The 114944-nt window shown below is 38.2% G+C and overlaps 14 protein-coding genes, 4 long non-coding RNA genes and 3 pseudogenes across 20 annotated transcripts; 12 read left to right on the forward strand and 9 right to left on the reverse strand.

Moving 5' to 3' along the window:
* Positions 1-455: 455 nt before the first annotated feature.
* LOC104710880 (uncharacterized) lies at positions 456-2724 on the forward strand. The gene is made up of 4 exons (XM_010427535.3): positions 456-885; positions 1029-1285; positions 1647-2098; positions 2194-2724. Exons 1-4 carry the CDS (start codon positions 764-766, stop codon positions 2464-2466), a joined length of 1104 nt encoding a protein of 367 aa, XP_010425837.1. The 5' UTR covers positions 456-763; the 3' UTR covers positions 2467-2724.
* A 964-nt stretch (positions 2725-3688) lies between these two features.
* On the reverse strand, positions 3689-4133 carry LOC147938149 (uncharacterized). Its single transcript, XR_015567054.1, has 2 exons — positions 4014-4133; positions 3689-3930 (listed from the first exon to the last, which is right to left on the reverse strand). It is a non-coding gene; the product is annotated as an uncharacterized LOC147938149 (long non-coding RNA).
* Positions 4134-10850: 6717 nt separating this feature from the next.
* On the reverse strand, positions 10851-16979 carry LOC104715647 (uncharacterized). Its single transcript, XM_087465499.1, has 4 exons — positions 16425-16979; positions 11863-16258; positions 11660-11750; positions 10851-11520 (listed from the first exon to the last, which is right to left on the reverse strand). The coding sequence occupies exons 1-4, from the start codon at positions 16977-16979 to the stop codon at positions 10851-10853; spliced, it is 5712 nt and encodes a 1903-aa protein (XP_087321625.1).
* A 1021-nt stretch (positions 16980-18000) lies between these two features.
* On the reverse strand, positions 18001-18523 carry LOC104773895 (uncharacterized). The gene has a single exon (XM_010498564.2). The coding sequence runs from the start codon at positions 18511-18513 to the stop codon at positions 18043-18045; it is 471 nt and encodes a 156-aa protein (XP_010496866.1). The 5' UTR covers positions 18514-18523; the 3' UTR covers positions 18001-18042.
* Positions 18524-28431: 9908 nt separating this feature from the next.
* Positions 28432-31486, forward strand: LOC104773894 (protein SUPPRESSOR OF PPI1 LOCUS 2, chloroplastic). Of its 2 annotated transcripts, none has more exons than XM_010498563.3 (11): positions 28432-28686; positions 29160-29226; positions 29349-29384; positions 29500-29644; positions 29759-29917; positions 30019-30089; positions 30180-30258; positions 30363-30478; positions 30573-30720; positions 30814-30883; positions 30972-31486. In XM_010498563.3, the coding sequence occupies exons 1-11, from the start codon at positions 28653-28655 to the stop codon at positions 31133-31135; spliced, it is 1089 nt and encodes a 362-aa protein (XP_010496865.1). In that variant the 5' UTR covers positions 28432-28652; the 3' UTR covers positions 31136-31486. The 2 variants fall into 2 exon arrangements, with proteins under 2 accessions (XP_010496865.1, XP_087323534.1); XM_087467408.1 differs by having other exon boundaries at positions 28456-28686; positions 30163-30258.
* A 37-nt stretch (positions 31487-31523) lies between these two features.
* LOC104773893 (uncharacterized) lies at positions 31524-33187 on the reverse strand. The gene is made up of 3 exons (XM_010498562.3): positions 32528-33187; positions 32096-32203; positions 31524-31993 (listed from the first exon to the last, which is right to left on the reverse strand). The coding sequence occupies exons 1-3, from the start codon at positions 33059-33061 to the stop codon at positions 31682-31684; spliced, it is 954 nt and encodes a 317-aa protein (XP_010496864.2). The 5' UTR covers positions 33062-33187; the 3' UTR covers positions 31524-31681.
* Positions 33188-40256: 7069 nt separating this feature from the next.
* On the reverse strand, positions 40257-43853 carry LOC147938150 (uncharacterized). The gene has a single exon (XM_087465501.1). The coding sequence runs from the start codon at positions 43851-43853 to the stop codon at positions 40257-40259; it is 3597 nt and encodes a 1198-aa protein (XP_087321627.1).
* Positions 43854-54331: 10478 nt separating this feature from the next.
* Positions 54332-56990, forward strand: LOC147938151 (chaperone protein dnaJ 3). Its single transcript, XM_087467409.1, has 6 exons — positions 54332-54763; positions 55200-55365; positions 55457-55595; positions 55761-56037; positions 56134-56332; positions 56426-56990. Exons 1-6 carry the CDS (start codon positions 54611-54613, stop codon positions 56752-56754), a joined length of 1263 nt encoding a protein of 420 aa, XP_087323535.1. The 5' UTR covers positions 54332-54610; the 3' UTR covers positions 56755-56990.
* An 812-nt stretch (positions 56991-57802) lies between these two features.
* LOC104712012 (MD-2-related lipid-recognition protein ROSY1-like) lies at positions 57803-59522 on the forward strand. The gene is made up of 4 exons (XM_010428807.3): positions 57803-58037; positions 58639-58737; positions 58866-59026; positions 59217-59522. The coding sequence occupies exons 1-4, from the start codon at positions 57947-57949 to the stop codon at positions 59322-59324; spliced, it is 459 nt and encodes a 152-aa protein (XP_010427109.1). The 5' UTR covers positions 57803-57946; the 3' UTR covers positions 59325-59522.
* Positions 59523-59839: 317 nt separating this feature from the next.
* Positions 59840-60724, forward strand: LOC147938152 (putative F-box protein At3g44060 pseudogene; annotated as a pseudogene).
* Positions 60725-61900: 1176 nt separating this feature from the next.
* Positions 61901-64919, forward strand: LOC104715653 (putative F-box protein At3g44060; annotated as a pseudogene).
* A 5014-nt stretch (positions 64920-69933) lies between these two features.
* On the forward strand, positions 69934-71189 carry LOC147938153 (uncharacterized). The gene is made up of 2 exons (XR_015565806.1): positions 69934-70113; positions 71034-71189. It is a non-coding gene; the product is annotated as an uncharacterized LOC147938153 (long non-coding RNA).
* Positions 71190-73568: 2379 nt separating this feature from the next.
* LOC104715654 (putative F-box protein At3g44060) lies at positions 73569-75377 on the forward strand. The gene is made up of 3 exons (XM_087467494.1): positions 73569-74595; positions 74688-74831; positions 74936-75377. The coding sequence occupies exons 1-3, from the start codon at positions 73627-73629 to the stop codon at positions 75206-75208; spliced, it is 1386 nt and encodes a 461-aa protein (XP_087323620.1). The 5' UTR covers positions 73569-73626; the 3' UTR covers positions 75209-75377.
* LOC104715655 (uncharacterized) lies at positions 75347-77926 on the reverse strand (annotated as a pseudogene).
* A 2117-nt stretch (positions 77927-80043) lies between these two features.
* On the forward strand, positions 80044-81073 carry LOC104712015 (uncharacterized). The gene is made up of 3 exons (XR_755465.2): positions 80044-80172; positions 80513-80610; positions 80731-81073. It is a non-coding gene; the product is annotated as an uncharacterized LOC104712015 (long non-coding RNA).
* Positions 81074-83717: 2644 nt separating this feature from the next.
* Positions 83718-85793, forward strand: LOC104712017 (putative F-box protein At3g44060). The gene is made up of 3 exons (XM_010428810.3): positions 83718-84716; positions 84791-84934; positions 85022-85793. Exons 1-3 carry the CDS (start codon positions 83793-83795, stop codon positions 85289-85291), a joined length of 1338 nt encoding a protein of 445 aa, XP_010427112.1. The 5' UTR covers positions 83718-83792; the 3' UTR covers positions 85292-85793.
* Positions 85302-92007, reverse strand: LOC104712016 (kinesin-like protein KIN-12E). The gene is made up of 21 exons (XM_010428808.2): positions 91521-92007; positions 91044-91199; positions 90857-90940; positions 90656-90775; positions 90459-90572; positions 90281-90373; positions 89777-89866; positions 89588-89658; positions 89436-89510; positions 89254-89341; positions 89060-89118; positions 88881-88944; positions 88724-88789; positions 88488-88646; positions 88310-88414; positions 87974-88209; positions 87818-87887; positions 87636-87731; positions 87459-87518; positions 87294-87373; positions 85302-87210 (listed from the first exon to the last, which is right to left on the reverse strand). The coding sequence occupies exons 1-21, from the start codon at positions 91803-91805 to the stop codon at positions 85518-85520; spliced, it is 3864 nt and encodes a 1287-aa protein (XP_010427110.2). The 5' UTR covers positions 91806-92007; the 3' UTR covers positions 85302-85517.
* A 437-nt stretch (positions 92008-92444) lies between these two features.
* Positions 92445-96976, reverse strand: LOC104712018 (putative apyrase 3). Of its 2 annotated transcripts, XM_010428811.2 has the most exons (9): positions 96896-96976; positions 96119-96697; positions 95911-96017; positions 93990-94100; positions 93767-93809; positions 93461-93646; positions 93275-93372; positions 92978-93174; positions 92445-92866 (listed from the first exon to the last, which is right to left on the reverse strand). In XM_010428811.2, exons 2-9 carry the CDS (start codon positions 96687-96689, stop codon positions 92707-92709), a joined length of 1473 nt encoding a protein of 490 aa, XP_010427113.1. In that variant the 5' UTR covers positions 96690-96697; positions 96896-96976; the 3' UTR covers positions 92445-92706. The 2 variants fall into 2 exon arrangements, with proteins under 2 accessions (XP_010427113.1, XP_087323536.1); XM_087467410.1 differs by lacking the exon at positions 93990-94100.
* Positions 96977-99643: 2667 nt separating this feature from the next.
* Positions 99644-101012, forward strand: LOC147938154 (uncharacterized). The gene is made up of 2 exons (XR_015565560.1): positions 99644-100541; positions 100647-101012. It is a non-coding gene; the product is annotated as an uncharacterized LOC147938154 (long non-coding RNA).
* Positions 101013-104653: 3641 nt separating this feature from the next.
* LOC104712019 (uncharacterized) lies at positions 104654-105948 on the reverse strand. The gene is made up of 4 exons (XM_010428813.3): positions 105533-105948; positions 105385-105421; positions 105011-105094; positions 104654-104894 (listed from the first exon to the last, which is right to left on the reverse strand). The coding sequence occupies exons 1-4, from the start codon at positions 105851-105853 to the stop codon at positions 104842-104844; spliced, it is 495 nt and encodes a 164-aa protein (XP_010427115.1). The 5' UTR covers positions 105854-105948; the 3' UTR covers positions 104654-104841.
* A 102-nt stretch (positions 105949-106050) lies between these two features.
* Positions 106051-106853, forward strand: LOC109126545 (small ribosomal subunit protein uS14z/uS14y/uS14x). The gene is made up of 3 exons (XM_019230215.2): positions 106051-106192; positions 106490-106589; positions 106687-106853. The coding sequence occupies exons 1-3, from the start codon at positions 106131-106133 to the stop codon at positions 106693-106695; spliced, it is 171 nt and encodes a 56-aa protein (XP_019085760.1). The 5' UTR covers positions 106051-106130; the 3' UTR covers positions 106696-106853.
* Positions 106854-114944: the final 8091 nt, after the last annotated feature.

Raw genomic sequence — 114944 nt, forward strand, 5'->3', positions numbered from 1 at the left:
TGTTAGTAAGGATTGTGTTTAGTTGACAAAAGTTTAAACAATTTTATTCACAACATTTTTCAATAAACATTTTTAAAATACAAAAATTAGAATATAAGCAAACCAAATTTTTAATCACAAACTATTATAAATAACATAACAATAAAATAAATTATTACAAATTTTTATTTAAAAAAAGTTTAGCCCGCGGTTTTCCGCGGGTTAGTACTAGTTAAAATAATATTTATGAAGTACTTGTATGAGTACTTACCGTTAATGATGGTCTTAACCACACAATTAGGACTGTTATTGGAGAGGTGATTTCTAAATCCATATGAAATTGTAAATTTTAGAAATCAAAATAGATGGATTTTGAAATAACATGTTTTATTCTTGGATTTCAATCATTCCATTTTACACTATCAAATCCATTGAAATCCATATAAAACATAATGTGGAATTTGAAATCCAAAAACAAATCATTAAAATGAATAACAAGAGATTTTAAAAAGTATTTGTAAATGACAGAACCAATAACACATGATTTTGATAAGTATTTTAAAATCAATGATTGAATAACACATGATTTTTGTTTGGATTTCCAAATCCATCAAAATCATACATCCAATAACCCCCTAAGTTTTTATTCCTTCTCCTCTCCATCAACTTTAACAAACCTATTTATTTATACAGCTGTGTCTGTATGTATGTACAGTAGTTGAAATCAAAATCGGAGAACATTCGAGAAGCATTTTTAACAAGTCGGATTTGAAATCGCGAAGATATGGAAAGAACAGAACCTGAATCATCAAAGGGGCGGAGAGTGGTGGTTATCGGCGGCGGAGTCGCCGGCTCTCTCACCTCTAAATTGCTTCAGTTCGATTCCGATCTCACCCTCATCGATCCGTAAGCTTGTTTATTAATTCTTTAGTCACCCCATTTTAATCTTGATTACAGAATAAACTGTGATTTATTTTGTCTTAATCTTTGATTAATCCCGATTAGGACATGGCTTAGTTTGATTAGTAAAATGTGTTTGGTAATAATAGGAAGGAGTATTTTGAGATTACATGGGCAAGTTTAAGGTCAATGGTGGAGCCATCTTTTGCTGAAAGATCAGTGATAAACCACAACAAGTATTTACAAAACGGCCGTGTTGTGACTTCTCCAGCTGTTAATATCACAGACACTGATGTTGTTACCGCTGATGGGCTTGTCTTTGGTTATGATTACCTTGTCATTGCTACTGGTCACAATGATGTGCTTCCCAAAACTAGGCAAGAGAAGCTTTCTCAATACCAAGCAGGTATATATATATATATATATATATATATATATATATATGATCTTTCTTCGATTTTCTTAAGTTTGTTGTTTGTTTTTTCTTGTTTCTGTTCCTTGAGTTGTTTTGAGAATGAAGCAAGCGTGATCTGTCATCTGTCCTGTGCTATCTGTTAGCTTAGATATTGAGCTCTTGTGTGTAAATAAGCTTTGTGAATTAGGATGTAGAACTTGGTCTGGCCTATTTTTGACATTAGAATGTGATTTGAGTATCCGGGAGCCATCGAAGGCTTTCCACATATTGAGATTTGGCCGTCGAATCGTATCCGAGGAACTATGGATAGTTTGGTTTATGTTTTCTTACACTTGGAACTATTTGGTTGCAGAGTATGAGAAGATCAAGTCCTCTGAGTCGATTCTGATTGTTGGTGGAGGCCCGTCGGGTGTGGAGCTTGCTGCGGAAATAGCTGTCGATTTCCCTGAGAAGAAGGTTACCATTGTACACAATGGACCGAGATTGCTGGAGTTTGTTGGTCAAAAAGCTGCAGACAAGGCATTTGATTGGATGAAGTCCAAGAGAGTTGAAGTGATATTGAACCAAAGGGTTGATTTGAATTCAGCTTCTGACGGAAATAAAACATACAAAACATCAGGAGGTGAAACGATACATGCAGATTGCCACTTCCTCTGCATCGGTAAACCTTTGTCTTCAGAATGGCTTAAAGGAACTTTTCTGAAAGATAACTTGGATGGCAAAGGAAGGCTGATGGTTGATGAGTACTTGAGAGTTAAGGGTCGCAAGAATGTATTCGCAATTGGTGATATTACTGATGTCCCGGTTAGTGTTGTCACATATTTAGTAATATCAGAGTGTTTTTCTTCTTTCTTTAGTTACTATAACATGTCAGCTGATATATGTCATTACTATGACAGGAGATGAAACAAGGCTACATTGCTGAGAAACACGCCTCTGTGGCTACAAAGAACATAAAGCTGTTGATGTCTGGTGGGAACCATAAGAAGATGTCGAGTTACAAGCCTGGTCCAGATATTGCCATAATATCTTTAGGAAGAAAGGAATCAGTGGCTCAGTTCCCATTCTTGACAGTCTCGGGTTGCGTTCCTGGTTTGATCAAATCCAAGGATCTGTTTGTGGGTAAGACGAGGAAGGCGAGAGGGTTGGATCCTAATATTGTGGAGCCTTGAAAGATTGTGTTTATCAGTTCTAAGTTTCTTCATGATGATGAGATTCTTGTGCAGACGCTTTCGTCTTCTGTTTCATTTCATGTTTGCTGTGTGTTGATTTGGTTTAGTCCTTTTTTTCTTGGTTTTCACAGGAGAGAGTTGGTGTGGTTTTGTGTCGTATACTGTTGTATCATTACTCCGCCTTAATTTGGCCAAACTGATACAGACATGTATCTAATTAAGGTCAATTGCTAACCCATCCTCACTATTTGTATTAAAGTCATATGTGCGATATTACATATACGGTGTAACATCTTTTTTACTGTTTGTGCAATACATAAACTAACTAACGAAAATATATAATATGATTATGGTTTAAAAAGCTCAGAAGGGAAAATCACTTTTGTAGAAGAAGTTGACGGTTGACCACACATATAACTTATGTTGAGCTTTTTGTTGTGTTGATAAGACTTGAGCTTTAATTTATGTCATGTTGACATTCTTGAAAGGCTTTTCCTTTGGCGTAAGATCCATGTCGTGTCACCAACTCACCACATGACCATGAAATTTCTGTTTATCTATGCACTTCTTGCAGCTTTCTTTAATGCTTCCACATTATCAATTTCTTACATCTTGACCCAAGAAAATAAAGAAAAGAAGAAGAAGTTGAGAAAGTAATGAGATGGAGGCTGGAGCGTAGAGTTTTTAGATCTAGGGTTTTTATCAATTTTCCTACCAAATTATTACTACAAAGCTTTTTTATTTTTATTTTTAATTTATTACCACATTTCTTTTGTAGGAATTTCGAAATAATTTTTCCTACCATATTCATTCTACGTCTTCTCCTTTTATATTCCTTCTGGTTTCCTACGAATTTCCCTTCAACCAAATTATTTGTAAGAAATTTGAAATAAACATTCCTACCAAATTCATTCAACATCTTTTCCTTCTATATACTTTCAGTTTTCCTACAAAATTTTTCCTTCAACCAAATTATTTGTAGGATTTTCGTAAAAAATTTCCTACGATTTTCTCATATTATTTTTGTAGGAAATTATCTTCGTTCTTCCTACGAAAATTGCGTTTCGTCAAAATCAGGTAGGTTTTTGGTAGGAAATTTTTCCTACCAAACATTTCGTAGGAAATTTTGTAGGAAAACGTGATGTTTTCTTGTAGGAATTTTTGTAGGAATTTTGTAGGAATTTTTGCCATGTTTTAAAACATGGCAAAGATAAAAAAAAGCTGAAGTAAATTAGAAATCAAATTGTAAAAAAAGATATGATTAAAAGAGATACAATCTTTAAACAGTGCTGATTATAGTGTAGGATATGATTAAAGGGATACACTCTTTAACAGTGCTGATTATAGTACAGCATTCTAAAACCAGTAAGAAATAGAGAGTTGGAAGATTTAACAGTTTTCATACCTTGGTTTTTTTGATTTAAACTCCAAATTTAGTGTATACATGATTCCATTGAACCTCACCTGAAAAAGAAAAAAGAGACCAATTCACCTTCATATTTGCAATTTTTCAAAAATGTTTTGGGCTGCAAGAATGATCTGCATACCTTGGCATTTCGTTGGAGTCAATGGTCCTTACGAAGTCATCTCCTTATTTTGCTATCTCTGTCCAGATGAATAAACCTTCACCCCTTTAAGCCTTCCACGTCAACAATCTACAGTATTATCTATTATGTATGGTAGAAAAAGAAAAAAGGAAACTTACAGGTATGTCAAGAAAAATTAATAAAATAAATTGGATAGAAATTAAAAAGAATAAAAACATGAGAGTTTAGTAAAATTAAAATAAAAAAAGGGGGATTTGCACATCGTTCTTACTCTTCTGTGGGTTGAAAGTTAGATCCTCAAATCCTTGAACAAATAAGAAGATGAGTTTGATGAGTATATAACACGACGATGAACAAACTGAACCAAAGTTGTGAGATCTGAAAACATAAATTGTAAATAGAAAGACAAAGACAAAGAACAATCAGTTTCGATCTAGATAGCAGAGCTTAGAATCAAAACGGCCGAGAGAAGAAAAATAGAAGAAGAGCGATCCGATTATTTACCTTTGGATTTTTTGGCCATGTCTGTGAATATCAACATTAACTTCAGTTTTTGTTTTAAACCCGATAAAAGTTGCATGAAACCGGAACTAGAGAAGGAAGAAAGCTAAGATGTTTATTTTGTTCCATTGTTGGGAAACAGAGAATTTTAGATTGTGGAGAAGAAGAACAGTTAGTATCGAGTGTTTTTTTATATACTGTAGATATGTTACAAGAAAAACAAAAAAAAAGGTGGAGATCGTGGAACAGCAGTTTACAAACCGATAATACCTATTTCATCTAGTTTTTACACGATCGTTTGTAAAAGATTTTTTTTGCTTTTTTAAATTTAAAGTAACAAAAAATTTCATCTCGTTTAATTTTAGGGAAATTTATAAAAATAGGTACTTTTTAGGAGAGAGATTCAGATTTAGGCATTAGAACAGTAGAAGTTATAACATTTAACACAAAGATCACTATTGATGACTCTTTTGCCCTTTAACTGTTAGTTGTTGATGTATGAAATCGACAATACAAATGGTAAAGAGTAAAGTGGGATGAATCGGATCTGGCCCTTTTATTTAACGTAAGAATTTTTCAGAAAGGGTTTACAGAAAATGACAATTAGGGAGCTCAAATGCTTAATACGAAATTAACAGCCTTTTCTCTTTCTAATTGACCAAAATTCGGATCCCTTTTCCTGACAATGATGTCAGGTATTTATAGTAGGACCTTGATCTAGGGTTTCTTCTGTCTTCGGGTAAAATGACGATTTTGCCCCTGCGGCCTGTTGGGCCTGATCCAAGACTCTTGGCCCAAAATCTCTTCAGAATCTTCTGTTTGGGCTTTAAGAATGTTGGGGGCAAGGCCCATATCCAACAATGGTCCCCCCCTTAGTCCGATGTGCGATGGCTTGCTTGAGCCCGTCGGTTACAGTTCTGTGTCTCTAGGTCCGTCTTGCAGGAAGAACAGAAGATTTTAAAAGCTTGAAGGCCTTCGGGAAGATTTCTGGATAGATAGTGCATTGCGCACATTTTTCAGGGAGTCCGGGAGACTCCGGGATGAATAGTGCACCGTGCATGTTTTTCGAGGAATCCGGGAGATTCTGGGATGAACAGTGCGTCGGGCACGTTTTTCGAGGTATCCGGGGGATTCCTGGATGAACAGTGCGTCGGGCACGTTTTTCGAGGTCCGTTGGGCCCTAAACGGGAGCTTTCTATGCTTTGCACGTTTCCCGAGGCACGGGAAATAGAAACAACTTCGAAACTAGGGTTTTCTTGGTCAACTTGCTGGTCCCCCCATATAAATATGTCTCCTTGACCTAATTTTTCTTCAACTTCCTTCTCCTCCAAAAGGTAAACTCTCTTTCTCTCTCTTCCTTATCTCCCTCTTCCTCTTTTTTTTTTTTTTTTTGTGCTTGGGCGACTAGACCTCCACCGCCGGCCAGAGCTTCCTCGCCGGATTTGGTTATGTGGCTCTTGTTCCTCGCCGGCCATGGTCTCGCCGCCGACCATACCGTGGAGCTATCTCGCCGCCGCTTGAACTGGCCGGTTTGCTTGACAGCGTCGCCTTCTTGCCGTTGGATCCGGTCCAAGCTTGCTCAGCTCTTCCGCCGCCACGGAGCTGATCTAATCGGTGAGTTGCTCCAGCTCTTTCGTTGTTGTCCGCCGCTCCCCGACCAGCCGTCTCTCCTAGCGCGCGTGGTTCTGTTCTCGCCCGATCCGGCCGCCACCGTACCTCGCCGCACAGACCAGGACCGTTAGGCGTCGTGGTCTCGACCACCGCACCGCCGTGCCGCCGTGCTTGTTAACCGGACCAGGACCGTTAGGCGTCCTGGTCTCGACCGCCGTACCTGACGTGACAGTGAGTGTAGTCCGGGAACTCCGTGTGGTGGTGGCGCAATGTTGTCGAGGTTTATACGGGGCGAGCTGGTCTTGATACGAGGTGAGACCAAGATCTCCATGGCGAGGTGGCTGCGTATGTGTTGTGGCGGATGGGCGCGTGATGTGAGCTGAGGGTTATGACAGCTATCCAGTGCCGTAGCTATTTGGGAGATTGTTTTGCGTATAAGATGACGCATCTGACTCCGTACGGTGGCGAGCTCTTAGCGTTTTGGTTCTTTGTCGAGATTCCTGGTCGTGGGGTTGTTGTTCCGGTGCGTGATCGGGGCTGTGACGAGGTAGTGAACTGGAATGACGCTGAGACGAGGTTGCAAAATCGGGACTTTGGCAAACTTGTTTGTTCGGGGCGCGGGGCGAGATGACTTTGCGTGATGACTCTGCGGGATGCGCGTACCACCAGATGGAGAGATGGACGTTGCACGGGCGAGGTGGTGAGTGCGGTGGAGTGGTTGGCGCGATTGCGTTGTGCGATACTGTGACTGGCGGGCTCGCTCATGATAAGGTGGTGAGGTGAGCGTATCAGCGTGCGAGATCACGTTGAGTGTTGGCGAGGTGATGGAGAGCACGGAGATGAGATGGTTTTACAACTGGCGAGATGGCGAAACAATGGAACCGAGACTCTTGGTAGCGAGACTTAAATCTTACGGGAATCAAATGGCGAGGTCGGGATGCGGGTGTGTCAATCTCTTCGAATTTGCGAGATGGACCTTTTGCGGAAGAGAGTTTGACGAGGTCATGGTGGCGAGGCTTGGGCGAGCTCGAATGGAGAGATAGAGACATGCTATCGTGCGTCTTTGACAAGATGTGCTCGCGTATCGTAGCGGCGGGACTTTTGGCGAGCTCGCGACTTGGCAAGGTCAGATTTGTACGAGGTTTTGGTAAGCTCCTTGCTTCTGCGTACGGGATCCTTGGCGAGACCACGTGTGACGGAGTGGCGAGACGGCTTGACATGCGGCGGGGTCAAGGTCATGGCGAGCTCAATTTGACGATTCGGAGGTCGGCGACTTCGAGTTTTACGTGATGGAGCTCGCAGTTCTGGGCACGGGAAAATGCTAATGTGCGTGTTTGAGGAGGTGAGATCTACGTAATGCGCGAGCTTAGTGTGTGCTCGAAGTTGTACGTGAATTGGCGAGCTGGGGAATGGGAGGTAGTGAACGGCAAGGTGGACACCGTACGGGGGTGAGCTCGAATGTTTTCGCAAGATGGTGCGTACTATGCGCACTGCTGGACGTTGTAACTCGGGTGTGGCCGTTTCGTATTGCATACTATGGCGTTCTCGATGTGGTTTCGATACTGACCGGTTGCTTGGTTGGCTTTGCCAGGTACCACACCATGGTCTTGGGAGATGACTTCTTTGGCGACATTCCGGAAGAGCTCGGAGATGACCAGTATGGCACGTCAGATGGGGACCTCGACGAGACGGGAAGGGAATTTCCTTGGTGGGAGCCATCAGAAGGAAACGGTGTTGTGACGGATCTGGCTGATCTATCGGTAGATGATGTTCGGGAGCTCGAAGTGATGTTCCCGACGGGTGACCAAGCGCTCAGTCTGATTCCCCTCCCTCCAGTTCGGCGCCGTGGGAAGGTTCTCCTGTACGAAGAACGAACTGTTGCGGCACCTTCTCCTAGGTCACTAGTCGCTGGTCTAGCCGTTGGTGATGGAGTCCCGAGACCTCACAGAGATCGTACGGAAAATAAGGAGCGCGTTTCCCGTGACACCGGGAGTACCTTATGCGACGGGAGTTCCATGACACGCATTCTTGATCTCTTCGGAGCGCCACACGGTCTGAGGTTCGTGCTACCGAGTGCAGACGAGCGCCCGTGGGACTGCCCTGAAGGTTACCTCTGCGTTTACGAAGACTATTTTACCGATGGCGGCCTATGGTTTCCTATCCCGGAATTTCTGACGAGCTTTTGTGCGCGTCGTGAGATTGCGCTCTCGCAGTTGTCGATTTCCAGCGTCCGTAATGCAGTGGGGTTTGCGATAGTTGGTAACCATATGAAGGTCAAGATGAGCACGGACCTCTTCGAGTTGCTAACTCGATTCCTACGTGACAAATCGGGGCTATGCGTTGCTTGTTGTGCGATCGGACTCACGATCATGTGTGGCCAGAGGAGTCATATCCATGATTGGCGCAGGCGGTTTTTCTTTGTGGAGATAAACGATGCTTCGGTTGAAGATCCCGGGACGACCTGTCCTCCTGCATGGAACTTCACCCCCGGTAGCCATTACTGGGTTGGGCTCCTATCGTTTTGGTGTTTCTAACTTTTTTCTGATCTTATGTTTTATCTTTGCAGGAAAACCGCCATCTTCAGCTGCGCGCGACTTGGGAACCGTTGACAGAGGTGCTGCTTTTATTGGGTGTAAAGTTTTACGGTGGCCGAGAGTTCTTACACATCTCAGGACTTGTGAGTTTTGCGATTTATCCTTATTTTCGAGATTCTCGTGCTCTCATGACTAAGACGTACATTTGTCCTGTAGGTTCGCGGACTGGATTGCAAATGGGGGACTGTCCGATGCCGTGCTACGCTGATCTGTTCGATGCTGAGGAAGTGCCAGCTGTTGCTACCGAGGTTGTTGCGCCGAACGCCGAGACCGGCTTGGAGGTCGTTGCTATGAAGCTCGAGGATGGTGAGGTTCCTGCTCCCGCGGGTGAGACTGACCGCAGATCCCATTCTGCCGAGGTAGCTGCTGCTCGTGCCGCGAAGAAGCCTTCCTCGGTGTCTCGTAGGAGTGTTTCAGCAGCTGGTGGCGATCGCTCCCGGAAGAGATCGTTACGTTCGAGTCCCCGGAGCGATGCTGGAGGTAGTTCTAGGCGTCCTCATCACGCAGAAGATGGGCGCGGGGAATTCGACCCGTAGATAGAAGATGGTCGTGAAGATCGCTCATTCTCTTTTCGCTATGACGTGAAGGACCAGGCGTTCGTTGGGAACTCGCGAGCTTGTGCGGACCTCGCCAGCAGGATTGATGGTGACTCTGTTCCGCTTATTACCTCTCGCGATTTGGTTTGTCAAGACTCGTACGAGCAAGCCGTTCGTCGACAATTTCAGGTTTGTATTTTACCTCTCAGTTCGCCCCGATACGGATTTTACTTAGTCAAAATCAAATTATTTCGTTTGGTGCTTTAGGCGATGAGCTGGATCAACCATCTCGCTGGCGACTGTGATGAGAAGGTGTGCGCCGCTAGGAAGGAGACCTCGCTTGCTCAGGATGCGCGTGTTCGGGCTGAGCGGTCAAGCAAAGAAAACGCGGTGATGGTCCAGGAGCTCACGGCCTCACTCAAGCAATCTCAGCGCAAGTTCACCTCCGAGACAGAGCGACTCAGGAAAGCGAGGGATGAGCGCGGAGAGGAGGAGCGCGCCAAGGCTGCTATCGTGATCAAGGCACATGAAGAGCGTATTGATCGTTTTAGGGAGCATGTGATCGCAACACGCAAGAAACAGCCCCATTTACTCACTCTTAGCCAAGTGACCGGAACTAAGCAATGTTTGACGAAGTTGATCAGTAGGGGTATTGCTATTCCCGAAGAGAGGATGGCGCGTCTTGCTGCTGGCGAGAAGGAGTTCACGGCGAAGTCGAACGGGGTTGTGGTGCCGCCGCTTCATGATGATGACCTCGAGCCGTTCCCGGAGGCTGCTGGTGGAGGTGCTGATGATGCCGCAAACGAGTGATGTCCTCGTATTATTGCTTGTTATTGCTTTAGCGTTTCTTTTGCTATTTCATGATTAGTCGTTGATTGCTTATGTACTTTTCCTTCGGATACTTGCAAACTCGTTTGCTTTTCCTTTATAAACTTGGTTATTTGCCTTCTTGCACGAGTGTTGATTATTGCCGAATTTTTGTTTTCTTCGTAATGACGAAGTTGCTTTCGTTTTATCCTTTATCGTTGCGGGGCATATTTTGCGGTGCAGGACGTCTCCTGGCTTATCCTGGATATGTTATTCTCCGCAACGGCGATAGTAGACAAGACGGACTTGTCGTACCAGTTAGGTGCGTTCAGTCGTGACCGGCTTACCCTGTGGGCGCTGCAGGAATCGCGAGAGTGCGCGAGTCGGGGTCTTCGGCTTATTCACTCTGCGCCCTGCTAGCTTTGCGAGTCTGGGCTCGGCTTATAAGTCCTTACCGAAGTAAGGACGTGGATTATTTCACCACGGCACTCATGCGGAGCGATTGCGAGTATGGACTCGGCTTTTATTCTTTACCGAGGCAAAGTATGGATTATTTCACCATTACATTCATGCGGAACGTAGAACTGTGCACCTGGCCAGGGCGTCAGTATGAAGACGAAGGATTTGCTCAAAACTTTTCTTTTTTATTAAAGTTATAGTTGGACCTCGTGAAAGGCTGCCTACGTACCCTCGAGAGGGATCAAACCATTCGTAGTTCGTATTACATAAGAATGCTCGGTGACGAACTACGAATGGTAGTAGCGCTTGAGGTTGGCGGAATTGATTGACTAATGGTAGTAGCGCTTGAGGTTGGCGGAATTCCAGGATCGCGGGACTGGTGTGCCGTCCATTTCGAGTAGCTGATAGACTCCTGGCTTGACGATCTTTGAGACTAAGTAGGGACCTTCCCAATGCGCGCCCAGCTTTCCTGCGTTCTTCTCCGCGGTGTTTTCGAAGACTTTGCGGAGTACAAGATCTCCCTCGTCAAAGTAACGAGACTTGACTTTCTTGTTGTTAAACTTTGCGGCAGCTTGCTGGTAGTTCTGGATGCGCAGCAGAGCCTGATCGCGCTCTTCTTCGATGAAAAGGAGTCTGTCACATAGCATTTTATCATTCAGCTCCGGATTGTGTACAAGCATAGATCGTCGGAGTGTCGGGATTCCCACTTCGGCTGGTGCGAGTGAAAACGGGGTTCGTCCGGTAGAAGTGCGCGGGGAAGTTCGGTGAGACCAAAGAACGCCGTCGAGTTCGTCTGCCCAGAGTCCTTTCTTTGCGTCGAGACGTTTCTTAATTCCAGCGAGAATTGTCTTGTTTGTTGCTTCTGCTTGTCCGTTGCCCTGCGGGTATCGTGGAGTAGACTTGCTAAGACGTATCCGCCACCCAGCGCAGAACCCTTCGAATTGGAGAGAAATGAATTGAGGGCCGTTGTCGCATACAATTTCGTATGGAAGTCCATGCCTTCATATGATATTCTTCCACACAAAGTTCTGGACTTCATTAGCTTCGAGTGAGGCGTACGATTCTGCATCAACCCACTTTGTAAAGTAGTCCGTCATAATGAGGAGATATTTTTTTTGATTTGACGGAGTTAAAGGACCGACGATGTCCATCGCCCATCGCATGAAGGGGTAAGGTGGTGATGTGGTCCTCAGAAGTTCTGTCGGAGAATGGATGAATGGTGCATGTCGCTGACATTTTTCACATTTGTTTGCGAATGCAGTACAATCGGCAACCATAGTCGGCCAGAAATGGCCGTTGCGACGAATTCGAAGTGCCAATGCTCCTCCCCCGAGTGGTTACCTCCAGCGCCTTCGTGGACCTCTCGCATGATGTCATTGACGTCCTTTGTATTAACACAGATGAGAAGTGCGCCATTGACCTCCCAACGGAACAAGCTACCATCCAACAGCGTGTAATGTGCGCTCTTGACGCGAAGACGTCGTGCTTCCCACTTGTCTTTTGGCATGATCCCATCCGCAATGAATGCTATAATCTCAGTTTGCCAATCTTCTTGTCTTTTGGAGGCAGGTGGTGCAGGTATGGTGGTAACTGGAGGCGCCGGGGTCGGAATGGGCGTGGTGGAAGTGCTTACGTTTGTGGCCGTTGAGGCTGATCCCGTGACTGCCAAGACGATTGCCGAGCTAGCGCTCGGGTTTGCTGATGCTTCTGTTGAAAGTGCAGCTTCAATGAGTTCGACATCAATACTTGGTTGATCAATGCTTTCGACCGGAATTACTCGGCGGAGGTCTGGGTCCGATGTCGAGGCTAGCGTTGCAAGTGCATCTGCGGGAGCATTGTCGCTGCGCGGAATCTTGACGAGCTCAAAGAATTCGAACTGTTGTGAGAGGTCGCGGACGACTTTCAGATAAGCATCCATGCGTGCGTGTCTTGTTGCATAGTCCCCACTGAATTGGTGCGTGACCAGCTGCGAATCGCAGTAGGCTTGTATCTTTTTGACTCCGATTCCGTGTGCGAGACGTAATCCAGCGATTAGCGCTTCATATTCGGCATCGTTGTTTGTAGCAGTGAAAGCAAGGCGGAATGACTGCTCTAAGATTTCTCCTGTTGGCGAGGTTAGGCGTACGCCCGCTCCCGAGCCCATCTTCGAAGAAGCACCATCAACGTGAAGTGACCATATCTCAGGTGGAGGTGAGTCAGCTTCGAGTTCCGGAGAGAGTTCAACGAGAAAATCTGCGTGGACTTGTGATTTGGCGCAGGTGCGATTCTTGTATTCGATGTCATACTCGCTCAATTCAACTGCCCATTTTGCCAGACGTCCTGATTGACTCGGGCTGTGAAGGATCGTGCGCAGCGGCTGATTAGTTAGGACTTCAACAGTGTGTGATTGGAAGTACGGGCGGAGCTTGCGAGCTGAAATGACGACTGCGTATGCGAGCTTCTCAAGAGTTGGGTACCAAAGTTCCGCGCCTTCGAGAGTTTTGCTCACATAGAAGATCGGATGTTGCTCTCCACGATCCTCTCTGACGAGCACACCACTTACAGCTGAACAGGAGATGGCGATGTAGAGATACAACGTTTCTCCTTGCTCGGGTTTGGCCAGGACTGGTGGAGATGATAGGTACTCCTTCAACTGTGTGAATGCTAGCTCGCATTTCTCATCCCACTCGAAGCGTTTATTCACGCGGAGGAGCTGATAAAACGGCAAACACTTGTCTGTTGAACGAGAGATGAAACGATTCAGTGCGGCAATTCGCCCTGTAAGCCTCTGAACCTCGCGCGTGTTCCTTGGAGAAGGAAGGTTGATGATTGCCGAGATCTGTTTTGGATTTGCTTCTATGCCGCGCTTTGTAACGAGGTATCCCAAAAACTCTCCGGAAGTTACCCCAAATGTGCATTTTGCCGGATTCAGCTTCATGCTGTATTTGTTGAGGATCTCGAAACATTGTTTCAGGTGTGCGACGTGATCTGCTGCTTGAGCTGATTTGACGAGCATGTCGTCAATATAGACTTCCATTGTTCTTCCGAGTTGACTTGCAAACATGCGGTTCACCAGTCGCTGATATGTGGCTCCTGCATTCTTCAATCCAAACGGCATGACTCTGTAACAGAAAGTGCCTTGCTCGGTGATGAAAGCAGTCTTCTCACGGTCGTCTTTGTGCATCATTATCTGATTGTAACCCGAGAATGCATCCATAAAAGATAACAATTCGTTTCCTGCTGTGGCTTCGACGAGCTGATCAATGCGCGGAAGAGGAAAACTGTCCTTCGGACAAGCCTTGTTGAGATCTGTGAAGTCGACGCAGACTCTCCACGTACCATTCTTCTTCTTGACGACCACGGGATTACTCAGCCAATCTGGGTAGCGCACCTCAGTGATTGATCCAGCATCAAGTAATTTCTTTACCTCATCATTGACCGCGGTAGTGCGCTCCGCTCCGAGCTTTCGTCGCTTCTGTTTGACGGGCTTATAAGTCGGGTCAATGTTGAGCTCATGGCTAGTAATACTTGGATCGATTCCGGTCATGTGATCTATAGTCCATGCGAATGTGGTTGCATTCTTACGCAAAAAATGGACGAGCTCGTCTCTTAGTGCGACTGGCAGCTCGGCTCCTATTCCGACGCAGCGCTTAGGATCAGACAAGTCGATGTTAACTTGAATCACAGACTCCTTCGGAGGTGGTGTACGTGGATCTCGTGGTGGTGCTGATTGGGCGATTACAAAAGCCCTCGCATTTTGCAACTTTTTCTCGATGATGAAGCAAGTTCGAGCCATCAAAGGGTCTCCGCGCAGTGTGTAGATTCCGTACGCGTTCGGGAACTTGACACATTGGTGATACGTAGAAGCGACAGCGCGCATCTTGTGGAGCCAGGGCGTTCCCAGAATAACATTGTAGACGATGGGTTTGTCCACAATTGCGAAGTTGAAGCACTGCATCGTACCGCCAACGTAAATTGGAAGCGTTATAGTCCCGACAGTCATGATGGTGTCCCCGTCGAATCCTGTCAAAGGCTGCGTTTCATGGACCGTGTTGCGCAGATCAATCTCCATCTGGATCAGCACGTCCTTGAATATCACGTTGACTGAACTCCCGGTGTCAATAAGAATCCTTGTTACTGAGCTCTCGCCGATTACCATTTCCACGACAAGTGGATCGTTGTTCAGACTAGCGTTGCGCGCATCTTCTTCAGTGAAGGTAATTGGTGCGGTGGATGTCTTGAACATGTTGCTGTGAGAAGGCGTGTTGCGCTTTGTTTCTGTTTCGCGACAGTAGGCTTGGATAGATCGAACAGAATCGCGACATGTTGACAGGCCACCCATGATCATGTTGATCCTTCGGCGAGGCGCTGGTGGTTCATCGTGCTCTTCTGCTTCGCGATTCCTTCTGGGGGGAGGAGGTAAACGAGCGACTTCCCGTTCTCGGTCATTTTGTGCCCAAGCTCGGTCATCCTGTGCTGCAGTTTCCTCTTCACGCCGTCTGTCGTGCTGTTGTTCGTCTCTTAGGCAGTACTGATTATCTTTGTGTGCGACAACTTTTCTGCGCTCTCGCTCTAAATCGACGCCACCTTTCTTGTACTTTTCTAGAAGCAGCATTTGAAGTGTTTTACACTCTTCAGTTGAATGTCCGTTGAACCTGTGGAACTCGCAATACGGGCGCTTGCCTTTGAAGCCGGGATTATCGGATTCACGGTGCCATTTGTTCCAAGACTTATTCTGTGGCTCTTTTCCTTCGATAGCGAACATCGTCGCTTTTCTTCCTTTCTCGCCTCGGGCGTAGTCCCTGTTGTAGTGCTGGCGTGGTTCATGGTACTCGTCTATGGCTTTACCCTTTGAGCTCGGAGCCTTCTCGGGCGCTTTTTCTGCCGCTTCAGTTTGATCGTGGCTTTCTTTCCCTTGGTCTTCCTCCACCAGCATGTATCGGTTTGCACGCGCAAAGACTTCGCGCAGGGATTGGAGGGGTAAGATTGTTAGGTCTTCCTTGAACCTGGTTCCGCGGGCGAGTGCGTCCCTTAGAGCTCCGATAGCGGCTTCGTCGCTGATGGCGAGCTGGGTTACAACTCCTCTGAATCTTGCCATGAAAGTTTGCAGCGACTCGTTGGGCTTTTGACGCATTCTCCATAATTCGGCGTTTGACGCAGGGACGTGCATGAAACATTGGTGATGCTGAAGAAAGGCAGTTGTGAGTGCTTCATAACCATCGATCGAATTGGCCTTGAGCTTTGAAAACCAGTTCAATGCTTCCCCGGTTAAGCTTTCGACGAACAGTTGACAACTTCCCGCGTCCTCCTCCTCGGGAGAAAAGTATGAACTTCCAATATGGATAGACATAGACTTCAAGAAGATAGTGGGATCCCCCTTGCCGTCGTACGGTATTGGCTTGTTTTTGTTGGTATCGGGATTGCGTCTTACTCTGATGCCTGATACTTTTATGGTGAAGGGCGAGAGTCGCGCCTCCGCTAATACAGTCTCGAGTTCCGGGGCTCCGCTCGTTGCTCTGTGCATCTGAGTCGTAAGCGTCTGCAGCTGGGCTTGCATCTGCTGAAGTTCTTGCCGTAGCGCGTGATTCTCAGCGTTCTCGGAGCGACTTGGATCAGCACGCTGATCTTGCGGAGACCTGGCTGGCCTGAAAATGTACCCTTGGCTGCTCGCCATTGGGTCCGACGATGATCGACGAGAGACGGGGCCTTCCATTTGCGTTGTGCTCAGCTCTCGGTGTGTTAGCGGTGTGATGGTTAGCTTGCGGAGCATGGTGGTCAGCTCGCGGAGCATAGAGGTCAGCTCGCGGAGCGTTGATGCCAGCTCGCGGAGTGTTGAGGTTAGCTCGCGGAGCGTTGAGGTCAGCTCGCGGAGCGTTGAGGTCAGCTTGCGGAGCGTTGAGGTCAGCTCGCGGAGTGCGTGGTGCCAACGCGTCATCCTCCTGTCGCTGATGATGCCTTGCATGGCCATTGCGTCCTTGCAATTCTATCTGTGCCGCTTGACCGCTCATCTTATCCAAGGTTCTACGTACAGCTTCGTCAAGTGCGGCCTGACTGATCTTCAGGTGTCTGGACGATCGACGGGGGTAAATGTCGCGCGTAGTGCCCATATCTTCGCGGCCATTTGGAGCGTCTTCAACAGCTACTCGATCAGGAAGGATTGCTCCATTGGTTCCGCCATTTGTCGGAGCGACACGCGTAACGCCTACGGCTTCACGGTCAGTTGGATCGTCTCTAGTGGTTTCACGAACAAGAAACGTAACGCTTGCGGCTACGCCAATGGTGGGAGCGACACGCGTAGCGCCTATGGCTGCGCGGTCAGTGAGCGTTGCGTCCTCGCCCGTAATTGCTTCGGGTCTGTTGACGCCTTGGAGTTGGTTGGTCCTCGCACGGGTGCGCCCCCATACGGTGCGTGGAGGAGACACGTCGCGGGCTGGGGAGGAGTTCACGCCTTCGTTGCTTGAGTGATTGGTCTGAGACATGCTTCTGGTTTTCTGAAAACGCCTTGTTCTTCAAATTCTTCTCGTCAAAATGAAAGGATCTCGTTCAGCCCCACGGTGGGCGCCAAATTGTTGATGTATGAAATCGACAATACAAATGGTAAAGAGTAAAGTGGGATGAATCGGATCTGGCCCTTTTATTTAACGTAAGAATTTTTCAGAAAGGGTTTACAGAAAATGACAATTAGGGAGCTCAAATGCTTAATACGAAATTAACAGCCTTTTCTCTCTCTAATTGACCAAAATTCGGATCCCTTTTCCTGACAATGATGTCAGGTATTTATAGTGGGACCTTGATCTAGGGTTTCTTCTGTCTTCGGGTAAAATGACGATTTTGCCCCTGCGGCCTGTTGGGCCTGATCCAAGACTCTTGGCCCAAAATCTCTTCAGAATCTTCTGTTTGGGCTTTAAGAATGTTGGGGCAAGGCCCATATCCAACATTAGTGAATTTTTTTGGATATGACGTAAGAAGAAGAGAGGGAGTCTCTTCTAAAGAAGCTTCACAAAAAAAATCCAGCGAGCTTGATGGATGTTCGACTCCGTACTGTGTATCTTTGTCAAGCAAATTATAACTTATGTTTCATGTACACAAAAAGATGTTTATAATAGCATGTTTTTATACATAAATCGATGGAATCCAGATTAACTACTCATTTTGGGATTAAAATTCAGATATTGGACGAGAAACAAAATTAATTATTCTCTGGATCCTCAACTATATAATAAATTTTCATATAGTAAAATTTTTGAAAACTCTAAAATATGCATTATTAAAATATTATCTTATTTTTAATTTTAATTTAAATATTAAACTAGTTTTAGATAATATGATTAACTAATTTATATTTGACAACTTCAATATTTTTGAAGTCATTTTGCTATGTTACCTTAATTAAGCTCCAAATCATATACAATAGAACAAACAAAGATAATCATTGTTTGAAAGTAAATTATACGTTACAAAAAGGAAAAAAAAAATGTTTTTATACAACATGTTTCACCCATACGTTACAATGTATACTCAATATGTTAATACGATCTTAAATCATTCGTGCTTCTTCCATGGATAAAGCTTCTTCTCAGGCTTGTAAAAAACCCCATCTTTTCGAACGGAATAACCACATACGTAGCTAGGATAACACTGAGCAGAGGTGTCTGGATGAACGCTGACCGGGAAGTTGACAAACCCAAAAGTAGAACGGAGATGGCAATGCGTGAAGGTGTGCCTATTCTTACCGTCATACTTAAACTCAACCACGACGTACCGGTCTCCTGGTTTGCTCTTCTTCCATACCTTATTGCCACCCTTTGCGCATACAAATCCCGCGTTTCCATTCTTTAGACCGAAGAGATCGTTGGTGATGACCATTCGTACAAGCGTATTTGGCCGTACCTTATACTCTGATGTATAGTCCTTCTTGTGGTACGCACGTAACGAGTTTACCTCTAACGATAAGTTTGAGATTTGTACAAGGACAAGGATGAGAAAATTTGTAACTAGGGTTTTGGGATTCATCTTCGTTATCCTTTTTAGTTATATTATTTGAGTTACCTTATCTTCCAAGTTACAACTTTTGGAGTTTATTATGTATACAATTTTTTCTCAAAACGGTTTTTTTTTCTTGTTTGATACGTTATTGTTACTTAGTTGGTGAACTAAATAGAGGAGTAACAGGTCGGATCGAAAGGTGCTCCTTTGTTCTCATGTAGATATTTGTTTCTTTCGTTAATTTGTTTATGTTTCCCTTCCCTATTAATACTAAAGAGGTATAGCAATCGACTAAAAATAAAAATATGGTTTACCGTTTACGTCTTATTTTTTTTTTGGTAAGGTACCGTTTACGTCTTATTAGTTAGAATTTAATTGTCTTTTGTTTTTCGTTTCTTTTCTAAGTTGATTAGGTTCTATTTGTTTAGGAGCTTTTTGGTATCTTCGATTCAGTTTAAGTTGATGCCTAGCCAAAGATTAGTCACAAAATTAATACTACTGTATGTCTGTAAAGTCTAACATTTATACCCAAAAAAAAAGAATATAGTCTTTTTACCGAAGTCATTTTGATTTTTTTTTTCCTTTAAAATTGTAGATATAAAATTTGAAACTTTGATTAATTATTGGGCAAATTAGCCCTATTATGAATGATAAATGACAATTTTTTTTGAAAAATGTTTTTTTTTGTTATTTTTCTCAAAAATTTTAAATTATATTATTAGTGATCAATAGAAAATTAATTAACAAGTTTGATTAAAATTGAAATCTATACTATTAAAAGGGAAGCATTATTTACAAGGCAAAATGAATCCTGAAATATATGACATAAAATGACCCTGAATAAATTAAAAAGCATATAATACAAAAAGGACATTAAAGTAAATTTGATAATAAAAATGCACGGATCCTATATACCCTGGATTAATTCTGTTCGGATCATGTATTAACTGTTCAGAGCTGTTTTTCATACTCCCGTATCCAAACAGAATCGAAACAAGCATCTGCAATAAAATTCAAAAAAGGTAAGTAGTTTTGCGTAAACAATTTAAGGAAACAATAATTTTGATATTTATGTATATGTTTAATTTGGGCCATTAAATTCGAAATTGTATATATGTAAACTTATTTAATTTGATTTTATATTTTGAGATATATCCGGAAACAAGAAATTATGATGTTACATAATATACAAAATCATCTAAATGTTTATAGAAATAATTTAAATCGGTATCTACTAAAATCGAGCAATTAAATACAAAATTGTATATATGTATAAAAATATAATTTGGTTATATATTGTGAGATATCTGTAAACAATATTTATGATTTTATATTATGATTTCAAACATATGTATTACATATATACAGTATATTTAAATCTTGGATACTGAATTAAGATATACATACGTTTGAAACTACTTATAACTTATCATTTTATCAATGCATAAATGTGCGGATCCGAAAACATGTTACAACTAAAGTAAAACAACAGTATTTTAAATATGTTTTTTTTCTTCATCTTATCTAGCATAAGCATGTACAAAACAAGAGATAAAAGAATGTTAACTGACACGGCATGTATGTGTGATTCTATTAACTGAATGTTTCAAAGAAATTATTTTTCTTCATCAAATACTTTATTTTGTTTTAAATCAAACTATTACGTGTTTGTTTGCTAAATATGTAGGAACATGATTTTGAGGAAATGAGAAAAGAATAATGGGACGGAAATGGGATGGAAGGAGGAATAAGATGAGATTAAAAATTTTCAAAAATCAAAATCCAGGATCATGTTAGAATTAAAATAAATCAATGCTTCCAATATATTATGTAACATATTTTTCAATTTATCTAACACAAAAATGTCAAAAAAATATTCAAAAGAAAAAGAAAAAACATTAAACTATGTTCTATAATAGATAAAAAAAAAATCAACCATAGTTATGAGACATATACAGGACATGATGGATTTTATGTCCTAAATTAGACATACCATCTTTCTGTTACTATTTTTTAATATAATTGTTTTTACTGATAACAAAAATAAATTTGATCATTTTTTTGTCTAAACCGAATTAAAAATAAATCAAATACTAAACTGATACAAAAAAAGTTTGGATTATGAATGTTAATAACATTTATTAAAAATATATTTACAAACATAATCCGCATGTACGTAATAAATTATAAATGTGTTAGTAAATTTAGTTTTTAAAATCAACCCCGCACGTATGTGCGGGTCCGAATCTAGTATTTTGTTTATAGTGGACCATTATTTATAAACAAAAAAGGTTATTTCTCTATTTTATTAATGGAACTAGGTTAGTACCCGCGCTACGTCGCGGATTGTTTTTAGATTTTTTATTTTTTTTTCTTCTTTTTTTGTTTTGTATTTTTTGAAATAATATTTGTTTTTATGTTGTTTGGAATCAAATATTATAATGAAGAATTTCTCAAAATACCACATTTTAAGTTTTTTCCCAAAAATACCACATTTTTAAGTTTTTTCTTCTAAAAATACCACAAAAGCTTTTTTCCAAAAAAAAACCACAAACACAAAAAAAAAACTGAATTTTTAGTATGTAAAAATTATTTTTCTAGGTTTGGGTTGACAAATTTAGATTTATGATATAGTGTTTAGGGTGTAGAATTTATTGTTTACGATTAAGGGCTTAGTTTTGAATATAAAACTTTAGTTTAATTTTGTTGTATTTTTGAAAAAAAAACTCAATTTAGTGATATTTTTGAAAAATAAAATTAAAAAGTATTTTTAAAACATATTTTAGTGGTATTTACGTGAATTGTCCTATTATAATTAATAAAGTTTTGTATCATGGTCAATGATAAAGTATTGTTGCATCATTATTATTTTTTTATTATTCTAATCAAACAATTTTGGAAACATCCCCTATTTAATATTTCGGAAGTACACAACTTTTTTTGGTAGACTATATAATAGTTATAAGTTATAAAGTTATAGTTATTCTTTAATTCATTAATTGGTTACAAAATAGGTTATATGGGTTGACTTCCTAAATTATACAGAGATACACTTAAAAAAATATCCAAAGAATAATACAACTTAAAAGAAAATTAATTAAAACAAAATATAATAAAATCTCGAAAATTAATTAAAACAAAATAAGATCTTACCTAACACCCCTCCAAACTTTTATTATAAATTATTGTCATCTTCATTCACCGAAATACACCCTATTCATACCAAAAAATTGTTCAATCCATAAAATATTCAAGCTTTAGTAATATTATTATTTAAAAAATATATATATTCAACTAAAATTTTAACTGAGTAATGGGTCAAAATTTGAATATTTAAATTCAATTTCATATATGTCACTATAATATGAAACAATTCCAAAAAATATGAGCACAGGTTAAAATTTCAAGAAATATGATTTCTCAGATTAAATTAAAGTTTAAAATAATGTTGTTTCGTAGGATTTCTCGGTTAAGATGATTTTGACAACCATATGTTACATTAATATGCGGTATACTACTGGTTAAGTCATAAAATTAACAATCAAAATACAATATATAATTTTAAATACTAAACAAAAAAAAAACATAATTTGTTTTTTATCACACAACTTAACTTGCGGTATACCGCAGGTTAATTATCTATATCTACTAAAATAGATCTTACAAAATATATGTTATTTTGATAAGTCATATTCAGCATATGACTTGGCATAGTGTTTCATCCAAAAAAACTTTTAAAATAAATAAAATAATCACATATATGATGTTTTGAATAAAAATCTTATTATATAAAGTTGGGTTTTTAAAGTTAGTCATTAACAGTATCATGACACGTGTCAAATATACTGATGAGATATTGACATGTGTCAAATCATCAATTTTAGATTTTGACAAGTGTAAAAGTTAATATTTAATAGGAGGAATTTGATTACAACAAAAATAAAAATACTTTGTTTTTAAAAATATTAATAATGTAAAAAGATAATTATCCAAAAACTACAGAATTTATAATAAAAAATACAAAGTTTTATTAAATAACTATAAGCAGATTATATATATATATATATTTCATAAAATTTGAAATTGTAATATTATTTACTTATTTTTAATTTTAAGTTACTAATTCTACAAAAAAATATAGAAAAAGGGATCAAGGAAATATACAGTTAATTTTAATTCTAAATTTTGTAGATATTCACTTCTATATGAACGTAGATCGTCTCATATTTAAATAATTTATTCAAAACACTGCTTTCAACTTTGTTTAATTGGGAAATTTTTTTAATGGGAAGGTAAATTTTTATTATTTTTTTAACCAAAATTTTCTCATACTTTTTTTTCAGTTGGATATAGGTAAGATTAATATGTTGATCCAAAAAAAATATTAATATATTCGTCTTTTTTTCCTAATACTGTATTTTAAAATTTATTGTAGGAATTTTAGATTGTTTTATTTAATTTATATTTTCATCTTTGAATTATTTTTGATTCATATATTACTGTGCTTATAATTTTCTATTGTTTCTTTAATTATGCCAACTTAATTTTTTTCTAATTCTCAACCTTGATTGGTTGGTCATAAACCCTAGGTTTAAAATAATTGATTTGGTCACACATGTCACCAAAATACACTTATTTTTCGGTCAAGGGTCTTCAGAGAACTTCATGATGGGTGACCTTCCTGGAAGTAATTGTCGGAATTGTGCGAGTGAGAACAAAACACAAGAAAAGATCATTTGTTAATTTGTAGGGTTGGTAAACAAGTTTTTAAAGTCTCGCAGACGTAACAAACCGGCAATCAAATATGCATGGGTCTACGGGCCAGGAATGGATGTAGGGCCCACTTAGGAAGGTGGGCCCATGGAATGAGAGTGGACATGGGCTCACTAAGCAAGGTGGCGGTTGAGGCGTTACAGAGACAGAGGCTACATCATGGTCTGTCAAAGACACTTCCACGAATACATTGAAAAATTTAACATTAGTTACTATCAAAAGATTTTGTGACGTTAGAAAAATGTTTTTACTTTCTTTGGTTGTCGGAGCAAGCCATTTTTAGATAGCAAAAAGGCGTAAACATTTTCTCTCTACACAGGAGGAGGACATAGCCGAGGTTCCCTCTATGCTGGAGAATGTTGGACACAAGGTTATCTCCCCAAGGGAGGAAGGTGGAGGAGGTTGGACGCAATGTTATCTCTCCCAGGGAGGAAGGCGGAGCCAAGGTTCTCTCCATGGTGGAGGAGGTTGGACGCAAGGTTCTCTCCAGAAGGGATGAGGGCGGAGCCGAGGTTTTCTCCATAATAGTCATACATTATTGTGATGATACATCATTGATTAGTATATTATGTAATATATAAACAAATTAAGCCAACTATTTACTTTCACTTCTGCATACTTACTATCACGAATACATTGAAAATTTAACATTAGTTACTATCAAAAGATTTTGTGACGTTAAAAAAAAGTTTTACTTACATTGGTTGTCGGAGCAAGCCATTTTGAGATAAAAAAGACGTGAACATGTTCTCTCCACACAGGAGGAGGACAGAGCCAAGGTTCTCTCTATGGTGGAGAAGGTTGGACACAAGGTTATATTTCCAAGGGAGGAATGTGGAGGAGTTTAGATGTAAGGTTATCTCCCCAAGGGAGGAAGGCGGAGCCAAGGTTCTCTCCATGGTGGAGGAGATTGGACGCAAGGTTCTCTCTATAAGGGATGAGGGCGGAGCCGAGGTTTTTTCCATGGTGGTCATACATTATTGTGGTGATATATCATTGATTAGTATATTATATAATATAATTTTTATTCAAAATATTTTTTGAGCCAACAGTTTTAGTAACTAAAAAACTATGTTGAAGCGAAAGTAAAATAGTTGGTTTAATGTGTTCATATAGACATTTTCTAGGTGGTGATAAGGAATATATTTGTAACACAAAGTATATTTAGGTGTAAACAATACATTTTTAATAGTAACATACATAAAAGATTTGTAAATGGATATAAATCAGCGTATTATAACAAAAATAAAATTTATAAATAACATACAACAAATTTTAATATATTTTTTTTTTAAAATTTAATTTGATTTATAAAACTTTAAACCCGCACATCGGGCGGGTCCTCATCTAGTTACATAATAAACAAAAGAAATTTCAACCCATGGTAGAGCACGGGTTATATTCTAGTTTTTTATTATTCGTCTAACTAATGTGGAACTTGGGAGTACCCAATTTTTTTTTATAAAGTTAGAAAAATAAACAAAGAAAATATCAGAAAATACCAGAGAAATAACGAACTAAGCCCGTAAATATCCCTGAGAAGCTTCTTTCTCTTAACTCTCTCTTTTTTTTGGAGTGAGAGAAAGCCCTATTTCTTTTTCCAATTAACATCAGGGATTTTCTTACAGTACGTGTGTTTAATTTTTTTCATAATTTTTGTCAAAAAAAAATGGAACAAATTATATATATATATATACATATATATAAGAGAACATGAATAAAAAATCTTGACGATACAAATCAATCGATTATAGTAATATTGAATTCAATAAACCTATGCCATATTGCAGTCAAACAATTATCATATTACCAATAGTCAATAGCCAATAGGTTAAAGGATGTGTAAGTCTGATAGTTTTTTTTTTTCTTTTTGTGTTTGATCGTTAGTGTGATAAAGATTTAATAGAAGTAACTACGCATTCCTTTTATTAACAGTATGAGTTACACTTTGAGCGCAAAACTACTTCGGGTGTTCGTTCTCCTTGCTAAGTGCCAATTGTGAATTTGTGATATATCTTCGATAAGATGAAATATTGTTGCAGGAGTCAGGAAGACAATTGTGTGTTAAGAACCTTCTTCTTTCATATTAATATAATTTCAAGTCTTTGTGGTGTTTGTTTGTTTGTCAGTTTGCTACTATCATGCTCTTGTTCATATCATCACGTCCAGTCAAAAGCCTATTAGCTTTGCTAGTTTTTCAAACAGAGTTTTATCTTCTGATACTTCAACCTGCTACTTATTCTCTTATTTCTTTATATTTTCCCTTATACTTAACTTGTAGAGATTTATCTTGTACTTTACTCATGGTCTTATATATGGGCCTGATTGCCTGAACTATGATCATTGTGGAGATCGCTCCTCTCTATCTTGCACAGTTTCTAGAAGATCCGGCGAATAACCCTCGTAACTGGAGTAAGCTTCAAAGCAAAGACGCGTGAAGGAGAAGAGCAAACAAAACGCTGAAGTGAAGCCGCTTAAAATATTTATTGACTCTTATCTTCACCAACATTCATAGTAATTTCAACTTTCAAACACATAGCTTATATCAAAAATTCATCTCAAATTCACAACTTTGAAATCCGGCAATACCCCAAAAGTAAAACACATAAAAGCATAGAATTTTGTTACATGGAAACTCAAAGTAGAAGAATCATAGTTAGACCAGAATAAAAATCAAGCACCAACATCGTCATCTGAACTTTGTGCGATAGTCGGAACCGACACATCCAGAAAAAATTATGGTCGTTATTACTCTTCTTCACCCACACCATAGCCCGTGTGGGTATAGACGACTAATCATGTCTCTTGTTTCGGTAATAACCTTGTCCAACATGCTCTCCCTTGGACGTGTAAAATATAAGTGTCCTCTTTCACCGGATTACTCTTCTTTTTCTCACTTGGATCTCCTCCAATTTCAAGTTTCAAACACATAACTTATATCAAAAGTCCATCTCAAACTGAAAACCTAGAAATCTTCCACAATCCCCCAAATTAAGTGTGAACCCAACAATATTAAGAGACATAAAAGAACAGAATTTTGTTAACTGGAAACAAAAAGTAGAAGAATCATAGTTAGACAGACTAAAGCAACCACCTGAGCGCTTATGCGATCGTCGGAATTGTCATTTCAAGAATGAGAGTTTTAATTGAGATGCATAGAAGAGAAATAATTTTGTTAAGTTGAAATAAGAAGAATAAACTAACTTCTGAAAATGATCGACGAAGAGGAGAGAATTATGTGTCCATTGTGGCAATTTGTAAGCTGATCTGTATTATTTGTTTTAATTTAATTGGTCAATTATTTTAACTGATGTGTCAACACCAGCTTCAATGTTGAGGCTGATGTGTCAGAAGAGGAGAGCAACGCATCCTTCTTTTATTGTATTGATCAGTTTGTCCGTGAATTCTAGTGGGTCAACAATCAGGGAAAATATTACTTTTAAGATTTTGGCTGTGAATGGTAGTGGATTTTTAAATGGTTTTTAGATTATGGTTTTTGGTTTTTGATTTTTGAATTTTTAGTTTTTGCAATAAAAGAAAAATGAGAAATGTCGTCAGTGTTTTTTTTAAATCTCTAATTAAGTGGATTTTGGTTTCTATTAAGTATTGTAAAGAAAACCCAAAAACTAGTTTCCCTATTTTTTAGAGAATCTATTTAGGCTAAAATCTTGATTGGAGAAAAAATAGATTTTTCAAAAACAAAATTCAAAAACTATTGTAGAATCTACTACCATTCAAGGCTTTTAAGTAACAAAATTGTCACCAACTATTTAATATTTACCAGAAAAAAACATGAACTTTTTTTTTTGCCAGAAAAATACGCAGACTATTTTTTAGTTGATAAAAAATACACGAACTATTATTTTTTCCAGTTTCTCCTCGTCTCCGTTACGACTGTTAACGGTATTGTAATGGCGTTGCTATTTTTGAAAAAAAATCCAGAAAAAACGCAAACTATTTATTTGTTGCCAGAAAAATACATGAACTTTTTTTTCTTTGCCTAAAAAATACATAAGTTTTTATTTCTTATTTTTCCATTAACAATGTTAGAGATCATAACTCATAACTTTCTCTACTCTCTTGAACTTCATACAAGTTTTCACTACTATTTATGATAACTAAATTCAAGAACAAAAATACACAATTAGATTAATCGATTTTCAAATTTCTCAATTAGTATTGTTTTTGCATAAATAAATGGTAAATCTGGTTAGGTTACAAGAGTTGATTTCCCACAAAATGGCTATAATCTACGATCTCGATCAAGTTTGCGTACACCAGCCTATTTGATGATTTATACTAGCTATAAGCATCATAAAAGGTACTAAACTAAAGAGATGCATATTTTTTGAAATGTATACAAAAGTCTACAAAGGTGGAGATCTCATAAAATTTTAGAGAAATGTTGATGAAGTTTCAAAATTTGTAAAGTCAATATGAATCCAAAAACAACACTAATTGAGAAATTTGAAAATCGATTAAACTAATTGTGTATTTTTGTTTTTATTTTAGTTATCTTAAATAGTAGTGAAAACTTGAATGAAGTTCAAGAGAGCAGAGAAAGTTATAAGTTATGATCTCTAACATTATCAATGGAAAAATTATGTATTTTTTTAGGCAAAGAAAAAAAGTTCATGTATTTTTCTGGCAACAAATAAATAGTTTGTGTTTTTCTGGATTTTTTTTCAAAAATAGTAACACCGTCACAATACCGTTAATGGTCGTAACGGAGACGAGGAGAAACATGAAAAAAATAATAGTTCGTGTATTTTCTATCAACTAAAAAATAGTCTGCGTATTTTTCTGGCAGCAAAAAAAGTTCATGTTTGTTTCTGGCAAATATTAAATAGTTGGTGTTTTTTTGGGAATTTTCCCATTGATGTTTATTGTAGAAGTTCTAACTAAACCTTTGAGGTTTAAAGAATTGGTTGCCATTTTAAAGGTTTTTTTATGAGATTTTCTCTTAAAAAATATATATATTTTAATTAATATAGTAGGATAAAGATATATATAGAAAATTCTTTAATAATATTCTTTTAAGAATTGGATTAGTAAAAGAGTAAGTATTTTTTTACATTATTCCCATATTATATGATTTGGATAGCTGTAGATACGGCCCACGTGCCTAAGCCCAAAAAGGAATTAAAAAGAGAGACGAAAGAGAGAAGACCCAAACTTCAAGCTTCCTTCTAAAATATCCAAAACTCCTAAGCATCAAACACAAATCCTTTACCTCTCTCTCTGCACAATCACTCGCGAAGAAGAAGAAGAAGAAGAAGAAGAAGAAAGAGGGAAACCAAAGATTCCTCCTTCTCTTTCTGGGCATTGCTTGTCTAATGCCAATTCCTGTTTTGGGTTCTCTTCATGGTTGATTCTTCTCTTATTCCATCGCCATGGGAGCTCAGAAGAGCATCCACGCTGGTAGAGGTCATCACTCTTTATCTCTCTAAACCCGTCTCTTTCGAATTTCGTGTTTTTGGATCAGTATTAATGTGATAATCTGCTGAAATTTGATTGTGGATTTAACAACAACCAAATAAATTTTGGAGGGCTTTGATTCATTTCATATGCAGTAGTGTTATGTGTATATAAGTGTGGCATGAGTAAACAGTTTCTGCCACTTTTGTTATCAACCATCATGTGGGTTTGGTCTCACTTTTGAATGTCATGTAATATTAAGATCGGATTGATTTGATGTTGTGGCTTGCATAAAGAGATACATTGGTCGTTTGTAAAGGAAACACCTTTTTGTTACTAATCATCATTGTAGGTCTTGCTATTGATTTGTTTCATGTTGTAAAAAGATTAAGATCCGATTGATTTGATATGTGAAGGTTTTTCATAAATGGTTTTCGAGCGGCAGTGTCAATTTGTGAATATATTGTTGTTGTTGATTGCAGCCAAGATTGATGTCAATGTGGATTTCACTCACAAGCTTTGTACTTCTTTAATGTTTCCTGCTTTCAGGTTTGCTCCCATCATCCATTTTTCAACCTTTACTCACATTTTTTAGCCAATACTCATGAACTTTGTACCTCCTTTAGCTTCTTCGAACGGTACTTAACTTCAGTTTGTTGCTGTTTGAACAGGGATACTAGCAGTCCTCTTTCTCTAGTGATTGGCAGGCAAGTTCTGTGATTTACTGCTACAACTTACAGTTTATACATACAATCTGCAGAACTGAAATGGTCATATCTTTCTTTTTGGGTCAAGTGTTTTATTTGGGTCTGTTTGTTGCAGCCTCTGTATCAAACATCCAAATTTGTTTGGAGGAAGCGAGAAGCTTGATGTATCATGGGATAAAGGGTTGTATGATTCCAATGTACTGGTGGCTTTCAGGAGACCTAGACCTGAATGGCGACCACAACAGTGCTTCTTCATACAGGTACTCATTTCTTTTTATTTTGTTTTGTGACTGATCTATGAAGCTATCTTAGAAAGTGAGTTTCCCATATTATATGATATGTTAATACATTCAGATTTTCGTAATCTGGTACAGCATTCTCTTTCACCCGAGATAGGAGTACACGGCACCCCAGTTGATAATTTTTCTCGGTCAGGGAGTGGAGGTGTAAATCTTTCTAAATTAGCTGTTGGTTTAGACTTGAGCGAGCCAGCAAGTTCAAAGTGGAGCAGCACAACCAGTGTAAAGTTTGAGGTACCCTCAAATTACCTTCTTCCGACATTGTAGAACAATTAGTGTTCTTCTTTTTACTGTTTTGCTTCGGTGTAAAAGAGTAATATTCTCCATTGGTGCAGCATGTGCGTCCGATTAACGATGACGGACGTGCGATAACTAGAGATCTGGACGGATTTCCTATAACATGCAGGTGATATTAAATTTCTGTTGCCTTGGTTTGTTTCCTTAAGCGCTAGCATAAAACTGATATTTACATCGTATAGATTTCTTTGCTGTGCAGTGGAAATACACATGACAGTATGGTAGTTTTAAAGCAAGAATCCCGGTTTGCAAAGGCTACTGACCAAGGTCTTTCTCATGTAAGAAACTCATTTCTGTTCCATAGCCTAGGCAAATCGCGTAGTCATTTTACACTGGTTTCTCAACTTTTCTGTTCTTTCATACTGGTTTCTCGCATATTCAGTTCACCATGCAAATAGAACAAGGTATTCCGGTTGTGTCCAAGTGGCTTATCTTCAACCGGTTCAAGTTTGTTGCATCAAAAGGTGTCAGGTTGGGACCAGCTTTTCTCTTAGCAAGGTACTGACAGAATCTTACATACTCTTTGTAAAAAAACTACACATATAGATATCCTAGTTTTGCTGTGGTTCTTACCTTACCTCTTCTGTGACAGCTTGACAGGTGGTTCAATTGTAGGAGACATGGCACCCTATCAAGCATTTGCCATTGGTGGGCTAGGCAGTGTTCGGGGATATGGTGAGGGTGCTGTTGGATCCGGGCGGTCATGCCTTGTTGCTAATACAGAATTGGCGTTGCCTTTGGTACGTAGAGCTATTGCGTGATTTGGTCTTCAGAATCATCAAATGGTTTCCCCTGTTAAGCTTTCATTGAGCTTTGGTTCTTTTTGTGTACAGAACGAGATGACAGAAGGGACCATCTTCTTGGATTGTGGAACGGACCTAGGCTCAAGCCGCCTTGTCCCTGGTAAGTGCACTTTGCCTGCTTTGAACAAGACCCATAAAGAAGTTGTTGGGACATGGAAATGATAAAGCTGTTACGGAATTGGTTTCAGGAAACCCTTCGCTGAGACAAGGGAAGCCGGGGTTTGGGTATGGATTCGGGTATGGGCTACGGTTCAAGTCTCCATTGGGTCACCTTCAGGTTGACTATGCCATAAATGCTTTCAACCAGAAGACTCTTTACTTCGGTGTCACCAATCTTGCTTCATCAACATAGTTTAATAGAATAAAGCAATCAAGGAAAAGCACATATTCAGTGTCTTGATTCAAGGATATACTTGTGTGATAACGGTGGGATCAGAAACGCCACAAGATGAGGCAAACACAGCCCAAGATGATGCTGGTAAATAATTGACAGAGTTCCTGAGAAGATAAATGAAGTGCTGTCATAGGAATCAGTCATGTAATACTACAGAAGTACTAGTCTTAATCGTTTTCGTATATAAATACAGCTGCCAGAGTTTTTGTCTTGAAAGCTGCGGGTTTCATAGAGAAGAAAAGAACACATTTGATTTGATGGTGTTGCGAATACGCATCTATTGCTTTTATAAATCTGAGTTGAACTTAATAGGCTCGAGCCTTGGACTAACTCTGAAAACAAGTGGTTAAAACCAAACCTGATATGCCCAGAATAGGGACATTCCAGTTGCTACCATAACCATTGCTGCAGTTTCGTGTTACAGTTGATAATCCATTAGAGAAAGTCACCAAAGAGATTAACTTACGTGGTACAAACAAACAAATACAGAACTCATGAAGAAGCTCAAAAGAAACTGTTGAACTGACTGGTAAGAGAGCTCTTGAGGTTCGAATACAGACCATAAAGAGAATACTGCTTAAGATTCTCAACTTCATACCACGAGTTGAGAACCCTCAAGTGTTTATCAGTGCCGGAAAACGCAAGCTGGATCCCGAGACTACAGTCCACCGTACCTCCATGGCCTTTACAGCTCGGTGTTCTAATAGCACAATCCTGCCTGTTGAGACACACAAAATTCTGATTCCCCTTGCAAGACGCACACCCGTCTCTCTTCCAATACAGGTTTTGAAGCCTACCTTTCTGAAACTCCATCACCTTCAAACACCATAAAATTATATAATTTTCAGATTCTTCAGTCATGGTATCATGACATACACACACACACAAAAAAAAAAAAAAGAAGGGTTTCTTTCTTACCAAAGTAAAACTGGTAACGATGAAAGTGCTGTTAGCAATAAAAGCCGGAATAGACCTGGCCGCGTATTTCCGACCCGCAAACGCCACCATATATCCACCATAGTTGTCCTGAAGAGGAGAGATTATAAACATCAACAAAAAAAATCAAACCATGATTTAGGAGGAAACAAACACCTTCACCACTAATTTAAGCACATTTGCATAATACTAATGATTAGACATATAGTGTCTGTACCTAACATTTTTACTATTAGTAGACAGAGACATGTACGTAATTAGAGTAAAGTCAACAACACTAGTAAATCTTCAAAGAAACCAAAGTCAAACTAAATTCACATTTTCCTAATCTGACTCACTAAACCAATTCGATTTATTTTAATAAACAAAAAAAAAAATATTGACGAACTCAGATTTTTTTTTTTGTGGTGTTACCGGGAAAAAAGCGGAGGTGTTGATGGAGAGGAGAGAGATCTCATCGACCTTAGGACGGAAGATAGAGAGCTGAGAATTCATGGCGGCGAGAGTGAGTCGACGGTCACAGGGAGAGAGAAGAACTGTTTGATTGAGGAAGAAAGAAGAACGAGACGAGAATGCGATTCCGAATGTGAATCCATCGGATCTTTGGATTCTGGTGTCGGAGCACGGAGAATAGATATGGTTTGTGTTTGAACCTCCGACGTCTCCGCCTAAGGCTACGGCGTTCTGGAAACTGGTTGTTGTTGTGATTAGAAGAATCACGACGGTGGAGATGAGGTGTGTTAGGGTTTTCGAAGAACACATTTTTTTTTTTTTTTTGTTGAAATGGATTTTGGGGGAAGTGAGAGTGTGTGTGTGAACTGAGTCTGTGTGGCTTTTGGTTTTCGCCACCGGAAAATTCCAAAAGGTTTTTTTTTTTTTTTTTGAAGGAAAATAAATATTATCTTTTTTTGGTATGCTTTGTGTGATATACACCTTTTTCGAATCCATTGCTTTAAATAACTTTTTTTTTTTTGAAAATATATTGTCAAAAACAAAAAAAAAGAGAAAAAAGATTGTGATTTGGTAAGTATATAAAAAAAGAAAAACAAACAACAAATTTGGAGGGACATGTTTAGCAATGTGCAAACAACAACATTGAAGTTTTCTAATAAGACTAGAATGAAATTTTAACCCCATAAAAGTTAATTTTATAACTTTGCAGAGATTTTGTACCTAAGTGATCTTTTGTAGATCCATTTGATATACTGTATTAACTAAAACTTTGCCGCAGCTCTGGCCCAAACATTGTAAAGTCTTTAAGGCAAAAACTTTTGAAGGCCTCTTTGTTGATTGTTTATTAAATTTACAGACAATTCAATTTTTTGCATCCTTATTTGCACTAAAAATAAAAATAATAATAATAACCAATTTTAAAGTTTTTTTTTTCAAATTTTTCTCCTAAAAATACAATTTTTTGTCTAATATTTTTCAAACGGAAAATGAGCTTTAAGTTCGCGCATTCCTACAAACTCTACTTGAACAAACGTGTTTAGATGTCACCTTGTGTTTGTACAGAGGATTGCACAACACTAAATAAATATCGATTTTTGGGGAAAGAGAAGTTTGTTCTTTTATTAACGATAGGAATTCGAGGTCGTCACTAAAACGAGTCAAGATCGTGCTCGTCAGTTCACAGGAGAACTGGCAAGTGAGTCACGACGAGCTCGGAAGCTAACGAGAATTATACAGGAAACAATAAATATGATTAGACACAAAGTTTTGCTCTCGGGGTATTGTACGTGAGTCTGATGGATATTCTCCAGCGAGTACTGTTGCTTTATATAGCGGACTGTAGACCGAGGGTTTTCTAGGGTTTCCATCGTGAATTCCCGAGATTGCCCTTTACGATTTTACTAATGACTTTCATCCAATTTTGTCGGGCCGAAATAGCAACTGTCTTGTCTTGTTGGGCCGAGTGGCATATTGGGCGCAGCCCATGTCCAACAATAGTCCCCCCCTAGTCCGGGGAGCGTCAGTTTTTCTGCGATCGGCGGGCGCGCTTGAATTATCTGTAATATGCCTGCTCGGCACAGATCGTCTCGGGTTGCTTCTGGGAATGAAACTGCTACAGTGACCCTTCTGTAGTTTCTTCTGTAAGACCTCCGGGCTCGTCTTTCGAGGGACGCCGAAAAATCTTGCAGTCTTTATCCCGAATGCGGTTTTCAATGACTTTCCCGAAAAAGAGAAGATAGTCGCGGATTGAAATGATGGATTTGACAGTAAATTTTCCATTTTATTTACTTATTTATGCACCTTCTCCCTTCTCATTTCCTTCACTTGCTCCTTCCTCTTCATAAAAAGTAATTTCTTCTCTCTCTCATTTATTACTTTCATGTTTTTACTTCTTTCTCTCTCTACTTTTCTCTTTGGTCGATTGCATCTTCGCTTAGACCTAGTTCGGCCGCCGCCGAGCAGCTTTTAGTTGAGATTATCTACGAACGGCGAACGGCAAAATCCGTTAGTTGGTCGCCCTTGTGCTACACCGAGAGTCATGGTACTGGGAGTCGGTGAGAATAGTGAGATCGGCGGAGATAACGATCATCGTGATGATGGTCGGCGCCGTGTTGGTTCGATGGCTAAGAATGGAGGCGGGAACGTCGATCCTATTTGCGAGCCGAGTTCTGTTCGTCGTGAGTTCGGCGGTGAGTCCGTTGATTTTGAGCTCGGCGGGATCAAGGTCGCCGCGTGTACGGCAGCTCGGCGAGGAGAGATTGACGTATATGAACTCGAGGTCGGCAAGGAAGGAACCGAGGATGTCGGTCTTGACATGGGAAGCCGGCGGATTGAGGGTGGCGTTGATGGAACCATAGGTCGGGAGGTCGGCAGTCCTTGTGTGGAGAGGGAACGGCGAAATGAGATCGGCAGAGCTCGGTAGAGACATGGTCGGCGGTCCCGAGATCAGCGGACCCGATGTTGGCGGCTTCAGTTGCTGTGATCTCGGCAGCGATATGATCGGCGATGTGAGTGACGGTGAGCTCGGCGGTCGGCGAGCTAGTTTGGTGGATACTCACGAGGTCGGCAATTCTCATGAGGCTGAGACTTCTCACGATATTTGCGTTTCTCGTGTGCGGGTCGTCAATTCCGGATTGTTGAGCGGGGAATCCAGAGCTGATTCCGACGATAGGGATGCTGATCTCATGTTAGGAGGTCGAGAGATTAATAGCGGAGATCTCATCGGTCGGCGAATTGGGTCGGATCAGCAAGAGGTTGAGCTCGGCTTGACATCGAGTAGGGGAAATCGGCCTCTAACGGGACCACAAGCTCCAGCTCGCGCGCGTGGTAAAACTCTTGCGGGAATTCGACGCGCTTTCTCTAGGAGATGTGATATTAATTGTTGGGACTCTTTTGATGGTGTTGACATTGGGGGAGAATGTGGAGATCTCAGTATTGATAGTTTGGGCGACGATTTCAACTTTGATGATATTCCCGAGTTTAGTGAGGGTAGCGAGAGTGGTTCTGGCAGGAGTCCTATGGATGTTGCATCGGCTGAGGAGGCGGTTCCAAGTTCAGCTGTTCTGGGTCTTGGTGCTGTCCCTGTTGGTCCCGACGACGAACTCGCCGTTGGTCCGATCGATCAGGGTTCTTCGTTGTGCACATCGGATACTATTGCTGAGATGGCACAGTGGTGTAAGATGCCCGATGGGTTTGTATTCCAGATTCCTGAATCTCACGAGCGTCCTTAGACGCCTCCTGCAGGTTTTATCGCCCTCTACACGCATTACTTTACTGATTGCGGCCTTTGGTTTCCTCTGCCGGAGTTCTTGACGCGCTATTGTGCTAGACGTAAGATTGCCATTTCTCAACTTTCTGTGGGAGGTATCCGCAACGCAGCTGGTTTGGCGATGCTTGGTACCGATTGTGGTGTAGAGGTTGATGCGCATTTCCTCGAGGAAGCCACCAGATTCACGAGAGTCAGAGGTAGTCCTGGATACTTTTATACTAGTGCTAAGTCGGGTTATCAGATCGTCACCGGGGCTGAGAAGAAGATTCGTCGTTGGCAGCGTTATTTTTTCTTTGTCAAGCTAGATGAGACTTCGGTTGAGAACCTTGACATGTTTTATGCTACAGAGTGGAATATGGTTCCCGGTAGCTTTGCTGTTTCTTATCCTTGCCTGTTGATTATTTTTCTGATTAGTTTCTAACACTTTTGTTTTTGTTGATGTTTGAAGAGCCTGTTGTTCGTCTGCGCGCTCATCCTCCAGGTTTCTTTGATAATCTCAGGAAGATTAGAGCGAGAGGGGCGATTGATTGGCCCTCGCTTACTAAGAGATCTCGTGAGTTCTCTATAAACTCTTATAACTTTCATGGTTGCATTTGATGGTTATTAGGTTGTCATACTTTGTTTTCCTTTTGAGGTCTACCACGTTTAGGAATGGGAAAGGTAAACACCCGTTTCCCTCGATACGCCGATCAGTTCAAGAAGTGCATTGACGCTGTACCTTCTGCGCGCGTTGCTGATGCTGAGGTCGCTGATCCTGTCACGGGAGCTGGTGCCGAGCAACGGCCTGCTGGTGATATTAGATCGGCAGAGGTGGCTCTTGCTCGTGCCGACAAGAGAGCTATCACTGTTTCCTTGGCTGCCTCTCGCGCACAGAAGAAGCCGCTCGGCGAGACTTCTGATGCCTTAGCTATTGTTGTTGCTGATTCTGGGCGTCCTACTTCGACTAGGAAGAGAGCTTCTCTTGGCGAGGTGGTTGTTTCTGGGCCCGAGTCATCCAAGAGATCTAGGAGGGACGGTGTGCCACGTGATACCACTGAGCTTGATGACACGTTCTCTTTCTCCTACAAGACGAAGGGCGAGTTTTTTGTCAACCATGGAGTTGCTGGTTTCTTCTGACCCGTTGCCCTCTGTGGATTCCTTTCACGATCCTGAGTTGTACCGATCATGGGCTCGCAGACACTTTCAGGTTGGCATTTCTCTTCATATTTCGAGTTAGCACCTTCAATCATTGTCTTGACTTCTCATCCCTTATGCTTTCAGGATGGTGGTTTTGTGAACCGTATGGTCATCTCATACGAGCGCCGTCTTGCCGAGCTGGCGAAGCAAGTTGCTGATGCTCGCCCTTCTGAGCCGCCCAGGAGGTCGGCCGAGGAGCTTCGCCAGGATCTTGAGAAGGAGCGAGGGGTTACTGCTGTCCTGACGAAGCAAAACGCCGGTTACAGGAAACAGTTGGCCGATCACAAGGCTTCTCTGGCCGAGCACAAGGCTTCTTTGGAAGCTTCCCGTTCCCGCATCGAGCAGCTTGAGGCAGACAAAGCATTTCAGAGAGGGCAGCTGCAGCAATTGCAAGCAGAGCGGCAGGGTTTTGATACCGAGGTCACTGGCTATAGGTCTCGCATTGAAAGGCTGAGGAAGCACATTATTGATAACAAAGCAACGCACGAGTCTCTGATGACGTTGTGTCAGGTGTCGGGTACTTATGAGTGTCTTCAGGAGCTGTTGGCGGGAGGCGTGGCCATCCCGCCGAAGACTTTGCTTCAGCTGGAGACTGACGCGAAGATACTGGAGGACAAGATCGCTGGTTTCGATGTTACTGATGTTCTGGATAGCGATCTCGAGGCCCTGCCAGAGACTACGATCAGCCTAGAGAGCATGCTCGGCCACGCGATTCCTCAGGTGGCACCGGTGAGCGCAGATGTTCCTGTGATCGTGGAGGGAGAGGTTGCTACGGCAGGGGCACCCGCGACCTCGGGCGCTCAGGTCGATGCCGACCAGTGACTTGTGTTTTATTGTACTCTTATCTTTAGAACTTATTCCCGTGATGTAGCGGATGTTGAGCCTTGCTGGCGCTGTACTTTTTTCTTTTTGGAACCTTGCATTATCGTTGGATTGGCCGTTTAGGTATTGTACTTGTTTTTGGAGCTTTGTCATGTGCTTATCATGCAATAGGTGTTATTTTCGAGAACTACTGGAATGGTTGTTTCATCTCGAAAATTGCGTTGCTTGCTCTATAAAATGCTCTTCAAATGTTCGTTTCTCACCATTTCATCTCTTTCTGTTCGTTAAGAAAAATCTCTTTTTGTTTCGAGCGATTGGGATCGATACTATGCCTGTGACGACGAGATCGGCCTGGCTGAGAAGGGCGCGAGAGCGGCTCGCTGTGAGATCGGACGATGTAATTCGTTCTGAGGTCGAGTTTTATCGTGCCTGGATCCAGAGGTTGAGGGCTTACACTCTAGCTTTGCGCCGCAAGTTTGAGCTTTGCTTCCAGTTTGACCGTGTGGACAGGACTGTTGCGTATCTCGAAACTATGATCGAAGAGGGGTTCTTTGTTCCAAAGTGGAGATGGGATCGTTTGCTTGAGGAGTGCTCTCGTCGCGATGCAGCGCTGGCTGCAGTGGAGGTTCCTGATCTCGAAGAGGGTGATCTTGAGCCTCTCAACACCAGACCTTTCGAAAGTAATGCGGAGATCGATGCTTACCGAACTCGGATCACCGTATTGCATCGCTACATTAATCAGCTAACGTCCACGGACCATATCTTCGTTGATGGTAACCGTTCTGAAAGAATCTGCTCGTATCTTGAGAGTATGGCTGCTAGGGGTGTGGACGTCCCAATGGACACGTTGGAAGCATTGCGTAATGACTGCCGATCTTTTCGGGAGAAGGTCGATGAACTGGAGTTCAATGTGCCTTCTAATGCCGATCTCGGGATAGAGGATTGATCGTCTGTGCGTGATGCTTTATGTTGCTTGTTTTATTTTGAACTTGTGCCGAGCATGGCTTGCTTTTGTTATTCTGGTGTTGAGCCGAGCACGGCCTTTTGTTGGTTGCTCTTGTTGTTTCGAACTTGTCTGTTCTTTGGTTATGGAATAAAATTATGTTTTTCCTATCTTTGGTATCGAGTTGTACTTTACGGTGCAAGACGTCTCTTGGCTTATCCTATTACGTGTCGAATACCAAATGTTTAGGGTGGTAGTCAAGATGAGCTCGTCATACCTTTTAGGTGCGGCCCTGGTGTCCGGCTTATCCTGTGGGTGCCACGAGGTCGGCAAGAAAGTGCAAGTGAGAACTTGGCTTATACAGACTTAACCGCCTGCTAGCTGAATGCGAGACTGGGCTCGGCTTTTTTGTGCGAATTATTTCACCGCTGCATCCATGAGGAACGCGTTCTAAATCGCTCCCTTGGCCAGAGGGTCGATGTATGAGCTGGACATCTCGCTGAGATGGACTCGTTCGAGAGAGCTCGTTTTAGTTTTGAAATGTCTAAACTTTTGTTTTAAATTTTTTGGTATAGCTGCGCCTTTTGACGGGCTGCCTACGTACCCTCAGAGAGGGATCAAGCCATTCGTAGTTCATAGTACAAAGGGAGAGCTCGGTAGTACGAGCGTTCTTTTTTTTTTTTTTTTTTTTTTTTTTTTTTTTTGACGAGTGACGAGTGACGCTTTGTCTTCTAGTGGTAATAGCGTTTCAGGTTTCCGGAATTCCACGAACGGGGAATCGGAGTGCCGTCCAAGGTGAGGAGCTGGTAGACGCCGGGGGTGACGACCTTGGAGATCAAGTATGGGCCCTCCCAGTGAGCGCCCATCTTTCCTGCGTTGAGCTCGGCGGTGTTTTCAAAGACTTTCCTGAGGACGAGATCACCTTCATCGAAGTGGCGAGGCCTGACTTTCTTGTTGTAGAACTTCGCGGCTTGCTGCTAATAGTTCTGGATTCGGATAAGTGCTCTGCCGCGCTCTTCTTCGAGGGTGTCGAGAGTATCGAGCATCATTTCCGTGTTCAATGCGGGATCATGAACGAGCATGGAGCGTCTTAGTGTTGGCACGCCGATTTCCTCTGGTACAAGTGCTTCCATTCCGTATGCAAGGGAGAACGGGGTCCGTCCCGTAGATCGGCGAGGGGAGGTACGGTGCGACCATAAGACACCATCGAGTTCGTCAGCCCAGAGGCCTTTCTTGTCTTCAAGCCGTTTTTTGAGTCCGTCGATGATTGTTTTGTTGGTCGCCTCAGCTTGTCCGTTTCCCTGCGGGTAGCGAGGTGTGGACTTGCTTAGGCGGATTCTCCATTTCGCGCAAAAACCTTCAAATTGGATCGAGGTAAACTGCGTGCCTACAGATGATGTTTTTCCACACAAATTTTTGGACTTGCGGAGTTCCGATTTTTGCGAAGGCTTCAGCTTCGACCCACTTGGTGAAGTAATCCGTCATGATGAGGATGTACTTCTTTTGACGAGACACGGGAGTGGTCCAACGATATCCATTGCCCACCTCATGAAGGGGTAAGGCGGTGTTGCTGTCCTCAGAAGCTCGGTTGGCGCGTGAATAATAGGAGCGTGGCGTTGACATTGTTCGCACTTCGCGACAAATTTCTCACAATCGTCGTTCATGGTAGGCCAATAATGACCATTATTGCGTATGCGCATTGCGAGTGCACGACCTCCTGAATGATTGCCACCGGCGCCTTCGTGCACCTCTCTCATTACGTTTTCGACTTCGGCAGGACCGAGGCAAGCCAAAAGGGTTCCAGACGCGCTCCAACGGAAGACTTCACCGCGGTAAAGTTTGTAATGCGCACAACGAGCTCGGAGGCGTCGGGCTTCCCATTTGTCTGATGGAGCAATTCCATTGGCGATGTAACCACGGATTTCTTTTTGCCAGTCGTACGGTCGCTCTTTCGGTTCGGCACTAGTTTGTTCTTTATTGACGGACTCGTGCTTGGCAGATGCTTGTCCTACGGAATTGTGTTGTTCGGCAGATATTTGCTCGGTGGATCCTTGTTCAGCGGACTCCTGTCCTTCAGATACTTGGTCGTTAGGCATGAGCTCGGTGGATCCTTGTTCGGCAGATTCCTGTTCGGCTGAGCATTCACCGAAAGTTGATGGTGCACCGGCCGATGGTTCAGAGATAATCAGTGTTAGTACGGGAGTACCGTCATTTGTTCTTTGTTTCTTTGAGGCTGGAACGTTGACATTCTCATCCTCCATAACCTTTTTCTTTTTAAAATCTTGAGCGATAGGGTCGATGTTCGCAGGAAGATTGATGCTCGGTTGATCGATACTCTCGACTGGGATCACTCGACGGAGGTCAGGATCAGATGTAGACGCTAACACGGCCAGGGCGTCGGCCGGAGCATTGTCGCTGCGAGGAATTTTCGTCAACTCAAACGACTCGAATAAACCGGATAGGTTTTGGACAACTTTAAGGTAAGCGTCCATTCGGTCGTCCCTGCACTCGTAATCACCGCTGAACTGGTGGGTCACCAGCTGTGAGTCGCAAAAGACTTGTAATTTCTTGACACCAATTCCGCTAGCCAACCTCATTCCTGCGATCAAGGCTTCGTACTCGGCCTCGTTGTTCGAGGCAGCAAAGGCGAGCCGGAATGATTGTTCGAGCACTTCACTTGTTGGTGAAACAAGGTGTATGCCGATCCCGGAGCCGTGTCGGGAGGAAGCACCATCGACGTGCAATGACCACTTCTCTTCGCGCGGAGTGCCTGATTCTAGTTCGGGAGAGAGCTCGACCAAAAAATCAGCGAGTACTTGAGATTTCACACAAGTGCGATTCTTGTATTCAATATCATATTCGCTTAATTCCACTGCCCACTTGGCCAAACGACCTGACTGACTTGGACTGTGCAGAATGGTCCGAAGGGGCTGGTTAGTCAAGACTTCCACGGTGTGGGACTGAAAATACGAGCGTAGTTTCCGAGCCGAGATAACTACGGCGTACGCGAGCTTTTCCAAGGTTGGATAGCGGAGCTCAGCTCCATCGAGACTTTTGCTGACATAGAAAATGGGATGTTGTTCTCCCCTGTCTTCTTTAATGAGTACCCCACTGACCGCCGAGCTGGAGACGGCGATGTACAGATAGAGCGTTTCTCCTTGGTCGGGCTTAGCTAAGACTGGAGGAGTAGCGAGATAGTTTTTGAGCTCCTGGAAGGCAGACTCACACTTCTCATCCCACTCAAACTTTTTGTTGCTGCGAAGCAGCTGGTAAAACGGTAGACATTTGTCGGTAGATCGTGAAATGAATCGATTGAGGGCGGCAATTCGCCCGGTAAGTCGTTGAACTTCTTGAGTATTTCTTGGAGACAGAAGGTTTGTAAGCGCCGAAATCTGTTTCGGATTAGCTTCGATACCCCTCTTGGTGACGAGGTATCCTAGGAATTCCCCAGAAGTTACGCCGAATGAGCACTTTGCTGGATTCAGCTTCATGTTATATCGGTTGAGAACTTCGAAACACTTAGCGAGATGCGAAACGTGATCGGCAGCGTGGGTTGATTTTACCAGCATATCATCGATATATACCTCCATTGTGTGGCCGAGCTGCTCGGCGAACATACGGTTGACAAGGCGCTGGTAGGTCGCACTAGCATTTTTCAAACCAAACGGCATGACCTTGTAACAGTAAGTGCCTTGGTCGGTGATAAATGCTGTCTTCTCTTGATCGTTTTTGTGCATCATTATCTGATTATATCCTGAATAAGTGTCCATGAACGATAGAAGTTCATTTCCCGCAGTTGCCTCGACCAGCTGGTCGATTCTTGGGAGAGGAAAGCTGTCCTTTGGGCACGACTTGTTAAGATCGATAAAATCGACGCACACCCGCCACTTGCCATTCTTTTTCTTCACAACTACTGGATTACTTAACCAGTCAGGATACTTGACCTCCCTGATGGATCCAGCAGCGAGCAACTTTGTGACCTCCTCGTTTACGGCAGCGGTGCGCTCTAGTCCGAGTTTACGGCGCTTTTGTTTGACCGGTTTGAACGTTGGGTCTACATTGAGCTCGTGGCAGGTTATACTTGGGTCGATCCCGGTCATACTGCTCATATTCCACGCGAAGGTGGTGACGTTCTGGCGCAGAAACTTGACGAGCTCGTCCTTGATAGCCTCTGGTAGGTCGGCACCGATCCCTACGCAGCGAGTCGCTTCAGAAGGGTCAATGTTCACTTGGATGGTTAGCTCGGTGTTCGGACGGACGCGACCATCTAACTGCTCGGCGGGGTCTGAGATTGCGAAGGTGCGAGCACTACGCTGCTGTCGTTCGACGATGAAGCAAGTTCTGGCAATCAACGGGTTTCCTCGCAGCGTGAATATACCTCTTGAGGTAGGAAACTTTACGCACTGGTGGTACGTTGATGCTACAGCTTTCATCTTATGCAGCCATGGAGTCCCCAAGATAACGTTGTAGACGATTGGTTTGTCAACAATGGCAAAATTGATGCAGTGCATCGTTCCGCCTACGTAGACTGGAAGCATTATCGTGCCGACCGTCATAACTGTATCGCCATCGAAGGCGGTGAGGGGTTGGACTTCATGGTCGGCTGTGCGCAGGTCGACCTCCATCTGAATCAATACGTCTTTGAAGATGACGTTTACCGAGCCGCCAGTATCAATTAAGATTTTGGTGACGATGCTTTCACCAATTGCCATCTCAACCACCAATGGGTCGTTGTGCGGCCCTGCTAGGCCTGATGCATCGTCTTCTGTGAATATGATCGGTTCGGAGTTCGTGATGGGCTGCGTGCTTTGAGTCATCCAGTCCCGCTTGACCTCTAAACCCCGCCTGTAAGCTTTGATGGAACGAACCGAGTCACGACAAGTCGTTAGGCCGCCCATAATCATATTAATTCTTCGGCGCAGGGCCGGAGCGTTTGGGTCGTCGGCCGGCTCGGGGTTCCTCTTAAGGGTTGGTGCTGGGGGAGGGGGCAGGATCTCTGTGCCGTGCTGTGGGGCGGGAGCTGTATTGTATTGCCTACTTGGGTTCTCGTTCTCAGGGTTAAAAAATTGGTTATCCATGTGAGCCGGTATTAGTCGTCGCTCGTGTTCGACGTCAACGTGGCCTTCCTTAAACTTATCGAGCAGTACTTGCTGGAGCGTGCGGCATTCTTCAGTGGTATGCCCAGCTCGTTTATGGTAGTCGCAATACTTTTTTCCTCCTTTGCCCGATGGGTCCCGGACCCATTTGTTATTCCAGGGTTTCGACGAGGATGCTTGAGGGTCCTGATTGCTCACAGCGAACGCTTGAGCTTTCTTCGCTTTTTTCCAGCTTATCAGCATACTCCTTGTCAAGGTGTTGACGAGGCTCATGATGCTCGTCTTGCGCATTTTCTTTCCCTTTGGCCGACTTAGAGGTCGGCGGTTCTGGCAGCAGTCGGTTCGCTCTCGATGCGCTTTCCTCAGCCAACTCGATGTATTTGTTGGCGCGGTGCAGCGCATCGTCAAGAGACAGGGGCTCATGGACTATGATGTCTTCCCTAAATCGGGAACCGTGAGTGAGAGCATTGCGGAGAGCTGATATCGCTGTGTCGTCAGCAATCGAGAGCTTTGAAACTATTCTTTTGAACCTTTCCATAAAATCCCGGAGTGACTCGTTGGTTTGCTGGAACATGTTCCACAGATCGGCATTCGAGGCACCTCGAATCATAAATGTGGAATGGTGTTGTAAGAAAGCGGTAGTCAGCTCGTGGTAGCTTCCGATAGAGTTCAGCGGGAGCCGAGCGAACCATCCCAAAGCTTCGTGAGCTAGGTTCTCGACAAAGAGTTGACAGCAGCCAGCTTCGTATTCCTCTTCACTGAAGTGAGCTCGGCTTATAGCAAAACTCATAGAAGTCAGAAACGGCTTTGGGTCATCTAATCCATTGTACGGAGTGAGCATGAACTTGTTTACGTAACGAACACGAACGCGAGAGATCCTTGCAGTGAACGGCGAGCGCTGAACCTCTTCGAGTACTCGGTCGAGATTGGGGGCCGAGCTCGTTGCCCGGTGAACTCTCGAGGAGAGTTCTTGGATCATCATCTCAAGGCGCCGTATGGTTTTGTCCTTGAGATCTGCGTCGGTTTGTCGGCTCGGCAAAGTTGGGGTCGGCGGGCTTCCGCTTCGTCTCTGCGTTTGGTTTTGGTTCTCGGATGGGACTTCTCTGGGGCGTTCTTCCATGGAGCCTACGATGATCGATGCTGGTGGGCGTCTATGGCTTTCGTAGCGTTCTTCTACGGACAACATCGCAGGGGGCGGTGGATTTGCGTGCTGATCGCCGGGGTCGTTCTCACTCTGGCGCTCGCTCCTTCGTTGCTGGAGCCTGCTAATTTGATTTTGCGACGCTTCCTGCGCTGCCACAATTGCTTCGAGCCGCTCGTTTGTTCGCGTTTCCTGACCATCGAGTCGATCGAGTATGACTTGCATCAGGTCGTCGAGTCCGCTCCTTTGGACGGGCAAAGCATTGGGGAGAGCGGCATTGGAGCGAGCGGCAGTGTTGGTGAGAGCGGCGCTGAGGAGAGTTGCGGCGTTAGTTACCAACTGGTCGGTGACAGGTCCGGGTCCAATGTTTGTGGCTGCGAGGGGTTCGAGGGGCGCGTCGGGCGCTGGCGGAGGAATCGTGCTCGGCGAGGGGCCTTCGGTTGAGATCGCCGAAGAGGGTTGAGGCAGGACAGTTCGTGTTCTCGTTCGCCCCCATCGCTGCTCCGTCGGCTGCTCCGTCGGCTGCTCCATTGCTTCGTTGAGATCGTCGCTAGGATTCGTCATAGATCTTGAAACTTTGAGGAAGTGAGGACCGTCGGTATTGATTCGTCAAAAAAGAAGTGTTCTGCTCTTGCCCCACGGTGGGCGCCAATTGTTTGTACAGAGGATTGCACAACACTAAATAAATATCGATTTTTGGGGAAAGAGAAGTTTGTTCTTTTATTAACGATAGGACTTCGAGGTCGTCACTAAAACGAGTCAAGATCGTGCTCGTCAGTTCACAGGAGAACTGGCAAGTGAGTCACGACGAGCTCGGAAGCTAACGAGAATTATACAGGAAACAATAAATATGATTAGACACAAAGTTTTGCTCTCGAGGTATTGTACGTGAGTCTGATGGATATTCTCCAGCGAGTACTGTTGCTTTATATAGCGGACTGTAGACCGAAGGTTTTCTAGGGTTTCCATCGTGAATTCCCGAGATTGCCCTTTACGATTTTACTAATGACTTTCATCCAATTTTGTCGGACCGAAATAGCAACTGTCTTGTCTTGTTGGGCCGAGTGGCATATTGGGCGCAGCCCATGTCCAACACCTTGATACAACAAAAATCCTCATAGAAATCATCCTCCCAACTAATCGTTTTATCGGAAAATTAAGCATTGCCTCATGGTGGTATTTAATCACTCCAACCAAGAGATGAATACATTAAATATGATCTGCAATCTTAGAATATTGGATGATGTAGCTGCTAACTCATTCGCATACTTCCCCTCCTTCAAAATTGATATATCATATGAGATAATTCTTTGTTATTTAGATCAACTTGTTTTGGAATCTCTAGATGCATACGCAATATAAAACCAAAACGAGGAGAATTTTTGCATATCCAAAATTTTTGGAATTGTTTGCAAATGAAATAGTTGGAATTTTGGTAAAGCAATTCTAATTTTTTCTTTTTGTTGTAGAAAGATCTCCCAGACAATGAAGATCGACTAGTTTTCAAGTTTAGATATGAAATCACAAACAATTCTCAAACTAGAAAGTATAAATACGTACCCTATCTCATTATAAATTTACACTAATTTCTCTTTTATTTTTTGTTATTTTTTTTGATAAATACAAAGAATTTACAAGTTTTGCATGTTATGTGAAAGTAGTGAAATTAAACCAACTTGATCCCATATAACATACAATACAAGTATCATTGCTTAGATCACTATTACTGAGAGGGGAAATTACGTTTAATTTATGTGGCAATGCTGGTATAGAAGGCAATCTTAAAACCATGGACATACTCTCAAATTTTCAATTTATTAATTGATTCTTTTACTTCAAAGATTAAATCTTACTATAATTATAATCGACATATGGATTGTTTTTCTATTGACAAAGCGTTATTTTAAATGACACACGAACAAAATTGATAGGATTTTCAAAAAATTTCAAGTTTGATTAGTTAATCGCATTATCAAAAATTTAAAATCTTTAAATGTCAATCCATCTTACTTTTTGTAAAGAATCGTAAATTTCTTCCATGCCACCGAATGATACATCTCCAATTTTTTTTTTCCTACCATGCCACCGAACTTCTTCCATGTGGTTGATTTTGTAGCATACTTAGCGTGTTATCTTAAAGCATGACATAAAATAAATGTACATCACTGTTATATTCGGTTTAGTTATTATTTTCTTTTAAATCTAACCAAAACTATTACTCTTGTATGATTAGTCCGACATAAGTTAGTTACTAATATGAATCCTTTAGAAATATTTAGTTCACATTCATAATCCAATTGAATCTTCTTTTATTTTGGAGGAATGAAACCCTAGGTATATTTTCTTTCTCAATCCATAACCTATGTTAATTAAGATCATTACCTAAAAAACCTAAATTTATAGTTTGTATAATATTTTTTTTCTGAAAAAGGTTTTCTATTTAATTGCAAAGAAAAATAAAAATTTACTAAAGCCCAGCCTGACTTTAGAGTTTGATAATGGCATAAGCCCAAATAAAGAGGACAAAACCCATTAAACACACATTCAATAGAAATTAGGTTGAACCTACAAGTAGGTAGAAGTCGAGTAGGCGTTTAGGCAATGAAATAGTATCATCACCAAGTAGATCGAAACCAAATATCAAACATTGCTGAAGCCATGGAAGGGTTAGAGTCTATGAAACTAGTGATTCTGTGACGGATAGTGGCGTCAATCAAGCGTAGTATAGTATCCATAGACCTGTAAGTTTGGCGTTGCAACCGATGATTCCTTTCTTCCCATATCAGGTATAAGGAACACTACCAAGCAAGTAGAGTGAGACGTTTCTTCGCTTTGGAACCTTGAAGTGCTTGCATGTCGCCTAGAGTGTCATCCCAGGAGGAAGAGGTTTGTATTTGGCATCATAATGCTACAACAGACCAGACCGACGAAGAGTAGCTACAGGCAAAAAAGAGATGGTCGCGATCCTCTGAACAGGCGTTACAAAGTAGACAGGATGGATATGTTTGGAGACCCCATTAATGCGATCACGAGTAGGACACCAATTTAGGACCAAGAGCCAAGTGAGGAAGCTATGTTTGGGGATACTATGGGAGATCCACACCGCTTTACACCATGAGACCAGTGGAGAAGGAGGATGGAGAAGTTTGTATACCTGTCCAGTAGAAAAGCGATGGTGAGTTTGCCCCTCAAGTACCCATTCATAGTAATCTTCATTTTTTTGTCAGGTCCACTGTAGTGGGATAGGTTAGTAAAGCAAGTTGGTTATCCGTTCTAGCATGTGGAAGTAACCATTGCCCTCGACGGTGTAGTTGATGTAGAGTAGCATTCTTTGGAATTCCAAGTCTTGCCTCTGAAGCAGACGAGATGAAGTCAAAGATCCTCCCAAAAGGCGACCATTTTTCTGACCAAAACCTGCATGATTGTCCATTCTCTACTCGCAATTTTATCCAGCTGAATACATCTCCTCTCATCTTCAGCAACTTATTTGCCAACAAGGATATTGTTGTCATGGTTTCTTTGTCCAGAAGTTGTTTAATGATCCTCTCAAGAAGTGAAGTTTGAACCAAGCAACCCATACCGAACCTGATCTGAAGAAGAGAAGCCAGATGAGTCGAATGGTACAAGCTTGATTCTAGTAGGTGAGATCGCGGATATCCAGTCCTCCCTGCTCCTTCGTTTTTGTTAACGTGTCCCAGGCAAACCTTGTACTATGATGTCCCTCCACCAAACCCTTCTATAAGAAGGCACTGCATAAATAGTTTATTTTTGCAATACACTTTTTCGGGAGTACAAAAGTGGAGCACCAGAAATTTGATATCCCTGCAATCATTGTATTGATCAGCAAAAGGCGACCAGCAAAAGATAAGTGTTTTGCACACCAGTTATTTATATTTCCCTTCACTTGTTGTAGCAATGGTTCGCAGTCTTGAATGGTCAACTTTTTGGTACAGAGAGGGACACCCAAATAACAGACCAGTAGGCAGCCATGAGTTAGACCAGTAGTGGTTTTGATTAAGTCAACTTCTTCATCAGTAAGACCCCGAGCGAAAAAGATGATTTTGGCATACTGATTGCCAGACCAGACCGTTCTTCAAACTCACAGAGGACTTGAAGGACTTGTTGAACTAAGGACAAGGATCCATCCAGAAATATAAGAAGATCATCTGCAAAGCAAAGGTGAGTAAGCTTTGCTTTATAACAGTTATGCTGCTATTTGAATTTACCATCTTCAACCGCTTTATTCAGCATTAATAATAGGGTGTTCATGGCAATAACAAACAGATAAGGAGAGACGGGGTCACCCTGCCGGAGTCCACGTTTACCATTGAAGTATCCATGGACCATACCATTATAGCCAACCGTAAAGTTGGGGTGGCAGATACACGCTTGGAGCCACCTCAAATATTGGTGAGGAATGGAGATTCCTTTTAAGCAGTTGTAGAGAAAGTCCCATGAGATGGTGTTAAACGCCTCGGCGATATCGACCTTAATCACTATACATTTAGGACTCGCTGCCTTATGGTATCCGTTTACAATCTCAGCAGCTAGTATGGTGTTTTCCAATAGGAGATGGTTCTTCATGAATGCAGTTTGGTTCGGCAATATCAGGGATGGGAAGATAGGCTTGAGACAAGCGACAAGCAGCTTGGATATCACCTTGTAGAGGGTATTGAGGCAGGAAATTGGAGGATAGTCTGCTATTTTTGAAGCCCCTAGTTTTTTTGGCACGAGAGTAAGAATGGTGGAGTTAGTTGAGGGTGGCAAGAAGGATGTGAGGAAAAAGTTACGAATAGCAGTTATAACTTCTAAACTAAGGACACTCCAAGAAGCTTTGTAGAAACTTGAGGATAGTTCATCCAGCCCAGGGGCCTTATTAGGGTTTAACTTCATCATCACTTTAGTAATCTCATCAGTTGTGGGCACCAATTTCATTGCACTAGCCTGATCTTGCATACACCGAAAGGTGTTAAAAGAATGGAGCCATTCTTGGGAAGTCCAAAGCGTAGGTGAACACGACGTATTAGGTGCTATAATAGACTTGAAGTGAGCAATGGCATGATCACACATTTCCAACGGGTCCACTAGAAGGTCACCTGAGTCAAGAAGGAAAGAGCGAATAGTATTGTAGCTTGCATGCGCCTGACAAATCTTGTGGAAATAAGAGGTATTTAGATCTCCTTCCTTCAGCCAATTGATCCGAGATTTTTGTCTAAAGTAGTTTTCTTCTATGTCCCGCAGGAAACTCCATTTAACGTGAAGGTCTCTCTCAAGTTGGAAAGCGGTCGGGGACAGATTGTTCAAAGCCTGTACCTGCACATCCAATAACAAACGGCTAGCCTCACTCACTCTCTCTTGAATCTTTAAGAAATTCTCTCTGTTTAGTGTTTTTAAGTCAAAGGGCCATTTCATACCCGTACACACTCCGAAAGTGCGAATTGCTACCTGTACAAATAAGGAGTGCCAATTTATACATGTACCCTAAGACATTTTAAATTTCATACATATACTCACAAAATTGAGCCAATTTCACAGTCCACGTTAACGGAATTAAGTCAACCGTTAGAGATGCTGACTCAGAGTCCACGTGTGTATTGACTGCCATCGAAAATTCAAAAACGACGTCGTTTTGTTTTCTTTGAAAAAAAATTGTACAGGTAGCAATTCGCACTTTCAGAGTGTGTACGGGTATGAAATGGCCCTTTTCTCCTCCTTTGATGGTCTTTTGCTTCCAACAGGTTATCTGCAAAGCTTCCGGCCTGAATCCAAGCTTCTTCCACCACGTAATGGAAGTATGGGTGTTTAGTGAGATAGTTGAAAACTTAAAAGGTCGGGTGCCTGCTAAGGCAAGGAGAGTGGTCAGAGGGTAACGGGGGAAGTATGGTATTGATGTTGTCCGGGAAAAGTGAGAGCCAGAGGTTATTGACCAGAACACAATCTAGTTTCTTGGCTATTGGGTTAGACGGTTGGTTATTGCTCCAAGTGAAGAGAGGCCCTTGAAATCGCAGATCAAACAGGTCTAACTGGGAGAGACAATCTTTAAGTTCTGTCATTGAGGAGGAAATACAGATTACTAATGGTGAGGAGTGCTCTGCATGATGGATAATCTGACTGAAATCACCACCGACTATCCAAGGGTAGGTATCGAGAGCTAAAGATTGCTGGAGTTGAAGCAGTTCCACCCACATGTCAGTTCTTTCCTCAAGTAAGTTAGACGCATACACTGCAGTGAATACGAATTGAAGCTTGTTCGCAATAATAACTTCACAGGTCAATGCTTGACGTGATTGACTTATCACTCTAATAGACGTTGGGTCCTTCCAAATGATGATGATGCAGCCATCATGATCTGCTGAGTGGTTGGAGGTAAAATTCATCCTTGACACGCCTTTGCTATAATATGGTTCAAACTAATTTCTTTAATGTGTGTTTCCAAAATAGCTCCAAAAAAAGCGGCTGATGGTATCTAAGCCAACTACAAAAAGGCTTATGCTTATCCGGTCATTTAGGCCTCGGATATTCTAACAAAGTGCTTTATATCCATTAGAGATGAGCGGGAGGCTCACCCTGGGGAGAGGGAGTTTAGAAAAAAAATTGGTAGTAGAAGATGGTTCAAGTTGGAGCAAAAGCGAAGGTTGGCTAGGGTGAGGATGAGAAGAGGCGATCAAAGGGGGACTACGGGGAGAAGGGTGAGAGCGGGATCGTTTTAGATTAGACTTCGAATTGTCTGATGAGTTAGGATAGGGGTAAGGTTGGCCAGAAGGCATTACTCGAGCAGGGAGCCTAACACTCATAGGTAAGTCATGACCAGTTTCAGGGATGTTGATGGCTAAGTAGTTATGGGGATCAAAAGGGTGAGTTTTTGAAGGATCAATAAGAAGAGTGGAGACTGATGGGGTGGGCAGTTTAGGGGGAGGGACGGGGGTGGATGGGGGCGTTGGTTTGGGCTTTGATGGGGTAAGAAGGGCAAACGAGGTTGAAGAGGTTACATAAACAGAATTGGAGGCTGGAAGAGAAGAGGAAGGTTTAGTGACAGGGGAAGCAGTAGGGGCTTTATCTTTTTACGGTAAGATAAGGTTGTTGGATTCGAAGTATGGTGTTTGGAGGGAACCTCCTTAACTTTTCTGATCTGTGCATCCGAACCTTGCTTTACCGTAGAGATAGGAATAGATTCCTTGGGAGGAGGGTTATTGACAGGAGCAATGAGAGGCAACTGGAGCAAGTAGGATGGAGCCAAGGATAGTCCACTTTGACTTCAACCACTTGACCATTGTCATGTGTATACTCCACCACATCAGGTAAAGATTTGGTAAGGTCAACAAGAACTTTAGCATGGGAAACCTTAAGGCTGACAAGATTAATTGTGTAATCATCGGTTTTCTTTGGTTTACCAACAAGTCCTGCAATAAGACTGATACCCTCAGTGGTGCGCAGGTCCAGAGGGATATCATGCATATGGATCCAGATAGGGATGGACTCAAGGGAAGGGTCTCCAGTGGAATAGTGAGGGGCCCAAAGAGCAGTGTGGAACATTGAGTCACCAATATACCAAATATATTTTTCAAGTACCTTTTGGCGGATATAGCCATTTGAAACCCTAACCAGTAAAGAGTTGGAGTGGTGATTGACATGGATCTCTAAGCGACGTCCCTTTCCCCATATATGATTGAGAACACTTTGAATTTGGTGGAACAGGGGAGGTCTTCCATTAAAGAAGCACAGTATGAAATCCTTGTGTAATTCTGCACCTCTTTGGAAAACAGTGTCCGGGATGTGAATGGTAGGTCTCCCAGCTGTAGTGTAACTTACCGGAGCAAGTCGCTTAAGAGAACGATCAACAGTCTTTCGCAGTTTGTCAGGAAGGGTTTTGGGTTGAGTAGGTTGGGGGGGGGGGGGGGAGGGGAGGAAACCCCTTTAGCAGTAATGGTGTTTTTAGCATTTACCACTTGAGATTGGAGAATGGCGGTACAAACAGTGTTCTCTTTAGAAGTATTACCCTCACAATACCAGATAAATCGAAAGGACTAGATTGGGAAGTAGGACAAGCTAAAGCCTTGTTTGTGTTAAGTGAGGAGGTAGCCTTAGGGATTAGAACAGTAAAATTTTCCAATCCAATAGTATTACCTACTACAGTAGTTTCAGATTTATGGTTTTGAGGACTAGAGTCGGATGAATCAATAGTAAGATCTTCAATCGGTTGCATCAACACATCAGTAGAGGAGGGGGTAGAAGGAGCAGCCAAAGAAGAAGAAATAACCACATCAAGCCAAAGAGAAGTGGCAGTTTGCTGAAGTGACTTTCTTTGCAGGTTGGGAGAAGTAAGGGTTAAAGAGGGAAAGTTGGATAGGGTATAGGAGGGAGCAAGAGGGTCAGAGTGATGGAGCGGTTGGAAGGGGGGTTTGCCACCAGCGGTGGGAAGCCTTAAATTCAACACGGAAGCACGACCATCAGGGAACCAGCAGTTTTCTATTGGGAACCATACAAATTAAGGTTTTTTGAAGGTTATTATTATTATTATTTATATATATATATATTTTGAATTGTTATAATATTTCTTGTATAAAATATTATTATGAATCTTTAATTCTGTAAATCAATTAAAAAATATTAATAATATTTAATATTTTTTATAAACTTTTTCATCTCCCATCCCAAATACTAATTTTCCTTTTCACTGGATCAAAAATGTGCTTTTCTTTTTGTTGGAAAAGAAATATAATAAAAATAGTTTCTAAGAATAGAAAAAAAGAAAGAAAGAAATATAATAAAAATATTTTAACAAAATAATTTTTTTTTTCATGAATATTATTGTTTTATGAAACAAAATATCATTTATGAAATAAAATATTTGAGCTTTCTCATGTCATAAATATTTTGATTACAAAACAAATTGAATCTTCTTTCCAACAAAATTTATTATCTGAGATTTATAATCAAAATGAATTTTTTTCTACTTCGACTAATAAATTAATGTATACTGTAGGTATTTTCAGTGAATCGATTACAAAGATTCTTAAGTCATGTTGAGAACATTAGATAAAATAAGTTTTATAAATTATTTCTATAAAAGCATTAAAATAATATTTAATATAAGCAAAAATTGTCATGAAACAAATAAAAAAACAAAAACAAAAAAAAGTCAATACATCTCTCTGGGTCGTTGCAAAACATACGTCTTTCAATAATACCATTTTTTTTTATTGTCTAACCATATAAAATAATTTTTCCTTTTTGTATTTTGTATAAGAAAATAATAATTTACGTTCATACGTGATTTTTCTTGTTTAGAAAAGAAATATTAGTAAAAATAGATTTTTTTAAGAAGGGGAAAAACAAAAAATAAAAAGAAAGTAATAAAACGTTCTAGAGAGTTCCATCCAAACTCCACAAAACCTCGAACAAAAGCAAACGCAATTGAGCCTCTTCATAAGCACACAAGTCCTTCACACAGCAGCCACATCAAACCCAAACAACACATCTCCTTCTTCTTCTTCTTCTTCTTCTTCTTCGTCTCCGCCATCGAAAGAGAAGAGGCGCTTCTCTTTCTCTCTCTCTCTCTCCCTTCGATCTCTAGGGTTTTCGTAAGAAGGGCGATAAGATGTTCGGGCGAGGACCCTCGAAGAAGAGCGACAACACTAAGTTCTACGAGATCTTAGGTGTTCCTAAGAGCGCATCACCTGAAGATCTCAAGAAAGCTTACAAAAAAGCCGCTATCAAGAACCATCCCGACAAGGGTGGAGATCCAGAGAAGGTTCAATCTTTTTAGATCCCTTTTCCTTATCGCTTCAGATTCTGTCAATTTCGATCTGGGTTTTCTTACTTGGATTGTGCTTTCTCCGATTTGGTTGATGTCTTGTGAGCTTTTTGATGTTTGAATTTTGATCCGATCTGAAATATAAAGTTGTGAGTTTTTTCCTGAATTTATATGCTTTTGTTGAGGTTAGATGTACTTAATTGAGATATTTTTCGTACTAAGTGGTGAAAGTTATGAGCTTTTGTGGAGAGTTCAAGGTCTAGATGTTTTGTTTAAGCTCTGTTGGATTGGATTGGTGTTGCATCTTCTTGACAATTGAGGGGTTAAAGTTGTTTGCTTTGTCAAGTTATGGAGTCTTTTGAGTTTTTGGTTTGTGGTGTTATGAGTTAATTTGTGATTTTGAGTTGAGTTTAATTCATGTATTTGATTGCAGTTCAAGGAGTTAGCTCAAGCTTATGAAGTTCTTAGTGACCCGGAGAAGCGTGAGATTTATGACCAGTATGGAGAGGATGCACTCAAGGAAGGATTGGGTGGTGGAGGCGGTGGACATGATCCATTTGATATTTTCTCATCCTTCTTTGGTGGAAGCCCGTTTGGAGGTGACTCTCTCTTGGACATTCTTTTTGCTCTGAGCTATCACAATTGCGAGTTTTCGTTTGATTGATTTTGAGTATCTTTGTTTTTGATTAGGTGGTAGTAGCCGGGGAAGGAGGCAGAGGCGTGGTGAAGATGTTGTTCATCCCTTGAAGGTTTCTTTGGAGGATGTGTACCTTGGAACAATGAAGAAGCTCTCACTTTCTAGGAATACTCTCTGCTCCAAGTGTAACGGGTTAGTACCTTCTTCTTCTTCATTCTTTCACCTAATAATATAACTTAGGTGAAGCTTTGACAGATGTCCTTTATTTCAAAATCATTCTTAGTTTATTCCTCCAACTTTTTTGGACACCAGATGCTGAAAAGGTTGTTAATTTGTGATTGTTATTTATGATTGCAGAAAGGGTTCAAAGTCTGGAGCCTCCTTGAAATGTGGTGGGTGTCAGGGTACAGGTATGAAGGTCTCAATTAGGCAGCTCGGACCTGGAATGATCCAGCAGATGCAGCATGCATGTAATGAATGCAAAGGAACAGGTGAGACCATCAATGATCGGGACAGGTGCCCACAATGCAAAGGAGACAAGGTTATTCCTGAGAAGAAGGTGCTTGAAGTGAATGTGGAGAAGGGAATGCAACACAGTCAGAAGATCACATTCGAAGGACAAGCAGATGAAGCGGTATGTACCCTCAGACATTTTACTCCTGCTTTGACTACTCTTGTTTCTTTTTCTCCTTCTTGTGACTTAAACTGTTTTTGTTTATTGTTGGAACAGCCTGACACTGTCACTGGAGATATAGTGTTTGTCCTTCAGCAGAAAGAGCACCCAAAGTTCAAGAGAAAGGGAGAAGACCTCTTTGTGGAACACACGCTCTCTCTAACAGAAGCTTTATGTGGCTTCCAATTTGTTCTGACTCACTTGGATGGCCGAAGTCTTCTCATTAAATCTAATCCTGGGGAGGTCGTGAAACCTGGTACGTATTCAGATGCATCATAATGCCCCTTTGTTTTTTGCAGTTATCTGTCTTTCATTGAAACATGCTGACTTATCTTGATGTGCTTGACAGATTCATACAAGGCCATAAGCGACGAGGGAATGCCGGTATACCAGAGGCCGTTCATGAAGGGTAAGCTGTACATCCACTTCACAGTGGATTTCCCGGACTCGCTGAGCCCTGAGCAGACCAAAGCACTGGAAGCTGTTTTGCCCAAGCCCTCAACAGCTCAGTTGAGCGACATGGAGATAGATGAGTGTGAGGAGACCACTCTACACGATGTGAACATTGAGGATGAGATGAGGAGGAAGGCACAAGCTCAAAGAGAGGCTTATGATGATGACGATGATGATGATGACCATCCTGGTGGTGCTCAGAGGGTGCAATGTGCCCAGCAGTAAGCAACTCCGTAGAGAGAGACTTTTCCCACATGGGTTTGGCTCCAACATTTGTCTTCTCCTTTTTCATTCTAAGTGTATTGGAGTCTTTATGGAGTTTGGTACGGTTTAAGAATTTGCCCACTTTGGTTGAAGTGGAACAGCCAACTTGTTTTCTCTTTTTCTGACTCTTAAAAATTAAGGCCTTGTTACAATTTTGTGGTTTTTGATAATTAAATTTGTAGTAATTTAATGTCTAAGAACATGGAGTATATTACTATGTCTTTCTCTATGTTATGTCTTTTTCTATGTTGATGCTGGTGTGCATTTTCGTTTCTACTGTTATAAACCCTTGACCACAACAAGAACCCGTAACAACCCAGACCGAGATAAAGGTACTGTATCTGCAAAACTCAACCGGGGTTCGTGGAATATTAGACAACACCACCAGCCAATACAGCCACCAGAGAACTCTAAGTAATCAGGTCATTACAAACTACTGGGATTTAATTCTTTTATCTGTCAAAGCAAGTTTAATTGCGTCAGGTTCAGGTTATTGTTGGTGTGGCTTGGTTAATGCCACGTTACCCCAGCCGCCGGCCGCCACAACATTGAAACCTGGTGATCTAGTAGCTAGGCCTGCTACCGAACCGGAATACTGTATACTAATCAAATCGAACTGCTTTTTAGTCACTTTGGTTTGGGTCGGTTACTATTAAGTAAAACCGATCTGTAGGATTTTAGATGATTTTTGTTTTGCTATTCGTTTTGTTTGATTCGGTTCACTGATGAACCAAATAGTTATACAGATTTGATTCTAACTGTAAAATAATTTAGATTATACTAAAATTACAAAAATATACGTATCCAAATTGTTTTAAAATATTGAACCGTATCAAACCAAACTAAATATTTGTACGAAATAGCTGAATAACCAAACCGAATAATCTATTTGTGGTATTTGTGCTATAGTGCTGGAAGCAAGAAATGAGCCACGTGCCGAGAACTCCTCGGATAAAAAAAAATAATATAAAACTTAATTTCTCAAAACAACTAAATTAAAAAACATATCTCTGACAAAACTCTAGAACCGTTGGATTGTTCGGTGTGTTCAGAAACCGTTGGATTCAATTTTCTTTTGTCTCATTCCCTAATCTCCACCAAATTCTCCAGTTTTTTTTTTTTTCTCTTTCATCTACAATCACAGTACTCATCTATGGCGATTTCTCAAGCTCAACCTCTGCTTCTTCTCCTCATATCTCTCTTCCTCTTGCCTGCTTTGCACGCCACTTCTTTCTCCTACTGCGGTTTGTCTCTTAAACTCCCTCCTTTGTCTTCTATCAGATTAAGTTAAGGGTCTCTATTTTTTGTTATATCTTTAAAGCACTTTAATTTTCCATGAAGTTTGAATCTTTATAGAAGATGCTTCGACTTTAACACTCTCTGATTGCTGCTTTCAATTTTGAGGGTGAACTTGGTCTCTGATCTATGCAAGAAAACTATCTATCTATCTTTTTAAATTCTTGAAGCATGTAATATATGTAAGGATCTTACTGTTGAAATTATCAATTTCTTTCTTGGATGTATAGTCTTGAAAATAATAATCAAAGTGGGAACTAAATTTGTGTGATCCTTGAGAGATCTTCTTGTTCTTGGTATATGTTGAACTGAATCAGCAGATTATTTTAGCTCAATTCAGCCAACATTATCTTCTTGGTTATGTTAGCAATCTCTTCCAGAAAGAGAGACACTTTTTCTTAATACAGTGTTGTTCTCTGTTTGATTCTCTCTCTTTGAATACATCAAAAATGCATTAACCTTTTGGTTGCTGTCCCATGTTTGTTTATTTGGCAATGATATTGGTGTCTTTTGTTTTACTTGCCATGAACTGTTTCTGAGTGTTTGTAGATAAGAGGCTCGATCCCGTCAAGGTCACGGGTGTGAAGATCTCTCCTAACCCCGTTGTGAGTGGTGAAGCTGCAACATTTAAGATTTTGGGTTCTACTGGTAAATACCCCCCCTTTTTTATTATGATCTTCCTGCTTCCTTTTGTTTAAACTTCGACTCTATTGTTGGAAACTTTGTAACATACTCTTGAGTTTCAACATTTCAATCTTGTGTGCTGATGTGCATAGGCGAAGATATCTCTGGTGGAAAAGTAGTGATCAGGGTTTCATACTTTGGGATTCCTGTCCATACCGAAACTCATGACCTCTGCGAGGAGACGGCCTGTCCGGTTGCACCAGGCAACTTTGTGCTCTCTCATTCTCAAACCCTCCCCTCAATTACGCCGCCTGTAAGATATCTTTAACACCCTTTCAATAGATACACCTAGAATAATCTATAAGCGAAAGTTATATATATATGTATGAAACTGTATAGGACAGGTTGTTGGTAATATACATTAACTGTGGTTTGAGATTACTTCTCATTTCTTATTTGGTAAATCTTCAAACACATTTAGAGTGGCTTCTCTTTTGAAACAGGGCACTTACACGCTGAAGATGACGATAAACGACAAGAATGGCGGAAGACTAACGTGCATCAGCTTCAAATTCAAGATCACATTAAAATCCGCGGTCTTTGCTATTTAAAGTTTTATGGTGTTAAATACGTTGACGTCTTTGTGAATCTCTCTGTGTTTACTTTTGTGGTGTCTAAATAAGGAATCTGCGCTTTTGAGACTTGTGTTGATAATCTACATGGAACAAAGAGTGAACAGACCATTATCTGCTATTAAGCTTATTATTTATACATATCTACATAATAAAAGATAAATCTCTTGACCCAAATTTGAACCTAACCAAATTATACAACGAAAGTTTTTTTGGTTGTTGTTTTCTTTTCTGACTATTCCCACTAAAGAATAAACCCTACCGAAAGCAAAAACCATATAAACAACCTAAAGTTGACCTAGCAGGAGACCAAAACAAATAAATTGATCCACCAAATTTGTGACGTGGATAAGAAGTTTGCTGCGTGAAAGTTGAACCTTTTAGGGTTTAGATTGAACTCTCTCTCTTTTTTTTTTTTTTTTCTTTTTTTTGTCTTTTTCATGTTTCAGGAACCACTAGGGATGAGGCCTGTCTCTATGGATTGCGTGGCTTCAATGGATAGTCTTCCAGATGATCTTCTTGTCTCCTTTTTTCCTACGAAAACAAGCTGTTTCAACCTCTCTTCTCTCCAAGAGGTGGAGGACTCTGTTTGCTTTCAGTCGTAATCTTGATTTTGACGAATCCGTCTTCAGGCACCCCAAAGAGATGTATATAAGATGGGTGGACAGTGTATTGGCTTTCCAAGATGGTAAACATATGGAGAAGTTCTCACTTGAATTTAAATCATTTGACGTTGACCGATGGATATGTTATGCCCTGGAACACGGTGTCTCTGAGCTTCATCTAGACATAGAATCTATAAGGTTTCGTTTTTTCCCATCCAAAGTCTTCACCAGCGCAACACACTGGTTAAGCTGTCGTTGGTAACAAACTGGTGCATCCCAGCACTAGACTGCCCAAGACTTCCTCCGGATACATATGTCTCCCAGCACTAAAGGTTCTCCTCCTTGATTCAATATGTTTTGAGGATTGATCAGTTAGCTGTGTTACTTGCTGCGTGTCCTGCATTCGAGGACTTATTAACCATACATCATTACGGCCGTACTCGAGATTTTTCATACGTCATATCCAACAAAACCATCAAGAAACTCTCGGTTATCTATCACTATATCTGTAGGTATTATGTTGATCGTTCTAACTTATGCCTCTGCTACCATCCTTGGCGTGAGTCTCCAAATTGTCATGTAGATTAGAAACATGAAAACATTCATTGTTTGTGTTTCCAGGTGATTACGGTATGCTGCAAAGGTGGACTACCGGTGTTCAACGACCTCGTTGAATTACAGTTTTCGAGTAGTAAAAGAGGTTGGAGAAAGTTTCTGCCACTTCTGCTAGAGCGTTGTTCTCCAGACCTAAAATCGCTGCTTCTTTCAGCATGAAGCAAACCCTTAACAAAGCTTACTTACATATATATATATATATATGAAATTAAATTGTAGTCCTCTTCTCTTGATGCTTCAGGGTCTGCATCGTTACACATTTAGACCAAGACAACGGTTTGTAGGGATTCAAATTTCCTCGAATAACCAAATAAAGATGTTGCTTATCAAGGATATATGCAAGCGAGCTGAAACACATTAGACATTTATTACTGAAAATGGAGTGTCTTCAAGCGCTGAAAGTTTACGTTTCGCCTACAATGGATGACCCCAGAAAGAAGCAACTCACAGAGGATCTTTTAAAGCTTCCCGCAGCTTCATCCAAGCTTAAGATACAAGTCATGTGATCATCCACATCCGTAAGTCTAGTTATTATGTCTTCAATAATAAATTATTAAGGTTCTTTTTTTATTTTTTAGTGATTTACGATTTATTATCATGCCTGCGAATCATAAATACTAGAAGAAAAAAAAAAAAAGTTAAAACAACCTGGTTTGGGTTTAAAGGAAGCTTGGAGAAGAAGAGTCCTTGGATCTTGAAAGCACGAGTACGAAAAGAAGAAGGAGAGAAGACACGAGTCTTCTTCATTTTTCTAGTTTTATTTGTGTTCAACAATAATCGAGGAGGTCATGTGTGAGCCTATGTTGTAATCAGAATTTTTTTTCTCACAATCATCAAAACACATCTACGTCTTAAAACTTTAGTATTCACAAACAAAAACGCTATATAAATCTTACTTTTTTCATGTGCTCTGCCTCTAACTTTATCTTGTGACTTGCTATATGCATTGCACATCATTATAAGAATTTGGGTCCTAAGAAAAAATGTTACACTCATGAGTATCATTGTCAAAGGGGCAGCTAATTAAGAAAGAAGCTATCTTTATATAATTGGGAAACTTGTTCATATCTCAACTAGAAATTATGCAAATTAAGCACCAATTAAATCAAACAGGTATAAGAGTAGGGATGAGACTGAAAAAGATGTACCAAATTAAACCCAGAAAATGTCATTATACCTGAATAACAAGACAAGGTGTTAAGTTGCCTAAGAATAACCTTTATTAGATCAGAAGCTCTGATATGTACACCATGACGACAGTTTTTGTAGATGCTAACCGGATCACATAATGGGTAAGAAGTGAATTATTAATAGAAGACCCGCGCCTTGAGAGTTGGCGTGGCTTCAATGGATAGTCTTCCTGATGATCTTCTTGTCCAAATCCTGTCCTTCCTTCCTAGGAAACAAGCTGTTTCAAACCTCTCTTCTCTCCAAGAGGTGGAGGACTCTGTTTGCTTTCAGTCCTAATCTTGACTTTGACAATCCCAATATCCTCAAGCACTCGGAAGATATCCTAAAGAGTTTTAATGATTTTGTGGACAGTTCATTGGTTTTCCAAGGTGATAAACATATAAAACAAGTTGTCTCGCTTAAAAATACTGGAAGCTATATGGAACATGACGTTAAATTTGTAAGTATTATATAGTTAGATTTTTTTTGCTACAAAAAAAATTAATAACAAAGAAAAGTTTTTAAGTTAATAGTTATTGTAGCTAATTAGTAACTAAGTGTAGTAGGTACATAGTGACAAATATTAACATACATAATTTGTAGAAAAATGCTATATATTTATATTTATTAGTGACATAAAATTTTGTAAGACTAACACACAACACTTAAAAACACATTTTTCTTTAAGCATCAGTGACCCCAAACTAAAATTAGGGCAATCTGTTTGTGTTTGGAGAGAGTGGGAGATGAGATGAGATCTCCATGGTCCTGACCTGAGGAAGAAGATGAGAGAGAGTTGCAATCTTTCAGAGCACGAAAAGCGGGTGATACTTAGTCCAAAATAATTAATTTTCTGCTTAAATATAAACCAAAACACAAAACATCTGTCTCCAGATCTTATCTCCACTCTCTGTCTCTAAATCTCCTCTTCTCATGGTCTCCAGATTTTCTTCTCTCTTCTCTTCTCTTCTCTTCTCGTCTCGTCTCGTCGTCTTCCTCCGCCTCCGCCGCAGCTACCACCAAACCCACCCGATTCAACTGAAACCCGTTTCTATAGAGGACTTTGTTTGTTTCTTACTTGGGTTCTGGTTTCTTACGGCCAAGAGAGTTTTACCGGTTCCAGGAGGACTATTAACTTCAATTGTTATAGGTGAGATTTCAGCTCGCTCGAGAAAATGTGAATTTGAAACGGGATATGAGACGAGTGGCCTAGTAGACACGTTAACATGTTCAAAACTTGCCAGATCATTCGCTGTGTCGAAGCTAATTGGTTTTGCGAACAACAACTGTAGGCTGATCCTATTGAATCCTTTTAATTGATGATTTCATATCTTCTTCCATACAGCTTTCTACGCAGGTGTGATGAAACAAGAGCAAAGGTTGTGAGAGCATAAGTGGTGGACCACTGGACCTCCTTGAGAGATACACAGCGGGTATTTTTCATTGTAAGATTTTTAGTAACTTGGCTAAGGCATTTGAATACAACACCAAGAGTCTCTAGGTTCGTGTTTTTATTTGTTGATTGTGGCACTTGTAATGTTAGGTTAGGACTTAGTTTGAGACTTCTAATTAACCTTGATGGAGTTTCTTCAACAAAGGATTATCACAGTGCATGTTGGTGTTATTCTTGTATTATCTAAATCCTTCAGTTTTTAAGATTAGATATTTAATTATATGTAATACATGTTTGTATGTTTTGTGTAATGGATATATATTTTTGATGATTTATACAATAAAAAAAAAAGTTATATATAAATTCATTTAAATAAATTTACAAAACATGATTTTAATATGCAAATTATATACAAATTCAATTTAATCCATACAGCTAAAAAAAAAAATATGAAGATTTTTGTGAGGAAATTAGCCACAAAATTTTATAACATTTTATACTATAAGTTACTGATATCTTTGATGCAATTTGTAACTGATAGTTACACACAACTGTAACAATTAGTTATAACTACAAATTTTTTAGTAACTATACAAATCTTTTTTACTAGCGCCCTGGAACACTGTGTCCCTGAGCTTCACTTACAGATAGAATATATAGGAAAATGGCAATATTTCCCATTCGGAGTCTTCACCAGCACAACACTGGTTAACCTGTCATTGGGAATAAAACAGTACATCCAGAGGTTTTGTCCACATGCACATCTCCCAGCACTAAAGGTACTCGTCCTTGATTCAATCTGGTTTCGCGATGGTCAATTATTTAATGAGTTTCTCGCTGCTTGCCCTGCACTTGAAGACTTAACCATACGTTATAAAAAATTTCAAGGACATTCGTACATCATATCCAGCAAAAGCATTAAGAAACTCTCAGTTACCATTAACTGCAGTTATTATGCTGATCGATCCTTCTAGCAATATTAAACTTGACACACCGAGTGTTGTTGTTGACCTCTACTACTATGGTTTTCCTCGGTGTAAAGCTCCACATTGTTATTTCAATTCACTTGCCAAAGCTACGTTGGACCTTCATTTCTTAAAAGATCACAGTCCACGTCGCCAGATGCAAGAAGAGGCGGATGTGATAGATCTCATCAGTGAGATACGCAACGTCAAGACCCTTCACGTGAATTCTTCCGCTGTCGAGGTTAGTTTCAGTTTATGGTATCACTTTTAATAAATCTTTTCCTTCAAAACTGGAAAACATTATTTGTTTGTCTTTCAGGTGATTTTGGTTTGCTGCAAAGGTGGACTACCCGTGTTCAAAAACCTCGTTAAATTAGTATTTTCGAGTAAAAAAAAAAGGTTGGAGAATGTTTCTGCCACTTCTGCTAGAGCGTTCTCCAAACCTAAAAACCTTGGTTCTCTCGGTATGAAGCAAAACCTAACAAATCTTACTTTTATGTATACGACTGTGGCATGAAATTAAACTAGCCTCTCCTCTTGATGCTTCAGGATCTGCATCGTTACACATTTAGACGAACAAAACTCTGTGTAGGGGTTCAAATTCCTTCGAACAACAAAATAAAGATGTTGAGTACCCTGCAATATCAAGGAAGCGCAAACGAGCTAAAACACATTAACCATTTCTTACTGAAAATGGAGTATCTTGAAGTGGTAAAAGTCTGTGTTGCAGCTGAAATGGATGACCTCAAAAAGATGCAAACTCACAGATGATCTGTTAAAGCTTTCCACAGCTTCATCCAAGGTCAAGATCCAAGTCATCATGTGATCAGCATTATCTATATGTTGTTGATATATTTGATCTAAAACGCAAAGAATAATTTGTTTTAATTATGTAAGATTTGCTATTAATTCAATATGCAAACCGTAAAAACGAAGGCTAGCCTAGGGACATAAATGGACAAGACAAAGTTCTACCGGATAAGGCATGACATTTTTGGAGACCTTTCTTATGGTAACGAAATACATGATCTATCTTAAAGAATAATGTATTCTCCAGAAAACGGGTACAACTATATGATGATCTTGATTTTTTTTTTTTTTTTGGCACTGGCTTGATTCTTTGTTTGACACACTAAATTGATGATTCTAGTTAGCATTTTCGTTCTCCTCTATATATGCCACCAGCTTTTTTGTCCCCCTCTATGGCACCGGCTGAGTTTTATAGAGACGAGAATGACTGGTAAAAGCTCCAGAATGTTCAAACACATCATTGTGTGATCTTTTTGTCCCTCGGGATGCTCAGAGTATATACGCCACGGTTCTTCCCCTTGGGAAAAGGTTTTGTAGACGACATGATCAAGGATAGGGCTCTAAGGGTTCCGGTGATCTTCGTGGCATTTCTGAAGTCAATATATATATCTATATATATATAAACTAGATGTGTTATATGTATGTCCATATGATATATAAACGTAAGGTTTAAAGTTGGATTGGTTGTAGAACAAACTTGATCAATGTAAAGAAAACAAGAAGGCAATGTGCCCCGGTTTGTGAATGGAGCAACAGCTGCATGACTTAAAGCAGAAATGCAAAGACCTAAAAACTCAGCTGAATAAAGCTGAACAAGTAGAAGGTAGAGATTTTGGAAGCCACATCTCTTGATCTCTCTTTCAATGATGTTGTTTGTATTATTTTCCATTCTCAGTGGTTTGAGATTGTTTCCTTTTCGTCTCATTTCCGACTCATTTTTATAATGTAATCTTCATATTCATCATCATTGTAGAGTGGCTTCTCTGATCAAGCAGATAGATTGGTCTATGACTCTTTGTTTCAGAAAAAAAAAAAAACAAAATTGAAATTTGAATCTTTATATTTGATGAATGATTTTTTTATATCCTGGGGAAAGAGCTTGAACCTTTAGGGGTTTTGAGATAAATTGAATTTTTTTTTTTTGTCTTCCAGATAATCTTCTTGCCCAAATCCTATCCTTCCTTCCCACGGAGACGACTCTGTTTGGTTTCCCGCAAAATCTTGGCTTTGACGACTCCGAGTTTTGGCACTCCGAAAAGTTTGAACAAGGAAAGAGTTTCAGGGATTTCATGAACAGATAATTGGCTTTTCCAAGGCTGTAACCATCTAAAGAAATTGTCACATAATATTATTGAAACATACAAATATTGAGATCACATTGGCCGTTGGATATGTTTGGCCTTGGAACACTGTGTCTCTGAGCATCATCTATACCCATAGAATCTTTGAGGTGGCATCATTTGCCATACATAGCACAACACAAGTTAATATGTTATGAGGAACAAAAAAATATATCGAAAGGTTTTATGAGGATACATGGTTCTCTTCCTTGATTTATTTTGTTTAAGGATGATCAATTATCTGATGTGTTTTTTGCTGTTTGCCTTGCACTTGAGGACTTTAACCATACATACCTATTGCCTATTGGTGTTTTGAAACTTTTTGGAGTTTTGTCTAATATTTCAATTTGTCATCATCTACTATAGTATATATACAACAAGAGAAACTGGGTTAAAAATTAAATAAAGACACACAAAACACGAGGTTACAAACACAGACATGATGAAAAATTAGTGAATTTACAGAATGAATATAAACACTTTCAAGAGCTAAACAGAGAGATCTACTCTTTTTGTTAACAGTATGTATAATCCATCTTTTTAAGAAAATATTTACACAAGAGTTTATGTCATCCAAGTACCAAATTTCAAAATATTTACACGAGAAGCTAAGTAATCATAACACCCCCTTGGAAAGATATAGAATACTCATCATGCATTTTAGAGCAAATTGTACCAACTTCCAACTAAACCTTTCATTACTTGGGTAGAAAATTAAGGATCGAGCAAGAACTGAGTTATCACACATGCTTGTCTACTTTGAGGTTAGATTTCGTAATTTGTTTGTTCGTATAATCTTATTTTTAAACAGTCTCTGGATGGAACCTTTTGAGCTAAAACCTATGGTTTTTGAGACCATGCCAAAAATAATAAAAAGAAAGGCCACAAATATTAATGAAATCACAAACCGTGAAGTTATCTAATCCAAAGTTGAAAGTTGCATTAAATTGGCAATGCTTCCTTCGTCTTGGAGCAGACGAAGGTGATTGACTTCACCAAACCAAATCTCGTTGTCAATCAGCTTGAAAATGGTTTGGTGAGGCAGTACGAGGTGATTGTGAAGAACAACATTGTTCCACTACTTCCATAGGTAAAATTACACTGTGGCTTGAGCTACTAGCTTTCGTAGGAGAGACCGGGCAACTTATGGTATATCCGGAAATAAAACTATTTTTAATTATAATAAATAATATGATAATTTATTTGTTTCACAAAATAGGCTCATATATATATATATGAGAGGTGAAGTATAAATATAATTAACAAATTAATATGTTAAGTTAGATATAAAAAGATTTTATTTTGATGAATAATTTAATAAAGGAGATTAATATGTTAATTTAAATAATATCAAATGATTCTTTAAAATATTCTCTTTAAATTTTTTGGAAACAACTTGCTCTAGTAACAAAATCTTCCGAAAATAAATTAATGTTGCACCCACCATAAGTTGAATTTTTAAAAACAAATATAAATGATTCAATCTATAAAATATTTAAGTTGTAGTAATATTATTCTTTAAAAATAATATCAATTGAATTAAAAATTTTACTGAGTGACGGGTCAAAATTTGAATATTTAAATTCAATTTCATACTTTTTTTGTTAAACTTTATAATTTTATATAATACTAGATAAGGACCCGCCCGATGTGCAGGTTTAAAATTTTGTAAATAAAATACAATTTAATAAAATATACTCTACAATATTTATAAACTTTTTTTTTGCTATAATACACTGATTTATATCTATATACAAATCTTTAATGTATGTTACCATTAAAAGTGTATTTTTTATACCTAGATATACTGTATGCTACAAATATATTATTTACCACCACCTAGAAAATGTCTATATGAATAAATTAAGCTAACTATTATACGTCTCTTTACTTTTGCATAGTTTTTTAATCATTAAAATTGTTGGTTCAAAAAACATTTCGAATATAAAATAAATAAATTACATCAAAATAGTATATGACCAACCATGTAGAGAACCTCGGTTCTGCCCTCCTCCCTTATGGAAAGAATCTTGCGTCCAAACTCCTCCACCATAGAGAGAACCTTGGGTCCGCCTTCCTCCCTTGGGAAAATAACCTTACGTTCAACCTCCCATACCTTCCTTCTTTGGAGAGATAACCGTGCGTCAAACCTCCTCCACCATAAAGAGAACCACGGCTCTGCCCTTCTCCTATGTGGAGTGAACATGTTCACGTCTTTTAGCTATCTCAAAATGGTTTGCTCCAGCAACTAATGCAACTAAAGACCCTTTTCCAACGTCACAAAATCTTTTGATAGTAACTAATGTTAAATTTCCTAATGTATTCGTAAAAGTTTATTTGACACACCATGATGTAGCCTCTGTCTCCAAGCTCCTATGGATCTATCAACAACGATTTATGTTTTTCCAGTTTATATATGTTTGTTGTAAGATTGGGTTTGATTAGCCTATTTTATCCAACCATTACATTGATGACCTTTTCCTCTTTATCTCCATTTGAACTAATGGTGAAAATTATGTTTGCACAAAGAAAAAGGTCTATGACCAACCAATCAAGGTTGAGAAATTAGAAGAAACTTAATTGGACATAGTTAAGAAAAAATAGAAAATTATAAGCACGGTAATATATAAATCTCAAATAATTCAAAAATTAAATATATAAATTAAATAAGACAATCTAAAACTATTACAATAAATTTTAAAATACAGTATTAGAAAAAGAAGATGCATATATTATTGGGTAAACATATTAATTTTACATATTTCAACCTGAAAAAGGAGAAAGTAGGAATATATTTTAGTTAAAAAAAATAGGAAAATTTGTCTTCCAATAAAAAAGTTTCACCAATAGAACAAAGTTGAAAACAATATTTTTCAATAAATTATTTAAGTATGAGACGATCTATGTCTATATAGAAGTGAGTACTTACAAAATTTAAAATTAATAATTAACTGTATATTTTTCTTAATCCCTTTTTCTAATTTTCTGTTGAATTAATAACTTAAAATTAAAAATAAGTAAATAATATTATAATTTCTAATTTATTAAATATATATATATATATATTTATAATCTCCTTATAATTTTTTAAAAAAATTTGGTATTTTTATATAAATTCTGTAATTTTTGATAATTATCTTTTTATATTATTAATATTTCTAAAACAAAATATTTTATTTTGTTGTAATCAAAATTCCTCCTATTAAATATTAACTTTTACACATGTCAAAATCTGAACTTGTAACTTGACACATGTCAAAATCTTGTTAATGGATAACTTTCAAAACCCAACTTTATATAATAAGATAATAAACTTTAAATAATTTATTTTGAAATATTTTTAAAATATTGAAACTTGATAGAAAAATTAGAAACTATAAACACTCCAAATTTACAAAATTATGTCTTATAATGATATTCAAGTCATGATGTAGAACATTTAGAGGTGTCAAAATAGGTCAAGTTTCATGGATCAACTCAACTCAATCCAACCTATGAACCCTAATGAGTTTACAAAATTTATCCTAATGAATTCATGAATAAAATGGGTTAATGAGTTAATTGGTTTAGTGGATCAAATGAATTGAGTTGTAATGGGTAATAGTTAACCATTTAATCCATCAATTCTAATTTTATTGAGTTAAATTGTTAAACCATTAAATATAACCAAAAATCTGTAAACCAATCAAAATGTATAAACCGATTAATGTTTGATTTTTTCCCAAAACAGCTTATCGTGATTTGAGGCCCTCACCGGCGTGAAAAATAAAATTGGGAGATCTTCGCCGGCGTGAACTAGGCAGCTGGTTCCCTCCTCTCATCTTCGCCGGATCTTCACCGGATCTTCGCCGGATCTTCACCTGAGTCCAGGTTTATTTCTTCTCTCTCCCTCTCTCCGTCTGTCTTGGTGTCTTTGTCTCTCTCTCGGTCTCTTTGTTTCATGGGTTCGAAATATTGATTTGATTTCTCCTTTTTTTTTTTGACGATAATTTCTCCTTTAGTCATTGAAATCTCGAAGTGGGTTTTGATTTTTTCTGGGTTTTGATATCTTAGAAACAAATTGACTCTGGGTTTTGTTTTTTTTTTCTGGGTTTTAATTTTTTTTTCTGGGTTTTGATATCTTAGAATCGCTACTCTCGGTGTTTGTGTATTTATGTGACTTGTTCTCTTGATTTGGGTTGTTAAACAAAAGATTGTAGTGACTGATTTGGGTTTTTAAACTTGTTCTCGGTGATCATCATGTTTGGTGGTCTATGTCAAGTTTTCAGCAATTGTATACGAAACTGGATTGCTTGTTGGATTACTTGTTCTCGGTGATCAACACTTTTATCGGTGATCAACACTTTTATCTTATGAAATGCCTAGTTGCTCTAGGATAAAAGTGTATGAAATGCGTATAAAAGTGTAGGATAAATGCGTATGAAATGTATTTTTGTGAATCATTGACTGGTTGATTCATAGGATAAAAGTGTTGAACATGTATTGACTTTCATCTTTTCGAATCAGACATGGGGAAGCCCTAATGTCTATCACACATGATAAAAGTGTCTTGAAGAGTATGTTTCTTGCTATTTGTTGTTGCCATTGTTTGCTTCGTATGATAAACAAATCTACTTGATTCTCTGTGGTATATATAACAAATCTACCTTTTATCTTGGAATATAACCGTTCATGGAGGTTCTTCTCTTCACATTTTGTTTCTAAACTTGGTGTTTTGCTTGACTAGGTCTTATGTTTTATGTTTCTGGAACGTTCATGATGCTAATCATGAACTTGATATTGGCTTGCAGGTTGGGAGGGGGGAGATATAAAAGAAGCTAAGTGAGAGAGAAGAGAAGCTTAATATTTGTTTTCTTTGTAAGAGACCCTTTCGAGGAGGGGAAGAAGTTTGAAAAGATCTGCTTTGTATTCAAAATTCACTATTATCTTATTACATTTGACCTCTAGTTTTGGATTTACAAGAGTTGATATATCATCTCGTTTAGAACTCATTTAGAACTCATTTAACCATTTAACTCATCAAATTAAATGAGTTGAGTTGGGTTAATCTCTATGAACTCATTTAATCTAAACTCATTAGGTAATGAGTTGATTTGAGTTGAGTTAATCATTTTGACATCTCTTCTAAACATTCATTGTTGAAATAACTTCATGTACATAAACTAATACAACATATTAAAATTTTATTTTAAAATAGAAAATATACAAAATTTTGTATAAAATAAAATTTAACCAGTGTTATGGGTACTTATCTAGAATTATTAGCAATATAAGACTTACAAAATAAGTGTCTTTTATCAAGTTATCATATTTAGCATATGATTTTATTGTATAATATTTTATCCATTTTTTTTAAAACAATTACATAAATTATATTTTATATAAAAATTACAATATAAATAAAATAAATTTTAACCCGTGCTCTAGCACGGGTCTTGAACTAGTACAAAATATAATCAACAAAACTAACAAGAGATAGTGAATTATAAAAAGATTTTTACTGTAATTAGCATCCAAATTCAATTATTAAAGTAATACAAAATGTTAAGAGGTCTTGACTACAGTAAAATTTGTTACCCTTAAATTTTGTATTTTCTCAAATGATTATTAGCCTTAAATTATGTGGTATGATTTCTATCAACATGTGTGGTTAGCATAAAAAATAACTTAAAAAAAAAAGGCAAAATAAATAAATAAATCAAGAAAACCCTAGCCATAGCTCTATTGTCCTTCCACCATATAAATATACTAGGTAACAATCCGCACTACGTGCGGGATAAATCGATTTACAGAAAATTATTATAAGTAAAATTATTATCCTAAAACTAATAATATTTGTGTCAAACATAATATTAAACTAAAGTTTTTTATTTCTTTATTCAAAGCTGGGTTTTTTCGTGTAAAAAGATATGATTCACTTGTGAAATCTTTGAATGTGTAAGAGCTTTTATAGTAGAGAAAATATTGATAAAATGTTACTATTTATTGTAACATGTTTTTTGTGTGGTTTAAAAATCAAATTCATATCTTCTGATGTTTTATTTTGTAATCATAACAATTTTGCATGTTTTTTTTTGTAACCATAACAACATATACTAAATTACTCGGTAGTTTAATTATTTAATTTTATTATATGTTAGTAACAATCAGATTCTAAACTAAATTTTTTGAAGATAATTTAATTAATTGATTTAATATTTTTGATTAGGCTATTTAAATCTTTTGAGTTAGTTGGTTTGTTAATATTTTCTATAAATAACGGATTATTACCCAAAAAACCATTATGAAAAAATTAATGAAATTTCAAAATCAACGTATTCATGTAAGAATACATTTCACCCGTGAAATATGTGAACATGGTAAAGAAATTTTTTATAAAATGTTACAATTTATGGCAATATATATTTTTGTGTGTTTTAAAAATCAAATTTATATTTATGGTTTATCGAGTAACTATAACAATTTTGCATAATCTAATAATCACTCATTTTAAATATATTATGATTTTTTTGGGTAGCAAGTTTATTTATAATGATAAGGATTATTGTCTCATTCATTTTTAACAGCACATAGATGAATATACAATTAGAACTTATATTCCTATTCGGTTATCAGTATTTCCATTTTTAATGAATAATCACACTAAATGTTGAGATTAATTAGTTTACATACTTATATATATATATATATATATATAAATAATCACACATCATGATATCCCTTAATTTATTGTCATTTTTATATTTATTTATGAATATATATATAAATCTATATTTATTGGGAATTAAGTTTCTTTTAATGAGTTGGAAATAATTCAGAGGTAATATACTTCTTTTATAATCAATTATAATAACTATTGAAAGCTTGTTATTTAAATTATTATGGTAATAATACTAACATAAAAAATAACATTTTGTTTTTATATGATTATGTTAATAAGTTATATGTTCTTTATTTTTATTAACTTTATATTAATTGATATGTTTTATAGCCTTTTAGAATATTTTACTTATATTGATTTTAAGAAATTAATATAACTTTGACTTGTATATTTGTAAATAAATTTTAGTGAAATTTTACCTAAAAATAGTATGTAATTATTTAATTAGTTTTAATATATGATATTTAAATTTGTGTGAGAAATGATGACATATCTAATGATTATTAAGTTAATTGTTTTTAAGTATAATTGCATGTTAATGTAATTAAGTAGAAAATTTTAAGGGTATTTTGCTAAAAGGTGCACAAAACTCTCTGGCAGCGACACATCAGCTTTTTAAAAAATGTGTTTCCCTATTAATATATAGGGGATATGAAAACCAAAAACCTAATCAACTAGCAAAATCAACAACCGAGAGACTCAAAATTGAAAAGCTTTGATATATGGAAGATGGAGAACAAATTGGTGAACTACAATTGTACCCGGCTTCATTGGATTGTCTTCCAGATGATCTTCTTGTCCAAATCTTGTCATTCCTTACCACGAAAGAAGCTGCTTCAACCTCTGTTCTCTCCAAGAGGTGGAGAACTCTGTTTGCTCTCAGTCCTAATCTTGACTTTGACGATTCCATCTTTTTACACCCTGAAGAGGGTAAATGGAATAGGCCGGACATTCAAAGGAGTTTCGTGGATTTTGTGGATAAAACATTGGCTTTGCATGGCGACAACCATAGTATAAAGACGTTCTCACTAAAATTTGATAAACCATATAGAGATCCCTTTGGGGATAGCTTTGGCGTGATGGATGTTGTAGACCGCTGGATATGTAATGCCCTCGGACACGGTGTCTCTGAGCTTCATCTGCGTATTCAATCAAACGTACACTGTGATCTCCCATCAAAAGTCTTCACCAGCACCACACTAGTTAAGCTGTCATTGGGAACAGATATATACGTCCCAAGTGTTCCTTCCCATACATGTCTACCAGCACTAAAGGTTCTCCTCCTTGAATCAGTTCAATTTAGGGATAATCAACTATCTGATGTGTTTCTTGCTGCATGCCCTGCACTTGAGGACTTAACCATATATCAGATGTGCGTTCCAGGAGACATGTTATATATATCCAGTGAGACAATTAAGAAACTCTCAGTTTCTAACTATAGTTATACTTATACATATCGTTCTTGCACTTTTTCACTTGACACACCAAGTGTTGTCGACCTCTATTTCTCTGGTTATGCTGGGCACAAAACTTCACGTTATAATCTGCATTCACTTGGTAAGGCTACTCTGGACCTTCAATTGCCCAAAAATTACAAGTATTTGGGGACGGTACTTGGTGAGGATCTGATGAATCTCATCAGTGGGATACGCAACCTCAAGACCCTTCACTTGACTTTTTCGGCTGTCGAGGTCAGTTTCAGTTTGTGGTCGTCTCTCATCACCTTATCTTTATTGGTCAAAAACAAAATCACATTCTTTGTGTTTGTGTGTGTTTTAATTAGGCGATTTCACTATACTGCAAAGATGGATTACCGGTGTTCAACAACCTCGTTGAGTTAGTGTTTTCGAGTCAGAAACGCGGTTGGAAAGTGCTTCTACCACTTCTGCTAGAGCGTTCTCCAAACCTACAAACTCTGATTCTCTCGGTATGAAAAAAAAAAAAAAAAAAAAAAAAAAAAAAATCCATGAACAAATCTTACTTTATGACTTGCATGAGTATTAAGTAGACTCTATCCTCTTGATGCTTCAGGGTCTGCATCGTTACACACTGAGAACAAGTCAATATGTTGGGATTCAAGTTCCCTCGAATAACCAAATAAAGATATTGCATATCATACAATATCAAGGACGACGTGCAATCGAGCTGTTACACATTAACCATTTCTTACTGCATATGGAGTGTCTAGAAGTGTTAAAAGTTTACGTTGCAGCTGAAATGGATGACTTCAAAAAGATGCAAGTCATGGAGGATATGTTGAAGCTTCCTGCAGCTTCATCGAAGCTCAAGATACAAGTCAAATAATCACCATCATCAGAGCCGTCTCTAAGTTTTTGAGGGCCACCAGCAAATAAAAAAAAAGGGCTGCTTATATAAATTTTTTTTTTTAAAAAGCAGTGAGATGTTTAACAAAGTAATTGTAAAAAATAAAAGACAAGCAAATTATTCTTCAAATCTAACAATTCTTCTTGCATTTCTTCCTGCAAACTCATTCATCAAGCTTTTATAATCAAGTTTTTCAGCCATACGCCTTTCAATAGATATTATCCACAATCCATTCAGTCTTTCTTGCGCCATAGTTGACTGTAGATAAGATTTTATAAGTTTCAACTTTGAAAAACTTCTTTCTGCGGATGCAACTGAAACTGGAATAGTCATCATTATGCGGTATGCAGTCCATATATTCGGGTAGCAGCTTTCCATTTTTTTCAAAAAATCCAACACTTCGACAGCCTTCTTCATCTCTTTAGGCAAAACCTCTTTGAAAAGTTTAAGCTCTAAAAACAAATCATTAGCATCTAGATCAGAATGTATATCATGCTTCAAGAAAGCTTCAAAGTTGGTACAAGAATCCATCAAGTCGCCATCGTTTGCTAATTGTAGTTTCCTCAAGTCAAATAAAAATCCAAAAATCTTTTCATAGCTTTGAAGTTGATCAAATCTTGTCTCAAGAGAAACCAAACCTTGATCCACGATTTTGATGAAGTAGTTTACCCTAAAGTTTTTTTCCGCTGTAAATATCACATCTTCCCCAACTTTTTCAGCTTCTTCGTCGTGATATCGTTTTCTTTTACAACCGCGTTTTGCTTTCACATAGAATGTAGGATCAATATCCATATCCACAGCAATCCTCTCAGTTTCTACTTTTGCTGCTTGAAACCCTGTTTCTCTATACTCTTTAAAGAAAGAAACAAGTCCTTTTAGTTGAGCAATAGCAATATCAATATCCATATCTTCTGCCTGCAAGATCTTACTTACTTTGTTGACAACAAACAAAAGTTCATACCAAATTACCATTCCAAACAAAAACTCAAAACTCCCAATTCCATGGCTTTCACTCATTGCAAGAGACTCGACCTCGCTTTTTGTTTTTGGATTGTCACTGTTTTCTGCCAAGTAAAACAAAGCCTCTCGTATCTGAGGAGCTTGAAATCATATTGCTTTCACACTTTTAACGCGACTCTCCCAACGAGTTTGTGACAATGGCTTGACTGTAATACCATTCACAATCTCTCTGAAAACTTCACAATTATTTGTAGAAGCTACAAACAAACAATAGATACGCTGGACAATTCCAAAAAATAATACTGCTATCGGCGACGAGGAAGCGATATCTGAAAGTGCTAGATTCAAACTATGACAACCACATGATGTATAAACTGCCCTTGGATTAACTTCAAGCAATCTCGATTGCACTCCTTTATTTTTTCCTTTCATGTTTGATCCATTATCATAACCTTGCCCTCTAATGTCATCAATATTCAACCCAAGATTACGCAATACATCTTGCAAAGTGTCAAAAAGCCCTTCTCCAGTTTTGTCTTTGACTTCCAAGAATGTTAAAAAAAAATCTTCAATCTTTGGTGACTTCTCAGAAATATCCACACAGCGAATAACTAATGACATTTGTTCCCGGTGACTGATATCAGGAGTAGTATCAAGAATAACTGAAAAATATTTTGCAAATCGAATCTTTGTCAAGATCATCTGTTGGATCTCATTACCAATCATCATAATCAACTCATTTTGAATATTCGGACTCAGATAATGATGATTCGTTTCATGTTTTTCAATTCATCTTATGTGCTCTTGCATCACAGGATCAAAATCACCAAACACCTCAATCATGCCTAGAAAATTTCCGTTATTATCCTCATGAATCTTAGCACTACTCCCACGAAATGCTATATTCTTTTTAGCAAGACCCATAACCAAAGCAATTATCCTCAACAACACATCTCTCCAGTGTTTTTTCTCTTTATTAATCTTTGCCTGGACATGCTTATCAATTGTTTGCTTCTTTTTTAGCCTCATTTCCAGCTCCATCCACTGAACCACACATCTAATATGATTATGACCTTTTTCATGTTCTCTAAGCATTCTTGAAACGTTTCTCCAGTCATTGTACCCTGTAGTTGCCAACTGAGTAGTAGTTTTGTCTTGTGTGAATAATTTACAGCAAAAACAGAAGATCTTATCTTTTACTTGTGAGTAAACTAACCATTGCCTATCTTGCTTCTCTCCATTCCTTATTTCTCTAGTATAAGATGAATGAGAAAAACATCTACCAATAGAATCTCTTGAAAAATGAAAATCAACTGGAAGTCTTGTGATTGGACCTTTCTCAACAAGAAAATCTCTCACTCTATTATCAATTGTTCTCCAATTTCCAGGATCATTGATATCTCCATCTATATGATATTTCTTAAAATCATATGTTTTATCCTTTTCGTTCTCCTTTTCATTCTCATTCTCAATCTCAGTTTCAATCTCTATATCATTCTCATTCCCATTTCCATTCGCATTCACATTCTCATTCTCTTGGCTATTTTCTAAAATATCAGCTTCTTCATCACTCTTATTGATTTCTTTTTCTAAAGACTCATCAGTTTGAGAAGTTTCAGATTTTTTAACATACCTCAACATCGAATTAGCCATTGATTTTGTTAATGCATCTTGTCTCTTCTTTTTCCTTACTTTTGATGCCCCTCCCGGCTCTTTTCTTATTCGGTTAGAAGTCATCTTCCTACAAGGAAGCAACCAAACTATTAGCACAAGAATAATATAGATATAACTGAACAAATCAATGGTTAGTATGACTTTTAGCACAAGAAAGCGATAGAAGTAAAAACACATCAATATATTAATTCAAAAATAGCAATATCTTAATTTTCTATTGACAAACCTGAATTGATTCAAAATTCAGAGGCAGTCCACTCTGAAAAAAATTAAAGAGTATCAGAGCAAAGGAGTACAGGACAGCGATAATTGCAAGGTGAAGGAGGAAGGAGAGGAAACAATGTTTAGGTTTTTTTTAGGTTTGTTTCTTTTTTTCTTTTAGTTTTAGTTTTATTATTTATATTTAACTAAATCAATTTCGTTTTTTTTAACCTTAAAACTCTACATATTAATTTTCGTTTTTGTTTGCATTGGCCGCGTTTTTAAAAAAAGATTGGCCGTCCAAAAAAAACAAATAAAAGGTTAGCACTTAGGTTTGAACCGGAGACTTCATACTTTTCAGGGAAGGTTATTACCACTAGACTAAAGAAACCTTTTGAAAAATAGGGCCGAAAAAATCTTATAAAATATGCGGCCGCAAGCATATGCTTCATAGGCCTGGCCTTTGGGCCGGCTCTGACCATCATCCATTAGTTTTTTATGTGTACTCTTTATATTATAGTAATTTATTATCATGCGCAGTCATAAAAACTAGAAACAACAACTTTTGTTTGAGTTTAAAGGAAGCTAAGGAATTCGTGGAAAAGGAGAAGCACAAGTATCAGAAGAAGAAGGTGAAGATATCGTAGAAAAGTTGAAGTCACTTGGTGCAATATTAAAGCTGTTTCACTACAAGAAAAAGCTGTCATTGTGACGTTAGTTTGGGACGAAATTTTTTTGTCACAAATTTGTGACCGTTTAGATACTTTGTTGTGACATAATTTTTCAGTCATAAATTAGTAATTATTTTGTCACAATATTATTACGAATTAAATCGTCACCATATATTGTCTCTATTAGCGACTAAATAGTGTTGATATTATTAATTGTAACAAGTGTGACGGTTTTACTATAATCATGTAGTCACAAATAGTGACGTTTATTTGAGACAAAATTATTTGTCACACATTTGTGACCTTTAATATAGAGAATGATCATTGTATTTTATGAAGGAAAATATATATTAATAACTAAAAACTTACTATTATAAAATAAGTCAATTACATCATCATTGTTAACATTTCATAATTTTTTTAAAAACTATAAAAAATTATATTATTTTAAAGTAGATAACTATTTTCACTTATAGTTAAACATTCATCTTAAGCTTACTTCATGTCCCTCCATCTCATGTTCATTACTTAATTCCTGAAACAGCATGAATATAAATAAAAGAATGTTAATCTTATGTCCATCATCCGCCACTTAATAATTTTATAATATAAACAAAATACATAGTCAACATAATGTACCTTTAATATCAAAGAGTTAATAAGATCATGCAATTTTTTTACTTCGTCTTCTAGGTAATTGACTCGGCTTTTCAAAGAAATCACTTCTGATTCAATAGTTGTTGTTGTAGTGCTATTCTGATTATTCTTTTATTAATTAAATTAGGTGGAAAAAAATTGGAATGATAGTTTATACCCAAAGTGGTTACGATCACTTGCCCATGGTCCGATGCTCAAAGTTACTAGTTGGCCTATGTATATTTGCCGTGGATTTGACTGCAATTCAATCTGAAAACAGTAATTCGGTTGTTGATGTTGATCCATTGGAATTTGAGACATTAATAAATCTACATGTAGAAGTAGAAGATCTTGATGATATAGAAGAAGAAGAACCATATTTTGAATCAGATGGTTAAGACGAAAACTCTGATCCAGAGCTAAGCGATGAAGAGTGGATTTAATTTTATCACAATTTTGTTATGTCATTCGCTTTATATAATTTTAATGAACATTGCAACCTTATTATTATTACTATTTTATCAAAATATTTTTTTTTTCTTTCCCTCATCCCTTTGGCGCGTATCGCTCTCTCTCTCCAAGTTTTGTGATTCACCAAATCGAGATGTTGAACAAAATTTCCTAAGGCTTAAAAATTTCCCAAATATTTGGTTTTTCCTTCTTAAATATATCATACCTTAAACCTTCACTAGTATTTAAAGGAATATAGGTGACCTCTAAATTATAACCCTAATTAAAAACTCTATTGTTTTTCTTTGTAGCCGCTTCTTCTCTCTCGCTCTCACCTATCTCTCTTGCAAGGTTAGTGATCATTTTCTTCCATTAAATTATTAGATCTGTATTGTAGAGTGATTACCATTTGACTTTTCGGTGGTGCTCTGTTTTTTTACATCTTTTGGTGCTCTGTTTTTTACATCTTTGGGTGCTCTGTTATTTTTTTATTTTACATTTTTATGTGTTCGGTGCTCTGTTCTTTTTCGTATTACTCTCGTTTGTCTAGCAACGTATTACGATCGGTGTTATATATAATCGTATGTAAACGTATTAATACTTTTCTAAGGCTACATATAATTGTATATACTTGTGGAGTGAATAGCTTTTCACTTTTCTAAGGGTTTTATATATAATCGACTCATTGCAGAAAAATTTGATGAACATGTGGAAGAACTCTTGTCACAGAGAGAGTCTTCAAATGGTGAGAATTTAACCCAAAAGGAGAAAAACAAACTTTATGTTAAGGTAATAGTTATAGATTAAATTATGCATAGCTACATATGTTTTGCTGAGTTATAATTTTATTATTCTTTTTTGGGTTTGAAAATACATATCATTGTTTATAATTGTGTGTTTTTTTTATAGATTTTTGGAATATCAAAATAAGGTCATGTATTTGGAATTGGGTCACTGCACAATGGAAATTCTATGTCTTTGGGTGATCCATATGTCCTACAACCTACCAAAGAAGAAATGGGTATATTAACCCATCGACTTGAAGAACTTGAAAATGAATTGAAAAAGAGTCGTGATGGAAACTTACTCCTTGAGAAACCTCTCCAAGCACTAGAGGACAACTATGTTTCCACAAGTTCCCCTGGAATTTCTATGTAATCTAGTTTGGTTTGGCTTTATTTCTAGTTGCTACTTAATTAAGTTTTGTTTGGTTTTATTTAGTTTATTCATAATACTATGGTTTTTATTTCTATTTTATATGATGTTATTTTATTTTTCATAAATTTGATTTGGATTAGCACATTGTTGGATATTGGTTTCTTTATTTTAATTTATAAAATAATATATTATTTTAATTATTAATATATAAATTATGTATCATTGTAACAATAATTTTTTAAAACCAGAGGATGATGGTTTTGGTCATAATTGCAACGATGTTTTAGTTGATAAATTTGTAATCATCAGAGACGGTTAGAGACTAAAGTTTTGTCATAATGAATGACAGTTTTGATACATGTTCTTAGTTAGTAAAAGTGACATTTAACAGGTCACTAAATATGACGAATTGACTACAGAGGCGTCGTAAATAGTGACTAACTTGATACGTGATTTCGGTCATGAAATAAAACGTATTTGGGAAGATAATTTTAGTAAGCAATTGTGACATTTTAGATACGTTTACAAATCGTTACATTTGATGGCGAAATAGATACGTATGAGTTAGTCGCAACTCGTGTGACGTTTTAGTGACTAAAAAAAATTGTGACCAGTGTATTGTAACCATTCACCAATCGTCACAGATTCGTAACAATATTTTTATTGTGACGAAAAAAACTTATTGTGACGGAATATTACGTGATAATGGACTCATTTTCTTGTAGTGTTTTGGAGTGAGTGAGTTTCCAGTTATGTGTTACTTGGACTGATGATGAGGAAACGAGGTTTCATTTTTCTAGTTTTATTTGTGTTTAATAATAATAATCGAAGACTTCAATATGTTGTTTTGATTTGCCTACTAAGGTACGGTTGATAATAGAGGGTAACGAAAATCCTGCAAAACGTACAAGAGATCATCTATGAGCTTACTAAGGTTTCATAGGAGCGAAGAGATCATCTATAACCAACATTAGCTCTTAAAAACCTAGGTTGCACTTAATTAGGCTATATGTCATTGCTAATGTTGGTTTTTAAGAGCTTAAACCCATCAATGTTTGCTAGATTAAAATGTATCACAAATGGGTTCTTCCATAGTAGTAAGAACAAATTTTTTTATGATCAGGCTCCAGTTTGGATGATAAAATGTTACCTCCACTCCTTTTAGCACCAGAGAAACTGTTAATATCGTTCTTATAATGAGCCTGCTCATATAACTCCCCTAACAACAAACATTGGCGGATAGAATGAGGTTAAAACATTCTAACATTTACTTGAGTATCAGTTCTCAGCCCTGCCAAAAAACACCAACCAAGTAGTCCTCAGATAGTTTCACCTTTTCCCTGATGGACACAATCGAGCATGATACTCTTCAATTCCGTCTATTTCCTGCAACTGTTTCAGCTCTGCAATTTAGTCATCCACCAGCTTATAATACTTTCCTTGCAACAGCATTTTGTTAATTCCCCAATTATACCTAACACTCCCACATAACTGATTTTGAAATTGATTGGTGCCAAGCAGTAGCAAGGCAATCAAAATGGAAAGATGCTAAACATAAGTGGGTGTATTCAACTTGACATTTTAAGTGATTTGTGTAAAAGTTACAAATCCTATGTTATTCAATCATGAATTTTAAAAAGTCTCTTGAAATCCACTGTTATTGAAATGATGATTTTAAAATCTACTTTAAAATCCACTATTATTCAAAACAGTTTGTGGATTTGGATTTTAATAAGTTGTAGGGATTTTGGAGGATTTGAGAGGATTTGTTTAGTTAAAAATACACAAATCCAAATCTCATGGTTTTAGGTGAGATTTCAAAGAATTTTACTATAAATCATATCAACTTCCCTAAAATCTATCAAAATTTCAAATTTCCTAAATCCCATCAAATCCTCCAAAATCATTATTTCAATACACCCCCCATACTTTCAACTCATCTAGTGTTCGATATATCTCAAAAAATTGCTGACTAGGAATAACCACTCTTGAGAGTATATATTAATATTATCACCACATAATCATCATCAATCTCATTTACTTCTTTAAACTTGAGAGTATATATATATCTATATATATATCTATATATATATCTATATATATATCTATATATATATAGTACGATTATAGTCATGTTTCTAATGAAGACATGTATTATTAATATATACTATGTATATATGTGCTTTATTCATCAATTTTTCCTTCTTTTTTTCGGAAAAGAAAAATATGCATATTTTAAATTGCAAAATCAAATCAAAATATGTGTTAAAAACATAAAATGTAATCAACTATAAGTGAAACACATGTTAATATGGTTGCAAGTTCATTGTCATAAATTATGATAACAAAAAAATATGCAGCAACAAATAATAACAAAAAAAAAAACTGAAAACAACAATCTTAGCAATGATCAGTGTCATAAATTATATTAATAATGATTTTTTTTTATTACAAACAACATACAAAAATTAGTTTTTTAGAAAACACAAAATAAAATATTTTTAAAAATAAATAAATAAATAAAATGAGAAACAATCATGCGGTGTAGCGCTGGTATCAACCTAATATGTGTTAAAAATTAAACATAAAATGTAATCAACTATAAGTGAAACATGTTAATATGGTTGCAAGTTCATAACTAACTTTTTAAAAATCAAACTTTATACTGTATAAAAAGATCACATAATAAAATGATTAGCCTAAAATTTACAAAATAAAATCTCAATGTACATGTCACATCCTAATAAAAAACCCTAGCGAGGGCTCAAAAAATATTCTTCACTATATCAAAAACCTAACGCCTACCGATCAAAATGAATCCGGCTTCAATGAACTGTCTTCCTGATGATCTTCTTGTTCAAATCTTGTCCTTTCTTCCCACGAAACAAGCTGCTTCCACCTCACTTCTTTCCAAGAGATGGAGGATTCTGTTTGCTTTCAGTCCTAATCTTGACTTTGACGATTCCATCTTTTTGCACCCTGAAGATTGGAAGCAGAATTGTCCCGACATTCAAAAGAGTTTCGACGATTTCGTGGATAAGACATTGGCTTCCCAAGGCGGCAACCATATAAAGTCGTTCTTACTAAAATTTGACGAAAATTATAGAGATCATCGTTTTGCCGTGGATGTTGTTGACCGCTGGATATGTAATGCCCTGGGACTCGGTGCCTCTGAGCTTCATCTACATATTGAACCTATATGGTACCGTGATCTCCCATCCGAAGTCTTCACCAGCACCACACTGGTTAATCTTTCACTGGGAACAAGACTACACAGCCCAAGACTTTTTCCGGATACATATCTCCCAGCACTAAAGGTTCTCTTTCTTGATTCAGTCTGGTTTGAGGATGATCAATTCTGTAATGTGTTTCTAACTGCTTGCCCTGCACTTGAGGACTTAACAATACATCAGACGAATTACAAGCATTGTCCAGACTTTTCATACGTCATATCCAGCAAAACCATTAAGAAACTCTCCGTTACCTATAACTTTTATTACGATGATGTTCCTAGAATAATTTCATTTGACACACCGAATGTTGTAGACTTCTACTACTCTGATTATCTTGGGAATGAGTCTCCACAATGTCGCTTCAATTCACTTGCCAAAGCTACATTGGACCTTAATTTCTTAAAAGATGACAAGGGCCAGTTGCAAAATGGAGCGGATGTAACGGATCTCATCAGTGGGATACGCAACGTCAAGACCCTTCACTTAACTATTTCGGCTGTTGAAGTGAGTTCAGTGTATGGTCTCATCATATTTTTGGTTAGAAACAGGAAAACATTCAGTGTGTGTGTGTGTTTCAGGTGATTTCGGTATGCTGCGAAGGTGGATTACCGGTGTTCAACAACCTCGTTGATTTAGTGTTTTCGAGTAAAAAAGAAGGTTGGGAAGTGCTTCTGCCACTTCTGCTAGAGCGTTCACCTAACCTTAAAACTCTGGTTCTCGCGGTATGAAGCAAACCCTTAACAAATCTTACTTACATATATATGACTTGTGGCATTGATTTAAAGTAGTCTATCATCTTGATGTTTCAGGGTCTGGATTGTTTCACATTTAGACGGCATCCATTCGTGGGGATTCGAATTCCTCCAAATAACCAAATAAAGATGCTGGGTATCAAGCAGTATCATGGAAGTGAAAACGAGCTGAAACACATTAGCCATTTCTTACTGAATATGGAGTGTCTTGACGTTGTGAAAGTCTACGTTGCACCTACAATGGATAGCATCAAAAAGATGCAACTCACTGAGGATATGTTGAAGCTTCCAACAGCTTCACCTGAGGTCAATGTACAAGTACTGTGATCATCATCCATTAACCAAGTTATTACATATTCGATAAACTCTCATGGAAGTGATGTACATAACAGACAAGTAAAGAAGTAAACCTGAGTTTCGCAAGAAAAGGAAGTCATGTACTTCCATTTGATTCCAAATTTTAAAATATTTCGAGCTTCTAACCATAAGAACTGCCTTAATATTTCATTACACATCAATCATAATCTCCAACGTGCGACTCAAGTCACTTCTATTACTGAGAAACTTCAAGCAACCTCGAGGCGTCGTGAACCAAACCCAAAACACTCTCTACTTCTTCTTCGATCTTGCCTGATATGCCATTGTTGTTCTTCTCTAGCGTCTGCAACGCGTTCTCGACTCTCTCGATCATAGTTTTGTGCATATCTTTCGCTCTAAGCTCCTCTGCATTGAGCTCTTCTCTTACAATCAGCGCCTCTTCTTTTCTCAGATCTGATTCAAAGACAAGCTGGTGAATCTCGATTATCATGTTTTGTATTTCAGAAATCCCTTGCTCTTCCACCTCCTGAATAGTTTGCTTCTCTTGGATTGTGTTCTCCAATTCCATCTCTGATTTGGCTCTCGTCTTTGAGCTCTTCTCTATCTCTGTTTCCATGGTTTTGATCTCCTTCTCCAGTTTCAAGGACTTCTTGGTCATGTCGTCAACTTCTTTTCTAATTGAAGCCAATTTCTCCCGAGAAAGTTTCATCTCGGATTGGAGCTTTGTTTTCTCTTCCTGGGATTTCAGTAAATCTGTGGCTTTGCCTGTACGCAGAATGTTTCGCTGAGGAGTGTTGATCTTCTCTATGTTATCTATCGTGCAAAGAACCTTCTCTTCTTCGTGCCTCTTGTTCTCTTCATCCACTTTTATTTTCAGCATTACAATGTTACTCTTCAGCTCTGCCTCGGATTGTTGGATCTTACCCATAGCAGCATCGATTTCTCTTTTGTAAGAACGGAGAACATCAAGTTCTTCATTTTTTCGGTTTAGATGATCGGAAGATGAGTTTACATGCGCCCTTGCCCGTTCTTCTCGCTGTTGAAAGTATACTGCAGATGATGCAAAGTTTGATAGTGAGCATCTGAGAGCCGCCAGCTTTTTCTCTGCAACTTCTTTTCTTGCATTAGTTTGATCAGAGACAGTTTTGATTGATCCTAGCTCATACTGGTGCTTCTTAACTTTGTCTTCAGTCTCTTTGCTTTCCTTTGACAGCTTGATGATGTCCAAAATATTTTCTTCAAGTGAAGAGAACACTCCAATGGTTTTGGCAGAGACTGAAAGCTTTTCCTGAGCCAGTTCAAGTTTCAGCCTTGCTGAGTTTAAATCTTCTCTAGACTTTTCAGAAGAATTGTTACACAGTTGCCCACATAGCTCCATTTCAGTATCAGAGGAGCAATTGGCACCATCACCATCAACTTCAATAGGCTTCTCTTGGTCAGGAGAAGAGAGCAGTCTTTTGAATTCATCCTTTTCCTTCATTGCATTTTCATACAGACTCATTAGCTTCTCGTTCTCATCGTGCATCTCGCTAAGCTGAGTCTCCAGGTTTCCTATAATTTTCTTCAGTTCCTCAGCTGCATTTTTCTCAACCTCCAGAGCAATTTCTGCACTCTTCTGAGCTTCGGCATTATTATTACTTGACGAATCTGTCCCAGTATTCACCAAAGCTCTGGAGCTGTTTTCTGCGGTTACTTGTTCATACAGCTCTATAAGTTTGTTGTTGTCCTCAATTAAGACCTTTATTTTCTGGCGCAAATCATCATTTTCTTTCGCCAACTTGATTGCAGTCTCGTGAGCTTCAGCTTCTCTTTGACTAGCACATGCAATGGCTTGAACCATTGTTTGAACCTCCATCTGATCTTCATCACCAACCATGCCTGAGGATCTTATTCTTCCCTCAAGTTCCTTGGACAAATTGTCGACAAGCCTGCAAGAGAAATCAAAAGAGATGAGCTGAGTCTTAATAATTGACCCTGAAAGTAAAATGTATATTGTGTGCAGTGAATTTACTTTTGCAATCTCTCTTTCTCATCAAGTGAAAAACTTATTGACTTCTGAAGAGATTCCATTTCTGCCCGGTTTTGAATAGCCTTCAGATTGGAAAACGAAACAAAAAGTTAGAGAACTTAGTGTCGTAAACCCTGACTGAAAAGACAAACTGAAGGCAAGAATAACCTGCATCCGGAGGAATTCATTCTCGTCTTGGATCGACGAAAGTTTCTTTGATTCCTCATTCTGCAAAAAAAAGTAAGCATGATGTCAAATCGTAGATAAACAACTTATTTGCGTGCCAGAAAATAACAGACTTTGTGAGGCACCATCAGCACAGATGAAAGAGAATCAAGCCCGTACCTGGTTTGAGCAGAACATATTGCTGATGTTACCAGCTTCTTTCACCATGGAGGAATCTGATTCGTGCATGAGTTTCCAATCAAGAGCTTCTAGCAACTGTAGATAAATTCAAGTTACATGCTAATTCAAATCATAAGCATACTTTCCAAGTTTTGAAAAGACAGATATATTATATTACTCACCTTGGCTTGTAATGCTTGAATCTGTTGATTCAAGATATCCCTTTCACCTTCCTCACATTGTGATTTCAATCTGTGTAGCAAGTTAAAGTTTAAACATAATAGAACGATGTATATTGCTGAGGGGATAACATAGGCAATTTTCAAAGAGTCTCTTGCCTTCGGATCTCTTCTTTCAATCGCAAATTCTCCGTGGCAAATTTGGTAACTTCCTGATTTCTGTCAACTTGAGCACGTAGCACCTCAATCTCCTTCATAAGGTCACCCTTTTCTTTCTGCAGATGTGCTTCAACAGAGATCTTTCCTGAAGCTAAACCTTGTAAACTCTTAATTGCTGAATCTCGGAGCTTTAACATCATTTTCAGCCCTCGTATTTCATCCTCTCTTTTCTTTTCCTGTTTGGAGACATTTTCATCATCATCCGTTATTCAGTTATTATCCTCTGATTTTCCACAGTACGTGAAGTTTCATGTGAGAAATCTAGTTCTAACGTACCAACTTCATTGAAGCCTCATTTTCAGCAGCCAATGCTTGTAAAGAAGCGTCCTTTTCCCTCTCTCTTCGGAAAGCACCAACAAGTGCAACTTCGTAGTCTTTTACCTACAAACCATGCAAGTGAAATGTAAAGAACAAGCCAAATGCTAAATGAAGATCAAGCAAACCAATTTCAAACCTTAGACATCCTTTTGTGAGTTGTCAGAGGAGTGAATGATCCATTGAGCCCATCCCACTTGAGAGACATTGGAGAAGCAGGGCAGCCCATTGAGACAGTGTCCATGTCCTGATTGTCTACTCCACCATTAACCATTCCTCTCAGGCGGGATACTTCTTTCTGTAGAGTAAGATTTTAAACATTTGAAAACAAGATCGTAAGAGAGAAAAAGAAACAGTCTTTGTTGGAAAAACTACCTTGAGTTGTTGAATTTGTAGCCGCATAGCAATAACATCTCCAGATGCATCTTCATTGACAATTGCCTGTTAGGTTTAACAAGATTAAGAAAGTTTAACTGAGTGCACTATATTAGATATATGACGTAGCAAACAATGACAAGGATCATTTCATTACATTGTTCTTAATAAGCTTGGCACGCTGTGCAAACTTCAAGGTACTTAGGGTCTCCAACGAGCAACTGAGTAAAAGGAGAAAAACAAACAAGCATTGCCAAGGACCATGAGATGCAGTCAGATGAATATTTGAGGGAGAAAGGTCATGGAATATCAAACAGACACAGAGTCTCAAAGTACCTGCTAGATGGGCTAATATTAGCAATTATTATAGTCTTTGAATTCCCTCCAAGGGAATCCTGTAAATATATAAGAGTGTCAGTCAATGATCAGTGCAGTTAGGAGCGAGTATCACAATACAGGATTCATAGTTAAATATGCCACATGCTTGATAAATCATACTGAGATCTCATTATTTAAGAAGATTTTTTTACCTGAAGCAGAAATGTGAGCTTCGAATCTCGATAAGGAACATGGACTGATTTTCCATTGGAAACACTTACGAGATTCATGATCACAAGCCTGCAAAGCAAATATGGGAACAGATCATCAAAACTATATAACAAAGACCAAACTAGAATACTTGAGTTGAAGTTTGTGAAAGATGTATTTTTACCCCAATGTTGAAAGAGACTTGTTGATGTTGGTAGCTTCTTTGAGGCGTTCACCTTCAGCTCCTGAACTCTTTTGCCTATATTCCAGATGTTAGCAGAATAACTTAAGCAGAGAAAGGGTATTCGGTTTTTTTATGGTAATAGTTGATTTTACCTTTCAGAACCAGCTAAGTCAACAAGATTAAGCCGTGCAAAACGATGATGAGTTACACCTTGAGATACCCACTAATAGATAACACAGACAAAGTTAATTTTTAATTTGAGAAATTGATAAGAAACAAAATACGAATTACAGAAATACAGACTTCAAACTCACTTTGACAAGTTAAATGCAATTGATTACCTTGCTTTCGATGATACATGTAAATACACTATGGGATCGACTACTTGCACGATTCATATTAGTCGCAGCTACTTTCCTATTTGCAGCACCCTGCACGTAGAAGTTGTGGGAATAGCATAAGAAAGCTATTATCGAATTAAATGAATGACATGAGAAAATTTTCAGCTAATTCTTACATTATCTTTCTGACTATAGAACGAAAGAGCATCTAGCATGCAAAGTAGTTTATAAAAGCAAAAGAAAAGATGGAAGTTCAAGAAAATAGTGTCATAAAAGCTTCCCCATGGAAATTGACTCATTTTACATTCAGAGTATATTTGCCATAAACTTTCTTGAAACTTAAACATAGACAGAACATTTTGAGAAATCTAAAATTTTATAAGATCACACTTTATAGTTAAGAAACGTAGTACGGAACAGGTCACAATCAGAAAAACCTGGAAAAGCAGACTAAGTGCATTCTAATTCTAATGTTAAATAGCTAAGAGAAGAAAAATGAATTACCTGCATCAATTGTTGAATCACGTCTCTGGCACTTGAGACTTCAATCTCCTTTAGATTTTCAACATGAATACCTTTCTTGTGGTCTTCCCTTAGCTGCAAAAGAGGATGTTTGGTTAATCCCACATAAGATATATAACATTTAGACAAGAATTTTAGATGATACTTTTGGTACGTATACCTGTAAATTACAAGATGACGGATCTAATAAATCAAGGATTTGCTCGTTGTATATCTCCAGAAATGAGCATCGACAAGTAAAGTGTAGCTTTTCCTCTTTGCGGACTTCTTTTTCCTGGTATAGAAAAGACAGATAAGTCAGCACACAACATGTTACAGCAAAAAGATATCCATACACAAAAACCTAAGGTACTAAACCTTTTGAATCCTTGAGAACAAATACTCAAAAACTCTAGGTGTTATCCCGCAGTTGACACTGTGTCTACGTGTTCCTCCCTCGATATCTCCAAGCATAGTGTGAGTTTTCCCACTTCCAGTCTGGACATTGAAAATACCATCAGACTGGAAACAAGTAAAGACAGATAAAAACTCAGAGTCAGAGAACGAAATAAACCGTACCTGGCCATAGGCAAACATACAGCTATTGTAACCACCCACAACATTCTCCACCATAGGCACTCCAGCCACTTGAAACATCTGCTCCTGTAAAGTAAAATGAACAAGAGCAAGCAGATTCAGGAACAGTCTTGAGATTCTAAAAAAGAATGCATAGAAGGACCGACGAAACAAAAAGATAGTACAGTACCTGGGTAACATTCTCATCAGCAACGAGATCAAATGTGAAACGAGACTCTGGATTCCCAATCCAAGTAATTGCCTGGCCATTGTCTTGTCTTACACATTTGTGGTTGCCTTGTGTTGAAATCTCTGAACTACTAAGTGGACGCGTTCTTATGATAACCTAAATTTCAACAACATTCGATTAAAAAATTGGAAACAAACTTAGTATTCTCTTTTCTCTCAGCAAAATCAACAGATTCGTAAAACCCTAAATTGTTCTCAAAACCAATTCGTCAAAGTGAAGTCCTCGATTAGATGTTAAAACCACATAATCTGATAAAAATTAAGATTAATTGAAAGCATTAAGTAGCAGGAAACGTATTAGCTACCAGATTAACCAAGAACAGAGTGCCTTACTACGTACACAGAAGCTAAGCGAAAAATCAATTCTACTCGAATCATCATCATCAATCACGAAATTACCCAATAGAGAAGATCGAACCTGAACATTGTGATCTTTCCAGAACGCGGGATCTTCGTTGAACTCAAAGCTCTGAGACCTCGATATCTGAGCAGATCCAGCGCAAATCGCACCGTCTTCGTCCAAATCAGACATGCTTCGAACCGCGGAAGAGTAAATCGAAGGCTGATGAGTGTGGTTCTCCCTCGAGACGGTGTTAGCTTCCGGCGTGCAAGGCACAGATCGGAAAGACTCCGACGGAACGGGACGGTCGTTGAATCCGAATCGGCGCTTGATGGCGCTAGCAGTCTCGGAGATGAACGGCATTAGTGAGAGAGAAGATGACACAATACTCGAGAATCACTGAGTTAGTGAGAGAGGGAGAGAGAGAGAGAATTTGAAATTTGAGTCTGAAGGGGGAAAGAGAAAGAGAGAGAGAGTAAAAGAATCGTTGTGAAGAAGACGAGAGATATGATCGGAGGGTGAAGGGAGCGTGTTGATGAACGGCTGAGATTTATTTACGTTTTTCGAAATTATCAGAACGTTGGGGTGGCTTTTTGACTTCTCTCTCAAACGTTGCGCCGCCTCCTCTATTATTTAATTCCTTAAATAAAAACATTACATCGGTTAATAAATTTAACAAAAACCAGGCATACTTGGACCGGAAATTTGTATTAATTAATTCGAAGAAACCAAGATCTAAAATCAGATTTATGGGTTTCTGTTAACATTACATTAGTACTCCCTCCATTTCAAAATATAGGAGGTTTTAAGCAACGCACGAAGATTAAGAAATCTTTACTTTTAACAAGTTCAACCAATCAGAAACAATACTGCATAATGTAAAATACTAAATTAATCTAAAAGTTACATTGAAATTTGAAAACATCCTATATTATGAAACAACAAACTTACCCAAAACATCTTATATTTTGAAACGGAGAGAGTATTAGTTTAGTTACTACCTTTTTTTGGTTTTTTTTTTTTTTTTAATTTTATTATTCATTTACTAAAACAAGAAAACAAGGGAACCTTGGTTCAGACATACATCAATCCAATAAAAAAGTGGAAATAGAACTTGTGAAGAGAAAAAGTCACTCTTCTCCTACAAAAGAGGAAGTGAAGCAGTGCTCTAATTATTTGCTTAAAACAGAAATAAAAGAAAACACCAAGTCATAATAAGACTTGATCTTTGAACTTTGGGTTTGGTTTCCTCCGGTGCATGTCATCAAAAGCCAAGAAATTTTCTAGAATCACCACCACTGTGACCAGAAGTGAGTGCGGGACTTGGAGCAGGGGCGATACTAGGCTGTGAGAAACTATCGATGAAAGCGCCCAATGCCCAATCTAATGATGTGCCATGTACTTCATTCGAAAACTCTATAGTACTGCGCAAAAACAAAAAGAAACATATATATATATATATAGTTTATAATTCTTTTCCCTAAAACGTACGTTGACTGATCTAACTGTTATTGAATTTTTGTGGTAACATTTACCTTTCGTCATTAAAACCAAGCCTTTCAAGCATTGCGATTATATATGCTGATGAGAAGCAATACCCACGCAAATATTCTTCACTATAGTTTAGAGTACCTCTGTATTCCAGTTCTAGTGCTTCCCAGGTTTTTTGACAAAACTCCTCCCCCTTTTGCCTTAAGTCAGACATCCAATTTAGTTCGTTTAAGTGAAAGAACTGATTCAAATTTCAAAACATAAACAAAAGAAAAAATGGTCAACCGATTCTTTCACAAGTTCAAACATATCTATAAATCTTGACGTCAAAGGATATATACTTCGCTTGTGTAGGCAAAATTTGATGTAGCCAAAAACCTTCCTTGAACCGGAGGTGTGTATGTAGATCCAATAGCACACGAATTAGATGGACACATCTCTGTACATATATAAATTACGGTAAGAGATCGATAAAATTAACAATATATCAACAATATATACCAATATATATATATATGATCTTTTACCATTTCCTTCCTGCAAAAGTTCAAGCGTTTTGATTTTGCATCTTGCGAAATTACCAGCAGCTACAAGTCTTGTATATTCGCTTTCATCAGCTAGGAATACGGATAGATATTTACGCCGATTATTTTGGTAGGTGTACCCTTGAGGAGTACAAGGGTCTTCAACGTCTTCCTCCACTTCCTCCCCGTCTGTTGTATGGATTGAAAGCAACATACGAGAGAGTTTGAGAGTTCAATAATTGCCTTGAACTCAAAAAGTACAATTTTAGTAAGCAAAGTGATCATTACAAGGATCTGTCAGTAACTAACCTGGGTATTGTAGATTATCCATTAACCTTTTTAGTGCTGCATCCTGCATGGCAAACGATAAGTTATTTTTTTCCTTGGTCATTTTATCGACAATTTTGAAATAAGATCATCGATTAAATACGGACACAATTACAATAAGTTTCCAAAAAATCCTTTAAAACTTAAGGATGAATGAAAGAAAACATTTACTCAAAGATAAATATGCTCTGGTCTCAAAAGTTACCTTCCCATAGTTGGGGAAGCTGTGACTGTAGATTCTGTATGGAAAACTGTTACAGGTTTTCATATGCGAGTCCACAGAATTCACTTGCTGATTACTTAACTCAAAGGTCACCTAAAAAAAAATGCACAAACAATCATCACACAAACGACCTTTAACCACAGTTGAGGTACTTTGTCCTAAGTTTGATAATTGTATAACAAGTCCCCTTCTTTTTTTTTTCTTTTTTCATCCAAAGATGGTATTTGGAAAAAAACATTGCAATCTTCCTCTAAGCACGAAGAGTGAGGACCACGCGCGGCAATTTTTCTCTCTCAAAAACCTACTTCTTCTGACCATAACCTCGTGCGCCGACGTCGGGTCTTCCGTCAATGGTGGCGATGAGGACCCTCCGGTCCATGGCTCTTCATTCACGACTTGTTGCATCATCCCGGCGAAGCTGTTGGACGAAATCAAGGGAGTGGTGGAGAGGAGAAGCATCTGCGAGACGCCGACGGTAAAGAGCTCTACCGGAAGTGTTGCTACGCGGAGCGGAAGAGGGAGATCCACGACGAAGAACAAGAGAAGAGGGTAGATAGATCTGGAGATCGGAGATCTTGGAGGTTTCACCGGATCGGTTATGATAGGGGAGGTAATCTCCGATCTGGTGAAGCTAAGCCACCGTCGATGGTCCTCTTATCTACTCCCTGCTGCCTCTCTCTCTCTCACGACTGAGCATGGAAACCTCCACGACGAAGGACAGATCGGGTCTCTTCCTCCTTCTCAAAACGGTTCTACGGTGGCGAGATGGCAAACAGATCTTGGATCACCGTCTTCGTTCGGTTACCGTCATCCAGTCTCGCCGGAGGTCCTGTTCCGGTCGAGCATCCGCAATTATGGACGGCGGCTACAAAACGAGTTCTTCGTTTGTAGATTAGGGTTTCATGTGTAGCCGGTTTAATTTGGTTGTTGTAACCCGGTCGGTTTTGTTTCCTAATGGTTTGGTCCGGTTTGATGTAATTGAGTTGGATTCTCTGGGATTTGTATGGGCCTACTCCGGAAATAGCCCACTGGGCATTATATGTTTATAATTGAAAGCCTTTTAACAAAAAAAAAAGATGGTATTTGGAATATTTAGCGTGCATTCGGTTGTTGTATGTTTTCTTAAACCAGTTTTTTGTATCCTGAACCTCCATGATGGCCATCTAGGTTGATGTAGTTTTGTATCAAATATCAAAAAGATGCCTTTAAATGATTGAATTTCTAAAGTCAATTTTACGATATATTTTAAATAATTATATAAGAAATCATTTAAAATATTAAAAATAATTTGATTCACGTTTTCTCATCAACCTCACGAAAACAAGATTAAAATATGGCATGATTTGATCACACACACACACACACATTATTAAACTGTTGATCAGATATAAACAAGTGTCCTTGATCAGATTAAAAAAAGTTAAATCTCTTTATCCTATCAAAAAAGAAAGAAATTAGAAATTTGTTTAATTTTGTTCTATAAACCTTGATTAAATTTTGACACATATTTTAATATTTTTTGGTTATAAAATATACTCCCTCCGTTTCAATATATAAGATGTTTTGGAGAAGTTTTTTGTTTCATAATATAGGATATTTTCAAGTTTTTATGCAACTTTTAGATTAGTTTAATATTTTATATTATGCAGTATTATTCTGATTGGTTGAACTTGTTAAAAGTAAAGATTTCTTAATCTGCGTGCTTTAGTTAAAACATCATATATTTTGAAACGGAGGGAGTATAATATAATACTAATGAGGGTCTCTTGTTTAGTCCTTGAAAAGTTTTGTGCATGCAAATACTTCCCAAAAATCCAATTATTTTGCATGTAATTCATATAATGTGATTCATGTTGCATGTAACTTGACAAAACAAACAAGGACATGTTTATAAAGAATAGACCTGCGCAGAAGCCCCGCCGAGTTCAACAATCCCCGTTGTCCCAGTATTTCCAAGCAAACCGAGTGCGTGATTGGCAATTATCCAAGCATATAAACCTTCATCAGATCCTGAATCGTGATATTTCCAATAACTAGTTAGCACTTCCAATATATGTATATATTTCTTTTTATTAATCGAATGAAGAAGAATTGATTCAAAAAAGACTAACCACTGATAACATAAGCCCACTCGTCACGAAAATGAAACCCAGGACGAGATCTAAAAACTTGTTTGGCAGTATTAAGAATACTTTCCTGATCAGTTTTCGCAATGGCTCTCATCCCAGCAGTTGCCATTAACCTTATGTCAGTCCTGCTCCACATATCCTGGGGAACAATTTCCTTGGCGAAGCCCACAAGTTGCTCCACTTTCTCCTTCGCTCCTTCCAGATTATTAGCATACGTCGACAAACCACCTAGAAACCTAGACACCTTGTGGTGGTCAGGACCAAAACTGTAAACGGGTGCCCCGGACTGATCAATGGAGTACTTGAACACGTGAACTCGGGACCCCGAACTCCCAGCATCGATAATGACGCTGTACAAACTTCCGGGTAATGGAACTGGAACTGGAGCTGAATTAAAATTCAAGAAGAAGGAAAATATCCCTAACGCTAGAGCCCCCGAAACGGCGGTTGGTATGATAATCCGTTTCGTGAGTCTCGACGACCATGGAGTCGGAGATGATGATTGGTGCTCAGGTAGAATCGGAACCTTGAGGGCATCCATCTCCGGTTCCATTTTTCAACCTGGAACATGCATGAGATCATCTTTGCATTAATTAACGTCAAAGGAACCTTAATGAAAACAAACTAACTAGATAACCAACCATTAGCGCAATAGCGATAAACATAATGAACAAGAGAATCCTAATTAAAGGTAACGCAACTATGACAATAAACGTAGTGCAAAAAGAAAAATATTATATATATATATATAAACTTAACCCAAAGATCAAGTTCCGTGTGTGTGTGTCTTCCTCTTACTTTAAGAAACTGATTCTTTTATAATCGGAGTTCGAAGACCTATAACGTGGTTTTTAAAAAAAAAAATATATAAAAAAGGTCTATAACGTGGGTCACATTATTGGCTAATTTTCAGGTACCTTAATTCTCTTCCATTATTGATTAATTTTCCATGTTGAAGCTCTTTTTGTTTTATATTACCTTTTGCCAAACAAGTTTTTAATATTAGAGAGAGAATATACCTTATATATTAGGGTGAATTACTCAAATGTTACTTATTTTAGGTAATATTACCAGAATCTACAAAAAACTTTTTTATTACTAGAATGTTTCGAGTATTTTCAAAATACCCAGCCTGCCCCTGTTTTATGTTACCGAAAAAGATGTAATTACAAAAATGTCATTGCCACGTCAGACGCCACGTCAGAAATCGCTGACGTGTAACCATAACTCAGCCGTAATGCGTTACATAGTATGTTGCGGCTGAGTCATAGGTATGTTGCGGCTGAGTTATCGGAAAAACATTTGAGTAAGAGCGGACGGCTGACTTATTAAAATCTGGCTGAGTTATGCGCATAAGTCAGCCAAGGGTTACGGCTGACTTATTAAATCTGGCTGAGTTATGCGCATAACTCAGCTGTAGTTACGGCTGAGTTTTCACCCGATGGTTGAGTTGTCAAAATTTTGGCTGAGTTATCACAACGACACGACTGAGTTAACATTTTCCGCCTGGCTGAGTTATAAAAAACGGCTGATTTATGAAATGTTGTTACGGCTGAGTTATGGTAAAAAAACTATAACTCAGCCATCATAGGCTGACTTATCGACAACTCAGCCGTTTGACGGTTGACTTATTAGCAAAAGATTAATTACTAGAATGTTATTCAGTTACGGCGGACTTATCAAACGATACGGCTGAGTTACATATTTTCAGTTGACGAAGCGGCTGAGTTTGGCAACAATTTTTTTTGCTTTTTAATTACTGTAATGTTTTTCATGTTGTGGCTGAGTTACATTGTTAACTAAACTTCTTTGTTACATTGCAAATTAAAAAATTAACTACATGCATGCCATAATATTTAAAATCTTATCATATTTAGGTCTATGTCTAATTTCATTTCAAATGATAAAAAAAAAAAAATAATTTAGGAGAAATAAAATAAATAATTAAAAAATTATTAAATAAAAAAAAACAGTAAAAATTATTTTTCTTGATATATGAATTAAATAAAAACGAAAAAATAATTTGTTTGTATTATATAACTGAATTTTCGTTTTTTTAATTAAAAAAATAGATAACTCAACTTACCACATCTTTAACTCATGAAAATTTTCATGATGTTGAATAATCTTTTGAGTTAACAATTTTACAAAGGATATACCTCAAACTTGTACATCAACCATAACACATGATTATTCAAACTCAACTTCAAAAAAATTAGTTTTATTAGTGATTGGTAACATTTTTGAATAAAATTTAGGTCTGTGTCTATTTTCAGTTCAAATAATAATAAAAAATAATAATTTAGAAGAAACAAAATAACTAATTAAAAAGTTATTAAATAAAAGAAAAATAGTAAAAATTATTTTTCTCCTAAATTATATGAATTAAATAAAAACGAAAAAATAATTTTTTTGTATTATATAAATGAATTAGCGGCGGGCACCCTCTGCCGGGGCTCTGTTGCGATTGCAGCTGTGGTCAAATCTATAATATCACCCTCCACCTGCGCCTGCTGCCATGAAAAAGCCTCACCTTCCGCGACCAAAACAATCTCCTCGGGCCGCTCGTCAATATTTTCATAAATTTGTGCATTCTGAGCTTTCCAAATATACCATATAAGCCAGGGAAATGTTAAAACATGAGACGCATGATTATTCTGCCCCAAAAAATGATCAACATTTGCATACACGGACTCTGAGGGGAAAGAGTTTGGCCCCACCGGTATTGAAGCTCTCTTTTTTTTTACGTTACCTTTAGCCAAACAAGTTCTTAATATTAGAGAAAAAAATGATTTTTTTTTTGGAAAATTAATCACTATTTTAAATAGCAAATTTTAAAATTAATTACAAGAAAATGTCAATATGTCATATCTTATTATATAAAGTTGAAAAGTTTTGAAAGTTAGCCATTAATAAGATATTGACATGTATCAAGTTATCAATATCAGATTTTGACATATGTAAAAGTTAATATTTAATAGGAGGAATTTGATTACAACAAAAATAAAATATTTTTTTAAAAAATATTAATAATGTAAAAAAGATAATTATCAAAAATATTATATAAAGTTGGGTTTTGAAAGTTAGTCATTAATAAGATATTGACATGTGTCAAGTTATCAATATCAGATTTTGACATTTGTAAAAGTTAATATTTAATAGGAGGAATTTGATTACAACAAAAATAAAATATTTTATTTTTAAAAATATTAATAATGTAAAAAGATAATTATCAAAAATTACAGAATTTATATAAAAAGTTACAAAGTTTTTTAAAATAATTGTAAGGAGATTACATGTATATATATATATATATTTGATAAAATTCAAAATTATAATATTATTTACTTATTTTAATTTTAAGTTATTAATTCTACAAAAAAAATATAGAAAATGGATTAAGGAAAATATACAGTTAATTATTAATTCTAAATTTTGTAAACACTAACTTCTATACAAACATAGATCGTCTCATATTTAAATAATTTATTCAAAAACATTGCTTTCAACTTTGTTTAATTGGGAAATGTTTTTTTAATGGGAAGGTAAATTTTTCTTATTTTTTTAAACTAAAATTTTCTACTACTTTCTTATTTTTCAGTTGGGAATATGTAAGATTAATATGTTGATCCAAAAAAAGATTAATATATGCGTCTTCTTTTCCTAATACTGTATTTTAAAATTTATTGTAAGATTTTTAGATTATTTTATTTAATTTATATTTTCATCTTTAAATTATTTGGGATTCATATATCACTGTGCTTATAATTTTTTATTGTTTCTTTACTTAGGCCAAATTAATTTTTTTCTAATTTTTCAACCTTGATTGGTTGGTTATACACCCTTCTTATTTTTGCAAACATAATTGTTACCATTATTCATTCAATCCCAAAGGCAGATAACGAGTAGAAGCTCAGCAACCTAATAAATGGATAAAATAGGCTAATCAAACACAAGCTTAAAACAAACATGGATAGATAGATTGGAAAAACATAAATCGTTGTTGTTAGATTTAGATCCATAGGAGCTCAAAAACTATGACACTCTGGTTTGCGGAAAGGTTTAAAAGAATTGATTTGGCCACATATGTCACCAATATGCACTTATTTTTCGGCCAAGGATCCTGAGAGAACTTCATGATGGGTGACCTTTCTAGAAGTGATTGTCGGAACTGTGCGATTGAGGAAAAAACACAAGAAACAATCATTTGTTAATTTGTAGGGTCGGTAAACAAGTTTTGAAAGCTTCCCAGACATAACAAACCAGCCATCGAATATGGGTGGATCCATGGGCCGGGGATAGATGTAGGGCCCACTTAGGAAGGTGGTCCCATGGACTGAGAATGGACATGTGCTCCTAAGCAATGTGGCGGTTGAGGCGTTACAAAGATAGAGGCTACATCATGGTGTGTCAAAGACACTTCCACGAATACATTGAGAAATTTAAAATTAGTTACTATCAAACGATTTTGTGACGTTAGAATTTTTTTTTAATTTTTATTGGTTGTCAGAGCAAGCCATTTTGAGATAGCAAAAAGACGTGAACATTTTCTCTCCACACAGGAGGAGGGCAGAGCCGAGGATTTCTCTATGGTGGAGAAGGTTGGACAAAAGGTTATCTCCCCAAGGGAGGAAGGTGGAGGAGGGTTGACACAAGGTTATCTTCCCTAGGGAGGAAGACGGAGCCAAGGTTCTCTCCATAAGGGATGAAAACGTACCCGACATTTTCTCTATGGTGGTCATACATTATTCTGATGATACATCATTGATTAGTATATTCTGTAATATATAAAGACATTAAGCCAACTATTTTACTTTCACTTCTGCATAGTTACTATCACTAAATACATTGAAAAATTTAACATTAGTTACTATCACTATCAAAAGATTTTTTGATGTTAGAAAAAGGTTTTTACTTTTATTGGTTGTGGAGCAAGCCATTTTGAGATAGCAAAAAGACGTGAACATGTTCTCTCCACACATGAGGAGGGTGAGTCGATGTGCTCTATATGGTGGAGAAGGTTGGACACAAGGTTGTCTGCCAAAGGGAGGAAGGTGGATGAGGTTGGACGCAAAGTTATCTCCCCAAAGGAGGAATGCAGAGCCAAGATTCTCTCCATGGTGGAAGAGATCGGACGCAAGATTCTCTCCATAAGGAATGAGGGCAGAGCCAGGTTTTCTCCATGGTGGTCATACATTATTGTGATGATACATCATTGATTAGTATTATGTAATATATTTTTTATTTAAAATATTTTTTGAGCCAACAATTTTAGTAAATTAAACTATGCAGAAGTGAAAGTAAAATAGTTGGCTTAATGTGTTCATATAGACATTTTCTAGGTGGTGATAAAGAGTATATTTGTAATATAGAGTATATTTAGGTGTAAAAAAAATTAAAAAAAAAATATACTTTTAATAGTAACATACATAAAAGATTTATAAATGGATATAAATCAGTGTATTATAACAAAAATAAAATTTATAAATAACATACAACAAATTTTAATATATTTTTAATAAATTTAATTTAATTTATAAAACTTTAAACCCGCACATCGGGCGGGTTCTCATCTAGTTTTTTATATAATTGGTGCTTCGTAATCCATATGTCACGTTTTTATTGTAATTTTATTATTTACTTTCCAGGGTCTAGGCTGGTGGTGTTGCGGTGAAGAGGAGTCCACACTTCTGTTGGGAGCTCGGAGTCATAGCAGAGGCCTTACACCCTTACATGCGGAATTTCAAGCACTGATCTGGGCTATGGAGTCTTTACTGGAGGCTGGAGTTGATTGCGAGGCTTTTGAGACGGATTGTGCCGAACAAGTAGAGATGGTGCAGACGCCGGAGGACTGGCCCGCTTTTTCAAATCTCATGGAGGATTTTTTATCGCTTCGGTCCTCTTACCCTTCTTTCACCCTCGATAGGATTCCACGAGACTTCAACTCAAGGGCTGATTGCCTTGCTCGGTCGTCAAGATCTTTGCCTTTAGAATCTACCTTTGTAAACTGCTATCCTCTAGTTTGGGCCACCAATCTTGGAGTTTTTTTTTAATTTTATTAAGAGGAATTGCGATGTATAACCAATAAAAAAACTATAATTCATTGTCTAACCACTCTAACCATCAAACTACAATATTCTTTGTATTATATGTATTAATGACAGTTGTGTCCTTTTTGTTTTCTTCTTCTTCTTTTTCATTATTTCTTTTATTTTATTTTTCATCCCCATTTGATTTAATATATATATATATATACTACTACTAAAGTTTTCATATGAATTATTTAATCTATGTAATTTCATTTAAAAACAAAGATCTTTTTTTGTTTATACTATGATTAGTGTTTTTTTAAACAAACTAATTTGATTATGATAAAGTCTCTTATTATATAGAACAAAACAAATATTCTATTCTATTCTATTTAAAAAAAAATATATACAAATTTTGAATTTATTTTGACTTGTTTTAAACATATGTTTTGGGCTTGAAAAATGTTATTACTCAAATGGACATTTTATAAATTCTCTTAAGTTGTATTTCTTAGATTATAATCTTTATTTTTTGTTCCAAATTTTTCATAATTATTACCACTTAGGATATAACGTAAAATACTCGGTATGTGATTAGTTTGGTCGTTTGAGTTGCTTTTATTGTATCTCTTAGGATATAAATTTCTTAGTCGTTGTGCGTTTAAATTGTTTGTTTGGGTTCTCTATGTTGTATCCTTTAGGGTATAGCATTTTTATTTCAACATCTGTTTAACTCGACAATTGTTAGTGTTTAACTCGATATGTGTTTGACTCGATAGTTTGGGTTCTCTATGTTGTATCCCTTAGGGTATAGTGTTTTTCTTAGGAAACTATTGAACTCAGTATATATGCTATTTTCATATGTCGTATTTTTCTTAGTAAACAACTTGTTTCATACATTACATTTCACTTTATACTATTCCATTTATGTGTTCTATTTAGGTTTCATATGTTGTATATATAGTTCTTTGGAAACGACTTGTTTTGTATATTTTTATGTTGTTTATACTATCCCATTTTGTGTGTTCTATCTAGATAAGAAAATATTGTAGTTATAAACATTTTTTATTTTGTTTTATTTTTGATTAATTTATGTTTCCAAAAAAATAGTATAGTATACTATTCTATTTATATATGTTCTATATAGTATAATTTGTATCTAACTACAAACACTATTTGCTATTATAATTTTTTATCTGATTTAAAAAATTCAAATTACATTTTATGCAGAAAAAAATCTTCAATTTTTTAAGATAGATTTGAAATTTTGAATCATTTTATAAATAGTATGAATTATCCACAAGAATATGATGGGGTAAAAATTTTTTTTTTATAAAAGAACACTAAAATGGTAATTTCTCCTACCCTCTATATTAGTTTCTTAATTCTTTCAAATATACTGCTATATTCTTAATTATATTAGTGATTTTGGTTATACAACAAATTGACCCTTTTATTAATGTTTAGTTGAAAAAAAAAAAACTATAATTTAGGTCTTTTTTTGTGAAAAGATATAATAATATGAAAGTATATGAATTAATTTTAATTTTAAGGTTCAATGGTTTACGTAAGTCCCACATATTGGATAAAATATGTTGATGTAACACCCTAGTAGATAGAAAAATCTTATATTGTACTAATAATAAAATGGGAAGTAGTCTAATAGTGCTTGCTAATTTACTAATAATAAAAATTCAATAGTTTTATTTGATGATCGTGTTTACCAACATTGCGTTTACCAACATTGATAAATTAGAAGTGAACTAGTAGTGCTTGCTATCTTACTAATATTTAACTCACCGGTAAAGGAATATATGTTAAGAATAATTTTATTTTAATTGGTGAGTTGTTTTTACTCATTATTATAATCTTTCAATATTTTCACATAGAATTGCATTTCTTACGTACTTGTTTTCTATTTTTTAACTACAGTTAGGTGTATATATGGTGAAGAAGTTCAAATTGCTTTATTTATGATGTATCTAGAAGAGATTATGAGTTAATAATATTATGTGATTCATATATAACCAAAAAAAAAAAAAATTGAAACAAAGATGATACAGGAATAAGGTTAAATATTAAAATCTTGTAAATATTAATATTATTAACTGTGAAATACTATATAGATATTTCTAATTTTATAATTAATGATAATTTGTTTTTAATTGTGTTTAATAATATGGATAGTAAAGAGTTATACATGGGTTGGTTGGATATACTTATCCTTAATGAGCTTTCGAATATCTTTTGACCCGTATTTGATGTGTAAACAAGTCTTCAAAAACACCGGCTACTGTACCACCATGCAAAATCATATTGATGTTTGGGATGAATCTTATTCCAATAAGGTTAATATGAACAGGCAAATCTTGACGAAACCACATACTGTATGAGTGATTTTAATGAGAAGAAAAACTAAAAACAACATATAAGCTACATGTGTTTGTACCTTGAATCACATTGCGTTTGAGTTTCGTCTAGGAAACTATTTCTTTTGTACCAATTCACTTACTCTTATTATTTGAACCGATGTAACAAGTGAAATTGAAGAAACTGTGGATGACGACATGCAATCAAACTACACAAGCAGTTATATGACTATAAACAAGTTAGATATATCATTTATAATAATAGTCCAAAGGACCAATGGTGGATACTAAACATAGTAAGGAGGAGTTATAAACGACGAGAATATCCAGAACCTCCACATTTCTTGCAAAAAATCAAACCTGCATTATTAAAAAAAACAAAATCAAATCATATGTTGTTTAGTAAGAAACTAGTGTATCAAGCATCACAAAAAAAAAAAAAGGTTAAGAAAATGCATGGTCAAGTAATTAAGTACCTGAACCTTTGCAGACTTTGCAGTTAACCAAACCAGACTCCACCTTCATCTTCCCTTGTAGGCAAAATACACATTTCGTTCCTCCTTTTACGTACAAACCCGTCAAACAAAAACGATTATAAAGACAATTTAGACTCGAATGAAAACAGAATGAGAATACTTGTGAAACTATACTAAAACACACTACTCACTTCCATTGAACAATGCCTAAAATAAGTGTTCAATCAAAAGAGAAACGTGGTACAGAGTAAAGGGTTTAGTATCTATTAGAACCTAATAAATGGAATTTTTTGATTTATTCTTTGAAGTGACTAATTAAAGATTTGATAATTTACAAATATCATAATGCAAGAAAAGAAACAGAGAGAATTCACCGTTTCCACCACATCTCTCACATGGCACTGGATCTCCCTGCAACAATCAATAAGTCATCAAAAGATCAAAACCCTACAAAGATTTATCAAGTGAATGAAAGATTTAGGAGAGAAAGAATTGTAAATGAGAGATTTTTAAGAACCAAACCTTGAAGCCGAGGAAGAGAGAGAGGGCAATGGCTACAACGAGACTGATAGTGACAATGAAGGTCTGTGTATCGATGAATCCGCCACCGCCATCGAAGCCGCTACTTAGAAAGAGAAGCGAAGGGTGAATGATGAGATTAGCTGAAGATTGATGATGAACACTACTCGTCCGCCACTTGTTCTGGTTTCTATGGTGTCTACTTAGTTCAGGTTTCGTAAAGAAGAGGAATTGTGGTGGTGGTGGTAGGTTTAACGAAGAAGAAGATGAAAGAGAAGACGAAGAAGAAAGAAGTTGCAGAGAGATGAGAGGTCGAGTGGCCATGGATCCACACTAGCAAGAAAAAAAAACAACTCAACAGGATCATAGAACAGAAAACCTGTGGATGGTGAAGAAAGAATCCGTCCATTAATGGGCCTGGATTAGGATTAAATGGGCCGTTAGTGGGCCTAGTGGGTCTTCAGAATGTGGCCCATTTGTTTCTTTACAAACAAACCGATGAGTAATATAAATTTGAGCTTCTTCTTCCTCGACACAAAAAAAATTTCTAGGGTTTTGGAGAGTCGTATCGCATTCGCCGTCTGTGAGCAAATCGACGAAAATGGGGCACTCCAATGTGTGGAACTCTCATCCGAAGAAGTACGGCCCTGGATCTCGTACCTGGTAATACATCTCTCTCTCTCTCTCTCTCTCGCGTTTTGCTTTGAGTTGTTTGGTTTCTTTCAAGTATAGAACTCGCACACCATTTCCTGTTTTTTTTTTTCCTGATGAATCTACGAGTTATGTTTTTGTGATGTATCGATTGAGACTGATGAAGCTTTGAGTGATTTGTGTATTGCGGTCACTTTTGTGATTAGCTATGTGTCCGTTATTGTTTCTATGATGGTATTATTATATCTGGCAATTTATGATTCTAATTCTGACTTTGTAATTTTGCAAATCGCTGGGTGTTATGTATAGCCGTGTGTGCGGGAACTCGCACGGGCTGATCAGGAAGTATGGATTGAACTGCTGCAGACAGTGTTTCCGCAGCAACGCTAAGGAAATTGGATTCATCAAGGTTAATTTCAATCTCTATGACTTTTGTGTTTTTTTTTTTTTTTTTTTTTTTTTGCATAGCGGTTGATTCAGGGTTTTGTTTATCTTGTCTTTAACAGTACCGTTAATCAAGCACCAACTTCATGATTGATGCTTATTATACACACATGATGGCGTCGATGGGATTTGGCTTTTGAAGCTCTTGTAGTTTTGATGTTTCTTTTACTTGTGAAACCTTGTTGTTTTGGGACTTGTTTGGATCAATGAAGTTTTTAGTGTTATTCTCGTTGGTTTTGTTTTATCAGTCAAATTTTTTATCAAGAATTTGAAGGTATGTTCTTGTTGAAGTCGGACATTCGAAATCTTTGAACTACTCTGGGAAAAGTTGGATAAGCAAATTTGATATCTCTATAAGCTTTAGATATACATTTGTCTCTCGTATTATTATTGCTTATGTCAATTACAAATTTGTGTATTGACTATTGAAGTGCACTTTCGCGTGGTGTGTGTCAAGGTTTTAAATCCCCTTACAAAATGTTAAAGAAGAAACATTGCGTCTCCAATCCCAACGCTAATTGTTAACGTCCATACACCTACTCGTAAGTCGTATGTAAGGTGACGTCCTTGAAAACTTGTGAGGTTCTTTTGTTCCATTCACAATGGAGAACCCATCGTACAACGTGGGTAGAAGATTAACTCTGTCAGAACATCTAAAGTTTAGTTTCAGTTAGTCCAATTCTACATATTTGATGTGTTTATTTTATTCAAGACGATTTCTATGCATAAATCGTCTTTGTATCTATTCTAGAATCTTCTTGTGAACCGAACCAATGTTTAGCCAAAGAATGATCCCGCAACTGAAAGCAAACGATATAATAACAAAATTTGTGAGAATTTAGACAAGAGAGTCTCCCAACATTAGCAAAAACAAAAATACACATGATTATTGATTAGGATAATTCATTAGGTACTTTCTAATTAATTAGTCAAGTCTTTTCTCTTCTTTTAAACGATTGTTTTAACAACTAAACTGGTGAGATTACCTCAAACAAGAACAACACTAGAACCATAACAAACCTTTTGATAAAATCGTCCTGATCATGAAAGCAAATCCTCCTTCTTCGATCTTTCAGCTTCTTATACTTTTTTTTTATCTTCTCGTTCCCCCTCTCCTTCTCCTTCTTCTCATATTCTCAGAGTTATTGGAACATGTTCTTTACATATCCTCCTGAGTGATAAATCTTTTGTATAGTTTTAGATGAGACTTCATGAGCTGTTTTATGATTTCTTGTCTAACACGTTTATGACCTTCCGAGGTTTTTTATAGAGTTGATCAGCTAAAGCACGGAGATGATTCAGCATTCAGGATATGATCAAGTTGATGACTGATGGAGTTATAAGGATTTTAGAAACATTACTTGGCAATTTCCTTCACCTTTGATCTTCATCTCTGAGTAACCTTCCCACTCCAATCTGAAGTCTTTCTTGATCATTGAGATCTTCCAAGCATCATAACCTATCCTGGAGTCTCTCCCGATTATGTGATCAGAGATTTTATGAGTGAAGAAAATTAAAATAACTCTCACAATCGTCCAAAATGCAATACAGAGTAAAACCTTTATAAACTAACTAATAGTGTCAGAATTATGATTTTTATTTATGTATTTATTAATTATCAGAAATATTAATTTAAACAAGTTAATAAAATATTAATCTGTAAAGACATTTGCATAATTACAGATTTCCTGAAAACGATTTCTATTTAAAAAAATAAAATAAAATAAAACTTCCTTTTTCTTTTTTCTTCCATTTCCATGGAGTATTATTTTTCCCTTTTCTTGATTTGAATAAACCACAAGAAGAGACAATGAAAACCTGGTTACTCAAACCCTTCACAATTTTTGAGTCTAGGGTATGTGAATACGAGTGGGCGTGATCTCCCAAAGAACTTGTTTCTTTAAATCCATCACAAGATTCGATTTTTTGGTGAAATTGGAGGTTTCAAACCGCTCGAGATCGCTGGCAGATACCTTCTCTTTAATTCTGTTTCTTTAGGTTTAATCGCTTTCTTTATTCGATCATGAATTCTCTATTGCGCCATGGAAGAAGGTCTCTGGAGTTACATAAATGGTGTAGTTTGAGATTCTCAGCAAAGCTTGAGCACAAGGCATCTACTATTTCCAACTCTGCTTATACATCATCATACGAGAGCCCTAATGAGAACTTTTCCATCTCTAACCTCATTGATTTTTGTCGTTGGGTTAAAAAAACTTTTGACTGGATCTCAAATCTCGAGGTAGAAGAAGACGAGGAAGAGACGGCCGATACTAATTCCGTTTCGAATCTCTCTAGAAGACATTGTCATAGAGTATCAAGAAACATTACTTGTTATCCACGGCTTCTTATAGCAGATGATGCTGACAAAGCCCTTGTACCCAAACTTGAGTTTCTTCAGTTCAGAGGAGTTTCAAGCTCTATGATCAGCTTCTACAATGATTTCGTTAGAGACTTTTTACAGGACGAAGAAGAAGAAGCAGCGGATAATATAAGCCGAGCCGAGATGTATTCGTTTTGAAAGCATTAGGCGTGCCTCTGGAGTTGTTAATCCCTATGGTCAACTTCAATACCTTAGCAGATGTCAATGGAAAACAAAAATACAAAAACGCCATCAAGGAGGTCATTGATACGGGTTTTGATCCGACCACTTTTAAAATTTTCCAAGCTCTGCGTGTCTTTTTATGTACTAGGGACCAAAACAGAACAAGAAAAAAGTCAATGTTTATACAAGGTTAGGCATGGCTATGGGCGATGTATATATGGATGTTCAAGAAGCTTCTTCAGTCTCTGAAAAAATTGGAGAATGAGATAACTAAAGCATGCATGAAGTTCATATGTGATTACAATTACATGATGCATTGATAATGAGGAGACAAAGTTTGTTTTTTTTGGGTATGAATGTTAAGTTTTAAATACTAGCTTGGGTTCTTGAAAATACTAAAATGGAGCCATTTGGCTCACTGTATGCGGTTCTTGGTGATCATGGTTTCATTGATCTAGGAACCCGAGCTTCGGTGATAGTTGCTGACAAGGTGAGATCCCTTACTCTCCCGAACAACCCCAAGCTCATCGATTGTGTAGTTATCATAACTTGAATCTTGAAGAAGGTTTGCGTAGTTTAGTTTAGTTACACACCATCTTCTTATAAGGTTCCACTGCCTTACATCTTTTGAAGCATTTTAAGAGAGTATTGAGTCTTAGGATGTTGTCATTCTACGGTTTTTACTATGCAGCCTCACTACAAGTGTAGGATTATACATCTACCTCCTTAGAGTGAATCTTTCTTGGACGATCTCGTAACAAATCCCGTTTGGAATCCTACTTTGCCCCCTTCTCGTGTATGATCTCGTGAGAAAGGCGTATAATGAGTCCGAAGAAAAAAAATCTGACATTTATATTGAGTCCCTAATCAACACAAGATAATGACTAAATACTTTTGTAAACTAACCCAAGTTCAAGTTCTGAATTTGTTAGGTAACCTCATGACAAAAACTCTTTTGCACTTTAATTTTATAGGTTATTAAAATATAATCAATTAGAAACCTTGAAAATAAGTTATTTTAGCTTGAATTTATTTATAATTAAGATAAATTTATTAATTTATTAAAAAAATTATTAACGATTTTATCATTTATCATTTTTATTATAAATTAAGTTTTTATTTCATTTATTATGAAAGATTTATGATTAAAATATTCTAAAAGGTATATAATCATAAAAGTTTAACCTTGTTTTGAACATGGTTATATATTAGATCAACTGATTATGTAATATGCTAAAAACATTTCATGAACTCGATGCTACATCATTATACATGTGGAGTCTGAGTAAGCATTTGTTAGTCTGTTAACATGGACACCGAACAAATATGAAATGACATTCTTCCCATCGTTCCCCTTAATAACCGAACAAATTATTTGATATATTTTGATAAAAATTATATATGATTATCTTTGATGAAATATTATCTTATAAAAATTTAAATTAGTATTAAGGAAAAAATAAATTTCAGATACACAATTTTTATTAATATAAAAATCAGTTGTGTAATAAAATCAAATCTGATCAAAAAAATCATGAATTTAACTCGACGTCCAAGTGATGCTGAAACGACCGACCTTTTTTTTTTAAAATAATAAATAATAAATAATAATATAATAAATAATCTACAACTAGTGGTCCCATATCCACTAGCCACCTAACCACAATCACAACAACCAGCGGAATAATCAATACCAATCAATATCCAAATAATAATCCAATAATAACCAATAATCATAACCTCAACAATATCCAATAATCAAATAGCAGAAATTATAAAACCAGCAATCTAGCGATGTTCTAATGACTCAACTCTAGCAACCTAGCAAGCCAGACAACATCAAATCGAGTTCCTAGAACATCCTCCTCTTCATTGCCTTGATTCCACGATCACACTTTGCCTTTACCTGCACCACAAACACATATTGCAATGCATGAGTATTTTATAAACACTCAGTCAGGCAATCCTCCCATCTACTGGGCTATACACACAAGCAATAGAGACATCTCTAACCATCAAACAACATTCAACAATCAACAATAACAAACCATGACTCTACATCGACCGATACCAACATGCATCGACCGACACCAGATGGAGGTTGCGTCGACCGACGCAAGATCTGCGTCGACCGATGCAAGGTTAACTTGCATCGACCGATGCAAGATATGCATCGACCGACGCATGCTCGACATAACACGAAAACCCTAGAGTTTATGCGCTGTCCTCGCATCTGCATCGACCGACGCACAAAGTGCATCGACCGATGCAATGCCGAGCATCATTTTCCTCCGAAGCTTCTCGCTGGATCTTCGTTCCTGCAACCACGAAAACTCGATCCCAAGCCACAAGAAAGCTTCCTAACGTCCCAAATAACAATCTAACCAGACTAACAACACATAACAAGCAAATCAGAGAGATCTCTAGCTTAGATAAGCCATGGTCATGCACTTACCTTTGCCACAGAAGAATCTGAACCTCAAACAACCAAGAACACGCTCCTAGGAAGCTCCTACAACGTCCTAAGCCTCAGATCTCTACAGAAACGCCTCCAAACTCCAAGAAATCACCAAGAACTCTCAATAACTTTTTCTCTCCTTTCGTTTCTCTCAAAAACGGCTCCCCACGACTAATGAGACAAAAACAACTTAAGGGTTTTCTTTACCCAAAACGCAGTGTTTGACTTAAGTCAAAACGCAGAGACTCAACCTTGCATCGACCGATGCAACATGTGCATCGACCGATGCAACTCCCAAACCGGGATTTCGGTTCACGGATGTTACAATTCTCCCCCACCAAACTAGATTCATCCTCGAATCTCGAACAACCATCAGCCAAGGACTCCCGTGCAACCGCCTCCACGGCCCGCACTCCTCCGACCGATCTTACAGAAGGTCACCTCTGGGCGATAGACTCACGCTCCAGGCGTCATTTGCTCTCGACTTTTGGACTTTCCTTTACTCATAGGCCTAGACCTTGAGTTCTTATTGGATCCTCATCAGACCTAAGTCTGCATGCCAAATGTTGGCTCCTCATCGGGCCGATACCCGCATGCCATAATATATAAGGAAAAATCCAACTCGTCTCTCGGGTCGTCACCCTACAGCGTGCCTCCGGATCGTCGTCCAAAGTCGATATACCAACCATACTCTCAAGCCACAAAGTCTCTGAATATGGCAGTACTAGGAAAACCTAAGTCCTCCAAGAGCCGCGAGCAAACAATTCTGAACACGTCTGAGTCCTATCCCTATCCAGGTTTCCTCTCCGTGGCTCGCATAAAATATCTCAATGTCCTACCAACCACATATCCCCTCACTGGAATACCTCATGACCACACAAGGATCATATACATGCCACAAGGGCCGCCACAAAGGCCAAACAAAATGTCCTAAAGAGGACCGCCACCAAGGCCAAACAAAATGTCCTAAAGAGGACCGCCACCAAGGCCAAACAAATATCCTAAAGAGGACCGCCACCAAGGCCAAACAAATGTCCTAAAGAGGACCGTCACAAAGACACTCTGGCTAAAAAGCCCGTCACAAAGACCATCTGTCCCGAAGGACCATCACAAAGACCATCTGTCCCGAAAGACCGTCACAAAGGCACTCTGGCTAAATAGCCCACCACAAAGGCCAAACAAATGTCCTAAAGAGGACCGCCACCAAGGCCAAACAAATGTCCTAAAGAGGACCGTCACAAAGCAACTCTGGCTAAAAAGCCCGTCACAAAGACCACACAATGTCTAAAAAGACCGCCACACACTGGCACACTGACTCAAAAGTCCGTCACTAAGGCCACACACAAGCCCCTCCAAGGCTCTCCACCGCTAAAATGGACAAATTCTAACTCCCGTAAAACTTTCCATATTTAGCACTTTCCATTTTTGGAAACTTTCTACTTTTGGAAACTTCTATTTCAGGAAATTTTCCTCCAAAACCCCGTCTCACGGAAACTTTGTACCCCGAACACCACCTCACCTTGTTACTGAGTCGCACAACCAACCACCCCAAGCGACCGAGTAACAAGAGTGATGGGCTGGAATACTCCATTCCCGCTCCAGCCACGGATTACAGACGGGACCAAGCTAGACAAGTTCAAGTCGCGGCTTGCTTCTCATACCACTTCTTAAACCTTGCCTTCATCTTTGCCTCAGGCTCCCAAGTCTGCTCCTCAATACCATCACAGTCCCACAGGACTCTCATCAAAAGAATCTTCTTCTTCCGACGTTCCTTGATCCTCCTCTCGAGAACCCTCACTGGTCTCACCTCCAATGTCATGTTAGGCTGAAGATCCTCAGGAATCTTTGCTAACACCTGCTCACCCTCACGGAGACACTTCCGCAACATAGACACGTGGAAAACCTTATGGAATGCACGCATCACCTCAGGTAACTCCAGTCTATATGCCACTGGTCCAACCCGCTCAATCACTCTGAATGGACCCATATACCTCGGACTCAACTTAGTCTCTGACAATGACCTGTTCGGACCCCGCAACATGGCCATCTTGAGGTACACTCTGTCTCCTACCTGAAACTCAAGATCTCTCCTCCTCCTATCAGCATAACTCTTCTGCCTATCCTGAGCCTCCTTCATGTTCAGCTTGAGAATCCGAATCTTCTCTGAGGTCTCCTGAACAAAACTAGCACCAAACATGCTCCTCTCCCCCACCTGAGTCCAGCATAATGGTGTACGACATGGTCTCCCATATAAAGCCTCATAAGGAGCCATCTTAATACTCGCCTGATAACTGTTGTTGTAAGCAAACTCTACTAGGTTCAGGTGATCTGCCCAATGGCCACCCCAATCCAACACACACATCCTCAGCAAATCTTCCAGCGCCTGGATCGTCCTCTCAAACTGTCCATCTGTCTGGGGATGATAAGCTGTACTCATATGCACCTTAGTGCCCATCTCTACCTGTAATGCCTTCCAGAACACCGAAGTGAACTTAGAATCCCTATCAGACACAATGCTCGCTGGCACCCCATGCAATCTGACTATCTCTCTCACATACTTCTTAGCCAAGACCGCTGCTCCATCAGTTTTCTTAATGGCCAGAAAATGTGCTGACTTAGTCAACCGGTCCACAATGACCAAAATAGCATCAAAGGTCCGTGATACTGGCAATCCTACCACAAAATCCATGATGATCATATCCCACTTCCACTCAGGAATGGGTAAACTCTTCAGTAACCTGCCAGAAACCTGATGCCCAGCCTTCACTAGCTGGCACACATCACACCTCAAAACCCAACTAGCTACATCCTTCTTCATCCTGATCCAATGATAGTACCTCTTGAGATCACAGTACATCTTAGTCGCTCCTGGATGAATAGATAACTTGCTCGCATGAGCCTCTCTCAGAATCTCCTGCCTCAACTCTTCATCCTTGGGCACACAAACCCGACCGTGCACCAAGATAGTACCATTATCTGAGACATGATACTCTGAATCCACATCCTTAGAGGCATTCACCAGCCCCAAATCCTTCTCCTGAGCCAACCGCACCCTACTCAGAAGATCTGCTCTGTCAACTGCTTCCAAACCCAACGGTTCCTGTGAAACAGCACACAAGCTCAAAGCACTGATCTCTCCTACCAGAGACTCCATCTCCTGATCCTGAGCCGAAGCTACCCTCTTCCGACTCAGAGCATCTGCAACCGTATTAGCCTTACCAGGATGATAGGCTATCTCCAAATCATAATCTGCCACAAGCTCCATCCACCGCCTCTGTCTCAAATTCAGCTCAGGCTGAGTGAATATATACTTCAGGCTC

Source organism: Camelina sativa, chromosome 9 (genome assembly GCF_030686135.1).
Source record: "Camelina sativa cultivar CO46 ecotype springtype chromosome 9, ASM3068613v1".
NCBI classification, from domain to species: domain Eukaryota; kingdom Viridiplantae; phylum Streptophyta; class Magnoliopsida; order Brassicales; family Brassicaceae; genus Camelina; species Camelina sativa.

Bases quoted from the DNA above. Each gene is read 5' to 3' on its own strand.
- LOC104773894 (XM_010498563.3), top strand. From the start codon at position 28,653: ATGGGAGCTCAGAAGAGCATCCACGCTGGTAGAG. The intron at 28,687-29,159 runs GTCATCACTCTT...TGTTGATTGCAG, and splicing joins GAGCATCCACGCTGGTAGAG to CCAAGATTGATGTCAATGTG. The intron at 30,479-30,572 runs GTACTGACAGAA...CTTCTGTGACAG, and splicing joins CCAGCTTTTCTCTTAGCAAG to CTTGACAGGTGGTTCAATTG.
- LOC104712018 (XM_010428811.2), bottom strand. From the start codon at position 96,689: ATGGAACCGGAGATGGATGCCCTCAAGGTTCCGATTCTACCTGAGCAC. The intron at 93,175-93,274 runs GTATATATCCTT...AATTTGAATCAG, and splicing joins ATTTTGCCTACACAAGCGAA to TTCTTTCACTTAAACGAACT. The intron at 92,867-92,977 runs GTAAATGTTACC...GTTTTTGCGCAG, and splicing joins CTTGGTTTTAATGACGAAAG to TACTATAGAGTTTTCGAATG.
- LOC104712017 (XM_010428810.3), top strand. From the start codon at position 83,793: ATGAATCCGGCTTCAATGAACTGTCTTCCTGATGATCTTCTTGTTCAA. The intron at 84,717-84,790 runs GTGAGTTCAGTG...TGTGTGTTTCAG, and splicing joins TAACTATTTCGGCTGTTGAA to GTGATTTCGGTATGCTGCGA. The intron at 84,935-85,021 runs GTATGAAGCAAA...TTGATGTTTCAG, and splicing joins TTAAAACTCTGGTTCTCGCG to GGTCTGGATTGTTTCACATT.
- LOC147938150 (XM_087465501.1), bottom strand. From the start codon at position 43,853: ATGGATAACCAATTTTTTAACCCTGAGAACGAGAACCCAAGTAGGCAA.
- LOC147938151 (XM_087467409.1), top strand. From the start codon at position 54,611: ATGTTCGGGCGAGGACCCTCGAAGAAGAGCGACAACACTAAGTTCTAC. The intron at 55,366-55,456 runs GTGACTCTCTCT...GTTTTTGATTAG, and splicing joins TGGTGGAAGCCCGTTTGGAG to GTGGTAGTAGCCGGGGAAGG. The intron at 55,596-55,760 runs GTTAGTACCTTC...TTATGATTGCAG, and splicing joins CTCTGCTCCAAGTGTAACGG to AAAGGGTTCAAAGTCTGGAG.
- LOC104712016 (XM_010428808.2), bottom strand. From the start codon at position 91,805: ATGCCGTTCATCTCCGAGACTGCTAGCGCCATCAAGCGCCGATTCGGA. The intron at 90,941-91,043 runs GTACTGTACTAT...TTTACTTTACAG, and splicing joins CTGATGAGAATGTTACCCAG to GAGCAGATGTTTCAAGTGGC. The intron at 89,511-89,587 runs GTAAAATCAACT...TCTGGAATATAG, and splicing joins GACTTAGCTGGTTCTGAAAG to GCAAAAGAGTTCAGGAGCTG.
- LOC104712019 (XM_010428813.3), bottom strand. From the start codon at position 105,853: ATGGCCACTCGACCTCTCATCTCTCTGCAACTTCTTTCTTCTTCGTCT. The intron at 105,422-105,532 runs GTTTGGTTCTTA...TGATTGTTGCAG, and splicing joins CTCTCTTCCTCGGCTTCAAG to GGAGATCCAGTGCCATGTGA. The intron at 104,895-105,010 runs GTACTTAATTAC...TTAATAATGCAG, and splicing joins CAAAGTCTGCAAAGGTTCAG to GTTTGATTTTTTGCAAGAAA.
- LOC104712012 (XM_010428807.3), top strand. From the start codon at position 57,947: ATGGCGATTTCTCAAGCTCAACCTCTGCTTCTTCTCCTCATATCTCTC. The intron at 58,038-58,638 runs GTTTGTCTCTTA...GAGTGTTTGTAG, and splicing joins CACTTCTTTCTCCTACTGCG to ATAAGAGGCTCGATCCCGTC. The intron at 59,027-59,216 runs GTAAGATATCTT...CTTTTGAAACAG, and splicing joins TCCCCTCAATTACGCCGCCT to GGCACTTACACGCTGAAGAT.
- LOC104773895 (XM_010498564.2), bottom strand. From the start codon at position 18,513: ATGAATCCCAAAACCCTAGTTACAAATTTTCTCATCCTTGTCCTTGTA.
- LOC104773893 (XM_010498562.3), bottom strand. From the start codon at position 33,061: ATGGATTCGAAAAAGGTGTATATCACACAAAGCATACCAAAAAAAGAT. The intron at 32,204-32,527 runs GTAACACCACAA...TCTCCTCTTCAG, and splicing joins ACACCTCCGCTTTTTTCCCG to GACAACTATGGTGGATATAT. The intron at 31,994-32,095 runs GTAAGAAAGAAA...TGGTGTTTGAAG, and splicing joins TCGTTACCAGTTTTACTTTG to GTGATGGAGTTTCAGAAAGG.
- LOC104710880 (XM_010427535.3), top strand. From the start codon at position 764: ATGGAAAGAACAGAACCTGAATCATCAAAGGGGCGGAGAGTGGTGGTT. The intron at 886-1,028 runs GTAAGCTTGTTT...TGGTAATAATAG, and splicing joins GATCTCACCCTCATCGATCC to GAAGGAGTATTTTGAGATTA. The intron at 1,286-1,646 runs GTATATATATAT...ATTTGGTTGCAG, and splicing joins GCTTTCTCAATACCAAGCAG to AGTATGAGAAGATCAAGTCC.
- LOC104715647 (XM_087465499.1), bottom strand. From the start codon at position 16,979: ATGTCTCAGACCAATCACTCAAGCAACGAAGGCGTGAACTCCTCCCCA. The intron at 16,259-16,424 runs GCACCACGCACT...ATGCTCCGCAAG, and splicing joins GACAGGAGGATGACGCGTTG to CTAACCATCACACCGCTAAC. The intron at 11,751-11,862 runs GTAACCACTCGG...GAAAAATGTCAG, and splicing joins GGTCCACGAAGGCGCTGGAG to CGACATGCACCATTCATCCA.
- LOC109126545 (XM_019230215.2), top strand. From the start codon at position 106,131: ATGGGGCACTCCAATGTGTGGAACTCTCATCCGAAGAAGTACGGCCCT. The intron at 106,193-106,489 runs GTAATACATCTC...TGTTATGTATAG, and splicing joins GGCCCTGGATCTCGTACCTG to CCGTGTGTGCGGGAACTCGC.
- LOC104715654 (XM_087467494.1), top strand. From the start codon at position 73,627: ATGGAAGATGGAGAACAAATTGGTGAACTACAATTGTACCCGGCTTCA. The intron at 74,596-74,687 runs GTCAGTTTCAGT...TGTTTTAATTAG, and splicing joins TGACTTTTTCGGCTGTCGAG to GCGATTTCACTATACTGCAA. The intron at 74,832-74,935 runs GTATGAAAAAAA...TTGATGCTTCAG, and splicing joins TACAAACTCTGATTCTCTCG to GGTCTGCATCGTTACACACT.